General features: G+C 49.1%; 3 protein-coding genes across 7 annotated transcripts; 1 reads left to right on the top strand and 2 right to left on the bottom strand.

Annotated features, from left to right (window-relative positions):
• The first annotated feature begins 23,682 nt into the window (after window positions 1-23,682).
• Window positions 23,683-38,958, top strand: TNFRSF12A (TNF receptor superfamily member 12A). Of its 2 annotated transcripts, none has more exons than XM_063935229.1 (5): window positions 23,683-24,556; window positions 36,583-36,684; window positions 36,910-37,047; window positions 37,524-37,578; window positions 38,455-38,958. In XM_063935229.1, exons 1-4 carry the CDS (start codon window positions 24,484-24,486, stop codon window positions 37,574-37,576), a joined length of 366 nt encoding a protein of 121 aa, XP_063791299.1. In that variant the 5' UTR covers window positions 23,683-24,483; the 3' UTR covers window positions 37,577-37,578; window positions 38,455-38,958. The 2 variants fall into 2 exon arrangements, with proteins under 2 accessions (XP_063791299.1, XP_063791300.1); XM_063935230.1 differs by lacking the exon at window positions 23,683-24,556 and adding an exon at window positions 30,076-30,181.
• Window positions 38,959-73,185: 34,227 nt separating this feature from the next.
• Window positions 73,186-96,667, bottom strand: B2M (beta-2-microglobulin). The gene is made up of 4 exons (XM_063935228.1): window positions 96,469-96,667; window positions 79,446-79,721; window positions 75,423-75,449; window positions 73,186-73,902 (listed from the first exon to the last, which is right to left on the bottom strand). Exons 1-3 carry the CDS (start codon window positions 96,545-96,547, stop codon window positions 75,436-75,438), a joined length of 369 nt encoding a protein of 122 aa, XP_063791298.1. The 5' UTR covers window positions 96,548-96,667; the 3' UTR covers window positions 73,186-73,902; window positions 75,423-75,435.
• A 28,774-nt stretch (window positions 96,668-125,441) lies between these two features.
• On the bottom strand, window positions 125,442-143,185 carry TRIM72 (tripartite motif containing 72). 4 transcript variants are annotated; one of them, XM_063935225.1, is made up of 8 exons: window positions 143,083-143,163; window positions 141,783-141,832; window positions 139,996-140,392; window positions 136,309-136,404; window positions 133,407-133,637; window positions 128,922-128,944; window positions 128,648-128,766; window positions 125,442-126,554 (listed from the first exon to the last, which is right to left on the bottom strand). In XM_063935225.1, the coding sequence occupies exons 3-8, from the start codon at window positions 140,389-140,391 to the stop codon at window positions 125,986-125,988; spliced, it is 1,434 nt and encodes a 477-aa protein (XP_063791295.1). In that variant the 5' UTR covers window position 140,392; window positions 141,783-141,832; window positions 143,083-143,163; the 3' UTR covers window positions 125,442-125,985. The 4 variants fall into 4 exon arrangements, with proteins under 4 accessions (XP_063791295.1, XP_063791297.1, XP_063791296.1 ...); XM_063935227.1 differs by having other exon boundaries at window positions 143,104-143,128; XM_063935226.1 differs by lacking the exon at window positions 143,083-143,163 and adding an exon at window positions 142,975-143,063.
• Between the last annotated feature and the right edge of the window lie 994 nt (window positions 143,186-144,179).

Genomic DNA, 144,179 nt, shown 5'->3' with positions numbered 1-144,179 from the left:
GGCCTTTTCTCATGTCGACCAATGGGTGTTGACCCATAGTCCGGGTACCTGTGTGTGTATATAGCATCCTCTATTTCAAATAAAATAATTAAATTACATTTGAAAAAAGTGGTCTCTAAACTTTTTGCACACAGCGACGAGCGGAATTGTATTGCGCTTTGCGGCAGATACCCCCTTGTTCCGCATATGACCTGGGCCCAGCCCTGTCTCAGTTACACCGCACAGCAGATTGCACTGACCCGTCATCCCCAACTGTCCATGGACTAGAAGTGCAATGAGATGGAAATGTAATGTACAGACAGTGTCGGACTGGGACATAAAGGGCCCGCCAGGGGAATGCTGTTGTAGGGGCCCACGGTTAAGGGTGTGGCCAGCCACCACAGAGGTTTAGCTACCCATTACAGCAGAGGTTCTCAAACTCGGTCCTCAGGACCCCACACGCTGCATGTTTTCCAGGTCTCCTCACAGAATGACAAGTGAAATAATTAGCGCCACCTGTGGACCTTTTAAAATGTGTCAGTGAGTAATTATTACACCTGTGCACCTGCTGGGTTACCTGCAAAACATGCACTGTGTGGGGTCCTGAGGACCGAGTTTGAGAACCTCTACATTACAGAGTACATGTTCTGTTCCCCTTGGTAAATATATAATAAACCGTATTCTTGTGAAGTATAATGTAACATAAGTATAATGCATAATTCAAGTGCACTATGATAGTCTAGAACCTGATCCGCAGAGGAGGAGGGGGGCCCAAAGGCAGTGGGCCCACCGGTGGTTTCCCTCCCCTGTGGGCCAGTCAGACCCTGTGTACAGATACAGTGCGGGGTGGTGAGGAGAAAGCAGAACCCTAACACCACCTCCCAGAGCTAGTTTGTGACTCACGGTACCAACATAGGGGAGATCCAGGGGCAGCCGTTGGATATTTATGGGGTAGGGGTCCTACATGACCAGTTTTACAAATAAGAGCCACCGCTTATCACGTGTAATACATGAGCTGGATACAATTCAAATAATAGCGTTTTTGTTATCATACGCAACGAGTTTTAAATAGCTAAGTGGTGCTCCAGCCAATCAGCTCCTAACTGTCATTTTTCAAACGCATGACAGAAGCTGATTGGCTGGAGCAGCAGTTATCATACTCTATGAGTTTTAAAAACCTAACGCTTGTTGATAAATGAGCCGCTGTTTTTGAATTAGTCTCCTCATTATCAGAAGTCAGCGGTAAGTCTGGGTAACCCTGAAGAATGCAATTTACCTGGGGCCCAGGGCCGCGCATTTATGAAGGTTTCATTCTTCTAATGATCCTGCCTGTTCCGTATACCGTTCTTGCCATGCTAACCCATGCACTACGGGTGTGTGGAGAACCAGCACCAATTACGGTGTCAGCACATCCAGGTTTGCCCGGAGGATTGGCAGATCGCAGAAATTTATTTATTAAAGAGACAAGTGGCAGAAATCTCTATACAACCTACAGATGGGTCCATGTTTATCTTGACCTTTAATTGAGTCAGGTCAGTCCTGCTGTAAAGACTTAATCCCCTAATGTATTGTTCTCTGTATTGTATTGCAGCTGAGAACAATAGATGAAGGGCTTATGTAAATAAACCATGGTGTGTCTAGGCGCAGCAAACTAGCCAAGATAACTGTGGACCCATCTGTATTGTACAAATGATTCTTCCTGCGGGAACTTAACCTCTTCTTTGATACAATTGCTGAAGGTTCATAATACGGTGATGCGCGTGGATACAAAATAGATATATATGCTGCTATGTTCCATATTACAATAACTATTTGTAATTAGAGATGAGCGGGTTCGGTTTCTCTGAATCCGAACCCGCCAGAACTTCATGTTTTTTTTCACGGGTCCGAGCGACTCGGATCTTCCCGCCTTGCTCGGTTAACCCGAGCGCGCCCGAACGTCATCATGACGCTGTCGGATTCTCGCGAGGCTCGGATTCTATCGCGAGACTCGGATTCTATATAAGGAGCCGCGCGTCGCCGCCATTTTCACACGTGCATTGAGATTGATAGGGAGAGGACGTGGCTGGCGTCCTCTCCGTTTAGACACTTGATTTACTAATTTTGGGGAGCATTAGGAGTACTCAGTAGTGTACAGTGCAGAGTTTTGCTGATAGTGACCAGTGACTGACCACCACTTTTATTTATAATCCGTTCTCTGCCTGAAAAAAGCGATACACAGCACACAGTGACTCAGTCACATACCATATCTGTGTGCACTGCTCAGGCTCAGGCCAGTGTGCTGCATCATCTATTATCTATATATAATATTATATATATCTGTCTGACTGCTCAGCTCACACAGCTTATAATTGTGGGGGAGACTGGGGAGCACTACTGCAGTGCCAGTTATAGGTTATAGCAGGAGCCAGGAGTACATAATATTATATTAAAATTAAACAGTGCACACTTTTGCTGCAGGAGTGCCACTGCCAGTGTGACTAGTGACCAGTGACCTGACCACCAGTATATAATATTAGTAGTATACTATCTCTTTATCAACCAGTCTATATTAGCAGCAGACACAGTACAGTGCGGTAGTTCACGGCTGTGGCTACCTCTGTGTCGGCACTCGGCAGCCCGTCCATAATTGTATATACCACCTAACCGTGGTTTTTTTTTCTTTCTTTATACATACATACTAGTTACGAGTATACTATCTCTTTATCAACCAGTCTATATATTAGCAGCAGACACAGTACAGTGCGGTAGTTCACGGCTGTGGCTACCTCTGTGTCGGCACTCGGCAGCCCGTCCATAATTGTATATACCAGTGACCTAACCGTGGTTTTTTTTTCTTTCTTTATACATACATACTAGTTACGAGTATACTATCTCTTTATCAACCAGTCTATATATTAGCAGCAGACACAGTACAGTGCGGTAGTTCACGGCTGTGGCTACCTCTGTGTCGGCACTCGGCAGCCCGTCCATAATTGTATATACCAGTGACCTAACCGTGGTTTTTTTTTTTTTCTTTCTTTATACATACATACTAGTTACGAGTATACTATCTCTTTATCAACCAGTCTATATATTAGCAGCAGACACAGTACAGTGCGGTAGTTCACGGCTGTGGCTACCTCTGTGTCGGCACTCGGCAGCCCGTCCATAATTGTATATACCAGTGACCTAACCGTGGTTTTTTTTTCTTTCTTTATACATACATACTAGTTACGAGTATACTATCTCTTTATCAACCAGTCTATATATTAGCAGCAGACACAGTACAGTGCGGTAGTTCACGGCTGTGGCTACCTCTGTGTCGGCACTCGGCAGCCCGTCCATAATTGTATATACCAGTGACCTAACCGTGGTTTTTTTTTCTTTCTTTATACATACATACTAGTTACGAGTATACTATCTCTTTATCAACCAGTCTATATATTAGCAGCAGACACAGTACAGTGCGGTAGTTCACGGCTGTGGCTACCTCTGTGTCGGCACTCGGCAGCCCGTCCATAATTGTATATACCAGTGACCTAACCGTGGTTTTTTTTTCTTTCTTTATACATACATACTAGTTACGAGTATACTATCTCTTTATCAACCAGTCTATATATTAGCAGCAGACACAGTACAGTGCGGTAGTTCACGGCTGTGGCTACCTCTGTGTCGGCACTCGGCAGCCCGTCCATAATTGTATATACCAGTGACCTAACCGTGGTTTTTTTTTCTTTCTTTATACATACATACTAGTTACGAGTATACTATCTCTTTATCAACCAGTCTATATATTAGCAGCAGACACAGTACAGTGCGGTAGTTCACGGCTGTGGCTACCTCTGTGTCGGCACTCGGCAGCCCGTCCATAATTGTATATACCAGTGACCTAACCGTGGTTTTTTTTTCTTTCTTTATACATACATACTAGTTACGAGTATACTATCTCTTTATCAACCAGTCTATATATTAGCAGCAGACACAGTACAGTGCGGTAGTTCACGGCTGTGGCTACCTCTGTGTCGGCACTCGGCAGCCCGTCCATAATTGTATATACCACCTAACCGTGTTTTTTTTTTCTTTCTTTATACATACATACTAGTTACGAGTATACTATCTCTTTATCAACCAGTCTATATATTAGCAGCAGACACAGTACAGTGCGGTAGTTCACGGCTGTGGCTACCTCTGTGTCGGCACTCGGCAGCCCGTCCATAATTGTATACTAGTATCCAATCCATCCATCTCCATTGTTTACCTGAGGTGCCTTTTAGTTGTGCCTATTAAAATATGGAGAACAAAAATGTTGAGGTTCCAAAATTAGGGAAAGATCAAGATCCACTTCCACCTCGTGCTGAAGCTGCTGCCACTAGTCATGGCCGAGACGATGAAATGCCAGCAACGTCGTCTGCCAAGGCCGATGCCCAATGGCATAGTACAGAGCATGTCAAAACCAAAACACCAAATATCAGTAAAAAAAGGACTCCAAAACCTAAAATAAAATTGTCGGAGGAGAAGCGTAAACTTGCCAATATGCCATTTACCACACGGAGTGGCAAGGAACGGCTGAGGCCCTGGCCTATGTTCATGGCTAGTGGTTCAGCTTCACATGAGGATGGAAGCACTCAGCCTCTCGCTAGAAAACTGAAAAGACTCAAGCTGGCAAAAGCACCGCAAAGAACTGTGCGTTCTTTGAAATCCCAAATCCACAAGGAGAGTCCAATTGTGTCGGTTGCGATGCCTGACCTTCCCAACACTGGACGTGAAGAGCATGCGCCTTCCACCATTTGCACGCCCCCTGCAAGTGCTGGAAGGAGCACCCGCAGTCCAGTTCCTGATAGTCAGATTGAAGATGTCAGTGTTGAAGTACACCAGGATGAGGAGGATATGGGTGTTGCTGGCGCTGGGGAGGAAATTGACCAGGAGGATTCTGATGGTGAGGTGGTTTGTTTAAGTCAGGCACCCGGGGAGACACCTGTTGTCCGTGGGAGGAATATGGCCGTTGACATGCCAGGTGAAAATACCAAAAAAATCAGCTCTTCGGTGTGGAGGTATTTCACCAGAAATGCGGACAACAGGTGTCAAGCCGTGTGTTCCCTTTGTCAAGCTGTAATAAGTAGGGGTAAGGACGTTAACCACCTCGGAACATCCTCCCTTATACGTCACCTGCAGCGCATTCATAATAAGTCAGTGACAAGTTCAAAAACTTTGGGTGACAGCGGAAGCAGTCCACTGACCAGTAAATCCCTTCCTCTTGTAACCAAGCTCACGCAAACCACCCCACCAACTCCCTCAGTGTCAATTTCCTCCTTCCCCAGGAATGCCAATAGTCCTGCAGGCCATGTCACTGGCAATTCTGACGAGTCCTCTCCTGCCTGGGATTCCTCCGATGCATCCTTGCGTGTAACGCCTACTGCTGCTGGCGCTGCTGTTGTTGCCGCTGGGAGTCGATGGTCATCACAGAGGGGAAGTCGTAAGCCCACTTGTACTACTTCCAGTAAGCAATTGACTGTTCAACAGTCCTTTGCGAGGAAGATGAAATATCACAGCAGTCATCCTACTGCAAAGCGGATAACTGAGTCCTTGACAACTATGTTGGTGTTAGACGTGCGTCCGGTATCCGCCGTTAGTTCACAGGGAACTAGACAATTTATTGAGGCAGTGTGCCCCCGTTACCAAATACCATCTAGGTTCCACTTCTCTAGGCAGGCGATACCGAGAATGTACACGGACGTCAGAAAAAGACTCACCAGTGTCCTAAAAAATGCAGTTGTACCCAATGTCCACTTAACCATGACATGTGGACAAGTGGAGCAGGGCAGGGTCAGGACTATATGACTGTGACAGCCCACTGGGTAGATGTATGGACTCCCGCCGCAAGAACAGCAGCGGCGGCACCAGTAGCAGCATCTCGCAAACGCCAACTCTTTCCTAGGCAGGCTACGCTTTGTATCACCACTTTCCAGAATACGCACACAGCTGAAAACCTCTTACGGCAACTGAGGAAGATCATCGCGGAATGGCTTACCCCAATTGGACTCTCCTGTGGATTTGTGGCATCGGACAACGCCAGCAATATTGTGTGTGCATTAAATATGGGCAAATTCCAGCACGTCCCATGTTTTGCACATACCTTGAATTTGGTGGTGCAGAATTTTTTAAAAAACGACAGGGGCGTGCAAGAGATGCTGTCGGTGGCCAGAAAAATTGCGGGACACTTTCGGCGTACAGGCACCACGTACAGAAGACTGGAGCACCACCAAAAACTACTGAACCTGCCCTGCCATCATCTGAAGCAAGAAGTGGTAACGAGGTGGAATTCAACCCTCTATATGCTTCAGAGGTTGGAGGAGCAGCAAAAGGCCATTCAAGCCTATACAATTGAGCACGATATAGTAGGTGGAATGCACCTGTCTCAAGTGCAGTGGAGAATGATTTCAACGTTGTGCAAGGTTCTGATGCCCTTTGAACTTGCCACACGTGAAGTCAGTTCAGACACTGCCAGCCTGAGTCAGGTCATTCCCCTCATCAGGCTTTTGCAGAAGAAGCTGGAGGCATTGAAGGAGGAGCTAACACGGAGCGATTCCGCTAGGCATGTGGGACTTGTGGATGCAGCCCTTAATTCGCTTAACAAGGATTCACGGGTGGTCAATCTGTTGAAATCAGAGCACTACATTTTGGCCACCGTGCTCGATCCTAGATTTAAAGCCTACCTTGGATCTCTCTTTCCGGCAGACACAGGTCTGCTGGGGTTGAAAGACCTGCTGGTGACAAAATTGTCAAGTCAAGCGGAACGCGACCTGTCAACATCTCCTCCTTCACATTCTCCCGCAACTGGGGGTGCGAGGAAAAGGCTCAGAATTCCGAGCCCACCCGCTGGCGGTGATGCAGGGCAGTCTGGAGCGACTGCTGATGCTGACATCTGGTCCGGACTGAAGGACCTGACAACGATTACGGACATGTCGTCTACTGTCACTGCATATGATTCTCTCAACATTGATAGAATGGTGGAGGATTATATGAGTGACCGCATCCAAGTAGGCACGTCACACAGTCCGTACTTATACTGGCAGGAAAAAGAGGCAATTTGGAGGCCCTTGCACAAACTGGCTTTATTCTACCTAAGTTGCCCTCCCACAAGTGTGTACTCCGAAAGAGTGTTTAGTGCCGCCGCTCACCTTGTCAGCAATCGGCGTACGAGGTTACATCCAGAAAATGTGGAGAAGATGATGTTCATTAAAATGAATTATAATCAATTCCTCCGCGGAGACATTGACCAGCAGCAATTGCCTCCACAAAGTACACAGGGAGCTGAGATGGTGGATTCCAGTGGGGACGAATTGATAATCTGTGAGGAGGGGGATGTACACGGTGATATATCGGAGGGTGAAGATGAGGTGGACATCTTGCCTCTGTAGAGCCAGTTTGTGCAAGGAGAGATTAATTGCTTCTTTTTTGGGGGGGGTCCAAACCAACCCGTCATATCAGTCACAGTCGTGTGGCAGACCCTGTCACTGAAATGATGGGTTGGTTAAAGTGTGCATGTCCTGTTTTGTTTATACAACATAAGGGTGGGTGGGAGGGCCCAAGGACAATTCCATCTTGCACCTCTTTTTTCTTTTCTTTTTCTTTGCATCATGTGCTGATTGGGGAGGGTTTTTTGGAAGGGACATCCTGCGTGACACTGCAGTGCCACTCCTAGATGGGCCCGGTGTTTGTGTCGGCCACTAGGGTCGCTAATCTTACTCACACAGCTACCTCATTGCGCCTCTTTTTTCTTTGCGTCATGTGCTGTTTGGGGAGGGTTTTTTGGAAGGGACATCCTGCGTGACACTGCAGTGCCACTCCTAGATGGGCCCGGTGTTTGTGTCGGCCACTAGGGTCGCTAATCTTACTCACACAGCTACCTCATTGCGCCTCTTTTTTTCTTTGCGTCATGTGCTGTTTGGGGAGGGTTTTTTGGAAGGGCCATCCTGCGTGACACTGCAGTGCCACTCCTAGATGGGCCCGGTGTTTGTGTCGGCCACTAGGGTCGCTAATCTTACTCACACAGCTACCTCATTGCGCCTCTTTTTTTCTTTGCGTCATGTGCTGTTTGGGGAGGGTTTTTTGGAAGGGACATCCTGCGTGACACTGCAGTGCCACTCCTAGATGGGCCCGGTGTTTGTGTCGGCCACTAGGGTCGCTTATCTTACTCACACAGCGACCTCGGTGCAAATTTTAGGACTAAAAATAATATTGTGAGGTGTGAGGTATTCAGAATAGACTGAAAATGAGTGTAAATTATGGTTTTTGAGGTTAATAATACTTTGGGATCAAAATGACCCCCAAATTCTATGATTTAAGCTGTTTTTTAGTGTTTTTTGAAAAAAACACCCGAATCCAAAACACACCCGAATCCGACAAAAAAAATTCGGTGAGGTTTTGCCAAAACGCGTTCGAACCCAAAACACGGCCGCGGAACCGAACCCAAAACCAAAACACAAAACCCGAAAAATTTCAGGCGCTCATCTCTATTTGTAATATCTGTGATCTATTATGTGTGACATGTTATTGTTATGGTAAATTTATATTTTTATAAATTGCTGATGTTACTGATCCGGTCAATGTTTTGTTTCTGTTGCATGATTTTATAAATTTTGTTTCTTCGTTATCTTTTTTTTTCTCTGTTCGTCTTTATGTCCTGCGCCTAAATAGTCATTTAAATTTTTTTATTCTGTTACACGTGCGTCTCGCCATAAGGCGGTATATATCATACATGAGGGTAACACACAGTACAGGCTAGTACCCATACCTTGCAGACGCCTATTTACATATATGCAAATGAACAACTGCAGGGAGAATGTTACACTGAATCTGGGGAACGTATTTGTGCGTTATGTGTACAGTCTGCAGCGCAGGGTCTGACCCAGGGGTGCGTGCGAATTACACCACGACTGCCGTCCTGTACGCAGTGTGTCTGCAAAAATAGGCAAATGTGGCAGCCGCTAAGAGCTGGACTTAGACAACCGCACGATTGACGTGACAAATCCGCTGCTTGCTTACAAAGATGCACCATTGGACACCTATTGGTCACACCATCAAGCACCTGAGCAATCCTGTGGTTGCTTGGAATGTTCATCGGAAGTAATATGCCAGAGCTATTGTAACTGCGTACACAGAGTCAGCTGTTGGATGAGACACGCCCTTCACACCTGCACTGGACTCGCCCTCCCTACCCCATTACCTGGGTTACATACTTTATATCAGTGGTTCTCAACCTCGTTCCTCAAGTACCTCCAACAGTTCATGTTTTCCAGGTCTCCTCACACGATTGCAAGTAAAATAATTTGTGGGTCTTTTAAAAAGTGTCAGCGAGTAATGAATACACCTGTTCAACTGCTAGGTGACCTGGAAAACATGACCTGTTGGGGGTACTTGAGGACCAAGGCTGAGAACCACTGCTTTATATTGTTCATGCAGATGCGTCCCCTCACTAACCTATCCACCAATCGTACACAGCGGCCCCATCCGATGTGCCATGAAATGTGAGAGTAAGCCGCGCCAGGGGTCCTGCCACGCAGCGTGATAACTTACACTGCCACCACTGCAATAACAGTACACATTCTAAGCCCTCGCTACGCTACACCTCTATGCCGTGACGAAGACGCCACGCACTGCAAAAAGGACGATAAAGTGTGAAATTCCCAAATTAGCTATAAGCGGTGCTGCGTCTAGGTCGCGCCATGAGGAGCTTAGCGAATAAAGACGCATCTGTATATGTAACTGAGGTAGCAAAATGCGGCTCTTCAGTGACTGTGGTACTACAAGTTCCAGCATACACTTTCACGCTGGAGCTCATGTGAAAAGAGCGGAATTTGATGAACAGGAAAGTTGTTTTTAACCATTTTGGATTTTGATATAAAATGCCCCCAGAGATATTGGGGGATGAAGTGTACGTCTCTGTAAGAAGGGCACGATGCTACTGCAGACATTCCTTCAGGCATCACACAGCTACTGTACGTGCTGCGTACCGGGTCCCTGCCATACAACAGGAGCACATAAAACCTGGACTGTTAGCGTTCCTTGAGGACCGATTTTGGGAACCACTGAACTAAACAATAAAATATTCTCCATATGATGCTGGTGTAACTTTGTTATTGAGCCTGCAGAAGACACTTTATCCACCAGATGGCGCTACAGCCCCTGCAGAAGAGATGGGAAAGTACAATGCAGCTAATGCACATTCATTACTACACGTAGGGGCCTACTCATTAAGCTGAACGGGCCCGTCAGACACGTGGAAACCCTCATTCCGCATGTTTTAAGTAATTGGCCCATTTTCCATTAGGGGCCCGATGCGGCTGCTGGATGTGCAACATCTGGCGTTGTTAGCTCCCGGAGGCCGCTACTTCCTATTGGGAAGATGTTAGGAGTGCAGAGAGGGATCCACTCCTCCGGCCCTCCCTGACAGCATGTGTGTGACTGAGATCTCTGCATTGTATTATTATGTAGGCTGCAAGGGTCTTCTGCTGGCACAGTGCTGGGGGATTTTGTTGTGTGTATTTCTCATTTAGATGAACCCCTCCCTTACACGCACCTGCCTGGCTGAACCCCTCCCTTACACGCACCTGTCTGGCTGAACCCCTCCCTTACACGCACCTATCTGGGCCTATACATGAGGCTGAGCAGCTTCCATCTGTGTTCCACCTGTCCATATGTAATATCTCTATAAAAGGGTTCGTACCTGAAACTCTGTCGGTCTCGTAATCGGCTGTATCCACTCTTCAACGATGTCTTGGCCAGCGTCTATTCTTCTCCTCACCTGTAAGGCTGGGGCAGAAGGACCAGGAGAACCCCGGAAGGGCAACCCAAACCCAATGTGCTCAAGGACCACGACACATGGAGACGGTGGCAACCATTTATTGCACTGACGATATCAGTCACCGCTGTAACTCAATTTTCATTAAACACAGTTGCATAGGTTGAACATTATTACAATAACCTGAGTCTTTCCCTGTCTTATAACAACATTCACAGTTTTAACACCTTGAAGGTATAACTTTGACCAAATCAAACAATCAAATACTTCACCCGTACTACCAATCATTTGGAGGATAATGTCCTATTAGGGTAAAGTATGTCCTGGCAGTAACGTGGGAGCCATCCCTAAACTGTCCACGAGGGGGGCGTTATATGCTGGACCGTAACGTTCAGTTCCTGCGCCCCAGAGGCGTTTGCGGCCAATGTCTCTCTAATAGACTGCTTATACTGAAACAGAGGACTTCTAAGGAGGCGTCAGTGGACGCAAGGTAAACAGTTGTAAACAGGCATGCAAAACCACTTTCTCCATAATACAGAACAGCAGTAATGTCTCACGGTACCAACCGCATTTGTATCCACAGAAAGGTAAGTCAGTTATCATCCAGTGATATAAACTAGTAAACAGACCAGTTCTGGCTTGCACAGTAAGAACAGGGGTTTGCACAGTCCTGTTACCTTTTGTTGAACTGTGCTGTAACAACCGGGTGCAGTATAAGTGTGAAGGTCATAACATGGACCCGTTAGGAGGCGCTATTACATAGGGAGAGTCTTTGACGGAGCTGTTTAGGGTTAGGGGCGTCCCCCTTTTCTGACAAGCGGCAGTTAATGATAACCCTCTACTTTACATGGAAACATCTATGAAGACCCAGGTACAGTGCTTCTGTACTTGGGGTTCCTGTAACCCGGATAGCTGGGATATTGGGGATAAGTGAGAGTACCTGCGGTATATTCGTTGCTCCTGCTGTCTGCAGCCGTGCTCCCAGTCACTGCAGCCTCTCCCGTATGACTGTTGTTAGGGGAATCCTCTTCCCACGCGATCTCCCCCCTTCCGGATCTCGAGCCCTTGTGCCGTGGCGTCTTTGATGTTGGGCAGGTGTCAGGAAGCCTCTGTGACCTGAGCCACCTCCCTCTCTTGTACACGCGGCGGTGTTGTTCCTTTGCTCCGGCCGTGGCAGGCAGCAGCGATTCCAGCGGGTGGGCGCGCTCTCTTCGTTCCCCTCACACCGCGGTCCTCTCTCTCTCCGTCTTCCCGCCTCTGCCCCGATCTCCTCAGCTCACTGTTCTCTCAGTCTCCTCACTGCCTGCTCACTCTCCTCAGCTCACTGTTCTGCAGGCTGCTGCAGGACAACCCTTTTATAACTTTGCATTCCCAGGACCACATTCTATCTGGGATTTCCCGCTCTTAGTTTGCAAATGGGTGAGTCGTGCACTTTGCATTTTGCAGACTGATCTGTATTGCTATGAGCTGTGCTGTTAACTCCTTCTGTGCTGCAAGCTGTATGCTGCTGGCACAGTGCTTATGCAACTCCAGCAAACATTTTACTTTTATTAAAGTCATGCTGGCACCTGTAGTGCCACAGTTGATTTGGGCTGCAGTTTCAGGGTATCACACATACATATCTGCTAAATATAAGGCCAGTTCCGCCCTGGACACATCACTCCACAAGGCCTGCAGCGCTAGTAACAGGAGGATTCAGAGACATATAACCTTCTCTCATCGAGGGCCCGCGCCTTCTGGTCCAGAGACCCCCGTACAGTGGGAATCTCCTAGATGTCTCCTGCATATTGCTGCAACCTAGGTCGCAATCTGGGATCCAACATTGCGATGTTCCATGCAGATGGCCAGCTGAGTAATACGCAGCCCGCTGGCTCTCCCCTCCAATAAAACAAGGGCGACATGCATAATGCATGGAGCAGATGGTCAGTTTGGGTGACAGACACAGGGGTGAGTAGGAAATGTCTGCGATAAAGTTACTACTGTGGGGGGAGATGAATCAAGCCACGGAGAGTGATAAAGCGGAGCAGTTGTGCAATGCGACCAATCAGCTGCTGTCATTCATCTAATGACAGTTTGAATCTGATTGGCTGCTATGGGCAAATGTTCTGCTTTATCACTCTCTGCAGAAAACAAATAATGGACCCGAGATCTTCCTACTCTCTGCAAACTGTCAGGAGTGTCTCCAACAAAATGGCTCCTCTGGGGAAAATTCTTTCCCCAACCAAGATGGCCTCTGAAAGTGTATCTGTGCAGGTGCGGCACCATCTTGCCACTGATTATGAGCGACATGGTGGAGAATGGACGTTCTCTTCTTAGCGCCTGAGACTTGCAGCGTTATCCCATTTCATCCGCCTGCTGTGCTACCCTGTGAGAGGACCATCACTGGCTGGGGAGCTGCCTGCACCCCTGCCCTGCTACCCTGTGTGAGAGGACAGTCATCGGCTGCTGAGCCGCCTGCGCTCCTGCTCTTCTCCATTACTGAACCAATGTCTGTAACAGTGAGTACGGCTGTACATCTGCTTCTGCAAATCAGCCACCGAGCCTGGGTAAGCGACCTGCCTGGTCATTGCTTGCACAATCTAAACGTTGGTGTGCACAGTACTCTGCTCGCCCACAGAACTACACACATATTCCCAACACACACTAGAATGGGGCCTGACTTCGAAGGCGATTAAACAGCCGACGGAGGACTATTAAAGTTTTCATTGTCCTTTACAGGTAAGCCACTCTCTAGTAAATGTCGCCTGATCTACAGCCCAGAAGGCTCCCTTCTGTCATGTGATGCCATGCCGGGGGTAAGAGGTCATCCTGCTTAATTACTGGTCCTGTAACCACCAGGTCAGCGACAGACGAACCTCCAGAGTTAACGAGATCATGTGAGACCTGATATGATGAGGTAGGCCGTCCCACTTGGAAAGTAACAAATGTTGTAGAGGGCAGAAATAAAATTGAGCGTACTCTACCTTGTCGAAGGCCGACACCATCAGGCCAAGTACTTGCATTGCCGAGTGTATCAACACTCTGGGGCGACGAATGAAGTGTCTTATTCTGTCCTGAAGATTCAGGCAGGGCCGTAACTACGTGTGTGCCAAGGGGGCTTGGCACACAGCGCAGTTGCCCTGAGGGCGCAACGGCCAGCGGCATGTAATGAGTCAAATTGACTCATTACATGCCGCTGAAGTCTGCGCCGTGCGCCCCGCTGTGTAGGGAGAAGAGGACCAGCGCCGGGCAGCGGAGAGAAGGAGGAGGAGGGAGGGGGAGCAGAGAGCCGCAGCAGCGCTATTTGATTGGTAGTAAGCGCCGCTGCAGCATCCCCCTCTCCTCCTGTATTGGCTGCCCGGCGCTGCTAAGGATGCTGGGATGCGGTTCCCCAGCATCCACAGCAGCGCCATGCAACCAATACAGGAGGAGAGGGTGATGCTGCAGCGGCGCTTACTACCAATCAAATAGCGCTGCTGCGGCTCGCTGCTCCCCCTCCCTCCTCCTCCTTCTCACCTCACACAGCCTGCACCGAGAGGAAGCTGCACGAGGAGCCTGTCAGCGGGGAGAAGGTAAGTATATCACCCCCCCCTCTCTCTCTCTCTCTCTCTCTCACCGTCTGCCGCAATGTGTAAAATGGGGTCTCGTCTGCCGCAATGTGTAAAATGGGGTCTCGTCTGCCGCAATGTGTAAAATGGGGTCCCGGCTGTCGCAATGTGTAAAAAGGGGTCCTGGATGCCGCAATGTGTAAAAATGGGGACTGGTTGCCGCAATGTGTAAAAAGGGGGACTGGATGCCGCAATGTGTAAAAAGGGGGACTGGCTGCCGCAATGTGAAAAAGGGGGCCTGGCTGTCGCAATGTGTAAAAATGGGGACTGGATGCCGCAATGTGTAAAGAGGGGGACTGGCTGCTGTAATGTGTAAAAAGGGGGACGCTGTCTATTGTAATGTATAAAAGGGGCTCTACCTGGTGTAGTGGCGCTACTGTGCAGCGTAATTTGAATAATGTAGACTACTGTGCACCGTAGTATGAATTGCTATTATTTTGTGGCCACGCCCCTTCCCCATTAAGCCACGCCCCTACGGCGCGCACTGCCCCTATCTTACATTGGGGGGGGGGGGGGCGCCACTATCGTTTCTTGCACACAGCGCTAAAATGCCTAGTTACAGCACTGGATTCAGGACTTTGTCTGGAGACAGGAACAGTCTCTGACTTTGTATGTCCAAGAGTGCCCCCTGAGCTGAGACCAGCGAGGACTTGCTCCAATTGATAAGCCACCCGTGGGCTTGCAGGAGGCTTACCGTCGGTTGCAGATGACTGGAGAGGAAATCGTGGGAATTTTCCAGAATCAGCAGGTCATCCAGATACGGCAGGATTCTGACTCCCTGACGACGGAGATGGGCCGTCATCACGGCCATGACCTTGATGAAGATTCGAGGAGCTATGGCCAGTCCAAATGGCAGAGCCTGGAATTGATAGTGAAGGTTGCCAATAGCAAACCGCAGAAACTGATGTGACATGGCAATAGGTATACGCAGGTATGCATCCTGTATATCCAGGGATACCATATAGTCTCCAGGTTCTATAGCCAGCACAATTGAGCACAACATTTCCATGCGAAACTTGGACACTCTGTCAAACTTGATTTGAGGTATAGGCCGGAAGGACCCATTGGGTTTCGGGACTAGAAACAGGGTCGAGTAATAACCTCTGCCTCTCTGGGACTGAGGTACCGGCACAACCACTCCTGTACTCAGGAGGGAACTGACAACCGCTTGCAGAGCTTGCGCCTTCAATGGATCCGAAGGGATAACCATGGTGCAAAACTGGCGAGGGGAACGTCTCTTGAAAGAAACTGCATACCCCTGAGAGACAACTTCCCGCACCCATGCGTCTGAAGTGGTCTTTAACCAGACCTGGGCGAACTGCAGAAGTCGGCCTCCTACCCTGGGTTCCCCCAGGGGGAGGCCCGCCCCGTTATGAAGCAGACGTGTCTTGTTTAGAAGCAGGCTGATGGGCCGCCCAGGACTGCTTTGCCTTGGGCGTTGTGGTTTTGGGAGCACAAGATTGTCTCGGGTATGCCTGACCTTTTGCTTTCCCTTGAGGCCGAAAAGAACTAAAAGTGGTGCCTTTTGCCTTCTGTGCAGAAGGATTAGTATTTGGGAGAAAGGCAGTCGAAGCAGCCGCTAATTCAGAGACAATTTTATTTAGGTCTTCCCCAAACAAAATGTCCACCTTAAAGGGGAGTACCTCCAAGGTTTTTTTGGAGTCTAGGGCCACCTTCCACGGCCTCAACCACAGAATACGGCGAGCCAGGACAGACGTAGTCGACGCCTTGGCTGCCAACACATCCGCCTCAGAGGACGCCTCCTGAATGTAATAGGCGGCGGTGGTAATATGAGACAGGTATTGTCTGGCATTGTCAGATATATCCTCGGGCACCTCTTCCTCCAGTGCCTGAACCCACGCCTCAATACCTTTTGCAGCCCAAGAGGCCGCAATAGTGGGTCTATGTACAGCTCCTGTAAGAGAGTAAATAGATTTCAGGCATCCTTCTACACGTTTATATGTGGGGTTCTATCAGTGAAGTGACAGTGGTCACAGGCAGAGTGGATGAAACAACTAGGCGGGTGACATGAGAATCCACCGGTGGTGAATTTTCCCACTTGTTACATAACTCTGTAGGGAGAGGATAGCGAGCCAAGGCCCGTTTAGACAGAGGGAATTTCTTCCCTGGAGTAGACCAGGGTTGCTGCCTGATGTCCACCAAATGGTCAGATTGGGGTAATAGATTTTTAATCATCTTCTGTCGTTTAAACATATCAGTTTTCTTAACCACAGTAGTGGAATCCTTTTGTAGGATTTGCTTAATAGCAACCACCAGAGCAGGGACATCAACTTGCATTGTAGAATCCTCGTCAGAAACGCCTGATTCAGTGTCTGATAGGACCGTATGCTCTCTCTCCTCTTCAGATGAAACATCAGATAGGTTCGTGGACTGTGAGGAGGAAGCAGCCGGCTTAGATGACCCAGAGACATGCGAGTGACCTGGAGTAAACTTATGTCTAACTAAAGACTGATTTAATTGCTGCAGATGGTTAGATAAATTATCCGCCCATGGCTGGTTACCCATAGGGCCAATTTGTGGCGGTAATGGCACAGGTGGTCCCATAGGCGTTCCACCAGAGTACCCAGTAGGTTTGTGTATGACACACAGTACATAGACCATCATACACAGCTTCCCCCTCTGATAAGTCCTTGGAACATGCTCTGCATGTTGCAGGAGCGTCCACCGACTTACTGCCCTTCTTGTTAGATATTGTATATAAATGCAACAACAGAGCGACTTAGTACGATAAAGCCAGACAGAGTACAATACATGCGGATACATCCGTTAGTATGTGACTGAGTACACAGTACACAACACCTGCAAATAAATCCGGTATAATGTGACTGAGTACACAGTGGAATATCGGTATTGGAAAAATACTGTGACGAACTATATTAGAAAACCCTGATGCACCAAGCCCCTTAGGGTACAGAATATAGTGACAGTTATATCTAGGAAACACTGAGAGTGAAACCACACAGCAGATACAGGCACACACAATCTCATGCAATGCAGAAATTATTACAACAATACAGCTGCGCTGGACTAGTATAAATATATATATATATATATATATATATATATATATATATATACACACATATATATACACTGCTCAAAAAAATAAAGGGAACACTAAAATAACGCATCCTAGATCTGAATGAATGAAATATTCTTATTAAATACTTTGTTCTTTACATAGCTGAATGTACTGACAACAAAATCACACAAAAATTATCAATGGAAATCAAATGTATTAACCCATGGAGGTCTGGATTTGGAGTCACCCTCAAAATTAAAGTGGAAAAACACACTACAGGCTGCTCCAACTTTGATGTAATGTCCTTAAAACGAGTCAAAATGAGGCTCAGTAGTGTGTGTGGCCTCCACGTGCCTGTATGACCTCCCTACAATGCCTGGGCATGCTCCTGATGAGGTGGCGGATGGTCGCCTGAGGGATCTCCTCCCAGACCTGGACTAAAGCATCCGCCAAGGCTACAGGTGCTGCGGCTGGGAGACCGGGACCTCGCTGTGTGCTGAGATCCTAGAGCTACGCTTCCGACGCCTCCGTGCTGCGGAGAGGCAGGGAGCTGCGGCAGCCGGGATGAGCGTTTCGAGCTTCCGGGCTTTAGAGGGAGAGTGCTGCATGGCGCTGCGACCAGGAGACCGTGAACCGCCGGCTCCCGGTGTGCTGTGCCGGAAGGAGCCGCTGCCGCCCAGGGTGCACCGCTCACGGGGGTCCGGGCTGGCCGGCTCCCTATGCGGCAGGGAGTGTGTAGGGTGTTGGGCGCTGCGGTCTGGGAGCTACGCTTCCAGCACCATAGGGACACAGCCACGGCGGCCGGGACGAGCTTGTCCCGGGCTGCCAGGATTCAGGAGGGGGATGCGCCACAGCCCGGATCATCAGTGGGGGCTGCGGCGGGGCAACAGGACCGAGCGCTGCCTGAGGGGGGAATCGAGCTAGCCGGCCTCCCAGTGCAACATAAAGGGTTAGGTTGCCGCTGCAGCCAGGAGGGTATTCCTGGGCTGCAGGGCTGGGGGAGCCCAGCGCTGAGCACTGGGCATAAAACAAAATAACACTGTATTTAAACATAATAATATATATTGTGCTGTGAGGCACTGCACTGCCTGTGTATGTGGAGCCTCAGTGTAGATTTTAAATGTGATTTAAAGTGAAAATGCACTTACCTGGTGGTTGTGGCCCAGGAGGGGGGAATCAAGAACTGTGCAGGCTGTTGGATTCCAACAGTCCGGAATGCCTTCCACTCTGGCTTCCCACATAAAAATAGCATGGGGAGAGAGAGGCGCAGCTCAGCTTTAAAACAAGAACAAGAAACCCTGACCGGAGATCTAGGCTGCCCATCTCTGAAACCCGATTACAGTCTAGAGATGGTGAGCTGGGTCCCCGGGCAGATTCCTGGAAGTAGTTTAGGCAGGAAAACTTCCCCCAGCCTAGACCGAGCAACTCCAGGGAGGAAACCAACACTCCAGGGAGGGACGGTCAAAGGAGACTGACCACTCCCCACTGTCCATAGGGGACAATGTTAAATGTGAGGATGCCTTGTGCATGCCCCGCCCGTGATTGTACAATGATTGGTTGAGAATAACAGGATGGGCTTACCCCCTGTGGTATGTGTATTGGAGTAAGATAAAAGGTGTGTAAAGGTGTATTATAACCTTCTTCTGCTGTGAACATCTGCTGTATTGCTGTAACCCTAGAAATCGGGAAGAGTCTTTTTTAAGACTATTTGAGCAAATAAACATCTTCTGCCTCAAGACGACAGCTTCATCTTGTGACCTCCAGGGCTAGGCCAAACCTAGCTCTGTTCTTCGGCTGTTTTGGGTAACACCCAGTGTCTCCAAGCTCCGCCTTCCGCATTGCTACCATGCCGTGCTCGGGCAAGCAACTAGTGGGGATTCATCAACACCACACAGGTGTGGTAACACAGCATGTCGACGTATACAGAGCAGAACCGTGGTTCCAGACGCCATGGCAAGGATGAGTCTGGTGGTGGCAGCATAGTACCTGCCACTGAGCAGTGGGTGGAGTCAGCAACAGGCGGTTACTGATGGTAAGAGGAAATTCCATAATTGGCCAGGTCCTGTGTGACCTAAACTCCGTTCTGTGACGCAGGACGCGGGCGGTGAGGGCTTTCGCAACTGTCCGGTCACAGGCTGTTTTGCACCATAATATGCGCCTAGCCTCAGCTCTCCGGAGATGCCTCCACAAGTGTGTAGCGGGTCTAGGAGGGCGCCTAGGTGTGTAGTCGGACCTCCAGCCACTTTATTAGCACCCGGTGATTACATGAGGCTTTAGTGTCGCCTCATACAGCATGTGGTTTACAGTACGCCCCTTACCCCCCCTTACTGCGGCAATGCTATAAGTGCAGCTGTTTGCTAGGTTCTTCGGATGGGGTCCAAAAATGCTCTTTATCCGCCAAAGTGCAACACAACAGAGATGGGACCCAGTAAAATATAAGGCTGGGTTCAACCTATGTGATATATCATTCGTAAAGCCAATGAACGATACAGCGTCCCAGCCATCGCCTCGTCTGAACACCCAATATGTCCGGGAACAGCATCACTCACAGATATATATCGTTGGCTACTGACCGACCCATTTTCCGGCCACAGGAACTGCTGACAATGATGTCACTACTAGTTCCTGTGGCCAGGCATGTCGGGCGGTGAATTGGTAAGTGTGTATGCACATATCATTGGTGGAGAACACTTACCAACTCGTTGAATTAGTCGGCCCATCGGGGTGGCCAGCCGATTCATCAGGTGTGTACCCAGCAAAAAATGAGACCCCCAACCCGCCTTTCATAGACAGCACACATATCAGCTACAGCACCTGAGCCGATACGTGGAGGGAGTGTCAAGGTTTCCTGAGACAACACACCTCATGTTCTAGAGAAGGACTACTGAAATGAGATAAAAGGTCAGAGGAGAACAGGCCATTTCCCGCTCAGGCCCAGGCCTGACCCCAGGCTTTTCTGGGCCTCACATTCCTATCAGGTGAAGAGGAATATTTTCTCATGTAATAACCCCAGTCCCCATGTTCCCCCAGTATTCCTGTCAGTGCCATAACTAGACATTTTAGCGCTGTGCAAGAAACATGTGTGCATTGGCGCCCTCCCTCCCACATCATATTTAAAATAGGGCCAGTGCGCGCCGTTGGTGTGTGCCAAAAATATAGGGGTGTGGCTTCATGGGGAAGAAGTGTGGCCACAAAATAATACCAATTCATAATATGACACACAGTAGCGCCACTTACACATATTATGGCAGGCAGAGACCCCCTGTTACACATTCTGGCAGGCAGAGTCCCCCTTTTACACATTCCGGCAGGCAGAGTCCCCTTTTAACATTACGGCAGGATAGGTCCCCTTTTACACATTGTGGCAGGCAGAGTCCCCCTTTTACACATTACGGCAGGCAGATTCCCCCTTTTACACATTACGGCAGGATAGGTCCCCCTTTTACATATTATGGCAGGCAGAGTCCCCCTTTTATGCAGTACATCAGGCAGAGTCCCCATTTTACACATTACTGCAGACAGATTCCCCTTACATCCCCCCCCCTGCCCTTAGAATGTAGTAGAGTGTAGTGTAGTATAGTGTAGTGTAGTGTAATATAGTGTAGAGTGTAGTGTCTGTGTAGGCACTTACGTGAGGTTTACGTTCTTCCTGCACTGTTGCTGGCTCCTGTACAGAACTGACTCCTCTGCAGAGTCTGTACACTTCACAGGCAGAGAGGGAGCGGGCCGCGTGAGTGCAGCAGCACAGGGGGGATATCCTGTCCAGCGCTGCTACTGACTTGGGGCTGCTGCGGGTGCCAGGCACAGGGGAGCGGGAGGGATATGCAGCCACGCAGGGTGTATGTAGAAGGTGTGCCCACAGGGCAAGTGCGCTGTGGGCAATGCACCTTCTGCACACACCTAGTTACGGCCCTGATTCCTGTCCTATGAGGAGGCCAAATTGAGCTGGATTTGAGGAATAAGCCGAAATGTTTAGTCCAATGACACTTTTAAAGTGATTGGACATTGATTTGTCATTTCGCATAGTGAGGTTTTCCCACCACTCCGCACTTCTAGAGCCATCTCCCGAGAGCAGCACGAGGCGGCACCTGATAGCGCGGGGCGCCCATTTGGCGCAATGGTGTCAAACCAGGGGGTTAATTAGAATTAGTTCCATCCTCTCCTGTCCAGTACTCTCCCCCTTCCCCCGCCCTCCAGATTGTGAAGAGTTGAAAATATTACTACTGGCTATTTTATAACATAGAAATACATTGGGGAGTAACACCTGGCGTCCCCCATCACACCAAGCTGTACCTGTACCAAGACATGAAGGACTATATATAGAGAAATCCAGAGGTCTTAGGGGGTAATTCAGAGTTGATCGCAGCAGCAAATTTGTTAGCAGTTGGGCAAAACCACGTGCACTGCAGGTGGGGCAGATATAACGTGCAGAGAGAGTTAGATTTGGGTGGGGTATATTGTTTCTGTGCAGGGTAAATACTGGCTGCTTTATTTTTACACTGCAAATTAGATTTCAGTTTGAACACACCCCACCCAAATCTAACTCTCTCTGCACATGTTACATCTGCCTCTCCCCCCTGCAGTGCACATGGGCCCTCATTCCGAGTTGTTCGCTCGCAAGCTGCTTTTAGCAGCTTTGCACACGCTAAGCCGCCGCCTACTGGGAGTGAATCTTAGCTTATCAAAATTGCGACCGACGGATTCGCAATATTGCGATTAGACCACTCTTAGCAGTTTATGAGTAGCTCCAGACTTACTCGGCATCTGCGATCAGTTCAGTGCTTGTCGTTCCTGGTTTGACGTCACAAACACACCCAGCGTTCGCCCAGACACTCCCCCGTTTCTCCAGCCACTCCTGCGTTTTTCCCAGAAACGGTAGCATTTTTTCGCACACACCCATAAAACGGACAGTTTCCGCCCAGAAACACCCACTTCCTGTCAATCACACTCCGATCACCAGAACGAAGAAAAAAACGTGAGTAAAATACCTAACTGCATAGCAAATTTACTTGGCGCAGTTGCAGTGCGGACATTGCGCATGCTCAGTTAGCGGAAAATCACTGCGATGCGAAGAAAAATACAGAGCAAACAACTCGGAATGACCCCCATGGTTTTGCCCAACTGTTAACAAATTTGCTGCTGCGATCAACTCTGAATTAGGCCCTTAGTTACATACATTTGCAAACGAATGATGAAGCCACCAGGCCCCGATAAGGCTCCTCTGATGCTGGTGGTCCGTAACTCTAGTTCTGGCCTGGGGTGCAGAACCCCACAAACCGGTTGGGACCAGTGTTTAGAGGGCATGCTGGTCTCTGTAGTGCTATTTGGAGATCCCAGGGGGTAATTTCAGGTAAGTTTGCTCTCAATTTGGATACATTTGCTCAGATGCCATTATCATGTGGCATTATGTTATATAACCTGGAAGGGTTATTATTATTATTATTATTATTATTAGTATCAGGGGCGAGTCTGGGGTGCGGTTCCTCCTGGATTGGTGGGGCTGGGCTGCTTTGGGGTAGCACACTGCGAGATCTTATTTAGCACCCCCTTAACACATTTATGAATCCTTCTGGTCTTTTAATTACACCTTCACTAGTATATACATTTTTGTATATAGATTTTTCTTTCCTTTTATTAACAAGTACAAACACTTTACCTTCTCACATTGTGCTGCCCTGGGGTAGCTGGCCTTTGCCGGTTTGCAAATGTATGTAACTAAGACCTCTGGAATTCTATTATATATATAGTCATTCATGTCTTGGCACAGGTACATCTTAGTGTGCTGGGGGGACACCAGGATTTAATGCCCAATGTATATCTAGCCTAGACTACCGCCTCCCTTTCACACACCTGAATTGTATTTTCTAACTGATATGAGCAACTTACATTCTGTTGTATTTTATAACATATACTGGCAGCTAGCAGGTTTTACTGACACATTATTTGTTTCCCCATTTGGCATGTTTTACTGACGCATTATTGTGCCACATCAGAGACGGTCCAACACTAAAAGAAAAAGCAGCATCTACAATAAAAATATGATATTGAGTTATAATTGATGGGTCCACAATATACAACTGAATGGTGCGATCATACCGTGCACTGTAGGGTATTTGACTTTTACTGACGGGTAGGAATGTGATACTTTTTTTTTTAACTAACCATTATTAAATTTCCTCTCCTCTACTTTCTTCTGTACTTTTCCTCCCCCCACCCTCCTGCCCTGTCTCTCTCCTCTGCCCTCCCTCCTCGTCAGAGCTCTGTGGGTGGATGAAGGAAATGGGAGAGACCCAATGCTTATGGATTCAGGATACAGAGACTGACTGAGTCATTCATTCCTGTACAGGGTGACAGACACAGGGAGGACTGGACAAGAGACTGGAGAAGCAGAACAGAGGGAAGAAGTTGCACAGAGAGACCATAGGAGACGGGAGAGAGAAAAAGAGACAGGGAAAGATAATCAGGGAGACAGAGGAAAGTTTAGTAAGTGGAAAGAGGGAGCCGCCTGGATACAGGGAGTATACAGCAGGGCAGAGACATAGGGGTCTGTGTGTGACTCACTCATTCCTCAGACAGCCAGGGGCAGACAGAGACAGCCCAGAGCACTGCGCCAGGAGCTAGGAAAGTGACTCATTCATTCCTGGGAAGAAAGCGAGGGAATGAGGAGAGGTGAGACCTCCAGAGCGCAGCTGGCACAGCTACCTGGTCACACAGCCCAACACGTGGCAGCAGAGGAAGGACCACTGACTGCCAAACGGCACTGGCCACAGACGGGCAGCCACCAGGCAAGCAGGGCATAAATAAAGAGACAGGTGAACATCAGACAGAGACAGGCAACCATCAGCCAGAAGACTGCCAGGGTCTACAGAGACAGACAGCCATCAGACAGAAGACTGCCAGTGTCTACAGAGACAGACAGCCATCAGCCAGAAGACTGCCAGTGTCTACAGAGACAGACAGCCCTCAGACAGAAGACTGCCAGGATCTACAGAGACAGACAGCCATCAGACAGTGTCTACAGAGACATAGACAAGAGCAGACCCCAGCCAGCCACAGTCACCTGGGAGCCACAGACAAGACCCAGGGACAAGATGGGTCTGAGGAGCCTGTTACAGCCACTTCTGGTGCTGCTACTGCTGGAGCTGAGTAAAGGAGACGCCACAGGTGAGAGGGGGGCATTACACCCACGGTTGGGGGTGGCAGAAGGGTAACAGCGGGTGCAGAATGTGTGATTGCAGAAAGTCACTGCCTGGGGGGGCATCAATTATCTGACACCAGGAAGGAGGAAAAAGAAAAAGTGTATGAGGGAAAGTGCTGTGTGTTGCAATGTGTGACATCATACTGGGGAACGGGGGAGGGGGGTGTGTGTGCAAGGTCAGGACGGGGCGGCTCAGTCTGATGCAATGGTGCCAGGGACCAGACACTCATCTAATGCAAAGAAAGACAATATTCCATTGTAATAGAGGGTCCGGGGTCCTAGAGGAAGATAATATTGTCTTACACTCCATAGGGAAGGGGTGGTAGGTACAAAATATGTAGGCAGCATACCTGTCACTCTGCTGCTGCCGGGGAACTACAAGTCCCAGCATGCAGTCATTATAAGTGATAGCTGGAGAGAAACAAGTTGCTGAAGTCTTTTATAGACCAAACTGGGAAGTGAGATGATGAGAAAATCTACATAAAGAGGAATATGCTTACCACGTGTCTACCGTGCATCTCATTTATATATGTAAGTAATATGTGATAACGCGCCAGCCAATCAGCTCCAATATGTAAATTGACAGTTAGGAGCTGATTGGCTGGTGCATCACCTTCCACTTATCACTGCGTTATCACTTCTCCAGGCTTAATACATCTGCCCCTATTTGTGTGTGTGTGACTGTGTGTGTGTGTATTATATGCATCTATCTCATAGTTGTGCATCTAATGGGTATTTATATTGTGTGCGCGTGTAATTACTATACATTAATCTATTTAATATATATCCCCTGTATCTCATGTCAGTGAATAGGAGGCTATTTGCAGTGCAGGGTATATCTGTTAGATGTTCTGCAGAGGAGAAATGCTCTGCAGAATTTGCCCTACTCCTTTTTGTGAATGAACAAGCTTCTGGCATGCTGCTGGGACAGTCCCGCCCCCGCTCACCTCTGATTGGATTGCGAGCGCTGATGTCATACACAAAGGAATGTTCCCTATAATAGCCCACAGGCCCCTCCCCCATGTACTTTCCTGCACCCCTCCCCCCTGCTCTGTCACTGATCACACTGCTGCCCCCAGGGGCTCATTCATTTTATTGCAATGTTTTATTTGTTGCTTTAGATGAGAGCAGGGGATACCACCAGCCGCCTCTGCCGTGCATTACCTGCCCATGGAAGCCATGTTCCACCTGTTATCCTGACCCACAGTATCCATTTATCTTGTAAGAGGCCTATTCATCATCCCTTAGAGTGCGTGAAAAGATTCTGCCTCCACCTCTCTACGGCGCTCTCTCCAGCACTGCTGTGTGCCCCCTCCTGCTGTGTGCCCCCTCTGGCACTGTGCCCCCTCCTGCTGTGTGCCCCCTCCTGCTGTGTGCCCCCTCTGGCACTGTGCCCCCTCCTGCTGTGTGCCCCCTCCTGCTGTGTGCCCCTCTAGCACTGTGCCCCCTCCTGCTGTGTGCCCCTCTAGCACTGTGCCCCCTCCTGCTGTGTGCCCCTCTAGCACTGTGCCCCCTCCTGCTGTGTGCCCCCTCCTGCTGTGTGCCTCCTCTGGCACTGTGCCCCCTCCTGCTGTGTGCCCCTCTAGCACTGTGCCCCCTCCTGCTGTGTGCCCCCTCTGGCACTGTGCCCCCTCCTGCTGTGTGCTCCCTCTGGCACTGTGCCCCCTCCTGCTGTGTGCCCCCTCTGGCACTGTGCCCCCTCCTGCTGTGTGCTCCCTCTGGCACTGTGCCCCCTCCTGCTGTGTGCCCCTCTAGCACTGTGCCCCTTCCTGCTGTGTGCTCCCTCTAGCACTGTGCCCCCTCCTGCTGTGTGCTCCCTCTGGCACTGTGCCCCCTCCTGCTGTGTGCTCCCTCTGGCACTGTGCCCCCTCCTGCTGTGTGCTCCTCTGGCACTGTGCCCCCTCCTGCTGTGTGCCCCCTCTGGCACTGTGCCCCCTCTGGCACTGTGCCCCTTCCTGCTGTGTGCCCCCTCTAGCACTGCGCCCCCACCAGCTGTGTGCCCCCTCTGGCACTGTGCCCCCTCCTGCTGTGTGCCCTTCTAGCACTGTGCCCCCTCTGGCACTGTGCCCCCTCTAGCACTGTGCCCCCTCCTGCTGTGTGCTCCCTCTGGCACTGTGCCCCCTCCTGCTGTGTGCCCCCTCTGGCACTGTGCCCCCTCCTGCTGTGTGCCCCCTCTAGCACTGCGCCCCCACCAGCTGTGTGCTCCCTCTGGCACTGTGCCCCCTCCTGCTGTGTGCTCCCTCTGGCACTGTGCCCCCTCCTGCTGTGTGCTCCCTCTGGCACTGTGCCCCCTCTAGCACTGCGCCCCCACCAGCTGTGTGCTCCCTCTGGCACTGTGCCCCCTCCTGCTGTGTGCTCCCTCTAGCACTGTGCCCCCTCCTGCTGTGTGCTCCCTCTGGCACTGTGCCCCCTCCTGCTGTGTGCCCCCTCTGGCACTGTGCCCCCTCCTGCTGTGTGCCCCCTCTAGCACTGTGCCCCCTCCTGCTGTGTGCTCCCTCTGGCACTGTGCCCCCTCCTGCTGTGTGCTCCCTCTGGCACTGTGCCCCCTCCTGCTGTGTGCCCCCTCTGGCACTGTGCCCCCTCCTGCTGTGTGTCCCCTCTAGCACTGCGCCCCCACCAGCTGTGTGCGCTCTCTCCAGTTATGTGTACCCTTTGACACTCCCCCCCCCCTCCCCCTCCTGCTGTGTGCCCTTTGCGGAACTGCACCCGCTCCAGTTGTGTGCCCCCACAACGCAATATTGAATTGTCTGGTAGATTAGTATCCGCTGCTGCAACTCGTGCCAGCCCAGATAGATAAATAGCATGAAGCTGTGCAGGCCCTGGCATTAGCCTATGATCTCCTGTTATCACACGGGGAACACAGGCTGCAAACAGTATCTCTTCCCACATGGCAGTGCATGCTGTAACTTGTAGTTCCACCACAGCCAGAGCCACAGCCTCTGCTGTATATAACACCCCTTCAGATTACAAAGCCGGGTAGCACCCGGTATTTTGTACATGGGTCCTACCCGGATGCGACCCGGCTGAGACCCCCTTTCAGACTGGCGGCTGAACCCGTGCAATAACCCAGGACTGCTAGTGTGTAAGCGGCATCGCCCTCTGCTTCTCCCACTTATTTTCTAGTTGTGCCACATTCATTCATGGCATAAGTGATTGTAAACGTAGCAAATGGATTCAGCTGGTGTGACTGTGATAGGAAGCGGTGGGAAGATCAGAGGCCGGAATTACAGCAGCCGGCAGGAGGAGAAAGACCCATGGACAACTGCAAAACCTGCATGAAGTCTCAGAAATATGCAGACGCCAGCCAGTACTGCGGCTCCAGACCGCGCGGCTCCTGGGAGGAATCCAGCTCTGTCTGATGTACAGCGTGCGGAGGTTACACTGAGATAACCATCATTATATACTACGGAGACCTCAGTCAGGGACCCGTGATATTTTATCTCTCTCCACTTTATCTCTCTCCAAGCTTTGATACACCTCCCCCCAAGTCTCTTAGAGATAGGAGAGAACCCTGATGAAGGGCAGATTTCCACCCGGACAATCCTGACCGCGATACAAGGGGGCAAATGCAAATCTGTCTTCCATGCAGGGAAATTACAGCTGCTTTATTCTGTACAGTATAACCCCCCCCCCACTGCACAGAATATGTGACGTCATTGAGCCTGATGAAGTCACAAGGCTGCAATATCCCGGCGCCTCCAGCGATCAGGAGTCCTATGCCAGTATCCGCCCGTATGCACGACCACACAGCCCCCGCGCTCTGCGTATGCGCAACTCAGAATAGGTCACATCTCTGGCTAAATGCCCACGGGGCACTTTTTGTACGTGTGAACGCTTGGCCAAAGGACCTATAAAGGCGGATCCGTGTACAGCGGGGGCGTGGCCTGTGCAGCTACCAGTGAGGGCAATTTTTGTGGTTATCCAGACAGAGCCCTGGTGGCCAAAAATACATCATGTCCTATAACGAAACTACACAGGGGCCTATGTGTTATTAGTGGAAGTGGGGGCCCTGACGGGAACATTCCTTATTGCAGCCCGTCCGGGTGATATGAACGTGACAGCGGGATCAGAACGGGGCGCAGGGATCTGATTGAGGGCCGGGGATCTAAATTGGGGAGCAGAGATCTGAATGGGGCATGGGGATCTGATTGAGGCAAAGTGATGTGATTGAAGCGTGGGGATCTGAGTGGGGCACAGGGATCTGATTTGGGGAGCAGAGATCTGAATGGGACGTGGGGATCTGAATGAGGCGTGGGGATCTGATTGAGGCATGGGGATCTGAGTGGGGCACAGGGCTCTGAATTGGTGAGCAGAGATATGAATGGGGCATAGGGATCTGATTGAGGCAAAGTGATGTGATTGAAGCGTGGGGATCTGAGTGGGCCACGGGGATCTGATTTGGGGAGCAGAGAGCCGAATGGGACGTGGCGATCTGAATGAGGCGTGGGGATCTGAATTGGGGAGCAGAGATATGAATAGGGTGTGGGGATCTGATTGAGGCATGGGGATCTGAGTGGGGCACAGGGATCTGAATTGGTGAGCAGAGATCTGAATGGGGCATAGGGATCTGACTTGAGGCGCAGGGATATGATTGAAGCGTTGGAATCTGAATGGAGCGCAGGGATCTGATTGAGGCGTGGGGATCTGAGTGCGGTACGGGGATCTGAATTGGGGAGCAGAGATCAGAATGGGGCGTGGGGATCTTATTGAGGCGCAGGAATCTAATTGAGGCGTGGGGATCTGAACGGAGCACAGGGATCTAATTGAGGCATGGGGATCTGAGTGGGGCACGGGGATGTGAATTGGGGAGCAGAGATCTGAATAGGGCGTGGGGATCTGATAGAAGCGTGGGGATCAGAGTGGGGCACGGGATCTGAATTGGGGAGCAGAGATCTGAATGGGGCGTGGAGATCTGATTGAGGCGCGGGGATCTGAGTGGGGTACATGATCTGGATATGTCTTTGCACTGCAATAGCTCTCTCCATTGGCTGCCTCTGGGATCATTTTCTGACTCCACTTCATATTTCCGCTGCCAGGGAATCTATATGTACAGGAGACTGGGCAGTGAAGGGTTACTCCACCCAAAATATGACAGTGCCAAAGAACTTCTATATTACACAGTACAGCCATGAATGCAGCGTAATAGCACACTGCACAGCCAGGACACATATTCTATACATATATACTGTATATACAGTGTCGTGGTGTTCTGCAGCGCGGTGTCACCCCCCCCCCCCCCCCCCCCCTCTCTGTCCCTGTCTGTCCCAGATTAGCTCATGACCTCACCAGTGCAGAATGAGACCTGAGTGAGTCAGCTAGGAGAGGGGGGTAAAGTGGAGGGGAGGGAGGGGGTGTGAGTGTGGGGTGTCCTCCCTCTCCCCTCCCCCTCCCCCCTCCCCTGTGAGTCACCAGACCAGTGAGTCCTCTGGATGGTATGTGAGTGTGTGTGAGTGGGTGTGAGGAGACAGACAGTGTGAGATTACACAGAGACTGCAGGGCACAAAGGAAGAGACCACACAGACTGCATGTCACAGAGCACCATGAGTATATGGGGGAGAGGGTCAGCAGTAGCTATATACTGTACACCGACAGTGAGTATATGGGGGAGAGGGTCAGCAGTAGCTATATACTGTACACTGACAGTGAGTATATGGGGGAGAGGGTCAGCAGTAGCTATATATACTGTACACTGACTGAGTATATGGGGGAGAGGGTCAGCAGTAGCTATATACTGTACACTGACAGTGAGTATATGGGGGAGAGGGTCAGCAGTAGCTATATACTGTACACTGACAGTGAGTATATGGGGGAGAGGGTCAGCAGTAGCTATATATACTGTACACCGACAGTGAGTATATGGGGGAGAGGGTCAGCAGTGTACACTGAACACTGACAGTGAGTATATGGGTGAGAGGGTCAGCAGTAGCTATACTGTACAATAACAGTGAATATATGGGGGAGAGGGTCAGCAGTAGCGATATACTGTACACTGACAGTGAGTATATGGGGGAGAGGGTCAGCAGTAGCTATATATACTGTACACCGACAGTGAGTATATGGGGGAGAGGGTCAGCAGTAGCTATATACTGTACACCGACAGTGAGTATATGGGGGAGAGGGTCAGCAGTAGTACACTGACAGTGAGTATATGGGGGAAAGAGCAGTAGCTATTTACTGTATACTGACTGAGTATATGGGGAAGAGGGTCAGTTGTAGCTATATACTGTACACTCACAATGAGTATATGGAGGAGAGGGTCAGCAGTAGTACACTGACAGTGAGTATATGGGGGAAAGAGCAGTAGCTATTTACTGTATACTGAGTATATGGAGGAGAGGGTCAGCAGTAGGTATATACTGTAAACTGCCAGTGAGTATATGGGGGAGAGGGTCAGCAGTAGGTATATACTGTAAACTGACAATGAGTATATGGAGGAGAGGGTCAGCAGTAGGTATATACTGTAAACTGACCGTGAGTATATGGAGGAGAGGGTCAGCAGTAGGTATATACTGTAAACTGACAGTGAGTATATGGGGGAGAGGGTCAGCAGTAGCTATATACTGTACACTGACAGTGAGTATATGGGGAGAGGGTCAGCAGTAGCTATATACTGTATACTGACAGTGAGTATATGGGGGAAAGAGTCAGCATTAGCTATATACTGTATCTTGACAGTGAGTATATGGGGGAAAGAGCAGTAGCTATTTACTGTATACTGACTGAGTATATGGGGAAGAGGGTCAGTTGTAGCTATATACTGTACACTCACAATGAGTATATGGAGGAGAGGGTCAGCAGTAGTACACTGACAGTGAGTATATGGGGGAAAGAGCAGTAGCTATTTACTGTATACTGACTGAGTATATGGGGGAGAGGGTCAGCAGTAGTACACTGACAGTGAGTATATGGGGGAAAGAGCAGTAGCTATTTACTGTATACTGACTGAGTATATGGGGGAGAAGGTTAGTTGTAGCTATATACTGTACACTCACAATGAGTATATGGAGGAGAGGGTCAGCAGTAGGTATATACTGTAAACTGACAGTGAGTATATGGGGGAAAGAGTCAGCATTAGCTATATACTGTAGCTTGACAGTGAGTATATGGGGGAGAGGGCCAGCAGTAGTACACTGACAGTGAGTATATGGGGGGAAGAGCAGTAGCTATTTACTGTACCCTGACAGTGAGTATATGGGGGAGAGGGTCAGCAGTAGCTATATACTGTATACTGACAGTGAGTAACAGTGAGTATATGGGGGAGAGGGTCAGCAGTGTACACTGAACACTGGCAGTGAGTATATGGGTGAGAGGGTCAGCAGTAGCTATACTGTACAATAACAGTGAATATATGGGGGAGAGGGCCAGCAGTAGCGATATACTGTACACTGACAGTGAGTATATGGGGGAGAGGGTCAGCAGTAGCTATATACTGTACACTGACAGTGAGTATATGGGGAGGGGGTCAGCAGTAGCTATATACTGTACACTGACAGTGAGTATATGGGGAGAGGGTCAGCAGTGTACACTAAACACTGACAGTGAGTATATGGGTGAGAGGGTCAGCAGTAGCTATACTGTACAATAACAGTGAATATATGGGGGAGAGGGTCAGTAGTAGCGATATACTGTACACTGACACTGAGTATATGGGGGAGAGGGTCAGCAGTAGCTATATACTGTACACTGACAGTGAGTATATGGGGAGAGGGTCAGCAGTAGCTATATACTGTAAACTGACAGTGAGTATATGGGGGAAAGAGTCAGCATTAGCTATATACTGTATCTTGACAGTGAGTATATGGGGGAGAGGGTCAGCAGTAGTACACTGACAGAGTATATTGGGGAAAGAGCAGTAGCTATTTACTGTATACTGACTGAGTATATGGGGGAGAAGGTCAGCAGTAGTACACTGACAGTGAGTATATGGGGGAAAGAGCAGTAGCTGTTTACTGTATATGAAGGAGAGGGTCAGTTGTAGCTATATACTGTACACTCACAATGAGTATATGGAGGAGAGGGTCAACAGTAGGTATATACTGTACCCTGACAGTGAGTATATGGGGGAGAGGGTCAGCAGTAGCTATATACTGTATACTGACAGTGAGTACATTGTATATGGGGGAAAGGGTGAGCAGTGTATAATGTACATTGACAGTGTGTATATGGGGGAGAGGTGCAGCAGTGTATACTGTACATGTGGGAATTATACATAGGTGCAGCAGTATATAAAGTACATGTGGCATTATACACAGGTGCAGCAGTATATACATGTGGGCATTTATTCACAGGTGCAGCGGTATATACATGTGGGCATTATACATAGGTGCAGCGGTATATACATGTGGGCATTATACACAGGTGCAGTGGTATATACATGTGGGCATTATACACAGGTGCAGCGGTATATACATGTGGGCATTATACACATGTGCAGCAGTATATACATTATACATGTGGGCATTATACACAGGTGCAGCAGTATATACATGTGGGCATTATACACAGGTGCAGCAGTATATACATGTGGGCATTATACACAGGTGCAGCGGTATATACATGTGGGCATTATACACAGGTGCAGCGGTATACACAGTTGCAGCAGAATATACATGTGGGCATTATACACAGGTGCAGCAGTATATACATGTGGGCATTATACACAGGTGCAGTGGTATACACAGGTGCAGCAGTATGTACATGTGGGCATTATACACAGGTGCAGCAGTATATACATGTGGGCATTATACACAGGTGCAGTATATACATGGGGGCATTATACACAGGTGCAGCAATATATACATGTGGGTGTTATACACAGGTGCAGCATTATATACATGTGGGCATTATACACAGGTGCAGCAGTATATACATGTGAGCATTATACACAGGTGCAGTGGTATATACATGTGGGCATTATACACAGGTGCAGCAGTATATACATCTGGGCATTATATACAGGTGCAGCGGTATATACATGTGGACATTATGCACAGGTGCACACAGGCGCAGCGGTATATACATGTGGACATTATGCACAGGTGCAGCGGTATATACATGTGGGCATTATACACAGGTGCAGCGGTATATACATGTGGGAATTATACACAGGTGCAGCGGTATATACATGTGGGAATTATACACAGGTGCAGCGGTATATACATGTGGGCATTATACACAGGTGCAGCGGTATATACATGTGGGAATTATACACAGGCACAGCAGTATATACATGTGGACATAATACACAGGTGCAGCAGTATATACATGTGGACATTATACACAGGTGCAGCAGTATATACATGTGGGCATTATACACAGGTGCAGCAGTATATACATGTGGGCATTATACACAGGTGCAGCAGTATATACATGTGGGCATTATACACAGGTGCAGCAGTATATACTGCTGGAAATTTGATGAGTTTTGATCACAGATGTGCAGAAAAGATAGGCGGGGCGGGGTGGTTGCGGGCACTGCCTCACCTGCCATAGACTTTTTACTCTAAAAATTATTACAATAATACAAAGAAGATATTTCTATCATATTCTTTGTATGGGTGTAGTATGGTATGCCGGCGCCGGAATCCCGACCGCCGGCATACCGACAGCTGGGTGAGCGCAAATGAGCCCCTTGCAGGCTCGCTGCGCTCGCCACGCTGTGGGCACGGTGGCACTCTAAGTGCGCCACACTATCTATTCTCCCTCCAGGGGGGTCGTGGACCTCCAAGATGGAGAAAATCTGTCGGTATACGGTAGGTCGGGATTCCGGCACCGGTATGGTGGTCGTCGGGAGCCCGGGCGCCGGCAACCTAAAGACCACCCTCTTTGTATTTTTCATATACTTTATACAGTCAAAACTCTAGTGCAAATGTTAGTAAAACAGGAAAGGCTCTGCCTCACCTGCCTCATTGCACGTCATTGGTCAGCAGTATATACTGTACACTGACAGAGGATATATCTGGAGATGGTCAGCGGTATATACTGTACTGTACAGAGTCACAATCCACCGCTACGTAGTAAATCCACAGGCTTGGAGGTGCTTATGACGGGAGGCATTTGTTTTTCCTGCTGTTGGGATCCCGGCTGTCAGGTTACCAACGCTGGAATCCATACACCTGGTGAAATACCGGCAGTCTGAATCCCCAGACGGGTGGTGGTTCACGCCACCGCCGGGCCCGAAGTGTGGCGAGCGCAGCGTTCCCGCAGTTGCCGCCGGTATTCCGTCTGGGGATCCCGGCGTTGGTCTCCTGACCGATGAGGTACCCACAGCCGGGATATGATACTTATGACACCAGGGGGCTTATGTAATGGCCTGCGAGCTTCAGCCAACTCGGTTTTGCCTTTTAAATGACTGTCGCTTTAAAATTATGGCCAGACTATTACATAAGGCCTCTATGATATGACAGCCCGTAGTTCACATATATGGTGTTTTATATCACGTCATTCCAGTCCTGCAATTACGATTTCAAGTGCAATCAGCTGTAATTAATCCTTAGCCAGCCAGTGACACCCAGAGACGGGCGCAGCGAGACTATTATGGCCCATATCCCAGGTATGACTCACAGGCAGACCTGAGAGTGACTGACACCTGACCTATCACATGACCACATGATAGCAGTCCAGAGTGCTGACCTGTCACGCCGTGTTCTCACGCTGACCTGACCCCTCTATATATAACAGGCGGCGGATTATTTCCAGCATCTGTCCTGTGACCTCATTATCCCAGACCGGCCTATGACATCATCGTGTAAACAAACAGGCTGTCAGCATAATATATATAACATGCAATATATCCACCGAAGGTCTGTTATTTATTATGTCTGATGATAACTCTGTATTACGTTTGCTGTTTGTTTCCAATAATGTTACCCGGATAGCAATTCTTTACTGCGGCCAGGGTGGTTTTCACGGATCTGCCTTATACGCTGTGGTACTTGAGGTTATAAGGGTATATCACGAGGCAGCCCGGTGTTGTCTTACAGATGGCGGAAGTCCAAAGTGCCTTGTGATACGGTCACCCTCTCTAATGCTGTCGGGTGTTGTTACGGCCCGTCAGCCGCAAGTGATCATCTCACCACTTATAAGTAATACAGTTCTAGGCGGTGAGGTCAGCACTCAAGCTGTGCATGGTGATGTCACCACTCAGCTACTTCTAGTGATGATGTCACCGCTCCACCACCAGTTACAGGTGGCAATGCTAGCAGGGTAACCCTGCCACATAATAACGATATAGATTCAGGGAAAAGGGGAGAAGGGAACACAATCCTCCGCACTGGACTCTAATTCAATTAGTAATACTAATAATAATCTAATATAATTCCCCAATTTTATTATTATAAATCAATTGACAATGATATGTGGGGGTGCCGCCATAGACAATAGACCAATAGACAGAGAAGCAGCCCTAGGATTGTATCACTATAATCACGATTCACTGTAATGCTATAAGACAGCAACCTAATAATTATACGATAAAGCCATACATGAGCCATAATTGCGGGATTTTGAGCAATAACTACTGAGTATCACTGTATGTAGAGTTGACATAACTTGGTTCCTTTCACACATGCGCAAATATGAACATGGAATAAAGCCTTAAACCTTAATGAGCAAGGACTGCTGATCACAGTATTATACCCCTCCTTCTAAATTGTAATCAATAAAGATACCTGAATGAATGAGGGTTTACATGAGCAGTTATTTACGTGTGGCCAGGCTCTGACTATAGTTGCACACAGTCAAGCAGTCAAGTATTATAAATTATATGGACACAATAAAGACACATAGTAGGATCTGTTATTTTTTTATTATTTTTGTGTAATGTTTGTAATTTTGTCTCATGATTTTTCACATTGTCAGGTATTTTATCCATATGGAATTAAAAGTTAAATTTTAAATACTCATTCTTCTTCTTATAGTGCGCCAACAAAGAGACAATCCTTTTCTTTCCATTGTTTCTCACATAATAACGATGTCTTGCTCCACCCTACAGAGACCACATGCGAGAAAGGACGAGTGTGGAGCGACGACCTCGGGAAGTGTAAAGACTGCAGTCTCTGCGAGACCTCCAGCAAGGATGACTTCTGTCAGAAATGTAAGTGACAGCACAGGATCTCCGTCAGAGAAACACATCTTCTGAGAGTGTTATAGCACGGGGCGGGGGTGATTCAGAAATGAGACGTCAGCCAGAGCTGTAGGGCCCGCGGTCATTATAGAGAGACTGTCCTGACCCTCTGGGAGTTTTATTAGGAGAGAGTTTGGATCCTGCAACAGCCGTAGCGCAGTACAATCACTGTATAATGCTTCTCCTCTCCTTCAGGTGATGCCACAGGCGCAGCGTCTGACTTCCCGTGGCTGATAGTGGGGTGCGCTTCCGGCGTGGCCTTCCTCGTCCTCACGGTCGCCCTGAGTCTCACCATTTTCGTGACCCGCTTACGCAGGAAAAACAAGTTTACCAGTGAGTATCAGAACTGTCCTATAGCTAGAACCTTGAAGGGTATACTAGCTTGGGTCAAAAAGGTGAAATAGCAGTTCTTAGCATGTCAGTTATTTCCAGCACAATTTTCAGTAACATCCATGTTCTTAATGATAATCTATGTATATATGGGGGATATTTCTGTTCACTATGAATTTGGGAATCTCTAGACCAGGCATTCCCAACCGCGGTCCTCAAGGCACACCAACAGTGCAGGTTTTAGTTATTTCCAGGCTTCAGCACAGATGGTTAAATAAAAATAACTGAGGTACTAATTAAGGCACCTGTGTTCAAGCCTGAATATCACTAAAACCTGCACTGTTAGTGTGCCTTGAGGACCGAGGTTGGGAATGCATGCTCTAGACCTTTCTCAAATGTAGGTAAAGCTTACGGCAAGGGGCTGGGACAGACACCAGGTTGACCTCTATTTTAATGTGCACGTCCTACTCTCTCTGCAGCCCCCATAGAAGAGACTGGAGCCCACTCTGCGGAGGCGCTGCTCATACACTGAAGGTGAGATGCTCTGCTTGGGGCACAATACGGCAGTAAGTTTGAATTCTGGTCTCTAGGGGGTGCTGTTTCCTACCTCATATAGAATAGATCAATGTATTTGTACACGGAATAGAACGCATTTAGGGGGTCATTCCGAGTTGATCGCTAGTTGCCGTTTGTCACTGCCGTGCAAACGCATAGTCCCCGCCCACGGGGAAGTGTATTTTCGCTTTGCAAGTGTGCGAACGCCTGTGCAGCGGAGCTCTGCAAAAACATTTTGTGCAGTTTCTGAGTAGCTCTGACCTTACTCAGCGCTTGCGATCACTTCAGTCTTTTTGGTCCCGGAATTGACGTCAGACACCCGCCCCGCAAACGCCCCGGACACGCCTGCGTTTTCCAAAACACTCCCAGAAAACGGTCAGTTGACACCCACAAACGCCCTCTTCCTGTCAATCTCCTTGCGATCGGCTGTGCGAACGGATTCTTCGTTAAATACATCGCACAGCAACGATCCGCTTTGTACCCGGACAACACGCCTGCGCTTTGCGGCGCATACACATGCACAGTTTTGCCGTTTTTTAACATGATCGCTGCGCTGCGACAATCGGCAGCTAGCGATCAACTCGGAATGACCCCCTATATTATGGTAGTGCACTAAGGTCTCTTACGGTATTGGAACTAAAACTTAATTTTTATTATAACTGCTAAAATAAAATGCAACAATATCAGCAGCGAAATACAAAGAAATAACAGGACTGTTAATTAATAAGTGATTAAAATACGCTGTGTATCAGTTTTACACTACACTTTGTAATATGCTGAGAGATATAATATGTACGTCCGACACACGTGTGTAGACGGACCGACGCTAATTTGCCGATTGTCTCTTTCTCCTAGATTGCTGTTGTTGGATCTTCCTACCCCCCTCTGAAAACAGGAAGGACGCTGCTACCTGAGCAATGTGTATATATATATATATGTATAGAAGGAGTGTATATATATGTATATATATATATATGTATCTATAATAATTCCTGCGCGGGACGCAGACTATGATGTCAGTGGTTTTTATGAACACCACGAAGGGCTTCCAAGCATTGCAGAGCAGTGTCTTACCTCCCCCCCCCCCCCCCCCCTTGTAAAGCAAGGGGTTAAACTCGCTTCCTGTGCCCTGTTTTTCATCCAGATTTTTTTCCCCACAAAAGTTTTTTCCTCCCCCTCATGGCAAGTCCGACCGCACTTTCTACAAGGACACCGCCGGTTCGCCAACACCAACGCTACACGACACATTCCACGCAACTCACTGAATGTAAGCTCTGTGGGCCAGGATACACCCTTCTTGTAGACCGCACTGTGCCTTATGGGGTTTGCAGGGGAAATAAACTGTGGACATGTTTTGCAGCTGTGTTTCCGTGTTCTTTGGGGACGGGAGAGGGATAATTTTGCTGGTATAATATAACAGAGGTGACCACTATCTTCCGTAACTGGTCACAGGTTCTCCAGTAGCATCCATCCACTGAAGTCCGGGTCTTCTTCCTCAGGCCAGGCGGTCTGGATGGAATACTGGATGCATGAGGACCCCTGCCTCATACTGGAAACCAGCACATGAGGTAATCCCGTCATAATGGGAACGAGCACATGAGGTAATCCCGTCATTAAGGGAACCAGCACATGAGGTCCCCCGTCATAATGGGAACCAGCACATGAGTTCCCCCGTCATAATGGGAACCAGCACATGAGGTCCCCCGTCATAATGGGAACCAGCACATGAGGTTCCCCCTTCATAATGGGAACCAGCACATGAGGTCCCCCCGTCATAATGGGAACCAGCACATGAGGTCCCACGTCATAATGGGAACCAGCACATGAGGTCCCACGTCATAATGGGAACCAGCACATGAGGTCCCACGTCATAATGGGAACCAACACATGAGGTAATCCCGTCATAATGGGAACCAGCACATGAGGTTCCCCCTTCATAATGGGAACCAGCACATGAGGTACCCCGTCATAATGGGAACCAGCACATGAGGTAATCCCGTCATAATGGGAACCAACACATGAGGTAATCCCGTCATCATGGGAACCAGCACATGAGGTTCCCCCTTCATAATGGGAACCAGCACATGAGGTAATCACGTCATAATGGGAACCAGCACGTGAGGTCCCCCGTCATAATGGGAACCAACACATGAGGTCCCCCCTTCATAATGGGAACCAGCACATGAGGTAATCCCGTCATAATGGGAACCAGCACATGAGGTCCCCCCGTCATGATGGGAACCAGCACATGAGGTTCCCCCGTAATAATGGGAACCAGCACATGAAGTCCCCCCGTCATAATGGGAACCAGCACATGAGTTCCCCCGTCATAATGGGAACCAGCACATGAGGTCCCCCGTCATAATGGGAACCAACACATGAGGTCCCACGTCATAATGGGAACCAGCACATGAGGTAATCCCGTCATAATGGGAACCTGCACATGAGGTAATCCCGTCATAATGGGAACCAGCACATGAGGTAATCCCGTCATAATGGGAACCAGCACATGAGGTTCCCCCTTCATAATGGGAACCAGCACATGAGGTAATCCCGTCATAATGGGAACCAACACATGAGGTAATCCCGTCATAATGGGAACCAGCACATGAGGTAATCCCGTCATAATGGGAACCAGCACATGAGGTAATCCCGTCATAATGGGAACCAGCACATGAGGTAATCCCGTCATAATGGGAACCAGCACATGAGGTTCCCCCGTCATAATGGGAACCAGCACATGAGGTAATCCCGTCATAATGGAAACCAGCACATGAGGTAATCCTGTCATAAAGGGAACCAGCACATGAGGTCCCCCCGTCATAATGGGAACCAACACATGAGGTAATCCTGTCATAATGGGAACCAGCACATGAGGTAATCCCGTCATAATGGGAACCAGCACATGAGGTTCCCCCGTCATAATGGGAACCAGCACATGAGGTTCCCTCGTCATAATGGGAACCAGCACAAGAGGTAATCCCGTCATAATGGGAACCAACACGTGAGGTCCCACGTCATAATGGGAACCAGCACGTGAGGTAATCCCGTCATAATGGGAACCAGCACATGAGGTTCCCCCGTCATAATGAGAACCAGCACATGAGGTTCTTCCGACATATTGGGAACCAGCACATGAGTTCCCCCATCATAATGGGAACCAGCACATGAGGTCCCCCGTCATAATGGGAAGCAGCACATGAGGTCCCCTGTCATAATGGGAACCAGCACATGAGGTCCCACCCCGTCATAATGAGAACCAGCACATGAGTTCCTCCGTCATAATGGGAACCAGCACATGAGGTCCCCCAGTCATAATGGGAACCAGCACATGAGGTCCCCCCGTCATATTGGGAACCAGCACGAGTTCCCCCAGTCATAATGGGAACCAGCACATGAGGTCCCCCCGTCATAATGGGAACCAGCACATGAGGTACCCCAGTCATAATGGGAACCAGCACGAGTTCCCCCGTCATAATGGGAACTCGCACATGAGTTCCCCTGTCATAATGGGAACCAGCACATGAAGTCCCCCCGTCATAATGGGAACCAGCACATGAGGTCCCCCCGTCATGATGGGAACCAGCACATGAGGTTCCCCCGTAATAATGGGAACCAGCACATGAAGTCCCCCCGTCATAATGGGAACCAGCACATGAGTTCCCCCGTCATAATGGGAACCAGCACATGAGGTAATCCCGTCATAATGGGAACCAGCACATGAGGTCCCACGTCATAATGGGAACCAGCACATGAGGTTCCCCCGTCATAATAGGAACCAGCATATGAGTTCCCCCGTCAAAATGGGAACCAGCACATGAGTTCTCCCGTCATAATGGGAACCAGCACATGAGGTCCCCCCGTCATATTGGGAACCAGCACATGAGTTCCCTCGTCATAATGGGAACCAGCACATGAGTTCCCCCATCATAATGGGAACCAGCACATGAGGTAATCCCGTCATAATGGGAACCAGCACATGAGGTCCCACGTCATAATGGGAACCAGCACATGAGGTTCCCCCGTCATAATGGGAACCAGCACATGAGGTAATCCCGTCATAGTGGGAACCAGCACGTGAGGTCCACCGTCATAATGGGAACCAGCACATGAGGTCCCACATCATAATGGGAACCAGCACATGAGGTTCCCCCGTTATAATGGGAACCAGCACGAGGTCCCACGTCATAATGGGAACCAGCACATGAGGTTCCCCCGTCATAATGGGAACCAGCACATGAGGTCCCACGTCATAATGGGAACCAGCACATGAGGTTCCCCCGTCATAATGGGAACCAGCACATGAGGTCCCACGTCATAATGGGAACCAGCACATGAGGTTCCCCCGTCATAATGGGAACCAGCACATGAAGTCCCCCCGCCATAATGGGAACCAGCACATGAGGTCCCACGTCATAATGGGAACCAGCACATGAGGTCCCACGTCATAATAGGAACCAGCACATGAGTCTCCCCCGTCATAATAGGAACCAGCACATGAGTTCCCCCGTCAAAATGGGAACCAGCACATGAGTTCTCCCGTCATAATGGGAACCAGCACATGAGGTCCCCCCGTCATATTGGGAACCAGCACATGAGTTCCCTCGTCATAATGGGAACCAGCACATGAGTTCCCCCGTCATAATGGGAACCAGCACACGAGGTCCCCCAGTTATAATAAGAACCAGCACATGAAGTCCCCCTTCATATTGGGATCAAGCACATGAGGTCCCCCCCCCATCATAATGGGAACCAGCACATGAGGTCCCCCAGTCATAAAGGGAACCAACACACGAGGTCACCCCGTCATATTGGGAACCAGCACATGAGGTCACCCCTTCATAATGGGAACCAGCACATGAGGTCCCCCATCATAATGGGAACCAGTACATGAGGTCCCCCGTCACAATGGGAACCAGCACATGAGGTCCCCCGTCATAATGGTAACCAACATATGAGGTCCCCCGTCATAATGGGAACCAGCACATGAGTTCCCCCGTCATAATGGGAACCAGCACATGAGGTCCCACGTCATAATGGGAACCAGCACATGAGGTTCCCCCGTCATAATGGGAACCAGCACATGAGGTAATCCCGTCATAGTGGGAACCAGCACGTGAGGTCCACCGTCATAATGGGAACCAGCACATGAGGTCCCACATCATAATGGGAACCAGCACATGAGGTTCCCCCGTTATAATGGGAACCAGCACGAGGTCCCACGTCATAATGGGAACCAGCACATGAGGTTCCCCCGTCATAATGGGAACCAGCACATGAGGTCCCCCGTCATAATGGGAACCAGCACATGAGGTTCCCCCGTCATAATGGGAACCAGCACATGAGGTCCCACGTCATAATGGGAACCAGCACATGAGGTTCCCCCGTCATAATGGGAACCAGCACATGAAGTCCCCCCATCATAATGGGAACCAGCACGTGAGGTTCCCCCGCCATAATGGGAACCAGCACATGAGGTCCCACGTCATAATGGGAACCAGCACATGAGGTCCCACGTCATAATAGGAACCAGCACATGAGTTTCCCCCGTCATAATAGGAACCAGCACATGAGTTCCCCCGTCAAAATGGGAACCAGCACATGAGTTCTCCCGTCATAATGGGAACCAGCACATGAGGTCCCCCCGTCATATTGGGAACCAGCACATGAGTTCCCTCGTCATAATGGGAACCAGCACATGAGTTCCCCCGTCATAATGGGAACCAGCACACGAGGTCCCCCAGTTATAATAAGAACCAGCACATGAAGTCCCCCTTCATATTGGGATCAAGCACATGAGGTCCCCCCCCCATCATAATGGGAACCAGCACATGAGGTCCCCCAGTCATAAAGGGAACCAACACACGAGGTCACCCCGTCATATTGGGAACCAGCACATGAGGTCACCCCTTCATAATGGGAACCAGCACATGAGGTCCCCCATCATAATGGGAACCAGTACATGAGGTCCCCCGTCACAATGGGAACCAGCACATGAGGTCCCCCGTCATAATGGTAACCAACATATGAGGTCCCCCGTCATAATGGGAACCAGCACATGAGTTCCCCCGTCATAATGGGAACCAGCACATGAGGTCCCCCAGTCATAATGGGAAGCAGCACATGAGGTCCCCCGTCATAATGGGAACCAGCTCATGAGTTCCCCCGTCATAATGGGAACCAGCACATGAGGTCCCCCGTCATAATGGGAACCAGCACATGAGTTCCCCCGTCATAATGGGAACCAGCACATGAGTTCCCCCGTCATAATGGGAACCAGCACATGAAGTCCCCCCGTCATAATGGGAACCAGCACATGAGGTCCCCCCGTCATAATGGGAACCAGCACATGAGGTTCCCCCGTCATAATGGGAACCAGCACATGAGGTCCCACGTCATAATGGGAACCAGCACATGAGGTTCCCCCGTCATAATGGGAACCAGCACATGAAGTCCCCCCGTCATAATGGGAACCAGCACGTGAGGTTCCCCCGCCATAATGGGAACCAGCACATGAGGTCCCACGTCATAATGGGAACCAGCACATGAGGTCCCACGTCATAATAGGAACCAGCACATGAGTTTCCCCCGTCATAATAGGGACCAGCACATGAGTTCCCCCGTCAAAATGGGAACCAGCACATGAGTTCTCCCGTCATAATGGGAACCAGCACATGAGGTCCCCCCGTCATATTGGGAACCAGCACATGAGTTCCCTCGTCATAATGGGAACCAGCACATGAGTTCCCCCGTCATAATGGGAACCAGCACACGAGGTCCCCCAGTTATAATAAGAACCAGCACATGAAGTCCCCCTTCATATTGGGATCAAGCACATGAGGTCCCCCCCCCATCATAATGGGAACCAGCACATGAGGTCCCCCAGTCATAAAGGGAACCAACACACGAGGTCACCCCGTCATATTGGGAACCAGCACATGAGGTCACCCCTTCATAATGGGAACCAGCACATGAGGTTCCCCCGTCATAATGGGAACCAGTACATGAGGTCCCACGTCATAATGGGAACCAGCACATGAGGTTCCCCCGTCATAATGGGAACCAGCACATGAAGTCCCCCCGTCATAATGGGAACCAGCACGTGAGGTTCCCCTGTCATAATGGGAACCAGCACGAGGTCCCACGTCATAATGGGAACCAGCACATGAGGTCCCACGTCATAATGGGAACCAGCACATGAGTTTCCCCCGTCATAATGGGAACCAGCACGAGGTCCCCGCGTCACAATGGGAACCAGCACATGACGTCCCCCTGTCACAATGGGAACCAGCACATGAGGTCCCCTCGTCATAATGGGAACCAGCACATTAGGTTCCCCCGACATATTGGGAACCAGCACATGAGTTCCCCCATCATAATGGGAACCAGCACATGAGGTCCCCCGTCATAATGGGAACCAGTACATGAGTTCCCCCGTCATAATGGGAACCAGCACATGAGGTCCCACGTCATAATGGGAACCAGCACATGAGTTTCCCCCGTCATAATGGGAACCAGCGCGAGGTCCCCCCGTCACAATGGGAACCAGCACATGACATCCCCCCGTCACAATGGGAACCAGCACATGAGGTCCCCCCGTCATAATGGGAACCAGCACATGAAGTCTCCCAGACATATTGGGAACCAGCACATGAGTTCCCCCATCATGAGTTCCCCCGTCATAATGGGAACCAGCACATGAGGTCCCCCGTCATAATGGGAACCAGTACATGAGGTCCCCTGTCATAATGGGAACCAGCACATGAGTTCCCCCGTCATAATGGGAACCAGCACATGAGGTGCCCCAGTCATAATGGGAAGCAGCACATGAGGTCCCCCGTCACAATGGTAACAGCACATGAGGTCCCCCCGTCATAATGGGAACCAGCACATGAGGTCCCCCCATCTTTTTGGGAACCAACACATGAGGTCCCACGCCGTCATAAAGAGAACCAGCACATGAGGTAATCCAGTCATAATGGCAACCAGCACGTGAGGTCCCCCCGTCATAATGGTAACCAGCACATGAGTTCCCCCATCATATTGGGAAACAACACATGAGTTCCCTCATCATAATGGAAACCAGCACATGAGATCCCCCGTCATAATGGGAACCAGCACATGAGGTCCCCCCATCATATTGGGAACCAGCACATGAGTTCCCTCGTCATAATGGGAACCAGCACATGAGTTCCCCCGTCATAATGGGAACCAGCACACGAGGTCCCACAGTCATAATAAGAACCAGCACATGAAGTCCCCCGTCATATTGGGATCAAGCACATGAGGTCCCCCCCGTCATAATGGGAACCCGCACATAAGGTACCCCCATCATAATGAGAACCTGCACATGAGGTTCCCCCGTCATAATGGGAACCAGCACATGAGGTCCCCCAGTCATAAAGGGAACCAACACATGAGGTCACCCCGTCATATTGGGAACAAGCACATGAGGTCACCCCATCATAATGGGAACCAGTACACGAGGTCCCCCGTCATAATGGGAACCAGCACATGAGGTCCCCCGTCATAATGGGAACCAGCACATGAGTTCCCCCGTCATAATGGGAACCAGCACATGAGGTCCCCCAGTCATAATGGGAAGCAGCACATGAGGTCCCCCGTCATAATGGGAACCAGCACATGAGTTCCCCCGTCATAATGGGAACCAGCACATGAGTTCCCCCGTCATAATGGGAACCAGCACATGAGGTCCCCCGTCATAATGGGAACCAGCACATGAGTTCCCCCGTCATAATGAGAACCAGCACATGAGGTAATCCAGTCATAATGGCAACTAGCACGTGAGGTCCCCAAGTCATAATGGGAACCAGCACATGAGTTCCCCCGTCATATTGGGAACCAGCACATGAGTTCCCTCATCATAATGGGAACCAGCACATGAGTTCCCCCGTCATATTGGGAACCAGCACATGAGTTCCCTCATCATAATGGGAACCAGCACATGAGTTCCCCCGTTATAATGGGAACCAGCACGAGGTCCCACGTCATAATGGGAACCAGCACATGAGGTTCCCCCGTCATAATGGGAACCAGCACATGAGGTCCCACGTCATAATGGGAACCAGCACATGAGGTTCCCCCGTCATAATGGGAACCAGCACATGAGGTCCCACGTCATAATGGGAACCAGCACATGAGGTTCCCCCGTCATAATGGGAACCAGCACATGAAGTCCCCCCGTCATAATGGGAACCAGCACGTGAGGTTCCCCCGCCATAATGGGAACCAGCACATGAGGTCCCACGTCATAATGGGAACCAGCACATGAGGTCCCACGTCATAATAGGAACCAGCACATGAGTTTCCCCCGTCATAATAGGAACCAGCACATGAGTTCCCCCGTCAAAATGGGAACCAGCACATGAGTTCTCCCGTCATAATGGGAACCAGCACATGAGGTCCCCCCGTCATATTGGGAACCAGCACATGAGTTCCCTCGTCATAATGGGAACCAGCACATGAGTTCCCCCGTCATAATGGGAACCAGCACACGAGGTCCCCCAGTTATAATAAGAACCAGCACATGAAGTCCCCCTTCATATTGGGATCAAGCACATGAGGTCCCCCCCGTCATAATGGGAACCCGCACATAAGGTACCCCCATCATAATGAGAACCTGCACATGAGGTTCCCCTGTCATAATGGGAACCAGCACATGAGGTCCCCCAGTCATAAAGGGAACCAACACATGAGGTCACCCCGTCATATTGGGAACAAGCACATGAGGTCACCCCATCATAATGGGAACCAGTACACGAGGTCCCCCGTCATAATGGGAACCAGCACATGAGGTCCCCCGTCATAATGGGAACCAGCACATGAGTTCCCCCGTCATAATGGGAACCAGCACATGAGGTCCCCCAGTCATAATGGGAAGCAGCACATGAGGTCCCCCGTCATAATGGGAACCAGCACATGAGTTCCCCCGTCATAATGGGAACCAGCACATGAGTTCCCCCGTCATAATGGGAACCAGCACATGAGGTCCCCCGTCATAATGGGAACCAGCACATGAGTTCCCCCGTCATAATGAGAACCAGCACATGAGGTAATCCAGTCATAATGGCAACTAGCACGTGAGGTCCCCAAGTCATAATGGGAACCAGCACATGAGTTCCCCCGTCATATTGGGAACCAGCACATGAGTTCCCTCATCATAATGGGAACCAGCACATGAGTTCCCCCGTCATATTGGGAACCAGCACATGAGTTCCCTCATCATAATGGGAACCAGCACATGAGTTCCCCCGTTATAATGGGAACCAGCACGAGGTCCCACGTCATAATGGGAACCAGCACATGAGGTTCCCCCGTCATAATGGGAACCAGCACATGAGGTCCCACGTCATAATGGGAACCAGCACATGAGGTTCCCCCGTCATAATGGGAACCAGCACATGAGGTCCCACGTCATAATGGGAACCAGCACATGAGGTTCCCCCGTCATAATGGGAACCAGCACATGAAGTCCCCCCGTCATAATGGGAACCAGCACGTGAGGTTCCCCCGCCATAATGGGAACCAGCACATGAGGTCCCACGTCATAATGGGAACCAGCACATGAGGTCCCACGTCATAATAGGAACCAGCACATGAGTTTCCCCCGTCATAATAGGAACCAGCACATGAGTTCCCCCGTCAAAATGGGAACCAGCACATGAGTTCTCCCGTCATAATGGGAACCAGCACATGAGGTCCCCCCGTCATATTGGGAACCAGCACATGAGTTCCCTCGTCATAATGGGAACCAGCACATGAGTTCCCCCGTCATAATGGGAACCACCACACGAGGTCCCCCAGTTATAATAAGAACCAGCACATGAAGTCCCCCTTCATATTGGGATCAAGCACATGAGGTCCCCCCCCCCATCATAATGGGAACCAGCACATGAGGTCCCCCAGTCATAAAGGGAACCAACACACGAGGTCACCCCGTCATATTGGGAACCAGCACATGAGGTCACCCCTTCATAATGGGAACCAGCACATGAGGTCCCCCATCATAATGGGAACCAGTACATGAGGTCCCCCGTCACAATGGGAACCAGCACATGAGGTCCCCCGTCATAATGGTAACCAACATATGAGGTCCCCCGTCATAATGGGAACCAGCACATGAGTTCCCCCGTCATAATGGGAACCAGCACATGAGGTCCCCCAGTCATAATGGGAAGCAGCACATGAGGTCCCCCGTCATAATGGGAACCAGCTCATGAGTTCCCCCGTCATAATGGGAACCAGCACATGAGGTCCCCCGTCATAATGGGAACCAGCACATGAGTTCCCCCGTCATAATGGGAACCAGCACATGAGTTCCCCCGTCATAATGGGAACCAGCACATGAAGTCCCCCCGTCATAATGGGAACCAGCACATGAGGTCCCCCCGTCATAATGGGAACCAACACATGAGGTTCCCCCGTCATAATGGGAACCAGCACATGAGGTCCCACGTCATAATGGGAACCAGCACATGAGGTTCCCCCGTCATAATGGGAACCAGCACATGAAGTCCCCCCGTCATAATGGGAACCAGCACGTGAGGTTCCCCCGCCATAATGGGAACCAGCACATGAGGTCCCACGTCATAATGGGAACCAGCACATGAGGTCCCACGTCATAATAGGAACCAGCACATGAGTTTCCCCCGTCATAATAGGAACCAGCACATGAGTTCCCCCGTCAAAATGGGAACCAGCACATGAGTTCTCCCGTCATAATGGGAACCAGCACATGAGGTCCCCCCGTCATATTGGGAACCAGCACATGAGTTCCCTCGTCATAATGGGAACCAGCACATGAGTTCCCCCGTCATAATGGGAACCAGCACACGAGGTCCCCCAGTTATAATAAGAACCAGCACATGAAGTCCCCCTTCATATTGGGATCAAGCACATGAGGTCCCCCCCCCATCATAATGGGAACCAGCACATGAGGTCCCCCAGTCATAAAGGGAACCAACACACGAGGTCACCCCGTCATATTGGGAACCAGCACATGAGGTCACCCCTTCATAATGGGAACCAGCACATGAGGTTCCCCCGTCATAATGGGAACCAGTACATGAGGTCCCACGTCATAATGGGAACCAGCACATGAGGTTCCCCCGTCATAATGGGAACCAGCACATGAAGTCCCCCCGTCATAATGGGAACCAGCACGTGAGGTTCCCCTGTCATAATGGGAACCAGCACGAGGTCCCACGTCATAATGGGAACCAGCACATGAGGTCCCACGTCATAATGGGAACCAGCACATGAGTTTCCCCCGTCATATTGGGAACCAGCACATGAGTTCCCTCGTCATAATGGGAACCAGCACATGAGTTCCCCCGTCATAATGGGAACCAGCACACGAGGTCCCCCAGTTATAATAAGAACCAGCACATGAAGTCCCCCTTCATATTGGGATCAAGCACATGAGGTCCCCCCCCCATCATAATGGGAACCAGCACATGAGGTCCCCCAGTTATAAAGGGAACCAACACACGAGGTCACCCCGTCATATTGGGAACCAGCACATGAGGTCACCCCTTCATAATGGGAACCAGCACATGAGGTTCCCCCGTCATAATGGGAACCAGTACATGAGGTCCCACGTCATAATGGGAACCAGCACATGAGGTTCCCCCGTCATAATGGGAACCAGCACATGAAGTCCCCCCGTCATAATGGGAACCAGCACGTGAGGTTCCCCTGTCATAATGGGAACCAGCACGAGGTCCCACGTCATAATGGGAACCAGCACATGAGGTCCCACGTCATAATGGGAACCAGCACATGAGTTTCCCCCGTCATAATGGGAACCAGCACGAGGTCCCCGCGTCACAATGGGAACCAGCACATGACGTCCCCCTGTCACAATGGGAACCAGCACATGAGGTCCCCTCGTCATAATGGGAACCAGCACATTAGGTTCCCCCGACATATTGGGAACCAGCACATGAGTTCCCCCATCATAATGGGAACCAGCACATGAGGTCCCCCGTCATAATGGGAACCAGTACATGAGTTCCCCCGTCATAATGGGAACCAGCACATGAGGTCCCACGTCATAATGGGAACCAGCACATGAGTTTCCCCCGTCATAATGGGAACCAGCACGAGGTCCCCCCGTCACAATGGGAACCAGCACATGACATCCCCCCGTCACAATGGGAACCAGCACATGAGGTCCCCCCGTCATAATGGGAACCAGCACATGAAGTCTCCCAGACATATTGGGAACCAGCACATGAGTTCCCCCATCATGAGTTCCCCCGTCATAATGGGAACCAGCACATGAGGTCCCCCGTCATAATGGGAACCAGTACATGAGGTCCCCTGTCATAATGGGAACCAGCACATGAGTTCCCCCGTCATAATGGGAACCAGCACATGAGGTGCCCCAGTCATAATGGGAAGCAGCACATGAGGTCCCCCGTCACAATGGTAACAGCACATGAGGTCCCCCCGTCATAATGGGAACCAGCACATGAGGTCCCCCCGTCTTTTTGGGAACCAACACATGAGGTCCCACGCCGTCATAAAGAGAACCAGCACATGAGGTAATCCAGTCATAATGGCAACCAGCACGTGAGGTCCCCCCGTCATAATGGTAACCAGCACATGAGTTCCCCCATCATATTGGGAAACAACACATGAGTTCCCTCATCATAATGGAAACCAGCACATGAGTTCCCCCGTCATAATGGGAACCAGCACATGAGGTCCCCCCATCATATTGGGAACCAGCACATGAGTTCCCTCGTCATAATGGGAACCAGCACATGAGTTCCCCCGTCATAATGGGAACCAGCACACGAGGTCCCCCAGTCATAATAAGAACCAGCACATGAAGTCCCCCGTCATATTGGGATCAAGCACATGAGGTCCCCCCCGTCATAATGGGAACCCGCACATAAGGTACCCCCATCATAATGAGAACCTGCACATGAGGTTCCCCCGTCATAATGGGAACCAGCACATGAGGTCCCCCAGTCATAAAGGGAACCAACACATGAGGTCACCCCGTCATATTGGGAACAAGCACATGAGGTTCCCCCGTCATAATGGGAACCAGCACATGAGGTCCCCCGTCATAATGGGAACCAACACATGAGGTCACCCCGTCATATTGGGAACAAGCACATGAGGTCACCCCATCATAATGGGAACCAGTACACGAGGTCCCCCGTCATAATGGGAACCAGCACATGAGGTCCCCCGTCATAATGGGAACCAGCACATGAGTTCCCCCGTCATAATGGGAACCAGCACATGAGGTCCCCCAGTCATAATGGGAAGCAGCACATGAGGTCCTCCCGTCATAATGGGAACTAGCACATGAGTTCCCCCGTCATAATGGGAACCAGCACATGAGTTCCCCCGTCATAATGGGAACCAGCACATGAGGTCCCCCGTCATAATGGGAACCAGCACATGAGTTCCCCCGTCATAATGAGAACCAGCACATGAGGTAATCCAGTCATAATGGCAACTAGCACGTGAGGTCCCCAAGTCATAATGGGAACCAGCACATGAGTTCCCCCGTCATATTGGGAACCAGCACATGAGTTCCCTCATCATAATGGGAACCAGCACATGAGTTCCCCCGTCATAATGGGAACCAGCACGAGTTCCCCCTTCAAAATGGGAACCAGCACATGAGTTCCCCCGTCATAATGGGAACCAGCACATGAGGTCCCCCCGTCATAATGGGAACCAGCACATGAGGTCCCCCCGTCATATTGGGAACCAGCACATGAGTTCCCTCGTCATAATGGGAACCAGCACATGAGTTCCCCCGTCATAATGGGAACCAGCACATGAGGTCCCCCGTCATAATGGGAACCAGCACATGAGGTCCCCCGTCATAATGGAAACCAGCACATGAGTTCCCCCGTCATAATGGCAACCAGCACATGAGGTCCCCCAGTCATAATGGGAACCAACACACGAGGTCTCCCCGTCATATTGGGAACAAGCACATGAGGTCACCCCATCATAATGGGAACCAGCACATGAGGTCCCCCATCATAATGAGGTCCCCCCATCATAATGGGAACCAGTACATGAGGTCCCCCGTCATAATGGAAACCAGCACATGAGGTCCCCCATCAGAATGGAATGAGGTCCCCCCGTCATACTGGGAACCAGCACATGAGGTCCCCTGTCATATTGGGAACCAGCACATGAGTTCCCCCCATCATAATGAGAACCTGCACATAAGGTTCCCCCGTCAAAATGGGAACCAGCACATGAAGTGTCCCCCCCCCCCCGTCATAATGGGAACCAGCACATGAGGTCCCCCCTGTCTTAATGGGAACAGCACATGAGGTCCCACCCGTCATAATGAGAACCAGCACATGAGGTCCCCCCGTCATAATGGGAACCAGCAGATGAGGTCCCCTGTCACAATGGGAACCTGCACATGAGGATCCCCCCGTCATAATGGGAACCAGCATATGAAGTCCCCCCGTCATAATGGGAACCAGCACATGAGCTCCCCCATCATAATGGGAACCAGCACATGAAGTCCCTCTCTCTCATAATGAGAACCTGCACATAAGGTTCCCATGTCATATTGGGAACCAGCACATGAGGTCACTCCGTCATAATGGGAACCAGCACATGAGGTCCCCCATCATAATGAGGTCCCCCCGTCATAATGGGAACCAGCACATGAGTTCCCCCGTCATAATGGGAACCAGCACATGAGTTCCCCCGTCATAATGGGAACCAGCACACGAGGTCCCCCAGTCATAATAAGAACCAGCACATGAAGTCCCCCGTCATATTGGGATCAAGCACATGAGGTCCCCCCCGTCAAAATGGGAACCCGCACATAAGGTACCCCCATCATAATGAGAACCTGCACATGAGGTTCCCCCGTCATAATGGGAACCAGCACATGAGGTCCCCCAGTCATAAAGGGAACCAACACATAAAGTCACCCCGTCATATTGGGAACAAGCACATGAGGTCACCCCATCATAATGGGAACCAGCACATGAGGTTCCCCATCATAATGAGGTCCCCCCGTCATAATGGGAACCAGTACATGAGGTCCCCCGTCATAATGGGAACCAGCACATGAGGTCCCCCGTCATAATGGGAACCAGCACATAAGGTGCCCCGTTATAATGGGAACCAGCACATGAGTTCCCCCGTCATAATGGGAACCAGCACATGAGGTCCCCCAGTCATAATGGGAAGCAGCACGAGTTCCCCCGTCATAATGGGAACCAGCACATGAGGTCCCCCCGTCATAATGGGAACCAGCACACGAGGTCCCCCAGTCATAATAAGAACCAGCACATGAAGTCCCCCGTCATATTGGGATCAAGCACATGAGGTCCCCCCCGTCATAATGGGAACACGCACATAAGGTACCCCCATCATAATGAGAACCTGCACATGAGGTTCCCCCGTCATAATGGGAACCAGCACATGAGGTCCCTCAGTCATAAAGGGAACCAACACACAAAGTCACCCCGTCATATTGGGAACAAGCACATGAGGTCACCCCATCATAATGGGAACCAGCACATGAGGTCCCCCATCATAATGAGGTCCCCCCATCATAATGGGAACCAGTACATGAGGTCCCCCGTCATAATGGAAACCAGCACATGAGGTCCCCCATCAGAATGGAATGAGGTCCCCCCGTCATACTGGGAACCAGCACATGAGGTCCCCTGTCATATTGGGAACCGGCACATGAGTTCCCCCCATCATAATGTGAACCTGCACATAAGTTCCCCCGTCATAATGGGAACCAGCACATGAAGTCCCCCCCCCCCCCCCGTCATAATGGGAACCAGCACATGAGGTCCCCCCTGTCTTAATGGGAACAGCACATGAGGTCCCACCCGTCATAATGAGAACCAGCACATGAGGTCCCCCCGTCATAATGGGAACCAGCAGATGAGGTCCCCTGTCATAATGGGAACCTGCACATGAGGATCCCCCCGTCATAATGGGAACCAGCATATGAAGTCCCCCCGTCATAATGGGAACCAGCACATGAGCTCCCCCATCATAATGGGAACCAGCACATGAAGTCCCTCTCTCTCATAATGAGAACCAGCACATAAGGTTACCCCGTCATATTGGGAACCAGCACATGAGGTCACTCCGTCATAATGGGAACCAGCACATGAGGTCCCCCATCATAATGAGGTCCCCCCGTCATAATGGGAACCAGCACATGAGTTCCCCCGTCATAATGGGAACCAGCACATGAGTTCCCCCGTCATAATGGGAACCAGCACACGAGGTCCCCCAGTCATAATAAGAACCAGCACATGAAGTCCCCCGTCATATTGGGATCAAGCACATGAGGTCCCCCCCGTCATAATGGGAACCCGCACATAAGGTACCCCCATCATAATGAGAACCTGCACATGAGGTTCCCCCGTCATAATGGGAACCAGCACATGAGGTCCCCAAGTCATAAAGGGAACCAACACACAAAGTCACCCCGTCATATTGGGAACAAGCACATGAGGTCACCCCATCATAATGGGAACCAGCACATGAGGTTCCCCATCATAATGAGGTCCCCCCATCATAATGGGAACCAGTACATGAGGTCCCCCGTCATAATGGGAACCAGCACATGAGGTCCCCCGTCATAATGGGAACCAGCACATAAGGTGCCCCGTCATAATGGGAACCAGCACATGCGTTCCCCCGTCATAATGGGAACCAGCACATGAGGTCCCCCAGTCATAATGGGAAGCAGCACGAGTTCCCCCGTCATAATGGGAACCAGCACATGAGTTCCCCCGTCATAATGGGAACCAGCACATGAGGTCCCACGTCATAATGGGAACCAGCACATGAGGTCCCACGTCATAATGGGAACCAGCACATGAGGTCCCACGTCATAATGGGAACCAGCACATGAGTTTCCCCCGTCATAATGGGAACCAGCACGAGGTCCCCCCGTCACAATGGGAACCAGCATATGACGTCCCCCCATCACAATGGGAACCAGCACCTGAGGTCCCCCCGTCATAATGGGAACCAGCACATGAAGTCCCCCCGACATATTGGGAAACAGCACATGACTTCCCCCATCATAATGGGAACCAGCACATGAGTTCCCCCGTCATAATGGGAACCAGCACATGAGGTCCCCCGTCATAATGGGAACCAGTACATGAGGTCCCCTGTCATAATGGGAACCAGCACATGAGTTCCCCCGTCATAATGGGAACCAGCACATGAGGTCCCCCAGTCATAATGGGAAGCAGCACATGAGGTCCCCCGTCATAATGGGAACAGCACATGAGGACCCCACGTCATAATGGGAACCAGCACATGAGGTCCCCTCGTCATAATGGGAATCAGCACATGAGGTCCCACCCCGTCATAATGAGAACCAGCACATGAGGTAATCCAGTCATAATGGCAACCAGCACGTGAGGTCCCCCCGTCATAATGGGAACTAGCACATGAGTTCCCCCATCATATTGGGAACCAGCACATGAGTTCCCTCATCATAATGGGAACCAGCACGAGTTCCCCCGTCATAATGGGAACCAGCACACGAGGTCCCCCAGTCATAATAAGAACCAGCACATGAAGTCCCCCATCATATTGGGATCAAGCACATGAGGTCCCCCCCGTCATAATGGGAACCCGCACATAAGGTACCCCCATCATAATGAGAACCTGCACATGAGGTTCCCCCGTCATAATGGGAACCAGCACACGAGGTCCCCCAGTCATAATAAGAACCAGCACATGAAGTCCCCCGTCATATTGGGATCAAGCACATGAGGTCCCCCCCGTCATAATGGGAACCCGCACATAAGGTACCCCCATCATAATGAGAACCTGCACATGAGGTCCCCCAGTCATAAAGGGAACCAACACACGAGGTCACCCCGTCATATTGGGAACAAGCACATGAGGTCACCCCATCATAATGGGAACCAGCACATGAGGTCCCCCCATCATAATGGGAACCAGCACATGAGGTCTCCCGTCATAATGGGAACCAGCACATGAGGTCCCCCGTCATAATGGGAACCAGCACATGAGGTCCCCCGTCATAATGGGAACCAGCACATGAGGTCCCCCGTCATAATGGGAACCAGCACATGAGTTCCCCCGTCATAATGGGAACCAGCACATGAGGTCCCCCATCATAATGGGATGAGGTCCCCCGTCATAATGGGAACCAGCACATGAGGTACCCCCGTCATTTTGGGAACCCGCACATAAGGTACCCCCATCATAATGAGAACCTGCACATGAGGTCCCCCAGTCATAAAGGGAACCAACACACGAGGTCACCCCGTCATATTGGGAACAAGCACATGAGGTCACCCCATCATAATGGGAACCAGCACATGAGGTCCCCCCATCATAATGGGAACCAGCACATGAGGTCCCCCGTCATAATGGGAACCAGCACATGAGGTCCCCCGTCATAATGGGAACCAGCACATGAGGTCCCCCGTCATAATGGGAACCAGCACATGAGGTCCCCCGTCATAATGGGAACCAGCACATGAGTTCCCCCGTCATAATGGGAACCAGCACATGAGGAACCCCCATCATTTTGGGAACCAGCACATGAGGTCCCACCCCGCCATAATGAGAACCAGCACATGAGGTAATCCAGTCATAATGGCAACCAGCACGTGAGGTCCCCCCTTCATAATGGGAACCAGCACATGAGTTCCCCAGTCATATTGGGAACCAGCACATGAGTTCCCTCATCATAATGGGAACCAGCACATGAGTTCCCCCGTCATAATGGGAACCAGCACATGAGTTCCCCCGTCATAATGGGAACCAGCACATGAGGTCTCCCCCGTCATAATGGGAACCAGCACATGAGGTCCCCCACGTCATATTGGGAACCAGCACATGAGTTCCCTCGTCATAATGGGAACCAGCACATGAGTTCCTCCGTCATAATGGGAACCAGCACCTGAGGTCCCCCGTCATAATGGGAACCAGCACATGAGGTTCCCCGTCATAATGGGAACCAGCACATGAGTTCCCCCGTCATAATGGCAATCAGCACATGAGGTCCCCCAGTCATAATGGGAACCAACACACGAGGTCACCCCGTCATATTGGGAACAAGCACATGAGGTCACCCCATCATAATGGGAACCAGCACATGAGGTCCCCCATCATAATGAGGTCCCCCCATCAGAATGGGAACCAGTACATGAGGTCCCCCGTCATAATGGGAACCAGCACATGAGGTCCCCCGTCATAATGGGAACCAGCACATGAGGTCCCCCGTCATAATGGGAACCAGCACATGAGTTCCCCCATCATAATGGGAACCAGCACATGAGGTCCCCCGTCATAATGGGAACCAGCACATGATGTCCCCCGTCATAATGGGAACCAGCACATGAGTTCCCCCGTCATAATGGGAACCAGCACATGAGGTCCCCCAGTCATAATGGGAAGCAGCACTTGAGGTCCCCCGTCATAATGGGAAACAGCACATGAGGTACCCCCGTCATTTTGGGAACCAGCACATGAGGTCCCACCCCGCCATAATGAGAACCAGCACATGAGGTAATCCTGTCATAATGGCAACCAGCACGTGAGGTCCCCCCTTCATAATGGGAACCAGCACATGAGTTCCCCAGTCATAATGGGAACCAGCACATGAGTTCCCTCATCATAACGGGAACCAGCACATGAGGTCCCCCGTCATAATGGGAACCAGCACATGAGTTCCCCCGTCATAATGGGAACCAGCACATGAGGTCTCCCCCGTCATAATGGGAACCAGCACATGAGGTCCCCCATGTCATATTGGGAACCAGCACATGAGTTCCCTCGTCATAATGGGAACCAGCACATGAGTTCCTCCGTCATAATGGGAACCAGCACCTGAGGTCCCCCGTCATAATGGGAACCAGCACATGAGGTTCCCCGTCATAATGGGAACCAGCACATGAGTTCCCCCGTCATAATGGCAATCAGCACATGAGGTCCCCCAGTCATAATGGGAACCAAAACACGAGGTCACCCCGTCATATTGGGAACAAGCACATGAGGTCACCCCATCATAATGGGAACCAGCACATGAGTTCCCCCGTCATAATGGGAACCAGCACATGAGGTCCCCCAGTCATAATGGGAAGCAGCACTTGAGGTCCCCCGTCATAATGGGAACCAGCACATGAGGTCCCCCGTCATAATGGGAACCAGCACATAAGGTCCCCCGTCATAATGGGAACCAGCACATGAGGTCCCCCGTCATAATGGGAACCAGCACATAAGGTGCCCCGTCATAATGGGAACCAGCACATGCGTTCCCCCGTCGTAATGGGAACCAGCACATGAGGTCCCACGTCATAATGGGAACCAGCGCATGAGGTCCCACGTCATAATGGGAACCAGCACATGAGTTTCCCCCGTCATAATGGGAACCAGCACGAGGTCCCCCCGTCACAATGGGAACCAGCATATGACGTCCCCCCATCACAATGGGAACCAGCACCTGAGGTCCCCCCGTCATAATGGGAACCAGCACATGAAGTCCCCCCGACATATTGGGAACCAGCACATGACTTCCCCCATCATAATGGGAACCAGCACATGATTTCCCCTGTCATAATGGGAACCAGCACATGAGGTCCCCCGTCATAATGGGAACCAGTACATGAGGTCCCCTGTCATAATGGGAACCAGCACATGAGTTCCCCCGTCATAATGGGAACCAGCACATGAGGTCCCCCAGTCATAATGGGAAGCAGCACATGAGGTCCCCCGTCATAATGGGAACAGCACATGAGGTCCCCCCGTCATAATGGGAACCAGCACATGAGGTCCCCTCGTCATAATGGGAACCAGCACATGAGGTCCCACCCCGTCATAATGAGAACCAGCACATGAGGTAATCCAGTCATAATGGCAACCAGCACGTGAGGTCCCCCCGTCATAATGGGAACTAGCACATGAGTCCCCCCGTCATATTGGCAACCAGCACATGAGTTCCCTCATCATAATGGGAACCAGCACGAGTTCCCCCGTCATAATGGGAACCAGCACACGAGGTCCCCCAGTCATAATAAGAACCAGCACATGAAGTCCCCCGTCATATTGGGATCAAGCACATGAGGTCCCCCCCGTCATAATGGGAACCCGCACATAAGGTACCCCCATCATAATGAGAACCTGCACATGAGGTTCCCCCGTCATAATGGGAACCAGCACACGAGGTCCCCCAGTCATAATAAGAACCAGCACATGAAATCCCCCGTCATATTGGGATCAAGCACATGAGGTCCCCCCCGTCATAATGGGAACCCGCACATAAGGTACCCCCATCATAATGAGAACCTGCACATGAGGTCCCCCAGTCATAAAGGGAACCAACACACGAGGTCCCCCCGTCATATTGGGAACAAGCACATGAGGTCACCCCATCATAATGGGAACCAGCACATGAGGTCCCCCCATCATAATGGGAACCAGCACATGAGGTCCCCCGTCATAATGGGAACCAGCACATGAGGTCCCCCGTCATAATGGGAACCAGCACATGAGGTCCCCCGTCATAATGGGAACCAGCACATGAGGTCCCCCGTCATAATGGGAACCAGCACATGAGTTCCCCCGTCATAATGGGAACCAGCACATGAGGTCCCCCATCATAATGGGATGAGGTCCCCCGTCATAATGGGAACCAGCACATGAGGTACCCCCGTCATTTTGGGAACCCGCACATAAGGTACCCCCATCATAATGAGAACCTGCACATGAGGTCCCCCAGTCATAAAGGGAACCAACACACAAGGTCACCCCGTCATATTGGGAACAAGCACATGAGGTCACCCCATCATAATGGGAACCAGCACATGAGGTCCCCCCATCATAATGGGAACCAGCACATGAGGTCCCCCGTCATAATGGGAACCAGCACATGAGTTCCCCCGTCATAATGGGAACCAGCACATGAGGTCTCCCCCGTCATAATGGGAACCAGCACATGAGGTCCCCCACGTCATATTGGGAACCAGCACATGAGTTCGCTCGTCATAATGGGAACCAGCACATGAGTTCCTCCGTCATAATGGGAACCAGCACCTGAGGTCCCCCGTCATAATGGGAACCAGCACATGAGGTTCCCCGTCATAATGGGAACCAGCACATGAGTTCCCCCGTCATAATGGCAATCAGCACATGAGGTCCCCCAGTCATAATGGGAACCAACACACGAGGTCACCCCGTCATATTGGGAACAAGCACATGAGGTCACCCCATCATAATGGGAACCAGCACATGAGGTCCCCCATCATAATGAGGTCCCCCCATCATAATGGGAACCAGTACATGAGGTCCCCCGTCATAATGGGAACCAGCACATGAGGTCCCCCGTCATAATGGGAACCAGCACATGAGGTCCCCCGTCATAATGGGAACCAGCACATGAGTTCCCCCATCATAATGGGAACCAGCACATGAGGTCCCCCGTCATAATGGGAACCAGCACATGATGTCCCCCGTCATAATGGGAACCAGCACATGAGTTCCCCCGTCATAATGGGAACCAGCACATGAGGTCCCCCAGTCATAATGGGAAGCAGCACTTGAGGTCCCCCGTCATAATGGGAACCAGCACATGAGGTACCCCCGTCATTTTGGGAACCAGCACATGAGGTCCCACCCTGCCATAATGAGAACCAGCACATGAGGTAATCCAGTCATAATGGCAACCAGCACGTGAGGTCCCCCCTTCATAATGGGAACCAGCACATGATTTCCCCAGTCATAATGGGAACCAGCACATGAGTTCCCTCATTATAATGGGAACCAGCACATGAGTTCCCCCGTCATAATGGGAACCAGCACATGAGTTCCCCCGTCATAATGGGAACCAGCACATGAGGTCTCCGCCATCATAATGGGAACCAGCACATGAGGTCCCCCACGTCATATTGGGAACCAGCACATGAGTTCCCTCGTCATAATGGGAACCAGCACATGAGTTCCTCCGTCATAATGGGAACCAGCACCTGAGGTCCCCCGTCATAATGGGAACCAGCACATGAGGTTCCCCGTCATAATGGGAACCAGCACATGAGTTCCCCCGTCATAATGGCAATCAGCACATGAGGTCCCCTAGTCATAATGGGAACCAACACACGAGGTCACCCCGTCATATTGGGAACAAGCACATGAGGTCACCCCATCATAATGGGAACCAGCACATGAGGTCCCCCATCATAATGAGGTCCCCCCATCATAATGGGAACCAGTACATGAGGTCCCCCGTCATAATGGGAACCAGCACATGAGGTCCCCCGTCATAATGGGAACCAGCACATGAGTTCCCCCGTCATAATGGGAACCAGCACATGAGGTCCCCCAGTCATAATGGGAAGCAGCACTTGAGGTCCCCCGTCATAATGGGAACCAGCACATGAGGTACCCCCGTCATTTTGGGAACCAGCACATGAGGTCCCACCCCGCCATAATGAGAACCAGCACATGAGGTAATCCAGTCATAATGGCAAACAGCACGTGAGGTCCCCCCTTCATAATGGGAACCAGCACATGAGTTCCCCAGTCATAATGGGAACCAGCACATGAGTTCCCTCATCATAATGGGAACCAGCACATGAGTTCCCCCGTCATAATGGGAACCAGCACATGAGTTCCCCCGTCATAATGGGAACCAGCACATGAGGTCTCCCCCGTCATAATGGGAACCAGCACATGAGGTCCCCCACGTCATATTGGGAACCAGCACATGAGTTCCCTCGTCATAATGGGAACCAGCACATGAGTTCCTCCGTCATAATGGGAACCAGCACCTGAGGTCCCCCGTCATAATGGGAACCAGCACATGAGGTTCCCCGTCATAATGGGAACCAGCACATGAGTTCCCCCGTCATAATGGCAATCAGCACATGAGGTCCCCCAGTCATAATGGGAACCAACACACGAGGTCACCCAGTCATATTGGGAACAAGCACATGAGGTCACCCCATCATAATGGGAACCAGCACATGAGTTCCCCCGTCATAATGGGAATCAGCACGAGGTCCCCCAGTCATAATGGGAAGCAGCACTTGAGGTCCCCCGTCATAATGGGAACCAGCACATGAGGTACCCCCGTCATTTTGGGAACCAGCACATGAGGTCCCACCCCGCCATAATGAGAACCAGCACATGAGGTAATCCAGTCATAATGGCAACCAGCACGTGAGGTCCCCCCTTCATAATGGGAACCAGCACATGAGTTCCCCAGTCATATTGGGAACCAGCACATGAGTTCCCTCATCATAATGGGAACCAGCACATGAGTTCCCCCGTCATAATGGGAACCAGCACATGAGTTCCCCCGTCATAATGGGAACCAGCACATGAGGTCTCCCCCGTCATAATGGGAACCAGCACATGAGGTCCCCCATGTCATATTGGGAACCAGCACATGAGTTCCCTCGTCAAAATGGGAACCAGCACATGAGTTCCTCCGGCATAATGGGAACCAGCACCTGAGGTCCCCCGTCATAATGGGAACCAGCACCTGAGGTTCCCCGTCATAATGGGAACCAGCACATGAGTTCCCCCGTCATAATGGCAATCAGCACATGAGGTCCCCCAGTCATAATGAGAACCAACACACGAGGTCACCCCGTCATATTGGGAACAAGCACATGAGGTCACCCCATCATAATGGGAACCAGCACATGAGGTCCCCCATCATAATGAGGTCCCCCCATCATAATGGGAACCAGTACATGAGGTCCCCCGTCATAATGGGAACCAGCACATGAGGTTCCCCATCAGAATGGAATGAGGTCCCCCCATCATACTGGGAACCAGCACATGAGATCCCCCCATCATAATGAGAACCTGCACATAAGGTTCCCCCGTCATAATGGGAACCAGCACATGAAGTCTCCCCCCCCCCCATCATAATGGGAACCAGCACATGAGGTCCCCCCTGTCATAATGGGAACAGCACATGAGGTCCCACCTGACATCATGGGAACCAGCAGATGAGGTCCCCTGTCATAATGGGAACCTGCACATGAGGATCCCCCCGTCATAATGGGAACCAGCATATGAAGTCCCCCCGTCATAATGGGAACCAGCATATGAAGTCCCCCCGTCATAATGGGAACCAGCACATGAGGTTCCCCCGTCATATTGGGAACCAGCACATGAGGTCACTCCGTTGTAATGGGAACCAGCACATGAGGTCCCCCATCATAATGAGGTCCCCCCCGTCATAATGGGAACCAGCACATGAGGTCCCCCCTTCATAATGGGAACCAGCACATGAGGTCCCCCCATCATAATGGGAACCAGCACATGAGGTCCCCCGTCATAATGGGAACCAGCACATGAGGTCCCCCCTTCATAATGGGAACCAGCACATGAGGTTCCCTCGTCATAATGGGAACCAGCACATGAGGTTCCCTCGTCATAATGGGAACCAGCACATGAGGTCCCCCGTGATAATGGGAACCAGCACATGAGGTCCCCCGTGATAATGGGAACCAGCACATGAGGTCCCCCATCATAATGGGTTGAGGTCCCCCCGTCATACTGGGAAACAGCACGAGGATCCCCCGTCATAATGGGAACCAGCACATGAGGTCTCCCCCATTATATTGGAAACCAGTACATGAGGTTCCCCCAGTTGCAGGATGGTCAGTGAGGTGCCGCTGCCTCTAGGTGGGCTGCAGAATACCACGCCCTCACCAGCAAGAGACTGCCAGCTCTCCCCCACCCCTGGGCTATGGGGTTACAGTAAAGGAAAAAGTTTGGGACCTAGGGAGCGGACACTGATACCTCGCTGGTCCTAGTATAAAGCCGGGTACACACTATGCAATGGTGCAATGCGATGTAAACGTACACTACGCTGACGTACACACCTTATGAAATATCGTATGATGGCGCGATGTATCGTTGCATACTGCATGTAAAATACATTGCGTCATCTTTAGGATTGTCCCATCTGACGTGCAGCACATCGGATGGATCAATTCACAGGTACACACTATACAATGTGTACCATATATCGTTCCCATTCGTGTTGAGACAATATATTGTACGATATACTGTATAGTGTGATCGTGGATTAATATTTACGGTCTGTGAAACCCCTGTCCATCATACCACCCCAAACTCCTCACTCACACCCTCATTTCAAAATATTTCCTTGTTCCCTTGTGCCCCCGGGGTCACCGTGAGCCCAATTGGCTGAGGAGAGTCACCGTGACTCCGCATCTGTGTGGTTTTATACAGCTATTGTGGCACTACACATCCCAGCATGCACTAAGAGACGCTGACTTGAAATATGATGATTCTACAATGACTAACAATCAGCGGCTGCCAGTTCATGCTGGAATATGTAGTACCACAATAACTTCCTGGAGTTCCCGGTCAGATCAAACCTTTGTGTCCAGTTTCCTTCCACGTAAGGTCAGGCAATGGGGGGATAATTTGGGTGTGATGCAGTCAGTAAAATTTGGGAACTGATTGCACAATGGTGGTCATTCCGAGTTGTTCGCTCGCTAGCTGCTTTTAGCAGCATTGCACACGCTAGGCCGCCGCCCTCTGGGAGTGTATCTTATCTTAGCAGAATTGCGAACGAAAGATTAGCAGAATTGCTACTAAAGAATTCTTAGCAGTTTCTGAGTAGCTCCATACCTACTCACAGATTGCGATCACCTCAGTCCGTTTAGTTCCTGGTTTGACGTCACAAACACGCCCTGCGTTCTACCAGCCACTCCCCCGTTTCTCCAGCCACTCCCGCATATTTAGCTGGCACGCCTGCGTTTTTTAGCACACTCCCGGAAAACGCTCAGTTACCACCCAGAAACGCCCCTTTCCTGTCAATCATTCACGATCAGCAGAGCGACTGAAAAGCGCCGCAGGATCCAGAGAAAAACTGCTAAGTTTTTAGTTAAATAACTAAGTGCATGCGCCATGCGTGCCTTGCGCTTGCGCAATTAGCAACAAATCGCAGCATAGCGAAAAACGGTGAGCGAACAACTCGGAATGATCCCCAATAACCGGGATTCCATTATTGGGAGATAGAAATCATAGTCATAGCTGTTACACAGCTCAATCATTACTATACACATATTCATTATTTCAAGCTGCTATGATGGGGGCAGATGACAATAACCTGAATATATACCTTCTATTAGTACACGGGGAAAGCTACAGAATGCCATCCCATCACAGCACCAGCCACTGTTTCACATGCTCCAATGTTCCATGGGGACCCTTCCTAAGTGCCCCCTTGTGGTGTTCTAGGTCACTGCACTGCTTATACCATGACATCTACAGCCAAGTTCCCCACCGCACATATCACCATGCAGTGCCTGCCCCCTAGTGGTGTCCTAGGTCACTGCACTGCACTATTCATAATTATTCATAGCACATCACTCCAATTCCAAACAGAAATGAACACATCAGTCTTTAAAGGAAACAATATTAAATGACTTCTCCATCATTGCCCACTTCAGCGTTCTCCACTTTGAATACTATCGACTTTGGCAGACACCTATGTGAGGTAACAGTAACACATTCAGTAGGTGCATTCAGAAGAGAAAGGTAACATTTGAATTGGCTGCAGAAGTATACATGCTCGTTAACATTCCAGAATAATAATTGCATCAGCTAAGTGTCAGACAAAAACTATCTATATTCCTGCTTTTCTCATTCTAATTTCTAATTCACATCATATTTCTAAATACATGGTGGGGCAGGGAAATGGGCATTTTTAAGAACTCAGGGGGTCATTCCGAGTTGATGGCTCGCCAGCTAGTTTTAGCAGCCGTGCAAACGCTATGCCGCCTCCCACTGGGAGTATATTTTAGCTTAGCAGAAGTGCGAACGGTTGTATCGCAGAGCGGCTACCAAATTTTTTTGTGTAGTTTCAGAGCAGCTCAAAACCTACTCAGCGCTTGCAATGACTTCAGACTGTTCAGTTCCGGATTTGACGTCACAAACACGCCCTGCGTTCGCCCAGCCATGCCTGCGTTTTTCCTGGCACGCCTGCGTTTTTCCGCACACTCCCTAAAAATGGTCAGTTGACACCCAGAAACACCCACATCCTGTCAATCACTCTGCAGTAGCCAGTGCGACTGAAATGCATCGCTAGACCCTGTGCAAAACTACATAGTTCGTTGTGCCCGTACGTCGCGCATGCGCATTGCGCCGCATATGCTTGCACAGAACTGCCGTTTTTTAGTCTGATCACTGCGCTGCAAACAAATTCAGCTAGCGATCAACTCGGAATGACCCCCTCAGTAATTAAATGAACAATTTTTATTTGCTAAATTACAAATATGCAATCTTAAAGTAATTCCAAGTTGATCGAAGCAGGAATTTTGTTAGCAGTTGGGCAAAACCATGTGCACTGCAGGGGGGGGCAGATACAACATGTGTAGAGAGAGTAAGATTTGGGTGGGTTATTTTGTTTCTGTGCAGGGTAAATACTGGCTGCTTTATTTTTACACTGCAAATTAGATTGCAGATTGAACACACCCCACCCAAATCTAACTCTCTCTGCACATGTTATATCTGCCTCCCCTGCAGAGCACATGGTTTTGCCCAATTGCTAACAAAAATCCTGCTGCGATCAACTTGGAATTACCCCCCATGTGCACTGCAGGTGGGGCAGATTTAACATGTGCAGAGAGAGTTAGATTTGGGTGTGGTGTGTTCAATCTGCAATCTAATTTGCAGTGTAAAAATAAAGCAGCCAGTATTTACCCTGCACAGAAATAAAATAACCCACCCAAATCTAACTCTCTCTGCACATGTTAAATCTGCCTCCCCCGCAGTGCACATGAGCCCTCATTCCGAGTTGATCGCAGCAGGAATTTTGTTAGCAGTTGGGCAAAACCATGTGCACTGCAGGGGGGGAGGGGGGGGGGGGTAAGGGGGGGGCAGATATAACATGTGCAGAGAGAGTTAGATTTGGGTGGGTTATTTTGTTTCTGTGCAGTGTAAATACTGGCTGCTTTATTTTTACACTGCAATTTAGATTGCAGATTGAACACACCACACCCAAATCTCTCTATGCCTCCCCTGCAATGCACATGGTTTTGCCCAACTGCTAAAAAATTTCCTGCTGCGATCAACTTGGAATTACCCCCATGGTTTTGACAAACTGCTAACAAAATTCCGTCTGAGATCAACTCGGAATTACCCCCATAGTATATTGATTTAAACAAATGCCACATATATAGGGTGAGGCAAAAAGAAAAACTCCCAGATTTTAAAGGTTAACAAAGAAAAAAAAAAAAGGCCTGGTAATTGTTATTAAAAAGTTGTTGTACATGAGCTGAAAGTGCCTGGAATTCAGTTTATTTTCCATTGGTTTAGAATACAGTGTAATTTCTTGGCAGCCTTCAGTTCGGTAATGGTTCTTAGTGGAGGTTTGTAGACCTCAACTATCAGATGGCCCTGTTGGCTGTGTAGAGACCTTTCATGAAGCTGATGAGGACGGTTTTCCGCCCAGTAACGGAAATTATGCTTGTTAACGTAGCCAGACACATGAAAGTGAGCTTCATCAGGAAGTTGCAGCAATAACATTGGAAATGAGCCGAGTGATGCAAGACTTCAGAAATCAACTACAAATGTGTATCACGAATGAAGGCCGCCATCTGGATGATATCATATTCATAACCAATTGAAAATAAACTTCCAAGCACTTTAAGCAGGGCTGTTTCCAGCCAATTTGGCTCCCAGTGTGAGATTTAAAATTGCACCCCCCCCCCATGACATAAAAAAAAATGCGCCCCCCCCTAGATAAAAAAAAAACTTGCGCGCGCGCTCCCAGCAAGCAGCCTTGGCCTCATTTTGATGGGCGTGGCTTCATTTTAATGGGCGTGGTCTCATCGGAAAATACTACCTTACACCCCAGTATTTGACCCTGCAGCAACAAATCATGGCCACCATAGGAAAAAAAAAAATTCTACCATATTATGCCACACACCGCAATGCCCTTGATACATTAAATACCCACATTACAGCAGACAGAGTCCCCATTTTATACATTACGGCAGGCAAGAGTCCCCATTTCACACATTACAGCAGGCAAAACTTCCCCCCCCCCCCCCCCCGAGCTGGGTACTCGGGGAGAGGGAGGAGGAGGAAACCAGGGACACACAGTCAGTGCCGAGGCGGGCGCCCCGTGCGATTGCACTGCTCGCCCGCCCCAAGAAACGGCCCTGATTAAGATTATGTACAAAAATTTTGAATAGCATTTACCAGGCCTTTTTTGTTAACCTTTAAAATCAGGCTTTTTTTTTTGCCTCACCCTGTTTATATACCATTGTATCTATCTATGATGATCATTTTTGCGTCGGCCTTTTAATGTCCCGGTGCCAGCTCGTCTTACTATTCTTCTAGCTGATCGCAACAAATTAAATATAAGCTTAAATGCCAAGAACAAACACCTGGTATCAGCATTTAGGCTAAATAACCATAAGAACGTATAATGAGAAATGTATTGATAAAATGTTATGTTCATTCACTATCCAATTAGCTAGAGTAAAACAATGACACAGTCCTGCTTTACACAGATGGCTAGAACATGGAGCAGAAGTCACATTCATCTAATAGAGACGTGTTCAAAATGGAGTCACTCCGGTTATGATCAGGATACGAGGGCAGAGGCACACTGTCATTATTGTTGTATTTAGCCATTCACAACTATGTTCAGCTTTTTATAATGACACAAAGTGCCAAGGTGGTCTCAGTTGTACTGCAGGCGGCCATGACGCACCCCCAGTGGGCTACTGAGGACCGGAGGAGGGTCTTATGGATTGATTAAAGAGACCACCACTGCATTGCCTAGTTGGTAAAGGGTTTATCCTACAGAAAAGTTATGACCCAAAACACATCTCCAGGCTGTCAGCGCTATTTTCCAGGCAAACAAACACGACAATAGGCTGCAAATTATAGAACGGCTGCACAGTTTCCAGCCTTACACCCCACCCAGCTGGTTTGGGAAGAACTGGACAGCAAAGCAACCTACAAGAAGGCTGACAGAAAAGCAACCTACAAGGGGAATGCTGAGAGCAAAGCAACATACGAGAGGAAGGCTGACAGCAAAGCAACCTACAAGGAGAAGGCTGACAGCAAAGCAACCTACAAGGGGAAGGCTGACAGCAAAGCAACCTACAAGGGGAAGGCTGACAGCAAAGCAACCTACAAGGGGAAGGCTGACAGCAAAGCAACCTACAAGGGGCAGGCTGAGAGCAAAGCAACCTACAAGGAGAAGGCTGAGAGCAAAGCAATCTACAAGGGGAAGGCTGAGAGCAAAGTAACCTACAAGGGGAAGGCTGAGAGCAAAGTAACCTACAAGGGGAAGGCTGAGAGCAAAACAACCTACAAGGAGAATGCTGACAGCAAAGCAACCTACAAGGGGAAGGCTGACAGCAAAGCAACCTACAAGGGGAAGGCTGACAGCAAAGCAACCTACAAGGAGAAGGCTGACAGCAAAGCAACCTACAAGGGGAAGGCTGAGAGGAAAGCAACCTACAAGAAGGCTGACAGCAAAGCAACCTACAAGGGGAAGGCTGACAGCAAAGTAACCTACAAGGAGAAGGCTGACAGCAAAGCAACCTACAAGGGGAAGGCTGACAGCAAAGCAACCTACAAGGGGAAGGCTGAGAGGAAAGCAACCTACAAGAAGGCTGACAGCAAAGCAACCTACAAGAAGGCTGACAGCAAAGCAACCTACAAGAGGAAGGCTCACAGCAAAGCAACGTACAAGGGAAGGCTGAGAGCAAAGCAACCTACAAGGGAAGGCTGAGAGCAAAGCAACCTACAAGGAGAAGGCTGAGAGCAAAGCAACCTACAAGGGGAAGGCTGAGAGCAAAGCAACCTACAAGGGGAAGGCTGAGAGCAAAGCAACCTACAAGGCTGAGAGCAAAGCAACCTACAAGGGGAAGGCTGACAGCAAAGCAACCTACAAGGGAATGCTGACAGCAGAGCAACCTACAAGAGGAAGGCTGACAGCAAAGCAACCTACAAGGGGAAGGCTGACAGCAAAGCACCCTTCAAGGGGAAGGCTGACAGCAAAGCACCCTTCAAGGGGAAGGCTGACAGCAAAGCAACCTACAAGGGAAAGGCTGACAGCAAAGCAACCTAGAAGGCTGACAGCAAAGCAACCTACAAGGGGAAGGCTGACAGCGAAAGCAAAGCAACCTACAAGGGGAAGGCTGACAGCAAAGCAACCTACAAGGGAAGGCTGACAGAAAAGCAACCTACAAGGGAAGGCTGACAGGAAAGCAACCTACAAGGGGAAGGCTGACAGCAAAGCAACCTACAAGGGAAACGCTGTTGCCGAGTAGTTCAAGCTAGTTGACTCGACGTGCCTTGTATGTGTGAGCTGGTATGAATCTCACCACTATCTGTGTATAATCCTTCTCTTTAAGTAAGTCATCTCCTCGGGCACAGTTTCTAAACAGAGTCTAGTAGGAGGGGCATAAAGGTAGGAGCCAGCCCACACTCTCAAACTCTTAAAGTGCCAATGGCTCCTGGTGGACCCATCTATACCCCATGGTACTAATGTGGACCCCAGCATCCTCTAGGACGTAAGAGAAAATATATTGATACCTGTCATGTATGTGGCTGCAGAGGACACAGGGTCCCCTCTGTGTTGTTTCCTCCGGGGTTGGCATTGGAGGGACAACGTGACCACCAGGGATCTCGCAGGAACTGTTGCACAATCAGCTCAGTTGAGTGCGGACATTTTATAATCAGACAGATTCAGCAAATGGTCTGGCAAATACATTAGTTAACATAACTTATATTCTATATAAACGCTAATATACCACCACGTCTGACCACTCTGCGTTACGCACTGGAGATGATGGACTATGGAGTTATTTCATCTTCATTTTAACTGGCTGATGCAGAGTTGAAAGCAGGTCGCCCATAACGTCTACCGCACTGCAATCACTGAACTAGGGGCCCGGTGCAGAGTTCACTGCAGGTACTGGAACCATGCAGGCTTAATGGGAATCTGCTCGATACAAGGTTGTCCACAGTTCTCTTCTACTGCTTGATTGACAGACAGCGGTGTAGAGGGAGGGCTGCATTCCTGAGAACTGTGGCGTGTCGCCCCCCATTGCCTGGGAGGGGAGAGCCAGGGGTCTGCAGGTCGCCACGCAGCCTCCACTTACAATGCCAGCTGCGCAAGCTGAGGTTGCGATGTTGGATCCCATTTACGTTACTGGATAATGCTCATGATGAGAAGTACTAAATGCACCAGATATACGTGCACTGTCATTTACCAGACCACAGCTTATTCGTGTTACTTCTTTATTCCAGGTTATTGCAGATGGCACAGGGTTGCTGTGTGATGTTATGTTTGAAACATTCTGTGATGTCATCAGTGACATTTTTAATTGTCCTGTGATTTCATGAACGATGCCCCCAATCAACCTTGTAAAAAAGGACTGTTTATGCTCAATGGTGGTCATTCCGAGATGTTCGCTCGTAGCCGATTTTCTCTATGCTGCGATTTGTTGCTAAATACGCATGGTACGCAGGGCGCATGCGCTAAGTTATTTAACACAAAACTTAGATTTGCTGGTGTTCGAGCGACGCTTTTCAGTCGCACTACTGATCGGTGAGTGATTGACAGGAAAGGGGCGTTTCTGGGAGGTAACAGCGTTTTCCGGGGGTGTGCTAAAAAACGCAGGCGTGTTAGGTAAAAACGGGGGAGTGGCTGGCCGAACGCAGGGCGTGTTTGTGACGTCAAACCAGGAACTAAACGGACTGAGCTGATCGCAATCTGTGAGTAGGTCTGGAGCTACTCAGAAACTGCAAGGAATTATTTATTAGCAGTTCTGCTAATCTTTCGTTCGCTATTCAGCTAAGCTAAGATACACTCCCAGAGGGCGGCGGCCTAGCGTGTGCAATGCTGCTAAAAGCAGCTAGCGAGCGAACAACTCGGAATGAGGGCCAATGGCAGTAGCCCAACTTCATGTTTTATTTGTCGTGTACCTAACTTTGGTGTTTTACATAGTTTTGTTTTATTTGTATATGTATTTAGGGTGCAGACACAATATACATGTATGTAACATGTTGCAGTAATTCACACAGATACACACTGCTGTAACCAAGCCGTACGTCCCTCCGTCTTTTGACCAATCAAAAGTGCCACCTGATAATACAACATCCAATCATTTCTAGAGGGCACAGGAGAGGTGTGCAGGTGAGGCTAAGGCTGGAAGAACCATGTGACTTCTTACAAGACTTGCAGCTAGCAATCTATAATTACTATAGTCTACAATGATTAACCTCTGAGTAGGAGGTGACATATGCACATAGCTGGTTACGATCCCTAATGCTGGATGATACGGATTGTAACTGGATGGAGATTCAGCGTTCTTCCACGGAATTGGCCTTCTTGAGGTCTCTTCAAGGTCTGACCGAAGTGGATAAATCTGTCCCCTCCAATTCTGGCCACAAATGTGATTCTGCGCAGGGCTGACTGTTCTCAGGTTCCTTGGGGAGGATATAGTGCGATGTCACTTGGAAGCTGAACTCAAAGCTAAGCGTAAAGTTACTAAACAAAAACCAGACACCCACCCGTAGTTTCCAAAAGTTTTTTATTGGCAAACCCTTACTTAACTAAGCATATGTAAGACAAAGCCTCTGCGTGACACAGATTAACACCCCCCCCCTCCTTGTATTATGAAGAAGCACACACCCCCTATTGCAGTGTAGTAAATACTGATATAAGCTCAATAGAAAATTGGATACATTTCATAAATACAAAGAAAATCGTTTAATGTTGTATTAGCTGTGATTAAACCCATCATCCTGCAATTGTATAAACAGACTGTAAATTTGGAAGAACTTCCGGGTAATTTGGAGAACTTCTGCCTTTTTTAAAGGGCACTTACTGAAAGGCTGTTGTGCATGGGGAAAACTATCTACCTTCATAATCACAGGCTTTATACGTATGTGGATGTTACAAATGTTATAAGCAGTTGTCTACAACAACTTGTATATCGATCTGGCATAGGTACAGAGCAGATACACAGACTGGCACGAGGTTTACATGAATCTGGAACACACGGATCAGGATGGTATAACAATTACACATCAATCAGCAGAGTCACCGAAGGGTAAACTTCATGTTGAAGCCGGTGAGTACTGGCCGTACGACCACACATGAATGGTATTATCTCCAGACCCTCATTACAATTAGCTGACCAGGCCAAAATAGAGCTAGCCATCCAGGAAGGAAACCCATTATCAGTCATTCAATCCTTGGGTGAGGGGAGTAGATGTGGATTGTTCTCTCTGAAAAGGGAAACAATTGGGGAAGTTATCTCTGGTTGATTATGCGATGCGCCTCACATACCCCAGTCATCGGCTACAAGGTGAAGAGAAAACATCACGACATTCCCACCGTCATCCATGATGTTAAATAAACCTGACTAGTGAAATTACCACCTGGTTGTGTGTCACCTCCTCCCACTGCGTGACATCACCCTCTGTGTCACCTCCTCCCACTGAGTGACATCACCCTCTGTCACCTCCTCCTAATGAATGACATCACCCTCAGCAGCTCCAACCCCAGCTCCTTAGTAAATCCATCCCTGGTGTTCATTCCTGCAACATGTACCTAATCAGCGAGCAGGGCATATTTTAATATCTACGGCAGAGGTTCCCAAACACGGTCCAGGTTTTAAATGTATCCATGCTTGGCCACAGGTGAATTAATTAGCACCTCAGTCAATTTGATTGAACTATCTGTGCTGTGCCATACATATACCTAAATCCTGGACTGTTGTGGTGCCTTGAGGAATGCGTTTTGGAACCTCTGATCTAAGGACAAATTTTGCACGATGTGTCGCTCAGTAGCTGTAGCAATACATCACATCTAAAATTTGGCCCTGCTAGAATGAACACTACATCTCTGGATAATAGCACTTCCATCCCGCTGTTCACTGGGAATCATTAGTCATAAGTAGGACAACTGTCCGGTGTTAACACCACGTGGACTGCAGAATTCTGAATGGATTGAACTACGTGGAATAGGCAGAATGACCAATTAGGGCGGATGCTCAGCCCATAAGTGGTGGGAACAAGATTTTACTGGGTTGGTGGCGGTATTTATTAAACCCAACATCAAATCCTGTGCATTAGTCTATCTGAATTGTTTACGCTAAGGGCCTAATTCAGATCTGATCATTCATGTGCTAAATGTAGCACATCTACGATCAGTTTCTCAGACATACGGGGGGACCCCAGCACAGGGCTAGTCCACCCACCCATCTGGCTATGCCCCTCCATATGGGTGCAAAAGCGCTTTTGATACAGTCTGAATTACCGCCTAAGGGGGGAATTCAGGTTAGTTAGCAATCCAAAAAATAAGTTAGCTAATGGGCAAAACCATGTGCACTGCAGGTGGGGCAGATGTAACATGTGCCGAGAGAGTTAGATCTGGGTGGGGTGTGTTCCAACTGAAATCTAAACTGCAGTGTAAAAATTATGCAACCAGTATTTACCCTGCACAGAAACAATATACCCCACCCCGCATGGTTTTGTCCAATTGCTAACTTTATTGGTTTGCTAACAAACCTGAATAACCCCCTGACTACAGCTGTGCAAAAATCAGGACTTTCTATTTTTTTTTTGTGAAGAGAAACTTCTGCTGCCAACCACTAGGTGGCACCCTGGTGATGATAGAATACTTTCTATTGCCACTATATGGAATCTTTCATCTTTCCACTTGGGATAGTTCCTCCAAGAGTACTGTGTGCTACTTCCCCACTGCACGCACAAAGACCACCATTAATGAGAGCAGTAACACTTACCATCCCCAGGTTCTTACAGCAGAGCCTCTGAAAGAGCAAAGACATAAAGAGAGACAAATTTACTCACACGCACCAGTATTAACACCATACTTGCCTACCTGACCCTCTCCATGAGGGAGAAAATGCTCTGTTCCTGGACTTTCCTGGTAATGTATGATTGCCATCACCTGTGGTGAGCTAGGTAATTGATAAGAAAGGTGTTTCAGCACAGGTGATGGCAATCATACATTACTAGGAAAGTCCAGGAACAGAGCATTTTCTCCCTCATGGAGAGGGTCAGGTAGGCAAGTATTATTAACACACGTCAGACCCTCTAAAGCCCTACTCATTTTGTCTGAGGCTTCGCTAGCACCCCCATCAAACCTAATGTTCACAGGCCAGAATTAAGATATTTGCAAAAAACATTTGTTCAGAGAATAACTGTCTTTAATTGGGGGTTTGTATGTTCTCCCCATGCTTGCGTGGGTTTCATCGGGAAGCTGCGGTTTTTCAGACACTCAAAAAACCACCGTAGAGTGTGTCCACATGTGGTAGGGAATATAGGGGTTCATACAGACCCGATCACTCGCTAGCTATTTTTTGCAGCGCAGCGATCAGATAGTTGCCGCCCATAGGGGAGTGCATTTTAGCTTTGCAAGTGTGCGATCGCATGTGTAGCCGAGCGGAACAAAAAAAGTTTTGTGCAGTTTCAGAGTAGCCCAGGACTTAGCCGCTGCCATCACTTCAGCCTGTGCGGGCCTGGAAATTGACGTCAGACACCCGCCCTGCAAACGCTTGGACACGCCTGCGTTTTCCCAAACACTCCCAGGAAACGGTCAGTTGCCACCCACAAACGCCTTCTTCTTGTCAATCTCCTTGCGATTGGCTGTGCGATTGGATTCTTTTTAAAAACCCATCGCACAGCAACGATCCGCTTGGCACCCGTACGACGCACGTGCGCATTGCGGTGCATACGCAGTTCTGACCTAAACGCAGCGAAAAAAAGCTAGCGTGCAATCAGGTCTGACTGACCCAAATAGATCGGAAGCTCCACTGGGGCAGGCACCCATAGGAGTGGCAAAATTCTCCTCTGTACAGCGTGGCGGAATATGGATTTGCCATATAACCAGTAATAAATCATTTGGCATACCAAATGACAGCAAGGTTTAAGGAAGATCAATGTTTGATGATCCCCCATAGCAACATTTTTTTTTTTTTTTATTAATTAATTTATGTTTAAAGGAACATGAAAATTTCAGATTTTTTTTTAAATATATTTAAAAATAGTTAATTTTTTTGGGTCTTGTTACTTTTCTACATCAAGTTGGATTTTTTTTTTTCAGAAATGGGTTTAATCAACTGTCTTGTATCTTACAAACAGCAAAATCTAAGGGTGCATTCAGGTCGGGTATGATATGCCGTCCCGCAGAAAGTCGACACTATAATGTTGTCATGTTCAAAAATGTTTGACACATGGCATGTTAACATCCGAAATAACATAATATCAACATCAGAATGTCGGCAGTACGATTTAATCTTAAAACGCTCTAATTGCAGCCTAACCTTATCTGTTACTTAACCCTAATTGAAGCCTAGCCCAAATTGCTTGTGCAGACATTCAGAATGCAGATGTGTCAATTGGAACCCAGTGCACTATATAAAGATTTGTTTCTGAAATTGAAAAAATAAAAAAAAGTAAAGTCCTAAATGAATTGGGTATAAGTCAAAGTGAAAGATTCTGACCAATGTAAAAGCAGGAAGCTCCAGGGCTCCGGGGATCGGTATGAAATACCTCCAATCAAAATACCGACGTTCAAAATCCCGACACCAATTGACCGATGGTCAAAATACCGACAAGGAAAAAATCCCGACACGGACAAAATACCAACAAGGTCAAAATACCGACATGTAAAATGCCGACAAGGTCAAAATACCGACATGCATTTTTTTGTGTGTATGTCGACATAAATCAACATGGACACAATATAAAGTGTACCGCGTCAAAATACCGCTGCGCTCGCCATGCTTCGGGCACGGTGCCTCGCTGCGCTCGGCACACTATTATATTCCCCCTCCAGGTCCACTGGGATGGTAAAGTATGAACAAGTCGGTTTCAATGAAAAAAAAATCATGAAAAACACGTGTCGGTATTTTGACCTGTCGGCATTTTACATGTCGGTATTTTGACCTTGTCGGTATTTTGTCCGTGTCGGTATTTTGTCCGTGTCGGTATTTTGACCATCGGTCAATTGGTGTCGGTATTTTGAACGTCGGTATTTTGATTGGAGGTAAACTGACTGCATCCCGGCTCCGGCATGCATTGACAATCCTGATATTTGGAAAAGTGGACGTGTGGATCACAGCAACTATCAGATTCCATTTATCTAGTACAGTCTAGAACAGGGGGAAGGCAACCTGTGGCACTCCAGCTGCTGTGGAACTACACATCCCAGCATGTCCTGCCACAGTTTCAGCATGCGCCAACAGCGAAGCTGTGAAAAGGCATGCTGGAACACGTCATTCCACAGCAGACGGAGATCCACAGGTTGCCTACCCCTGGTCTAGAAAACAAAGACAATACGATTGGTTGCTATGGGCAACGTCGCTCGAACAGTCAGCAGCACAACACAAGAACAGGGAACACCTATATAACCAGCTCACAGCAACCAGTCACATGTTATCTAGCCTACACTAGATGTGGTAGCTGCAATCTGATAGGTTACTATACACTGGATTGTCAACGCATGCAAGGCCGAGAACCTCCGAAACCGGATCCCTGGATTTTCTGGCTTTTACTTAATTTCGCTCCAGAAACTTATATCGGAAGGGGGGATATATATATATATATATATATATATATATATATATATATATATATATATATATATATATATATAAAAATTATAATCAGTAGTTTACGCTCTATTGTTTGTACAGTAATCCCTACAGAAATTACCTACAATAGCAGCGTGGCCTGCAGACATATTACTACAGTAAGAGCTATGGCTGCATTCTCTTAGCTCCTGGTTTCATTCCTAAAGCGCAACAATTTCAGGAATATCCTGCAAAATAGCCGCCTCCACCGTTTAGCTGGACGGCGCTTAAGATCAAACATGTATTAAGTTGATAGGATTTATTGCACAATTATACAAAAATAAAATACAAATAAGCCCTGTGTAAGGGGCCCCACACATTTGACGATGCGCCGCCGAGGTGCCCGACGGACGAAAAGCGACCCGGCGGCGGGGGGGAGTGAAGTTTCAAAAAAGATGCCATATTCCAAAGCCCTGGTCGTGTTGTACAGGTTGAGTATCCCATATCCAAATATTCCAAAATACGGAATATTCCGAAATACGGAATTTTTTGAGTGAGAGTGAGATAGTGAAACCTTTGTTTTTTGATGGCTCAATGTACACAAACTTTGTTTAATACACAAAGTTATTAAAAATATTGTATTAAATGACCTTCAGGCTGTGTGTATAAGGTGTATATGAAACATAAATGAATTGTGTGAATGTAGACACACTTTGTTTAATGCACAAAGTTTTAAAAAATATTGGCTAAAATGACCTTCAGGCTGTGTATATAAGGTGTATATGAAACATAAATGCATTCTGTGCTTAGACTTAGGTCCCATCACCATGATATCTCATTATGGTATGCAATTATTCCAAAATGCGGAAAAATCCCATATCCAAAATATCGCTGGTCCCAAGCATTTTGGATAAGGGATAGTCAACCTGTATATATAATTGAAACCTGTTATGTTCTGAACACTGTGCGTTTTTTTCCCACCAGAATAAAACATTTTGATTTTATTTTTTTAATTTGTATTCTCGCAAGGGTCTATAACATGAATTTTTGTCATTTCGAGACCCTTTTAAGTCAAAAACTACATGTGAACATAAAAAAAACAAAAAAAAAAACAAAACGGGGAAACCAGAGATAAAAATTTCATAATTGGATCAATCTAATTGGAATGGGAAATGCTTTTTTGTTGATAGGACAAACGGCCATTACTCACGTTCCCCTGATGTAACTTACCAAGCTGGTATACCTTCGGTCCCGCCTCATTGTGGTTCACCTCACATTCATACGTTTCCCCCTCTTTAGGAGTGAAGGGGACATGTACGGTTTTGTGGTAGGTCCAGTCCTTATGGAAGGAGAGGTCACTTTCCACGCAGTTCTCATATTTGACTTTGTCCTTCCTCAAAGAAATAGAGATACGCGGTGGATGGAAGCTGTCAGAGTGGCAGATCAGCTGGTTTTGCACTCCAAATTCTATTGGATTCCGAGTGTAGACGTACACTGTCGGTGGCTCTGGAGAAAAAAAGCAAGGCGGATATATAGAAATCATTACATGCTCATTGGCCATTGGGCACCATAATTTGTCTTCATCAGGAGCCCGAGAAAGAAGAGCAAGAAACAAAATGTCTAAAGTGGTACACAGTACTAATATAATAACATCACCTTTAATAGGTTCATAGTTATTATCCAAATATGGTTAAAAAGCGAAAATAAGGCATTTAAAAATAAAGGATTTTATATACCTACCGGTAAATTCTTTTCTCGTAGTCCGTAGAGGATGCTGGGGTCCATTTAGTACCATGGGGTATAGACGGGTCCTTTGGGAGCCACTGGCACTTTAAGAGTTTAATAGTGTGGCTGGCTCCTCCCTCTATGCCCCTCCTAGCAGATTCAGTCTAGAAACTGTGCCCGAGGAGACAAACATAATTCGAGAGAAGGAAATACAGATAGTGGCGAGATTCATACCAGCACACACAGAACAAAAGGAAAACCAGGCTAACCAACTTGAAACGATTCAGCAACGGCTGAAACAACAATACTTAATAAAGTAACAATACAGGAAAACGAAGCACTGGGCGGGCGCCCAGCATCCTCTACGGACTACGAGAAAAGGATTTACCGGTAGGTATATAAAATTCTATTTTCTCTAACGTCCTAGAGGATGCTGGGGACCATTTAGTACCCAGTACAGGAGGGAGAGTGCTGAGGTTCCTGCAGAACAGACTGACCAAACTTAAGGTCCTCAGCAGCCAAAGCATCGAACTTGTAGAACTTGGCAAACGTGTTCGACCCTGACCAAGTAGCTGCTCGGCAAAGCTGTAAAGTCGAGACACCCCGGGCAGCCGCGCAGGAAGAACTCACCTTACGAGTAGAGTGGGCCTGAACGGATTTTGGAATCGGCAATCCTGCCGTAGAATAAGCATGCTGGACAGTAAGCCAGATTCTGCAAAAAATCGTCTTCTTAAAAGCAGGACACCCAATCTCGTTGGGATCATAAAGGACAAATAGTGTGTCCGAAGTCCTGTGATGAGAAGTTCTCTTCACATAGAATTTCAAAGCCCTCACAACATCCAAGGCCTTTGAGGTAATCGAGGTGTCAGTAGTCACTGGCACCACAATAGGTTGGTTGATATGAAAAGCAGACAACCTTTGGAAGAAATTGCTGATGCGTTCTGACCTCAGCTCTATCCTCATGGAATATCAAGTTGGGGCTCTTGTGCGACAATGTCCCCAATTCTGACACATGTCTTGCAGATGCCAATGCCAACAGTGTGACAGCCTTCCACGTAAGAAACTTTATGTCTACCTCCTGTAAAGGCTCAAACCAATCCGATTGCAGGAACTGCAGCACTACATTAAGATCCCAAGGTGCCGTAGGAGGCACAAAGGGTGGTTGGATGTGCAGAACCCCTTTCAAGAATGTCTGAACCTCAGGGAGAGCAGCCAATTGTTTCTGAAAGAAAATGGACAAGCCCACAATCTGGACCTTGATGGAGCAACGTAGGCCCACATCCACACCTGCTTGTAGAAAAAGGTAGAAAACGTCCCAGTTGAAACTTCTTTGATTCACACCAAGACACATACTTTTTCCAAATCCGATGGTAATGAAGTTACCCCCTTTCTAGCCTGGATCAGAGTAGGAATGACCTTGTTCGGAATGCCATTCCGAGCCAAGATCTGGTGTTCAACTTCCATGCTGTCAATCGTAGCCGTGGTAAGTATTGATAGGCGAACGGCCCCTGTTGTAGCAGGGCCTCGCGCAGAGGAAGAGGCCTCGGATCCTCCCGGAGTAACCCCAGAGCCGCGTACCAAGCCCTTTTTGGCCAGTCCGCAGCAATGAGGATCGCCTGAACTCGTTCTTTATATGAGTTTGGGAATCCTTAGGATGAGCGGAAGTGGAGGGAACGCATACACTGACTGGAACACCCAGGGAGTTACCAGGGCGTCCACCGCCACTGCTTGTGGTTCTCGACCTGGAACAGTACCTCCGAAGCTTCTTGTTGAGGCAAGAGGCCATCAAGTCTATCTGAGGTACACCCCATCAGCTTGTCACCTCTGCGAACACCTCTGGATGGAGGCCCCATTCTCCTGTCTGCTGAGGAACTCCACTTCCCAGTTGTCCACTCCCGGGATGAAGATTACAGACAGTGCCACCATGTGTTTTTCTGCCCAGAGGAGGATTCTTGTTACCTTTGACATTTCAGCTCTGCTCTTCATTCCGCCCTGCCTGTTTATGTAGGACACTGCCGTGACGTTGTCAGACTGAACTTGAATGACTTGATGTTGCAGAATATGTGCTACTTGTAGAAGGCAGTTGTATATGGCCCTTAGTTCCAAAATGTTTATCGGAAGGATGGATTCCAGACTTGACCACCTTCCTTGGAAGTTTTCCCCTTGGGTGACTGCTCCCCAACCTCTGAGACTTGCATCCGTGGTTAGAAGGATCCAATTCTGAATCCCGAACCTGCGGCCCTCTAGTAGGTGAGAAGTTTGCAGCCACCAGAGGAGTGAAATTCTGGCTTTTGGTGACGGGTGTATCCGCGGGTGCATGTGAAGGTGCGATCCCGACCACTTGTCCAGGAGATCCAGCTGGAAGAACCTTGTATGGAACCTTCCGTACTGCAGAGCCTCGTTGGAGGCTACCATCTTTCCCAGAAGGTGAATGCACTGATGAACAGACACCCGGGCTGGCTTTAGGAGATCACGGACCATTGATTGGATCACCAAACGCTTTCTCTACCGTTTGAAACACCTTCTGCACTTCCGTGTCAAATATCATTCCTAGAAAAGGCAGTCTCCTTGTCGGGTCCAAATGTGACGCAGTCTCCTTGTCGGGTCCAAATGTGACTTTGGAAGGCTCAGGACCCACCCATGATCCTGGAGTAGTTGAGTTGAGAACAATACTCTGCAACAGCTTCTCCTTGGAAGATGCTTTTATCATTAGATTGTCCAGATATGGAATTATGTTCACTCCGTGCATGCGGAGGAGCATCATCTCTGCCATGACCTTGGTGAATACCCTCGGTGCTGTGGAGAGGCCGAATGGCATCGTCTGGAACGGATAGAGACAGTCCTGCAGTGCAAATCGTAGATAAGCCTGGTGAGGAGGCCAGATCGGAATGTGATGGTACGCATCCTTGATATCCAGGAATACCAGAAATTCCCCCTCTTCCAGACCTGAGATCACCGCTCTCAGAGACTTCATCTTGAATTTGAATACCCTCAAGTAGGGGTTCAATTACTTTAGGCTCAATATCGGCCTTACCGAACCGTCCAGTTTCGGTACTACAAACAGGTTTGAGTAATAACCCATGTGTTTTAGGCGATGTGGAACTGAAACGGACATTTGTTTGGACCAATTTTTGAATGGCTTCCTGTAGGATAGCACTTTGTCAGCAAAACTGGCAAGCCTGATTTTAAGAATCTGTGGGGTGGGAGTTCCTGAAACTCCAGTCTGTACCCCTGGGCAACAATATCTTTTACTCAGGGGTCTTGGCATGATGACACCCAGATGTGACTGAAATCTTTTAGTCTTGCTCCCACCTGCCTGATCCCCAGGCTGGGAGGTCCACTGTCATGCTGAAGATTTTGAGGAAGCAGAACCTGGTTTCTGTTCCTGGGAACCTGTTGGTGCACGTTTTCCCCGACCACCTCTAAAGAAGGTGGGAGGTGGCTTGGATTTTTAAAATTTTGTGGTCCGAAAGGACTGCAGTGTAGACGTAGGCTAAGATTTCCCAGCCAGTGGTGCTGCTGAGGGGAGAAAGGTTGACTTACTCCCAGTTGCCGTGGAAATCCACGCATCCAAAGCGTCCCCAGAGCATGACCTGTGAAAGGTAGGTTTTCCACACTTTTCTTGGATTCCGCATCCGCAGTTCACTGGCGTAGCCAGAGTCCTCTGCGTTCCGATACAGCCATGGAAGTAGCCCTTGCATTAAGCAGGCCAAGGTCCTTCATGGCCTCCACCATGAAACCTGCAGAATCCTGTATGTGATGTGAAAACAATTCAATGCAACTCCTATCCATAGTAACTAATTCCTCTAGTAATGTGCCTGACCACTTTACTATGGCTTTAGAAATCCACGCACAAGCAATAGTGGAACTTAACGCCACGCCTGTAGCTGTGTATAGTGATTTGAGCGTAGTCTCAATCTTGCGGTCAGCCGGCATTTAAAGCAGTTGAACCAGGGACAGGTAAAAACCACCTTCTTAGACAAACTAGGTACAGAAGCATCTACTATAGGTGGGGTTTCCCACTTTCTGTCCTCTTCAGGGAAAGGGAAAGCAATAAGAACCCTTTTTGGGATCTGGTACTTTTTCTCCGAGTTTTCCCAGGAATGTTCAACTCCTTTGAAGCAGGGAAGGTAAGCAGGGATTTCTTATTTTCTGCAAAATAAGATTCCTCCACCTGCTCAGGTACCTTTTCAGTAATGTGGAAATATGTCCCTAATGGCTTCAATCATTAGTTACACCCCCATAGCAAGGGATGCAACCCCCCTGCATATACCCATCAACGTCCCCTGTATCAGAGTTGGTATCAGTGTCAGCTTGCATTACCTGGGCAACTGCACGCTTTTTCGGGTATGTAGTTGGGGTCTTAGATGAGGTAGCAGGAGCTGAATACTGCAAACCCTCTACCGATTTTCTCAAAATCTGCGTCTTTCTCAGTATATGACATCCTAGTTGAAATTTGGGATATCATTCCCCTTAAAGAATCCACCCACGGGGGTTCGGATTCAGAAGGTTGAGACAGTATATTGCAGTCCTGAGTACATGGAATAGACTCCTCAGGAGAAGATACACACTCTGCAGCACAGGACTCAGAGTCCTTAGACATGGTAATCAGATACATTTTCCCCCAGAGTACCTTCAGAGAGTCAGAGTATAGGGAGCCAGCCACACAGCGCCCCAGTAGGCAGTTACTATGATAAAAGCCCGGCGCTGACCAACTAACCTTAATAGGTTAATTAGTACTATAATCACACTCTCCCCCCCTCCTCTGTCTATAACACCCTGGTACCGCAGAGGATAGCTGGAGTTATGTGGAGGGCAGCGCTCCCTGTCAGCGTACTGTTCTTATGATCTGCAGGGAGAAAATGGCGCTGGCGAGTGCTGGATCCGATATGAGATGTAGCCCCGCCCCCTGTAATGGCACGCGGCTTCCCGCACAAATTGTTTAGACTGGCCTGAGGATTTCTTAACAGCGGGATTAGCCCGTTAGCAGCTTGACCAGTGTAGGGTGAATCGCGCTGGCTCAGGGCACCCCTCATAGCACCTATACTGCTGTGTTGCTGAGCCTTACTGGAGCGCAGCCTGTCAGAGCTGCGCTCCCACCCTTGTGCCGCCATACCCGTCCCTGCTAACCGGGACGCCGGTGCTGTACTCACTCCTTCTGGCTCTGTTAGGGGGTGGCGGCCGTGCTGCGGGAGTTGGCGGTCGCCTCTTGGCCTTCCGATCATCATCCTCAGGAGCTCAGTGTCCTGTCAGCGGAGATAGCGAACCACTAACTTCGAGAGTTGGTTCCTACTCCCCCCCCTAAGTCCCACGAAGCAGGGAGGCTGTTGCCAGCAGCCTCCCTGTACCTATCACTATTAGAAAAACTCGTAGGAGCTCCCCTAGCTGTGACCGGCTCCTTCGGGCACATTTTCTAAACTGAGTCTGGTAGGAGGGGCATAGAGGGAGGAGCCAGCCCACACTATTAAACTCTTAAAGTGCCCATGGCACCCAAGGGACCCGTCTATACCCCATGGTACTAAATGGAACCCCATCATCCTCTAGGACGTTAGAGAAATAAGTAGTGTGAAAAAAAGTGAAAATGTGATTAAAATATGCTGTGTATCCTACCTCCACTCAAGGGCTCAATAAAGATTATACCATGGGTATATCACCTATTAACACATCAACGTGTCAGGACGGATATCCGGGCTCTAGGTCGACCACTAATGGTCGGCACGGTCAAACGGTCGACACAGCTTTTTTTATCATCTCTCTCATACTTTACCATCCACATGGACTACACATGGGAACAGTAACCTGTGCCGAACGCACAATATGAGTGCAGGTGTCTCCGTCTTCATAGCTATGTCTTTACAGAGGAGACTGCTTGCTCACAGTGTCACTCGGCTAAGGTCTATGCAGTCAGAAGATTATTACTTCACATTTATATCATACATCTAAGCGTAGGAGGTAGACGCGGCAAAACCCAAACGCAGCATTTCACTAGAAACGTTCTCATGTTTTTCCCCACACTATTTTTAATACCTTATTTTTGCTTTTTAACCATATTCGGATGTTAAATTTGAACCTAATAAAAAAAGTTATATTTTATTATATTACTACTGTGCACAACTTTAGACATTTCATTTCTTGTTCTCTCATATTATCATATTTGTGGTAACATAAATCCCCCCCCCTCCATCCCAATTACAGATTTAATGATTAAATAATAATACTTAGGGTGCTCTTTATACCTTTCCACAAGAATATTTCATCCAGTGCGACTAGACCAAACGTATCTTATCTCACTGCTCTGTGCTGCTGGGGAACCTGCTCCTTCCATTATATAACTCTGAGTCTGTGACTTCCTGCTGCCTCCATTCCCCTCCTCACATCACAGCACTCATCTCCTGATATACTCTGTGCTGCTGGGGACCCTGCTCCTCCCACTATATAACTCAGTCTGGTTCCTGCTGCCTCCATTCCCCTCCTCACATCATGTCACTGCCCCTGTCACATGCAGCCCTGTCCTCACTGACACATCACTCATCTCCTGATATACTCTGTGCTGCTGGAGACACTGATCCTCCCACTATATAACTCTGTCTGTGGCTTCCTGCTGCCTCCATTCCCCTCCTCACATCATGTCACTGCCCCTGTCACATGCAGCTCTGTCCTCACTGACATCACTCATCTCCTGATATACTCTGTGCTGCTGGAGACACTGATCCTCCCACTATATAACTCTCAGTCTGTGGCTTCCTGCTGCCTCCATTCCCCTCCTCACATCATGTCACTGCCCCTGTCACATGCAGCCCTGCCCTCACTGACACATCACTCATCTCCTGATATACTCAGTGCTGCTGGGGACCCTGCTCCTCCCACTATATAACTCTCAGTCTGTGGCTTCCTGCTGCCTCCATTCCCCTCCTCACATCATGTCACTGCCCCTGTCACATGCAGCCCTGTCCTCACTGACACATCACTCATCTCCTGATATACTCTGTGCTGCTGGAGACACTGATCCTCCCACTATATAACTCTGTCTGTGGCTTCCTGCTGCCTCCATTCCCCTCCTCACATCATGTCACTGCCCCTGTCACATGCAGCCCTGCCCTCACTGACACATCACTCATCTCCTGATATACTCTGTGCTGCTGGGGGACCCTGCTCCTCCCATTATATAACTCTCAGTCTGTGGCTTCCTGCTGCCTCCATTCCCCTCCTCACATCATGTCACTGCCCCGGTCACATGCAGACCTGTCCTCACTGACACATCACTCATCTCCATCCTGATATACTCTGTGCTGCTGGGGACCGGATCTACTCACTATAGCAAATGCAAGCGATATTCACAGCGGTGTGTAAGCTCCTGGTATCCAGCATTGCAGGAGATATGCACAGCAGGTATCCGGACTCCAGGTCGACAGCACAAAGGTCGACACACCTTAGGTCGACGCCAATTGGTCGACACACCTTAGGTCGACATGGACAAAAGGTCGACAGGAACAAGGTCGACATGGAAAAAATAAGAATTTACTTACCGATAATTCTATTTCTCGGAGTCCGTAGTGGATGCTGGGGTTCCTGAAAGGACCATGGGGAATAGCGGCTCCGCAGGAGACAGGGCACAAAAAGTAAAGCTTTTCCAGATCAGGTGGTGTGCACTGGCTCCTCCCCCTATGACCCTCCTCCAGACTCCAGTTAGGTACTGTGCCCGGACGAGCGTACACAATAAGGGAGGATTTTGAATCCCGGGTAAGACTCATACCAGCCACACCAATCACACCGTACAACTTGTGATCTAAACCCAGTTAACAGTATGATAACAGAGGAGCCTCTGAAAGATGGCTCCCTAAACAATAACCCGAATTAGTTAACAATAACTATGTACAAGTATTGCAGATAATCCGCACTTGGGATGGGCGCCCAGCATCCACTACGGACTCCGAGAAATAGAATTATCGGTAAGTAAATTCTTATTTTCTCTATCGTCCTAGTGGATGCTGGGGTTCCTGAAAGGACCATGGGGATTATACCAAAGCTCCCAAACGGGCGGGAGAGTGCGGATGACTCTGCAGCACCGAATGAGAGAACTCCAGGTCCTCCTTTGCCAGGGTATCAAATTTGTAGACTTTTACAAACGTGTTCTCCCCTGACCACGTAGCTGCTCGGCAGAGTTGTAATGCCGAGACCCCTCGGGCAGCCGCCCAAGATGAGCCCACCTTCCTTGTGGAATGGGCCTTAACAGATTTAGGCTGTGGCAGGCCTGCCACAGAATGTGCAAGTTGAATTGTGTTACAAATCCAACGAGCAATCGACTGCTTAGAAGCAGGCGCACCCAACTTGTTGGGTGCATACAGTATAAACAGCGAGTCAGATTTTCTGACTCCAGCCGTCCTTGAAATGTATATTTTTAAAGCTCTGACAACGTCCAACAACTTGGAGTCCTCCAAGTCGCTTGTAGCCGCAGGCACTACAATAGGCTGGTTCAGGTGAAACGCTGATACCACCTTAGGGAGAAAATGCGGACGCGTCCGCAGCTCTGCCCTATCCGAATGGAAAATTAAATAAGGGCTTTTATAAGATAAAGCCGCCAGTTCAGATACTCTCCTGGCGGACGCCAGGGCCAGTAACATAGTCACTTTCCATGTGAGATATTTCAAATCCACATTTTTTAGTGGTTCAAACCAATGGGATTTGAGGAAATCTAAAACTACATTTAGATCCCACGGTGCCACCGGAGGCACCACAGGAGGCTGTATATGCAGTACTCCTTTGACAAAAGTCTGGACCTCAGGAACTGAGGCCAATTCTTTTTGGAAGAATATTGACAGGGCCGAAATTTGAACCTTAATAGATCCCAATTTGAGACCCATAGACAATCCTGATTGCAGGAAATGTAGGAAACGACCCAGTTGAAATTCCTCCGTCGGAGCACTCCGATCCTCGCACCACGCAACATATTTCCGCCAAATGCGGTGCTAATGCTTCGCGGTGACTTCCTTTCTTGCCTTAATCAAGGTAGGAATGACTTCTTCTGGAATGCCTTTTCCTTTTAGGATCTGGCGTTCAACCGCCATGCCGTCAAACGCAGCCGCGGTAAGTCTTGGAATAGACACGGTCCCTGCTGAAGCAGGTCCTGTCTTAGAGGTAGAGGCCACGGATCGTCCGTGACCATCTCTTGAAGTTCCGGGTACCAAGACCTTCTTGGCCAATCCGGAGCCACTAGTATCGTTCTTACTCCGCTTTGCCGTATGATTCTCAATACCTTTGGTATGAGAGGCAGAGGAGGAAACACATACACCGACTGGTACACCCAAGGTGTTACCAGCGCGTCCACAGCTATTGCCTGCGGATCTCTTGACCTGGCGCAATACCTGTCCAGTTTTTTGTTGAGGCGAGACGCCATCATGTCCACCATTGGTCTTTCCCAACGGTTTATTAGCATGTGGAAAACTTCTGGATGAAGTCCCCACTCTCCCGGGTGAAGATCGTGTCTGCTGAGGAAGTCTGCTTCCCAGTTGTCCACTCCCGGGATGAACACTGCTGACAGTGCTATCACGTGATTCTCCGCCCAGCGAAGGATCCTGGCAGCTTCTGCCATTGCACTCCTGCTTCTTGTGCCGCCCTGTCTGTTTACATGGGCGACTGCCGTGATGTTGTCCGACTGGATCAACACCGGTCTTCCTTGAAGCAGAGGTTCCGCCTGGCTTAGAGCATTGTAGATTGCTCTTAGTTCCAGAATGTTTATGTGAAGAGACTTTTCCAGGCTCGACCACACTCCCTGGAAGTTTCTTCCTTGTGTGACTGCTCCCCAGCCTCTCAGGCTGGCGTCCGTGGTCACCAGGATCCAATCCTGTATGCCGAATCTGCGGCCCTCCAATAGATGAGCCCTCTGCAACCACCACAGAAGAGATACCCTTGTCCTTGGAGACAGGGTTATCCGCAGGTGCATCTGAAGATGCGTGCATTGATGTACAGACACCTTTCCTGGTTTTAGGAGATTCCTGACCAGGTCGGATAACTCCTTGGCTTTTTCCTCGGGAAGAAAAACCTTTTTCTGAACCGTGTCCAGAATCATCCCTAGGAACAGCAGACGAGTTGTCGGCATTAATTGGGATTTTGGAATATTCAGAATCCATCCGTGCTGCTTTAGCACCTCTTGAGATATTGCTAATCCCATCTCTAGCTGTTCTCTGGACCTTGCCCTTATTAGGAGATCGTCCAAGTATGGGATAATTAATACGCCTTTTCTTCGAAGAAGAATCATCATCTCGGCCATTACCTTTGTAAAGACCCGAGGTGCCGTGGACAAACCAAACGGCAGCGTCTGAAACTGATAGTGACAGTTTTGTACAACGAACCTGAGGTACCCCTGGTGTGAGGGGTAAATTGGAACGTGGAGATACGCATCCTTGATGTCCAAGGATACCATAAAGTCCCCTTCTTCCAGGTTCGCTATCACTGCTCTGAGTGACTCCATCTTGAACTTGAACTTCTTTATGTACAGGTTCAAGGACTTCAGATTTAGAATAGGCCTTACCGAGCCATCCGGCTTCGGTACCACAAATAGAGTGGAATAATACCCCTTCCCTTGTTGTAGAAGAGGTACCTTGACTATCACCTGCTGAGAGTACAGCTTGTGAATGGCTTCCAAAACCGTCTCCCTTTCGGAAGGGGACGTTGGTAAAGCAGACTTCAGGAAACGGCGAGGTGGATCTGTCTCTAATTCCAACCTGTACCCCTGAGATATTATCTGCAGGATCCAGGGATCTACCTGCGAGTGAGCCCACTGCGCGCTGTAATTTTTGAGACGACCTCCCACCGTCCCCGAGTCCGCTTGAGAAGCCCCAGCGTCATGCTGAGGCTTTTGTAGAAGCCGGGGAGGGCTTCTGTTCCTGGGAAGGAGCTGCCTGTTGCTGTTTCTTCCCTCGACCTCTGCCTCGTGGCAGATATGAATAGCCCTTTGCTCTCTTATTTTTAAAGGAACGAAAGGGCTGCGGTTGAAAAGTCGGTGCCTTTCTCTGTTGGGGAGTGACTTGAGGTAGAAAGGTGGATTTCCCGGCTGTAGCCGTGGCCACCAAATCTGATAGACCGACTCCAAATAACTCCTCCCCTTTATACGGCAAAACTTCCATATGCCGTTTTGAATCCGCATCGCCTGTCCACTGTCGCGTCCATAAAGCTCTTCTGGCCGAAATGGACATAGCACTTACCCGTGATGCCAGTGTGCAGATATCCCTCTGTGCATCACGCATATAAAGAAATGCATCCTTTATTTGTTCTAACGACAGTAAAATATTGTCCCTGTCCAGGGTATCAATATTTTCAATCAGGGACTCTGACCAAACTACCCCAGCACTGCACATCCAGGCAGTCGCTATAGCTGGTCGTAGTATAACACCTGCATGTGTGTATATACTTTTTTGGATATTTTCCATCCTCCTATCTGATGGATCTTTAAGTGCGGCCGTCTCAGGAGAAGGTAACGCCACTTGTTTTGATAAGCGTGTTAGCGCCTTGTCCACCCTAGGAGGTGTTTCCCAGCGCTCCCTAACCTCTGGCGGGAAAGGGTATAATGCCAATAATTTCTTTGAAATTATCAGCTTTTTATCGGGGGCAACCCACGCTTCATCACACACGTCATTTAATTCTTCTGATTCAGGAAAAACTATAGGTAGTTTTTTCACACCCCACATAATACCCTGTTTAGTGGTACCTGTAGTATCAGCTAAATGTAACGCCTCCTTCATTGCCAAAATCATATAACGTGTGGCCCTACTGGAAAATACGGTTGATTCGTCACCGTCACCACTGGAATCAGTGCCTGTGTCTGGGTCTGTGTCGACCGACTGAGGCAAAGGGCGTTTTACAGCCCCTGACGGTGTTTGAGGCGCCTGGACAGGCACTAATTGATTGTCCGGCCGCCTCATGTCGTCAAACGACTGCTTTAGCGTGTTGACACTATCCCGTAATTCCATAAATAAAGGCATCCATTCTGGTGTCGACCCCCTAGGAGGTGACATCCCCATATTTGGCAATTGCTCCGCCTCCACACCAATATCGTCCTCATACATGTCGACACACACGTACCGACACACAGCAGACACACAGGGAATGCTCTAAACGAAGACAGGACCCACTAGCCCTTTGGGGAGACAGAGGGAGAGTCTGCCAGCACACACCAAAAAACGCTATATATGACAGGGATAGCCTTATAATAAGTGCTCCCTTATAGCTGCTTTATATATATCAAGATATTGCCATTAAATTTGCCCCCCCTCTCTGTTTTACCCTGTTTCTGTAGTGCAGTGCAGGGGAGAGACCTGGGAGCCGTCCTGACCAGCGGAGCTGTGAGAGGAAATGGCGCCGTGTGCTGAGGAGATAGGCCCCGCCCCTTTTTCGGCGGGCTCGTCTCCCGCTATTTTGTGAATACAGGCAGGGGTTAAATATCTCCATATAGCCTCTGGGGGCTATATGTGAGGTATTTTTAGCCTTTATATAGGTTTACATTTGCCTCCCAGGGCGCCCCCCCCCAGCGCCCTGCACCCTCAGTGACTGCGTGTGAAGTGTGCTGAGAGGAAAATGGCGCACAGCTGCAGTGCTGTGCGCTACCTTTAGAAGACTGCAGAAGTCTTCAGCCGCCGATTCTGGACCTCTTCTTACTTCAGCATCTGCAAGGGGGCCGGCGGCGCGGCTCCGGTGACCATCCAGGCTGTACCTGTGATCGTCCCTCTGGAGCTGATGTCCAGTAGCCAAGAAGCCAATCCATCCTGCACGCAGGTGAGTTCACTTCTTCTCCCCTCTGTCCCTCGTTGCAGTGATCCTGTTGCCAGCAGGAATCACTGTAAAATAAAAAACCTAAGCTAAACTTTCTCTAAGCAGCTCTTTATGAGAGCCACCTAGAATTGCACCCTTCTCGGCCGGGCACAAAAATCTAACTGGAGTCTGGAGGAGGGTCATAGGGGGAGGAGCCAGTGCACACCACCTGATCTGGAAAAGCTTTACTTTTTGTGCCCTGTCTCCTGCGGAGCCGCTATTCCCCATGGTCCTTTCAGGAACCCCAGCATCCACTAGGACGATAGAGAAAAGGTAGACATGAGTTTTTCACGATTTTTTTCTTTTTTTGAACCTTTTCATACTTAACGATCCACGTGGACTACGATTGGAACGGTAAAAAGTGTGCCGAGCGAAGCGGTAGCGGAGCGAAGGTACCATGCCCGAAGCATGGCGAGCGAAGCGAGCCATGCGAGGGGACGCGGTGCACTAATTGGGGTTCCCGGTCACTCTACGAAGAAAACGACACCAAAAAAACATAAAAAAAATCATGTCGACCTTTTTTCATGTCGACCTAAGGTGTGTCGACCAATTGGCGTCGACCTAAGGTGTGTCGACCCTCAGTCCCAGACCCCACACAGCAGTGTGTAAGCTCCTGGTATCCAGCATTGCAGGAGATATGCACAGCGGTGTAAGCTCCTGGTATCCAGCATTGCAGGAGATATGCACAGCGGTGTAAGCTCCTGGTATCCAGCATTGCAGGAGATATGCACAGCGGTGTAAGCTCCTGGTATCCAGCATTGCAGGACATATACACAGTGGCCCTCATTCCGAGTTGTTCGCTCGTTCTTTTTCATCGCATCGCAGTGAAAATCCGCTTAGTACGCATGCGCAAAGTTCGCACTGCGACTGCGCCAAGTAACTTTACTATGAAGAAAGTATTTTTACTCACGGCTTTTTCTTCGCTCCGGCGATCGTAATGTGATTGACAGGAAATGGGTGTTACTGGGCGGAAACACGGCGTTTCAGGGGCGTGTGGCTGAAAACGCTACAGTTTCCGGAAAAAACGCAGGAGTGGCCGGAGAAACGGTGGGAGTGCCTGGGCGAACGCTGGGTGTGTTTGTGACGTCAACCAGGAACGACAAGCACTGAACTGATCGCACAGGCAGAGTAAGTCTGGAGCTACTCTGAAACTGCTAAGTAGTTAGTAATCGCAATATTGCGAATACATCGGTCGCAATTTTAAGAAGCTAAGATTCACTCCCAGTAGGCGGCGGCTTAGCGTGTGTAACTCTGCTAAATTCGCCTTGCGACCTATCAACTCGGAATGAGGGCCAGTGTAAACTCCTGGGGGTAAATTTACTAAGATGGGAGTTCTATTTAAGATGGGATGTTGCCCATAGCAACCAATCAGATTCTACTTCCCATTTATCTAGTACCTTATAGAAGATAATACCTGTACTCTGATTGTTTGCTATGGGCAACATCCCATCTTAAATAGAACTCCCATCTCAGTAAATTTACCCCCTGGTTTCCAGCATTGCAGGAGATATGCACAGCAGTGTAAGCTCCTGGTATCCAGCATTGCAGGCGATATACACAGAAGTGTGTAAGCTCCTGGTATCCAGCATTGCAGGCGATATACACAGAAGTGTGCAAGCTCCTGGTATCCAGCATTGCAGGCGATATACACAGCAGTGTGTAAGCTCCTGGTATCCAGCATTGCAGGCGATATACACAGCAGTGTGTAAGCTCCTGGTATCCAGCATTGCAGGAGATATGCACAGCAGTGTGTAAGCTCCTGGTATCCAGCATTGCAGGAGATATGCACAGCAGTGTGTAAGCTCCTGGTATCCAGCATTGCAGGAGATATGCACAGCAGTGTAAGCGCCTGGTATCCAGCATTGCAGGAGATATGCACAGCAGTGTGTAAGCTCCTGGTATCCAGCATTGCAGGACATATACACAGCAGTGTGTAAGCTCCTGGTATCCAGCATTGCAGGACATATACACAGCAGTGTGTAAGCTCCTGGTATCCAGCATTGCAGAAGATACACAGCAGTGTAAGCTCCTGGTATCCAGCATTGCAGGTGATATACACAGCAGTGTGTAAGCTCCTGGTATCCAGCATTGCAGGTGATATACACAGCAGTGTGTAAGCTCCTGGTATCCAGCATTGCAGGAGATATACACAGCAGTGCAAGCTCCTGGTGTCCAGCATTGCAGGTGATATACACAGCAGTGTGTAAGCTCCTGGTATCCAGCATTGCAGGAGATATACACAGCAGTGCAAGCTCCTGGTATCCAGCATTGCAGGAGATCTACACAGCAGTGTAAGCTCCTGGTATCCAGCATTGCAGGAGATATACACAGCAGTGTGTAAGCTCCTGGTATCTAGCATTGCAGGCGATATACACATAGTGGTACACACCTGGCAAATCTGCACACCGACCCACCGTCCGAATCTGGTAATCATACACTTACTGGTCGGCTGCTCGATGTCGGTCCTCACATCACAGTTGGGCAGGCAGGTGTATTTGCCCTCCCAGCTCGGACGTTAGTCCCTGCACTGCCGACACAAATGTTTGTCAACGACGGCATTGACAGACATCAGGTGTACACACCCGCCGCCCCTCTCGCAATATATTGTCCGCTGATGTAATGTTTGATATACTGTCCAGTGTGTACCCAGCTTACGTACGCCCTTGGGCACAGTCATAATATAGGTGACCGTACTACAGACTATGCCTCATCCTCCCTGCAGACCTATAGTGCTCTCCTATACGTGTCATGTGTATATACGGATATAACAGACAGGTATAGGATTCATGTAACTGGGGACAGTGTTGATAAATCACAGGTGACAGGACCCAGCCAGAGCATAGAGGAACGATAGTGACCTGCATATAACAAGTCAGGGAGGGACAATGGAGGCGGCAGCAGCAAAAGTGAAAGTAAGAACAGGGGGAATTTATATGACATCAGTATAACATTATACAGCACAGGGCGGGGGGATGGGGGCTCAGGAGGCAGGCGGGGGGATAGGGGGGCTCAGGAGGCAGGCTGGGGGATAGGGGGGCTCAGGAGGCAGGTGCACAGGGGACACTGGGTGAGGTATAGGGGACAGTGATAGATAGAGACAGTGAGGTATGGGGGACACAGAGGTACAGGGGACTGACTTATATGGGACAGTGATATGGGGGGGGGGGGGGGCAGAATGAGATATAGGGAACACATAGGTATATAGGGGACAGTGAGAGATATAGGGGCACAGATATATAGGGGGCAGTGAGCTATGGGGGGGGCACAGTGAGAGATATGGGGACACATAGGTATATAGGGGACAGTGAAAGATATGGGGGGACACAGTGAGATATATAGGGGACAGTGAAATATGGGGGGACACATAGGTATATAGGGGACAGCGAGAGAGGCAGAGGGAACATAAAGTTCATAAAAGTGGAGAGAGTGATAAATCAGCTCATTTTCCAAGCACAGCTGTAACTTGGCAGTCTGATACTTTATCTCTCTCCAAGGCTTAGTACATCTGGACCCCTGAGTGAGATGTATACGGTTACACTGAAGTACTTATAAGGAACAGGAAGATATGTATACAGGACATAGATAGATAGATAGATAGATAGATAGATAGATAGATAGATAGATAGATAGATAGATAGATAGATAGATAGACAGGACAGCGCTGAGAACATTACACACAGAGGAGTCAGTGACAGGAGCAGGTAACATGGGGATCACTACTCACTGTCAGCAAGCGCCACAGCCACCAGCAGCAGCAGCACCAGGAGCAGCGTCCCAGCCCGCACACACCAGTCCGCCATCATCCTCTGGCTGTGCCTCGGTCGCCGTCTCTCAGTGACTGTGCGGGTCTCTCAGTGATTGTGCGGGTCTCTCAGTGATCGTGCGCGTCTCTCAGTGACTGCGCGGTTTCTGTCCTCTCTCGCTCGCTCCTCGCTCTTATATAGCAGCCTGCCACAGCGGCCAATCACAGCTCGAGAGCGGCAGCGCGTCACCTGTCACCGGGCAGCGGGGCCTCACTCAGGTTAGGGACACGGGCAGTGCGCATGCGCCTCCCGCACGCCGCCTCGCTCACTGCCCAGCAGTGTTGTTGTTACCAGTCAGCAGCGTTCATGTCCCAGAGTTCTACTCACATGTGTGACACCCTGATTACCCGCTGTGTGACACCCTGATTACCCGCTGTGTGACTGAGAATACACATGTGCATACCTCCCAACATGACCCTCTCCAGGAGGGACACAATGATCTGGTCTCTAGGTCGACAGTAACTAGGTAGACACTATCTAGGTCGACCACTATTGGTCGACAGTAACTAGGTCGACAGGGTTTTTAGGTCAACAGGGTTTTTAGGTCAACAGGGTCTCTAGGTCGACATGTTCTAGGTCATCAGGTCAAAAGGTCGACTTGAGTTTTTCACGATTTTTTTTAACCTTTTCATACTTAACGATCCAGGTGGACTACAATTGGGAACGGTAACCTGTGCTGAGCGCAGCGGTAGTGGAGCGAGGCACCTCATTCGCTCGCCATGCGAGGGGACACGTGCACTAATTGGGGTTCCTGGTCACGAGGAAAACGACACCAAAAAACTCATGTCGACCTTTTCACCTGTCGACCTAAATACCCTGTCGACCTAGTTACTATCTACCTTCCATACCACACCTGTTACATACCTGCCTATCACATGTTACATACCTGTCTGTCTGGTTACATACCTGCCTATCATATGTTACATACATGCCTATCACATGTTACATACCTGCCTACCATATGTTACATACCTGCCTATCACATGTTACATATGTGTCTGTCTCATTTTACATACCTGCCTATGACATTTTACATACCTGTCTGTCTCGTTACATACCTGCCTATCATATGTTACATACCTGCCTATCATATGTTACATACCTGCCTATCACATGTTACATACCTGTCTGTCTCATTACATACCTGCCTATCACATGTTACATACCTGTCTGTCTCGTTACATACCTGCCTATCATGTTACATACCTGCCTATCACATGTTACATACCTGCCTATAACATGTTACATACCTGCCTGCTATATATTACATATTATTATGCTTCATTTCTTAGTATTAGTGCATTTACGCTTCTGGAATGTTCTGCATTTTCCTGCTGGACCTGTATATTATATATTATATATCTTGTACCTAGTATCTCCCTGCTCCTGATACTATTTCACTAATAAAAATAATAATTTCTACCTAATAATAATAGGTGCAGCCACTAATTGCACCATAACACATTACATGTTACACATGAGCGTCAGGGAGGCCGGTGAGGGGGGAGACAGGTGTATAGTATATGGGAGGGGGGTGGGGATTATTTGAGGGACCGGGGGGCTGTTACAGCAGTGCTGAGGTAATAGCCCCCTGTAAGTACTGTACAGCAGAGTGACGCAGCAGTATATATAACAGTGTCCATTGTGTCAGCAGCTGTGTCTCTCTCTGCCTGTGTGTGTGCACACTTTCACTTTCACTCTGGCTGGGTGTGTCAGTGCTGTGTATAACCCTCAGCCAGCATGGAAATTCCCCTACTGTATTATTATCATCATCCTGTATGTATATAGCACCACACACAGCACAGTGCCTGAGTACACAATGGTACACATAACAACACAATGGTACACATATACATATCTGCAGCGCTCAGCTGACAGGACAACATACAGAAGGGAGAGGGACCTGCTCCTGAGAGCTTACAGTCTACAGGGGCGATGGGTGGACACAAAGAGGGTGAGGTTTGCAGGAGGGGGAGTGGTAGGGGCATGTACTTAGGAGCATATACCCTATGTGGAGGGGAGATGCAGGTGGCCACTAGGTGGGCGGGGTGAATTGCATCATGTATGGAGAAAAGGGACAGCACTCAAGGACTTTTATAGTTTTTGTGACTTTGTCCACAATATACTTTCACTTTAAAGTCCATGAGTGCCGTCTATTCTTTATATACTCTATAATACTGTATATGGGGTATGTTGGGGATATTTAATTGGGGTTGGGTACGAGATGCCACCGGTCAGAATACCAACAGCAGCATCCCAACCACGATAATGCAGATGTGATAGCCGGGCAGCGGCCGGTCCATCAGTCATATTAAAAAGCATTGCACACGGGGGCGTGGCCTGGACGAGCATGGAGTAGCACTTGCACGGTGCAGCTCTCCAGCCAATATCTCCTGATATAACATCCTGGACTCCCTCCCTGGGTCTGTAATTAAGGTCCCCGCTGCATGAGTGCCCCTTGCCCCCCTGGGGTAAATTTGGGCTGGATGTCTGTACTCCTCGGGCTCCTGCAACCCTATCTGTCCGGCGGGCCCTGCTCGACGCTGGAGCTGCTGCCTCGCGCCAACCTCGGACCGGAAGTTCGGCTCCCGCTATCCGCCGCTGCCCGTGTCTGTCTGCGTGGGGAGAAGTGAAGGACTCCTACCTGCCGCCCAGTGTGCCTGCAAAGGGGTCTTAGAAGAATCTGCGGCGCCTGGGGCGCTCTGCATCACCGCGGATCCGTGCCGCCCGGGGGACCGGAAGTTCGGCCCCGGCTTTCTACCGCCGCCCGCACCTCTGTGGAAGTGAGTGGGGAGAAGCTTGCTGCCGCTCTGTGAGCCTGCTGGGGGACGAAGATTTTAGCTAAGGCTGCCCGGATTGCTGTCCTCCACCGCCGCGGGCCCGGGGGACCGGCAGTGTGGATCCTGCGATCTCTCCCTGCTAGCTGCAGCCATCAGGGACACTTTGCTTTGTGGGGGCATATCTGAGCTGGCTGGACATCCGCTGGGTCGTGTGTGCCCTTCCCTCCTCTACCTCCGCTGCACGCCTCTGGCTGGCTGATCCTGGACTCACCCTGCCTGGAGGTCAGTACGGGGGCCTGTTTATCTCCACTGCATGGCTCTGATTAAGGGGGATTACCTGACTCCCTGCTCCATCAAGCAGACACATATTATCTCCGGAGCCCTTGGCCCTGCTGTTAAGCTATACATATCCTGCCCTGAACCCGCTGACCTTTCTATAGGGTGTCGACGTGGACGCTCCCCTCTTGTTTGCTTATATTTGCTTTGATATACTTGCTCGGCTGGGCAGAGCGACACCGTGTTGTCTAAAATGGTGCGCGGCCGCCAAAGTAATGCGGCGGCGGGCGCAATGGATAAGTTTGTCCGAAATCCTGGCAATCAGCGGCGGGGGGGTGAGAATGCTGGATCTGAATCTGCACCACCATTTCCTGCGTACAGTTCCGCTTCCTCAGACCATCCCAATGCTACTCTGCAGAGAGTATTAGATGCGGTGAATGCCAGCGAGACGCGTCTGGCGGACAAGATTGGGCAAGTGCAGTCTGATCTCTCCATTATACATCAGGACCTTCAACGGGTAAGAGAGCGAGTGGGCGAAGCTGAGACCCGTATATCCAATGTTGAAGACTCTGTCGGCCCACTGGGTCGCCGCACTGATGCTTTGGAATCTCAAATGACTGAGGTGCGCAAAACACTGACAGATATGGAAGGGCGCCTGCGGCGCAATAACATCCGTTTTGTTGGCCTGCCGGAAAAGAAGGAGGGCTCATCTCCCGAGGAATTTCTTGTAAAATGGCTTCATGATGCTTTTGGAACTGAGGAATTCTCACCTTACTTTACCGTGGAACGGGCCCATAGAGTTCCGATGCGCCCACTGCCTCCGGGGGCTCCGCCTCGCACCTTTATTGCTAAGTTCCTCCATTTCCGGGACTGCGACACAGTCCTAAGGCTGGCCCGCACTAAGGGCCCTTTGAAATGGAATGGATCGCCCATATCAGTTTTCCCAGACTTTGCCGTGGATGTACAAAAGGATAGGGCTCAGTTCATATCTGTTAAGAGGAGGCTCCGTGAACTTGACCTGCCGTATGCCATGCTCTTCCCCTCTAAGTTACGAGTAGTGGCTGATGGAGAAACAAAGTTTTTCACGACTCCCCGTGAGGCCACGGCGTGGCTGGATAGACGATTCCCGGCGAGGCGTGCTCTTGCAGATCCCTGAGTCTCCGGCCTAACTCTAATGCTAGTTCTACCCTGGTTGCTTTAGTCATGTCCTATTTTTCACTCTCCTTATATGCTCCCTTTGTTATTACTTATGTGGGTTATACATGTGTGTTAATTAATGTGCGGCAATAGGCTGCGGGAGTGTTGAACTGGGGTCATTGTCCTCTATATTCCATTATCCTAGATACCTTACTCTGCTATCGCAGGTATGACAGGTCGAGTGACTACTCGTTTGCCTACTTTGATGCTTCGGCTAGGCCTTGGAATTTCTATTATCCCCTGTTGCCTCTGGGGGGTGGGGGTGGGGGATTGAATTCACGGTTCGCTATGTTGGCTCTTTATTACGCAGATATGCTCGGTTTGTGTTAGGTATGCACACAGACCCAGGGGGGGGGGGATGTTTGTGATTTCCCCTCCCATCTTGATCGGGGGAGGGGGGGGGGGTGGCTGGAGGCTATCTCTGTTCTCCCGAGAGTCATTATATTCTTGGCCCCGATCAGGGTGTATTTGCACCACTTAATGGTGCTACGTAGGTTGTATATTTGAATTTGGGTACTTGTGTTTGGTTTTGGGATCCAAGTATGCTGCAAGTTGGGGGTGGTATACAGGGAGGGCTCTGGGTTATGGTTTTACTGTGTGTGGAGATGCAAGGTGTGCGTGGACATGGTTCATTGTTGTATTATCTGAGTATCGGTATCTGGTAACTGAACATAAGCATGGTGGATTTGGCTGGCCGCGGGGTACTGCATTTATTTTACTTTTCTCTATCGTCCTAGTGGATGCTGGGGTTCCTGAAAGGACCATGGGGAATAGCGGCTCCGCAGGAGACAGGGCACAAAAAGTAAAGCTTTAGGATCAGGTGGTGTGCACTGGCTCCTCCCCCTATGACCCTCCTCCAAGCCTCAGTTAGATTTTTGTGCCCGGCCGAGAAGGGTGCAATCTAGGTGGCTCTCCTAAAGAGCTGCTTAGAAAAGTTTAGCTTAGGTTTTTTATTTTACAGTGAGTCCTGCTGGCAACAGGATCACTGCAACGAGGGACTTAGGGGAGAAGAAGTGAACTCACCTGCGTGCAGGATGGATTGGCTTCTTGGCTACTGGACATTAGCTCCAGAGGGACGATCACAGGTACAGCCTGGATGGTCACCGGAGCCTCGCCGCCGGCCCCCTTGCAGATGCTGAAACGAGAAGAGGTCCAGAATCGGCGGCAGAAGACTCCTCAGTCTTCTTAAGGTAGCGCACAGCACTGCAGCTGTGCGCCATTTTCCTCTCAGCACACTTCACACGGCAGTCACTGAGGGTGCAGGGCGCTGGGAGGGGGGCGCCCTGGGAGGCAAATGAAAACCTTTTTTGGCTAAAAATACCTCACATATAGCCTCCGGGGGCTATATGGAGATATTTAACCCCTGCCAGAATCCGTTAAGAGCAGGAGACGAGGCCGCCGAAAAAGGGGCGGGGCCTATCTCCTCAGCACACAGCGCCATTTTCCCTCACAGAAAGGCTGGAGGGAAGGCTCCCAGGCTCTCCCCTGCACTGCACTACAGAAACAGGGTTAAAACAGAGAGGGGGGGCACTAATTTGGCGTTAGAATTATATAAAAAAGATGCTATAAGGGAAAACACTTATATAAGGTTGTCCCTATATAATTATAGCGTTTTTGGTGTGTGCTGGCAAACTCTCCCTCTGTCTCTCCAAAGGGCTAGTAGGTCCTGTCCTCTATCAGAGCATTCCCTGTGTGTGTGCTGTGTGTCGGTACGTGTGTGTCGACATGTATGAGGACGATGTTGGTGAGGAGGCAGAGCAATTGCCTGTAATGGTGATGTCACTCTCTAGGGAGTCGACACCGGAATGGATGGCTTATTTAGGGAATTACGTGATAATGTCAACACGCGCCAAGGTCGGTTGACGACATGAGACGGCCGACAAACAATTAGTACCGGTCCAGACGTCTCAAAAACACCGTCAGGGGTTTTAAAAAACGTATTCCTTATTAGGGCCACACGTTAAGGGCAATGAAGGAGGTGTTACATATTTCTGATACTACAAGTACCACAAAAGAGGGTATTATGTGGGATGTGAAAAAACTACCGTAGTTTTTCCTGAATCAGATAAATTAAATGAAGTGTGTGATGATGCGTGGGTTCCCCCCGATAGAAAATATGGGCGGTATACCCTTTCCCGCCAGAAGTTAGGGCGCGTTGGGAAACACCCCGTAGGGTGGATAAGGCGCTCACACGCTTATCAGAACAAGTGGCGGTACCGTCTATAGATAGGGCCGTCCTCAAGGAGCCAGCTGACAGGAGGCTGGAAAAATATCATAAAAAGTATATACACACATACTGGTGTTATACTGCGACCAGCGATCGCCTCAGCCTGGATGTGCAGAGCTGGGGTGGCTTGGTCGGATTCCCTGACTAAAAATATAGAGCATTTAAAGGATGTATTTCTATATATGCGAGATGCACAGAGGGATATTTGCACTCTGGCATAAAGAGTAAGTGCGATGTCCATATCTGCCAGAAGATGTTTATGGACACGACAGTGGTCAGGTGATGCAGATTCCAAACGGCACAAAGGTGTATTGCCGTATAAAGGAAGAGGAGTTATTTGGGGTCGGTCCATCGGACCTGGTGGCCACGGCAACTGCTGGAAAATCCACCGTTTTTACCCTAAGTCACATCTCTGCAGAAAAAGACACCGTCTTTTCAGCTTCAGTCCTTTCGTCCCTATAAGAGTCATATCTGCCCAGGGATAGAGGAAAGGGAAGAAGACTGCAGCAGGCAGCCCATTCCCAGGAACAGAAGCGTTCCACCGCTTCTGACAAGCTCTCAGCATGACGCTGAGACCGTACAGGACCCCTGGATCCTACAAGTAGTATCCCAGGGGTACAGTTTGGAATGTCGAGACGTTTCTCCTGCGCAGGCTCCTGAAGTCTGCTTTACCAAGGTCTCCCTCCGACAAGGAGGCAGTATGGGAAAAAATTCACGAGCTGTATTCCCAGCAGGTGATAATTAAATTACCCCTCCTACAACAAGAAAAGGGGTATTATTCCACACTATATTGTGGTACTGAAGCCAGAAGGCTAGGTGAGACCTATTCTAAATCTAAAAAAATTTGAACACTTACAAAGGTTCAAATCAAGATGGAGTCACTCAGAGCAGTGATAACGAACCGGGAAGAAGGGGACTATCTGGTGTCCCGAGACATCAGGGATGCTTACCTCCATGTCCCAAATTTGCCCTTATCACTAAGGGTACCTCAGGTTCGTGGTACAGAACTGTCACTATCAGTTTCAGACGCTGCCGTTTGGATTGTCTACGGCACCCCGGGTCTTTACCAAGGTAATGGCCGAAATGATGGTTCTTCTTCGAAGAAAAGGCGTCTTAATTATCCCTTACTTGGACGATCTCCTGATAAGGGCAAAGTCCAGGGAACAGTTGGAGGTCGGAGTAGCACTATCTCGGATACTGTTACAACAGCAGGGGTGGATTCTAAATATTCCAAAATCGCAGCTGATCCCGACAACAAGTCTCCTGTGCTTAGGGATGATTCTGGACACAGTCCAGAAAAAGGTGTTTCTCCCGGAAGAGAAAGCCAGGGAGTTATCCGAGCTAGTCAGGAACCTCCTAAAATCAGTGCATCATTGCACAAGGGCCATGGTAAAAAAATGGTGACTTCCTTCGAAGCAATTCCAGTCGGCAGATTTCATGCAAGAACTTTTCAGTGGGATCTGCTGGACAAATGGTCCGGATCGCATCTTCAGATGCATCAGCGGATAACCCTATATCCAAGGACAAGGGTGTCTCTCCTGTGGTGGTTACAGAGTGCTCATCTTCTAGAGGGCCGCAGATTCGGCATTCAGTTTTGGATGTTGGTGACCACGGAGGCCAGCCCGAGAGGCTGGGGAGCAGTCACACAAGGAAAAAATTTCCAGGGAGTGTGATCAAGTCTGGAGATTTTTCTCCACATAAATATAGCTAAGGGTAAATTTATAATGCTCTAAGCTTAGCAAGACCTCTGCTTCAAGGTCAGCCGGTATTGATCCAGTGGGATAAAACATCACGGCAGTCGCCCACGTAAATAGACAGGGCGGCACAAGAAGCAGGAGGGCAGTGGCAAAAACTGCAAGGACTTTTCGCTGGGCGGAAAATCATGTGATAGCACTGTCAGCAGTGTTTCATTCCGGGAATGGAAACTGGGAAGCAGACTTCCTCAGTAGGCACGACCTCCACCCGGCAGAGTGGGAACTTCATGGGGAAGTTTTCCACATAATTGTAAACCGTTGGGAATTACCAAAGGTGGACATGATGGCGTCCCGTCTGAACAAAAAACGGGACAGGTATTGCGCCAGGTTAAGAGACCCTCAGACAATAGCTGTGGACGTTCTGGTAACACCGTGGGTGTACCAGTCGGTGTATGTGTTCCATCCTCTGTTTTTCATACCTAAGGTACTGAGAATTATAAGTCGTAGAGGAGTAAGAACTATACTCATGGCTCCGGATTGGCCAAGAAGGACTTGGTACCCGGAACTTCAAGAGATGCTCACAGAGGACTTATGGCCTCTGCCGCTAAGAAGGGACTTGTTTCAGCAAGTACCATGTCTGTTCCAAGACTTACCGCAGCTGCGTTTGACGGCATGGCGGTGGAACGCCGGATCCTAAGGGAAAAGGCATTCAGGAAGAGGTCATTCCTACCCTGGTCAAAGCCAGAAAGGAGGTGACCGCACAACATTATCACCACATGTGGCGAAAATATGTTGCGTGGTGTGAGGCCAGGAAGGCCCCACGAAGAAATTTCAACTCGGTCGATTCCTGCATTTCTTGCAAACAGGAGTGTCTATGAGCCTCAAATTGGGGTCCATTAAGGTTCAAATTTCGGCCCTGTCGATTTTTCTTCCAGAAAGAAGTGGCTTCAGTTCCTGAAGTCCAGAAGTTTGTCAAGGGAGTATTGCATATACAACCCCCTTTTGTGCCTCCAGTGGCACTGTGGAATCTCAACGTAGTTCTGGGATTCCTCAAAACACATTGGTTTAAAACCAGTCAAATCTGTGGATTTGAAGCATCTCACATGAAAAGTGAACATGCTCTTGGACCTGGCCTCGACCAGGCGAGTGTCAAATTGGTGGTTTTTTTCTCAAAAAAGCCCATATCTGTTTGTCCATTCGGACAGGGCAGAGCTGCGGACTCGTCCCCAGTTCTCTCCCTAAGGTGGTGTCAGTGTTTCACCTGAACCAGCTTATTGTGGTGTCTTGCGCCTACTAGGGACTTGGAGGACTCCAAGTTGCTAGATGTGGTCAGGGCCCTGAAAATATAGGTTCCAGGACGGCTGGAGTCAGGAAAACTGACTTGCTGTTATCCTGTATGCACCCAACAAACTGGGTGCTCTTGCTTTTAAGCAGACTTTTGCTAGTTGGATGTGTAATACAATTCAGCTTGCACATTCTGTGGCAGGCCTGCCACAGCCAAAATATGTAAATGCCCATTCCACAAGGAAGGTGGGCTCATCTTGGGCGGCTGCCCGAGGGGTCTCGGCTTTACAACTTTGCAGAGCGGTTATTTAGTCAGGGGCAAACACGTTTGTAAAATCCTACAAATTTGATACCCTGGCTAAGGAGGACCTGGAGTTCTCTCATTCGGTGCTGCAGAGTCATCCGCACTCTCCCGCCCGTTTGGGAGCTTTGGTATAATCCCCATGGTCCTTTCAGGAAACCCAGCATCCACTAGGACGATAGAGAAAATAAGAATTTACTTACCGATAATTCTATTTCTCGGAGTCCGTAGTGGATGCTGGGCGCCCATCCCAAGTGCGGATTATCTGCATTACTTGTACATAGTTACAAAAATCGGGTTATTATTTGTTGTGAGCCATCTTTTCAGAGGCTCCGCTGTTATCATACTGTTAACTGGGTTCAGATCACAGGTTGTACAGTGTGATTGGTGTGGCTGGTATGAGTCTTACCCGGGATTCATAAATCCTTCCTTATTGTGTACGCTCGTCCGGGCACAGTACCTAACTGAGGCTTGGAGGAGGGTCATAGGGGGAGGAGCCAGTGCACACCACCTGATCCTAAAGCTTTACTTTTTGTGCCCTGTCTCCTGCGGAGCCGCTATTCCCCATGGTCCTTTCAGGAACCCCAGCATCCACTACGGACTCCGAGAAATAGAATTATCGGTAAGTAAATTCTTATTTTGATGCACTATGGCTCGGACTAAAGTGTTATCGTGGAATGTGCGGGGTCTCAGTGATAAAGTTAAGAGATCCTTGGTACTCCAACAGATTAAAACTTGTGCCGCTGATGTGGTCTGCCTTATGGAAACACACTTGGTGGGGAATAAGATTCTGTCACTAAAAAGGCCTTGGGTGGGATGGGCGTACCACTCCACGTATACCTCTGCCTCTCGTGGAGTTTCAGTCCTCATTAAGCGGACCGTCCCCTTCGTGCTGGAATCTGTGCAGACGGATCAGTGGGGGAGATATGTGTTTCTGAAATGTAGATTATTTTACGTCCCTGTCCTCCTTTTGGCGGTTTATGTGCCCCCTCACTATTCCCCTGATGTACTTAAGAGGGCTGCCGGGTTCATGGCCTCTTCCCCCGGGATATCGGTTATTTGCCTCGGGGATTTTAACAATGTGCTAGATGCGGCGATGGATAGGCTGTCTAGGTCTCCGTCGACTGCATGCCCTGGGAATATCTCCTTTGCTAATGTGGTGTCGGGGTTGGGCCTGGTTGATCCTTGGAGATTGAGACACCCGTCTCTTAGACAATACTCCTGTTTCTCTCATTCCCATTCTTCGTTCTCCAGGATTGACCTGGCCCTCCTCTCGAGCGACATGGTTCCCCGGGTGGGCGATATTAGATATGAAACTAGGGGTATATCGGATCACTCCCCTTTGACTCTTACTTTAGATTTTAATTGTTCTAGGGGCCAGGCTGTATGGAAATTTAACCCGTTCTGGCTTGTCCACATGGGGGATGGTTCTGACCTGGTGGCCGCATGGCGGGAATTCTTTGAGTTAAATAGTGCCGGAACTGCTATCTCTACTCTATGGGACGCGTTTAAGGCCTTCCTGCAAGGGAGTTTGATTAAAAGGGTAGCTAACTTGAAGTCCTTTTATAAACAACGGGAGATGGTATTGGAGGCCCAGAGTGTCGCCGCAGAATTGCAGTACTTGCAGGATTCCTTGAATAGTTCTAAGTTAGCCTGGTTATCGGCTCAGAGAGAATGGGAGGATTATCTAATGGAGAAGACTCAGCATAGACTCCTTTTCTCCTCCCATACATTTTACGCTACGGGTGATAGGCCGGGGGCGTACTTGGCCTCCCTGGCCCAGGGTGACAGACCTTCTAATGTAGTGGTTGAGATTTTAAATTCTGATGGCATTTCCCTAACTCAGACCCCACAAATGGCGGCTGAATTTGTGTCATATTATAGCCGCTTATATGAATCTAGGTTATGGTGCAACCAGTTGCATCTCAACGATTATTTGGACACTGTTTCCTTCCCTACCCTGTCCAGCGAGGCCTGTGATCTGCTGGAGGCGCCTATCTCATCCGAAGAGGTTATGGCTGCTATCAAGGCCTCCCCTAGTGGTAAAGCCTCCGGCATGGATGGCATACCTTCAGAGGTCTATGGGCATCATCTGGATTTTTTTGTCCCTCACCTTCTAGAGCTGTACGGCCAAATTTTTACACAGGAGTCTCTCCCTCCGTCTATGGCGGAGGCTTTGATTGTGGTTCTCCCTAAACCAGATAAGGATACTAGGAGAGTTGAATCCTATCGCCATATATCCCTTTTACCCACTGATATTAAAATATTGGCTAAGGTTCTGGCTGGCAGATTAAATACACTCATATCTCACATTATACATCCGGATCAGACGGGATTTATGCCCAATAAGTCGACATCCATTAACCTTAGACGTTTATTTACCCATCTACAACTCCCCTGTAAGGACCGCACCTCCTCCATAGTCGTCTCGTTGGATGCCGCAAAGGCTTTTGATTCCGTAGAATGGGCTTATCTGTGGGAAGTTATGCGTAGATTCGGCATAGGTCCAAACTTAATTAAATATGTTCAATTGATGTATTCCTCTCCCTCGGCGAGAGTGGCAATTAATGGTTTCGTGTCTCATTCCTTTCCTTTATCTAGGGGTACGCGACAGGGTTGCCCACTGTCCCCTACTCTATTTGCTATGGCCATTGAGCCCCTTGCATGCCTCTTGAGGGCGGACGCGGGGATCGCTGGCTTCAGGGTGGGTACCCGTGAGGACAGGGTGGCATTGTATGCCGATGATGTTCTGCTATTTGTGGATCGCTATGCTGAGTCTATGCCTAGGATCTTGGGAATTATTGTTGAGTTCGGGCGATACTCTGGGCTCCTGATTAATTGGGAGAAATCCTTTATTATCCCACTCCGGGGGGAGGTTCCTGCTTCCCCACTGGTGGCTCTTCCGTTGCGGTGGGTGGACTCATTCAAATACTTGGGCATATGGGTGTCTAATGATCCCCAAAAGTTCTCCTCCCTAAATATCACTCCACAAATAACGTATCTCCGTAGTCGGGTGAAGGTATGGGGAAAACTACCCTTAACAGTCACAGGAAGGGTAAATATGGTAAAAATGGTCTTCCAGCCCAAACTTCTGTATGTTCTCCAACAATCTCCCGTTTATATCCCGCTGAAGATTTTTAAACAAATAAATGGGTTGCTATCCTCCCTGGTGTGGGCTAGTAAGCGGGCACGTTTGCGATTGGATACTTTGACCAGGTCACGGGACATGGGGGGTTTGGCCCTCCCCAATTTCCGCTTTTATTACTATGCGGCGCAGCTGGCGCATGTCTGGGAGTGGATTACCGACCTTGATGCCCGGGCTTTGCATTCACTGATGTTACAAAATGACTACCCTGGGGGCTCCCCATTGCAGTTGCTCCTGTGTGGTAGCGTCAAAATGTCCACATTGCCACTGATTAAACAATCTATCCTGATATGGAAATTGGTACACTCTGTGATGCGGGGCCAGGGTATTGATCCTGATACCCCACTGGATAACGCGTACGGGTTGCCGGAGCTGAGTCAACTTCAGGTTAGAGAGGTGTGGGGTAGTTGGGGAGTACACTCCATAGGACAGGTATATAGTGATGGGACCCTTACCTCATTTCAACAACTTCAGCAGGCACATAATATCCCCTCGAGGTTCTTTTATCGATTCCTTCAACTGAGACACGCTTTGGCTACCCAGTTCCCAGGTGGCCCTCCGATCCTGGTTGATTCCCCTGTCAAATTAATGCTGCAGACGCTGGACTCGGGACACTTGGTCTCTAAGATATATGGTCGTATTCTGCAGCTATATCATGCGGATCCTCTAACTGCTCTCCGGGGAAAGTGGGAATCGGATGTGGGCATATTGTCGGATGATGCATGGAGTACCGCTATGGGAGCCCATCGGACCTCCACCTCCTCTGTCAGGTACCAGCAAATACAACTATATATCCTGCATAGAATATATATGACTCCGGTGAGGTTAGCACATATTGGGGGATCTCACAGCTCCCAGTGCCCTAAGTGTGGAACCACGGGTGCTGATTTCTGGCATCTGCTCTGGGTTTGCCCTGGCGTGTCTCGTTTTTGGATGGCTGTCATACGCACTATATGTGATACGGGGGTCCCCTCCGCCATATGCACACCTGCTCTATGTACCTTGTTGATAGTGGACGAGGAAGCTCTAGACCCCCCTAGTAGACGATACGTTATCATTCTATGCGCTTTAGCCAGAGTTTGTATAGCCCGGCTGTGGCTGGCGGGTGAGGCCCCGACAGTTAAGGCCTGGATAGCCCTGGTCAACGAAACTGTCGCACACGAAAAATTTGTGCCCCTGGCGAGGAAGGTGGAGAGGAAATGGTGTACAATTTGGGGCAGGTGGATAGAGTCTAAATATTTCAAGGATACATAAAATCCTGCCTTATGCCTTTCTCCTTACTTTGTCCTGATATATTTTGGGGGTAGTTGCCCCACGGCCGGCCTTGCAGAGGTTTAGTGTACTCTACTGTGCTAGTTCTAATATGCTGGTGTTTGTTTTGGAAATGTTATGTTTGGGATGCGATACTCTCTAGAATAGTCCATTTGAGATTATGTGTTACAGGAGATATTATATACAATTGATGTACCATGTGCTATGTATATGTACAGCTGTTTTGTGCATATTGGGTGTGTATGTACTGTTATGTCTGTTTTTTTCTGTGTGTGAAATGTTCATAAAAATTTGAAAATTCAAATAAAATTATTGAATTTAAAAAAAAAAAAAGCATTGCACACCAGGCCCTGCTAAAATCTTCCGTGTCCCCACACAATATAACTATGAGCTTGCAAAAAGTCTCGCAAGGAACAGTCTCTTACTGTATACTCTACAGCAAGGTCAAAACATAACACACAATAAACAAGCATAATTGCAGTATACATCACACACAGTATAACAATCACATGAGCAGAAAAACATGGCATGCAAACACAATATAACAATCACATGAGCAGAAAAACATGGCATGCAAAACATCACATGAAATACAAATCACATATACTGCTGCCTATTTCCAGTGAATTACAGTCCTGGGTCACAGATGATCATGAATGTTCTAACATCTTCTGGCAATTGTGCCAAACACTTAGAACCTGCCTGTGCCGGCCCTTGTCTCCCCCAGTTCGCTGGGTCAAAAGAGATAGGTGGCTTTCATGGGCCCCTCCCAATAAAGGTTTCCCCAAATTGTCAAATAAATCTTCAGTACCGATCCTGTTCGTGACGCCAAATTGTGATAGCCAGGCAGCGGCCGGTCCATCAGTCATATTAAAATGCATTGCACACCAGGCCGTCTCATCACATAAGCAAGCAGTTTATTCACAGATCAGACAGGGTTATCAAGACAATAACATTTAACTTCTTTTTCTTCTCAACAGCACAATATTCATATGGGTTACATCAGGTTACATCTCCTTTCATTTGCTTCACTGGCAATAACAGCATTAACAGTGATGTGACAGCATTACAGTACAGTACATACCAGCGCAGTCTCTGGGAATCAGTAGTGCGGCTTCCGCAAACTGAGATTAATTTCAGTGTGCTCTCCCCCATTCGCTAGGGGCTCTATCTAAACGGGATCTCTCATGGACACGTTACTGGGGGCCTTCCGCCAAACGTGGTTCCTACCACTCACCCAGCTCATCCTCTCCCGCAGACTCACACCTCCCGTCCTGCTTCTTGGGTACACCTGAAGGTCCTTTGTTCCTGGTTCCTTCCACTGTACTCTGCATACTGTGGCTCTCACACTGCACTCTCCATCTCTCACTGAAGCTGCTGGCTCTCCTGTTACACTGCAGATATGGTCTCTCCCTCTCTTCATAGCAACACCCACACGCTGCTCTTCTCTCCATCATGCCAGGGACTGTGGACCATGCTTGTTCCACAGTCCCCGGACTGCGTTTTTCCTGGACACTAGCCTGTGCCCTCCATCCCCAGTCCTCAGCTCACTCTGAACTGTCCTGTGCTTTGTTCCTTTTTCTAAAATTCCCCTGCACTTCCTGTCCTAACCCCCTACATATGGCAGGGTTTGTCAGAACTGGTTTTGGGCCATAAAACTCCCCCAGTCACTGATAAGAATTAAATGGCTTTTGGAACTTTCCAATATCTCTTGTCTCCTAACATTCCAGTATGCCACACAGACATTCTGACCATACCTCCCAACTGTCCCGATTTTGGCGGGACAGTCCCGTTTTTCACGGTCTGTCCCGCTGTCCCACCCGTGGGTCGCAGTGTCCCGCGGGTGGGGGGGACAGTTGGGAGATCCCCCCTGTCATTTGCTGCTCTGAGCAGAGAAGCGGTGAATAGATGCTGTGCGCATGCGCACAACGTCTATCCACGGCAGAGAGGGACAGGGGGCATGACCAGAAGCTCTTACAGCGCTGTTCATGCCCCCATAATGATGAAAACAAGGGCGTGGCTTGCGGTCGTGGCACTTGACGCGAGGCCACGCCCCTTTCCATTATGCCACGCCCCCCAAAAAATCAATGGTGTCCCTCCTACACCGATGTCAAAGTTGGGAGGTATGTTTTGACTGAAATTAAATAAGATTTTAAACCTACCGGTAAATCTTTTTCTCCTAGTCCGTAGAGGATGCTGGGGACTCCGTAAGGACCATGGGGATGGATGGGCTCCGCAGGAGACATGGGCACTAAAAAGAACTTTAGATATGGGTGTGCACTGGCTCCTCCCTCTATGCCCCTCCTCCAGACCTCAGTTAGAGAAACTGTGCTCAGAGGAGACGGACAGTACGAGGAAAGGATTTTTGTTAATCTAAGGGCAAGATTTATACCAGCCCACACCATCCACACCGTATAACTTGGAATATACAAACCAGTTAACAGTATGAAACAAAACAGCATCAGTCCGAGACTGAGGAAAACTGTAACATAACCCTTATGTAAGCAAAACTATATACAAGTCTTGCAGATGTAGTCCGCACTGGGACGGGCACCCAGCATCCTCTACGGCAGAGATTTTCAACCATTTACAACTCGCGGCACACTGAACAAGATTTAAGTATTGCCAAGGCACACTCAAATATAATGGTGATGCATGGTGCAGTTGCGTGTCCTAGGATGTCATGTCGCAGCTTCTCCATAGGGAACGCCTGAGTCACATCTGAGAAAGCCAGAAGAGCTTAACACTGCCCGGGCCCAAAATTAGAACTGGCTCTGCAACCACTGAACCCACCAGTATTGATCGTTCCAGGGCCTCAGTTGCGGCTGATGGGCCTAGCTCTGGTATGGCGGCACACCTGGAGACTGCACAGGGCACACTAGTGTGCCACGGCACAGTGGTTGAAAAACACTGCTCTACGGACTAGGAGAAAAAGATTTACTGGTAGGTTTAAAAACTTATTTTCTCTTACGTCCTAGAGGATGCTGGGGACTCCGTAAGGACCATGGGGATTATACCAAAGCTCCCAAACGGGCGGGAGAGTGCGGATGACTCTGCAGCACCGATTGAGCAAACAGGAGGTCGTCCTCAGCCAGGGTATCAAACTTATAGAACTTTGCAAAGGTGTTTGAACCCGACCAAGTAGCAGCTCGGCACAGCTGTAATGCCGAGACCCCTCGGGCAGCCGCCCAAGAAGAGCCCACCTTCCTAGTGGAATGGGCCTTTACCGATTTTGGTATCGGCAATCCAACCGTAGAATGAGCCTGCTGAATCGTGTCACAGATCCAGCGAGCAATAGTCTGCTTCGAAGTAGGAGCGCCAACCTTGTCGGCTGCATACAGGACAAACAGTGCCTCTGTTTTTCTAACCCGAGCCGTTCTGGCCGCATAAATTTTCAATGCCCTGACCACATCCAGGGACTCGGAATCCTCCAAGTCTTGCGTAGCCACAGGCACCACAATAGGTTGGTTCATATGAAATGATGAAACCACCATGGGCAAGAATTGAGGACGAGTCCGCAATTCCGCTCTATCCACATGGAAAACCAGATAGGGGCTTTTGTGAGATAAAGCCGCCAACTCCGACACCCGCCTTGCCGATGCCAAGGCTAACAACATGACCACTTTCCAAGTGAGATATTTTAATTCCACCGTTTTAAGTGATTCAAACCAGTGAGACTTAAGGAACTGCAACACCACGTTAAGGTCCCAGGGTGCCACTGGAGGTACAAAAGGAGGCTGGATATGCAGCACTCCCTTCACAAAAGTCTGTACTTCTGGGAGAGAAGCCAATTCCTTCTGAAAGAAAATGGATAGGGCCGAAATCTGAACCTTAATGGAGCTTAACTTTAGGTCCAAATTCACTCCAGTCTGTAGAAAGTGAAGGAAACGGTCCAGATGGAATTCTTCTGTAGGAGCATTCCTGGCCTCACACCAAGAAACATACTTCCGCCATATACGGTGATAATGTTTAGCTGTCACGTCCTTCCTAGCCTTTATCAGTGTAGGAATGACCTCATCCGGAATGCCCTTTTCCGCTAGGATCCGGCGTTCAACCGCCATGCCGTCAAACGCAGCCGCGGTAAGTCTTGGAACAGACAGGGCCCCTGTTGTAACAGGTCCTTTCTCAGAGGAAGAGGCCACGGATCCTCTGTGAGCATTTCTTGCAGATCCGGATACCAGGCCCTTCGCGGCCAATCTGGAACAATGAGAATGGTCTGTACTCCTCTTCTTCTTATGATTCTCAATACCTTGGGGATGAGAGGCAGAGGAGGAAACACATAGACCGACTGGAACACCCACGGTGTCACCAGGGCGTCCACTGCCACCGCCTGAGGGTCTCTTGACCTGGAGCAATACCTCTGTAGTTTCTTGTTGAGGCGGGACGCCATCATGTGTATCTGGGGCAGTCCCCAATGACTTGCAATCTCTGCGAAGAGTTCCTGATGAAGTCCCCACTCTCCTGGATGTAGATCGTGTCTGCTGAGGAAGTCTGCTTCCCAGTTGTCCACTCCCGGAATGAACACTGCTGTCAGTGCGCTTACATGATTCTCCGCCCAGCGAAGAATCCTGGTGGCTTCCGCCATTGCCACTCTGCTCTTTGTTCCGCCTTGGCGGTTTACATGAGCTACTGCGGTGATGTTGTCTGAATCAGAACTGGTAGGTCGCGAAGCAAATTCTCCGCTTGACGAAGGGCGTTGTATATGGCCCTCAACTCCAGGACGTTGATGTGCAGACAAGCCTTCTGGCTTGACCAGAGACCTTGGAAGTTTCTTCCCTGTGTGACTGCTCCCCAACCTCGGAGGCTCGCGTCCGTGGTTACCAGAATCCAGTCCTGAATGCCGAACCTGCGACCCTCAGGAAGGTGAGCACTCTGCAGCCACCACAGGAGAGATACCCTGGCCCTGGGGGACAGGGTGATCATCTGATGAATCTGTAGATGTGACCCGGACCACTTGTCCAGCAGGTCCCATTGGAAAGTCCTCACATGGAACCTGCCGAAGGGAATAGCCTCTTAAGACGCCACCATCTTTCCCAGGACTCGAGTGCAATGATGCACTGACACCCTTTTTGGCTTCAAAAGGTCCCTGACCAGAGTCATGAGTTCCTGGGCCTTTTCTATCGGAAGATAAACCCTTTTCTGGTCCGTATCCAGAATCATGCCTAAGAAAGGCAAACGAGTCGTAGGAACCAACTGTGACTTCGGGATATTGAGAATCCAGCCATGTTGTTGTAACACCTTCAGTGAAAGTGATACGCTGTTCAGCAACTGCTCTCGTGATCTCGCTTTTATCAGGAGATCATCCAAGTACGGGATAATTGTGACACCCTGCTTGCGCAGGAGCACCATCATTTCCGCCATTACCTTGGTGAAAATCCTCGGGCCGTGGAAAGCCCAAACGGCAACGTCTGAAATTGGTAATGACAATCCTGTACCGCAAATCTCAGGTATGCCTGATGAGGTGGATATATGGGTACATGAAGGTATGCATCCTTTATGTCCAGGGACACCATATAGTCCCCCCCTTCCAGGCTGGCGATGACCGCTCTGAGCGATTCCATCTTGAACTTGAACCCTTTTAAGTATAGGTTTAAGGATTTAAAATTTAAAATGGATCTGACCGAACCGTCCGGTTTCGGGACTACAAACAGGGTTGAGTAATACGGGTCTGGGACTCCAGGTCGACAACAAAAAGGTTGACACACCTTAGGTCGACGCCAATTGGTCGACACACCTTAGGTCGACATGACCAAAAGGTCGACAGGAACAAGGTCGACATGGAAAAAGGTCGGCATGAGTTTTTTTATGTTTTTTTGGTGTCGTTTTCTTCGTAGAGTGACCGGGAACCCCAATTAGTGCACCGCGTCCCCTCGCATGGCTCGCTTCGCTCGCCATGCTTCGGGCATGGTGCTTTCGCTTCGCTCGGCACAGATTACCGTTCCAATCGTAGTCCACATGGATCGTTAAGTATGAAAAAGTTCCAAAAAAGAAAAAAAATTGTGAAAAACTCATGTCGACATTTTCCATGTCGACGTTGTTCCTGTCGACCTTTTGTCCACGTCGACCTTTGTCCATGTCGACCTAAGGTGTGTCGACCAATTGGTGTCGAACTAAGGTGTGTCGACCGTTTTGTTGTCGACCTCGAGTCCGGATACCGAGTAATACCCCATCCCTTGTTGAAGCAGGGGAACTTTGACCACCACTTGTTGAAGACACAATTTTTGAATTGCATTAAAAACTATCTCCCTCTCTGGGGGAGAAGCTGGTAGGGCCGATTTGAAAAACCGGTAAGGAGGCACCTCTTCGAATTCCAGCTTGTAACCCTGGGAAACAATTTCTATTGCCCAGGGATCCACCTGTGAGTGAACCCAGATGTGGCTGAAAAGTCGAAGACGTGCCCCCACTGGGGCGGACTCCCTCAGCGGAGCCCCAGCTTCATTCGGTGGATTTTGTAGAGGCCGGGGAGGACTTCTGCTCCTGGGAACTAGCTGTGGTTGGCAGCTTTTTCCCCCTGCCCTTACCTCTGGCAAGAAAGGACGATACCCGTACTCTCTTGTTTTTATGCGACTGAAAGGACTGCATCTGATAATGTGGCGCTTTCTTAGGCTGTGAGGAAACAAAAGGCAAAAAAGTTGATTTACCTGCCGTGGCTGTGGAAACTAGGTCCGAGAGACCTTCCCCAAACAATTCCTCACCCTTATAAGGTAAAACCTCTATATGCCTCTTCGAGTCGGCATCACCCGTCCATTGTCGGGTCCATAGGACTCATCTAGCAGAAATTGCCATAGCGTTGACTCTAGAACCCAGTAGGCCAATGTCTCTTTGAGCATCTCTCATATATAAGACAGCATCTTTAATATGACCCAGAGTCAATAAAATGGTATCCTTATCCAGGGTATCAATTTCCGCCGATAAGGTATCTGTCCATGCTGCTACAGCGCTACAAACCCAAGCAGACGCTATTGCCGGTCTGAGTAAGGTACCAGAATGTGTGTAAATGGACTTCAAGGTAGTCTCCTGCTTGCGATCAGCAGGATCCCTGAGGGTTGCTGTATATTGAGATGGCAGCGCTACCTTTTTGGATAAACGTGTCAACGCTTTGTCCACCCTTGGGGAGGATTCCCACCGTATCCTGTCCTTAGTTGGGAAAGGATACGCCATAGGAATCCTTTTGGGAATCTGCAGTTTCTTGTCTGGAGATTCCCAGGCCTTTTCAAATAACTCGTTCAGCTCATGAGATGGGGGAAAGGTTACCTCAGGTTTCTTTTCCTTATACATGCGCACCCTCGTGTCAGGGACAGAGGGGTCATCAGTGATATGCAAAACATCTTTTATTGCAATAATCATATATTGAATACTTTTAGCCAATTTTGGCTGTAAGTTTGCATCATCGTAGTCGACACTGGAGTCAGAATCCGTGTCGGTATTAGTGTCTACCATTTGGGATAGTGGGCGCTTTTGAGACCCAGAAGGTCCCTGTGACATAGTGGCAGGTAGGGCTTGACTCACTGTACACTCCCTGGACTCAGCTTTGTCTAACCTTTTGTGCAATAAATTCACATTAGCACTTAAAACATTCCACATATCCATCCAGTCAGGTATCGGTGTTGCCGACGGAGATACCATACTCATTTGCTCCACCTCCTCCCTAGGAGAGCCTTCTACCTCAGACATGCCGACACATGCGTACCGACACACCACACACTCAGGGAATTCTCTTATCTGAAGACCGTTCCCCCACAAGGCCCTTTGGAGAGACAAAGAGAGAGTATGCCAGCACACACCCAGCGCCAATGAACCAGGGAAAAACAAATATTTTTACCCAGATAGCGCTATTATTATTATTACACTGCGCCAAATTATGTGCCCCCCCCTTCTTCCAAACCCTCTGTCACCGTGTTCAGCAGGGGAGAGTCCGGGGAGCTTCCTCTCAGCGGCGTGCTGTGGAGAAAATGACGCTGGTGAGTGGTGAGGATCAAGCTCCGCCCCCTCAGCGGCGGGCTTCGGTCCCGCTTAAAATCTTTCAAAAACTGGCGGGGGATCTCTTATATATAGTGCAGAGCCTATATATATATATATATATATATATATATATATATATATTTTAGCCAGATCGGAGGTTTAAATTGCTGCCCAGGGCGCCCCCCCTGCGCCCTGCACCCTTACAGTGCCTGCCGTGTGTGTGTTGTGTGGGAGCAATGGCGCGCACCGTTACCGCTGTGCGTTACCTCAGTGGAGATCCGAAGTCTGCTGCCGCCTCTGATCTTCTATCTTCACATACTCACCCGGCTTCTATCTTCCGGCTCTGTGAGGAGGACGGCGGCGTGGCTCCGGGACGAACGGCGAGGGTGAGACCTGCGTTCCGACTCCCTCTGGAGCTAATGGTGTCCAGTAGCCTAAGAAGCAGAGCCTAGCATTTAAGTAGGTCTGCTTCTCTCTCCTCAGTCCCACGATGCAGGGAGCCTGTTGCCAGCAGTGCTCCCTGAAAATAAAAAAACTAACAAATACTTTCCTTCAGGAAACTCAGGAGAGCTCCCTGTAATACACCCAGTCTCCTCTGGGCACAAGATCTAACTGAGGTCTGGAGGAGGGGCATAGAGGGAGGAGCCAGTGCACGCCCATATCTAAAGTTCTTTTTAGTGCCCATGTCTCCTGCGGAGCCCGTCTATCCCCATGGTCCTTACAGGAGTCCCCAGCATCCTCTAGGACGTAAGAGAAATTAACCTTACCCCTTACCCTAACCCTTGCACAGAGGCGATGCTTTTGCGCCCGCTGAGTAGCTCCCTGTGAAATCACGCAGCCTCCGCGGCCCACCCCCGAAACGGTTTGGATACGTCTCTGTTGTCCGGACCGCGCCCAACCAACTGCGTTTTAACGCCGTTGGCACGCCCCCTCCCACCCTGCCTCTGCCTGTCAATCAGGCAGAGGCGATAGCAGCCCAGAAGTGCTGATAGCATCTCACTGGGCTCCCGGAGTGCGCTGCGATCGCCCCAAGTGCAGTCTGGAACCTAATCCCTAGAGGAGGAGGAGGAGGAGGAGGGGCCCACCGGGGGGAGGGTTCTCCTGTACCCCTGTGGCTCAGTCCAAGCCTGGCGTAAATACATGCCAGGCGCCCGCACTGGAAATAGGAGGTGGAGGTGCCCCCCAGGGGTTCCGGCTTACACATGTGCTGACGTCCCAATGACGTGCCAATGGTACAGATTCCTTATTGCAGCTAGTTGTGGTGATGAGGAATCTTTCTTTTCGGGTGCCGGCTGCAAATGATAATAAATAGAGTCCTGCAGCTTCTGCATTCTTCTGTTGTCCTTGCATCTGGTTTATACCCTCAGTGCTTATCATAGGCCAGCATAGGACACCCCCGGGTGTTTTGGGTAGGGGGGGATTACATTTCCCCCGGGTGTTTTGGGTAGGGGGCGCGCATTTACCCGTGTTTTTCCCTAGTGGAAACGGGTCCCCCGGATCAAGTGATCCGGGAATCCTACCCTGGTAGCTAGCCGGGTTGAACACGTGTTCAACCCGGCTAGCTGCAGAGGCGTAACTAGGGTTTTTGGAGCCCAGGGCAAGATGTAAAATGGTGCCCCCCCAAAAAAACAAAACAAAAAAACACAAAAAGAAGCATGTGCGCGCGCCGACAAATGGGCGTGGCCACACACCAGAAGGGGTGTGGCCACGCTCCAGAAGGGGTGTGGCCACTGAAAATGGCCCGCAGTGCCAGTTACATTGCCCCACAGTGCCAGATACAATGCCCCACAGTGCCAGATACATGCCCCACAGTGCCAGATACAATGCCCCACAGTGCCAGATACATGCCCCACAGTGCCGGATACAGTGCCGGATACATGCCACACAGTGCCTATTACAGTGCCCCACAGTGCCAGTTACATTGCCCCACAGTGCCAGATACAATGCCCCACAGTGCCAGATACATGCCCCACAGTGCCGGATACATGCCCCACAGTGCCAGTTACATTGCCCCACAGTGCCAGATACAATGCCCCACAGTGCCAGATACAATGCCCCACAGTGCCGGATACATGTCCCACAGTGCCGGATACATGCCCCACAGTGCTAGTTACATTGCCCCACAGTGCCAGATAGATGCCCCACAGTGCCAGGCCCCACTCAGTGCCAGTTACAAGCCGCATTTGGTGCCAGAAGATACATGCCCCACTGTGCGCGTGTTCCCCGCCCCCCGTTCACTCACCGGCCGCTTATGCGCCTCTCCTTCCCCTCACCGCTCCGTCCAGGTCTCCTGTCCCGTCTCCGGCGGCTGTGTCTGGCGCCGGTTCGCTAGCCAATCAGAGCTTGCGGACCGGCAGCCAATCAGGAGCGACACGGCTCCCGTTCACAGTGCATAGGGAGGGTGGCGCTGGGAGATCATGTGATCTCCCAGCGCCGCCCCTGCCGCGTCACTAGCGCGTCACCAACCCGGCAATTGCTGGGTTGGTGAGCGCTGTCTGCAGGGGGCTGTAGCACGGGTCGCAGCCGTGTCAGGCGACACGGCGCGACCCGTGCTACGCTAGTGGAAAAGGGGTATAGTTGCTCCCTCCTCCAGGAGGAGGCAGCGTTGTAGGTGCATGGGGGCGTGGCTGGCAGCAGGATGGGCGTTCCAGGGGCGTGGCCAACAGGGTAGTGGACAGTCTGGAGGGCGTGGCATCAGGATCGCATCATCGTGGCTCCGCTCCCCACTATGCAGTGCCGAGAAAAGAGGCACTGTATAGCGGGGGGCGGAGCTACGATGACGCGATTCAGCGCGAATCGCGTCATCAGACCCCCTCGGACCGCCCACTAGTTCTCTGCTGCGGGCGGCTGACGAGTGTCGTGGAGGGGCAGCATGGAAAGCGGTCCTTTCCGGGGGCCGGGAGGGCCACCCGATTTTCGGGAGCCTCCCGGCCATTCCGGGAGGGTAGGCAAGTATGCTTCATATGATTTGATGAGCCTAGTTGTAAGGGATATTTCCTGTTGCATGGATTCGATTCCCAATGGCATGTGGGTAAATCTGTCACCTCGTGTGTGTAAATCTCACACATCACCCATGCTGGAAACCATTATGGTCCTTCCCAACCCCATTAGAAATATATAATTCTGTAGGGCCCATTTATCAGTAATCTCATTTGCAGCGATATTAGCATCGACCGCACTGCAATATGCGATTATACCGCTGGAATGTATGACTGAACACACGCTGGGATCAGACCGTCACTGCAATGTGCTCATTCCTGAGCATGACTGGTCCGCTGACCACGCACGCACAGCGGCCATTCCTGGGGAGGGTTCCCGGTGATTTCCACAAATTGTAGCCCACGTTCTATAGCTGCTTTGCCATCTTCAGATGGCGTTAGCTGCAGGGGGCGGAGCTTGGTAAGTCTGACAGCAACCTATGCGCGCTGCAGCTGCTGCCGGAAATGAAGTGACCACGCTGCAGTCCCTCCATTATGCATTTGGGTAATACTTAATATTTACGGCTACCGCCCCATAGACGTGTGCTTTTGGGGAATATGCCACAAATATCTAATGATAAATAGGTCCCTATAGCATTTAGCAAAAGTGTTTATTTTCTATTTAAATAAAGTGGAAATTCTTATTATTACAGCAAAACATTATTTCTATAGTCTGTACATGCCACTGTATCTGTAGCCAGTTTGTATACATACATTTCATCTCTTGGGTGATTAATAATACATCCATGTACAAAGGAAACCTAATCAGTGATATATTTTCCTCAGGTTGCCTCCATCTTCTTACACGCCTCTGCCACCATTTTTTTGTGTGTGAGAAGGCATCTTTGTGGTCATCACTGTTACTCATATTCCCTGGACCATATACATCTGATGATGCTGAGTCGTACAAGCTGCTTGGCTCCAAAGACATAAAATCAAAGGCAATTTGCTCTCATACTACTCTTCAGTCAGGCATTGGCCTAATCGTCCTCGTACCTAAAATGGCATCTCTATTACCCATTACACTGCAATAGGCTGCATAGCAAGGTCTTGAACGCACAGCACCCAAATCTGTAATGTCTTAAGCACTGCTCAGAGGTGCACTGTTTTATTGGCAACTATGTATGTCTGGTTATAATAGATTAGTTGGAAGCCAGGTATCTGGGAGTGGGCATATTCTCTGAGATTAAATGCTCACATTTCGCTGTTTCTTCCATGCTCCATACGCTTATCATTGAGCCAGTAGACACTGCTGCCCCTAGTGTACAATTGTGGTCATTACTGCTTATCTAATATTTATTCTCATTCCAATATTTAGTTATTCCTCTCTTGTTCAACTTGGGAGTTATTATTATATAAGACTATGAAATTATATCCTAAACACACCGGACAAAATAATATGGAATGTGGAAAGACAAGTCTTTGTTATATGCGCCGGCGGCCACTGGAGGCTCAATGGCTCCTTTGTGTGCTGAAAGTGAAAGTGATACTGCAGAGAGCTGTTACAGGCTGCTGCTGCTGCTAATTAATTAAAAACACTGATGTGACTGTTTCACACTTGCTGCATATGGAGAGAGGGTGCTTGGGTACCGGAAGGTTTTTGGTGTTGCAGTTGCCATTTATAATGAGCTCTGATCGGGACACACACACACACACACACACACACACACACTATGTAAACTGCACCCCCCACCACATATATATATCCCCCTCACCAGATCCTCTCCAGGGGTGAGGGGGTGGACTTGGATGGGATGAGGGGGGCCCAAAGCATTTTGTCGCACCTGGGCCCACCGCTCGCTAGTTCCGCCACTGACCTACCGGTAAATCCTTTTCTCGTAGTCCATAGAGGATGCTAGGCGCCCGCCCAGCGCTTCGTTATCCTGCAGTAGCTATTTCTTTCACTACTGGTTTGTTCTTGGTTAAGTAATGTTGTTCAGCTGTTGCTGGGTTTTTCGAGCTGGTTAGCTTGGTTTGCCTTGTTTGTGTAAGCTGGTGTGAATCTCACCACTATCTGTGTAAATTCCTTCTCTCGAAGTTGTCCATCTCCTCGGGCACAGTTTCTAGACTGAGTCTGGTAGGAGGGGCATAGAGGGAGGAGCCAGCCCACACTATTAAACTCTTAAAGTACCCATGGCTCCCAAGGGACCCATCTATACCCCATGGTACTAATGTGGACCCCAGCATCCTCTAGGACGTAAAAGAAACAAAATATAAAACCAACATTTAAATATATATATATATATATATATATATATTTTTTTTTTACAAAAAAAAAAAGCAGCCCTTTTTTGCTTTTTCTTACATTTCCCCAGTGGCAGCTAGTGTTTGCAGGTGGGGGGGGAAGGGTGCTGCTGGGGCTGACCGATCAGCAGTGATCGGCCGCACGACAGGCACTGGGTTGGAAGGAACTAGGAAGCAGAGGTACTGGAGGTCCCTCTGAGAGTAGCAATTGCAGCGTCGCTTCCTGCTGCTGCACAGTGAGCTTTCCGACATCAGATGCCACCATGTCAGGGAAAGCCCAGCCTAGTGTGCTCGTATCAGATGCCACTATGCCAGGCAAGTGGCTCATTTAAGATTGCCGGCACATGTTTTGAGCAAGTTAAGGGAAAAGAAAGGTGTTTCACCACAGGTGATTGCAATCATAAATTAAGAAAAAAGTCCAGGAGCAGAGCACTCTGTCACTCCTGGAGAGGGTCATGTTGTGAGGTATGTATATACACTGCACACACAACCATATTCTGCCCCCCCCCCCCCCTCCCCACCATATACTACCCCCTATTTACAGGACACCATACCCTCCAACATGACCCGTTCCATTAGGTAAATTGCACTGTTCCTGGACTTCCTTGCCGGTGGCAGTTATACGGCTGGAGCTGCACCATAGTCCAAAATTCAAATAGAGGAGCCACACCAACTGCCAGTGAGTCCCGACCAGCGATGTTTGGGGCAGCAGTTGGTGTGTGACTTCCCTATTTGAATTTTGGACTGTGCTGCAGCCTCTCCTCTGTAACTGCCACTGACAAGGAAGTCCAGGAACAGAGCATTTTGTACCTAATGGAATGGGTCATGTTGGAGAGTATGGGACACCTCCCTCCTCCATATACTGCTCCCACCATATTTCCTGCATACTCTAGTCTGCACCCCTCCTCCATATACTATGCTGCAACCCCTGGTTACTTGCCATCCCGGGACTCGGCAACAGGTAGCAGCAGTAACCAGGAAACGGATGTAGGAACCACCAGACGGTCCCGCAGAGCTCAGAGCGGAGGCATCGGGGACACGTGTGGCCACTTACTGGCGGGGGAAAAGGTGAATAAGTCCGGCAGGAAGGGGTGAGACCCTGTGTAGGGTGAGCAGTGCGGTGCCCGGGAGGAGGAGGGTTCGGTGCTGGGGCTGCAGATGATATGGGTGAGGAGTAGGCAGAAAACCAGCTCAGCTGCTTTATGTATACTGCGTGCCGGTGGAGGGGCGGGGCCCTGTGATTGCCCCTTCCACACCTTGCACAGGCCATGCCCAGACCCCTCCGTCCAGCTGCTGGTGGCTACTGGTGTCCTCTACCCCCAGACTGGCCGGGAGCTGTGCAGCATCATTATAGCCTGCCCATTACAGATATACCTCATCTATATACAGTATATAAAAGGCTAACGCTACACACACACATACACACACACACACGCACACAGCAGCTCCTGATGTAAAAGGCCATACATCACCATTAGTCTCCTCTTGTAGGCACAACTTGTACTCTAATGGAACACAACACAACGAGGCACAGTATTGTGAGATATTTTATTGTGAGTTTCATGGATATCCTTACCACAGAGCACAGTAAGGGTCACTCGTGGACCATAATTCCTGATGGTCTGCCAAGTGCATCTACAATTGAAGGTCCTATTCACTGCCTGTGGAAACTCCCACCTAAACTCAGCCTGGACCTTCTTTGTGGATTTGGTGGACACTCTGGTTTAGAAATGAACCTTTGTGAGAATTTCTCTTAGAGACCTTTAAAAAAAATCACATGAAACGGCTTGATGCTGCAGCCAACATACCGCAATGTACAGTGATACTGAGTATCTGCGGGGTGCAGGAGATGACATACAGTTCTGGCGATATATTCAGGGGCCAAGCAAATCCGCATTACTTATATATAGGGAATGACGTTTGTCCAAAGTATCACAGAGTTATTCTATAGAATGTTTACTTTCACTTGTGGCTATAACATTTTCATCAAATTAAAGGTTAATTGATTATCACTCGTGCACTTTTTGATGGTTGGTGCACCGATGAGACCTCTCCCATATCCAAGGCTTTGGTGGCAATCACTGACCAGTGGTGGACAGCACGTAGATCTTCAGTGGCTGGCCATTTTTCCCCTTGTCGTGCCAGCAGACATCAAAAAATGGGTAGAGCCGGCCTGAAAACTTCTCATGGAAAGTGTAGAGGAGTTTCACATTGTCCTCATCACCAGAATCAAAGAAGGACACTACCCCGTCAGAGAAGCTCAGGTAGATTCCTATCTTCTCTGGACGCCCATCCACCCGGAGGAGCCGAGGCTCCTTCTGCTCTGCGTGGGCTTCATAGATCTTCCCTTCTTTGCAACCCAAGATCCAAAAGCCGTTGGAAGGGGTAGCATGGAGCTTGCCCTTCCGGTTGGCAGTTTCGGAGATGAGGCCCAAGGACCACCTTGGCTTGTCTTCAACCATCACCTCCCAGTAGTGTTCTCCATCTGTGAAGCTTTCTTTGCTGACTAAGCAGTTGCTCCTGTCAAACCTCGCTGGTTCGTCAGACACGGGCTGCTTTTGGTCAGAGCACTCCACAGATTTACCATCAGAGGAGATGACCAGGTTCTGCTGGGCTGTCTCAGGGTCAAAGGTGAGATTTTCCAGAGCTAGGGGAGGAATAAATAAGTGTGAATACAAATATAATTTCCAAACTAACCAACCACTGAAGGACGGTCACTTTGCAGTACATAACACAATGGCGTATTTAACTACTGAGTACTGGCAATGATTTGTTGGGAATGTAGACTGCACACTAGCGATAGAGATGGCAAATAGGAATCCTCTGTAATACACTGTTTGAAGGTCTTAGGTATTACTGATGTGGAACTACATGTTCCTGGTGATATCTGTATTGCGCACGCACAATCCTGTGGGAAAATGGCGACTGCGCTATCCTCCCAGGGATTAGCACAGTGCCGTCATGGGACTCCATAGAGATAAGTATACCAGATAGGCCCAGAAGCCTGTGTGCACCACACTCACGACACCCATTGTAGATTCAGTGCTGCCTTCCATCACTTACAACCAGCTCTTTTCATTGACACCTCCCCTCCAGCTATGCAAACGTCTGTTCCTTTCCTAAACACCACAAAGCCAATGTTCCTTGGTGGAAATCAAGGCACGTTCTACAAATTCAGTTGAATGCCAAAGGTGATCATGAACATGCACGTTCAGCTCTTTGCTAAGGACCTCCTGATTAGAGATGAGGGAAGACAGTACACCTTATGACGCCATAGGCTACAGAATTTGTGCACGTTCCCCGTAGCAACAGAGAAACAAGTGGAACTGGAACATTGTCTGGCTGGGACTTCGCACATCTGCCAAACACTCTTTTCCATCACCTTATTCCACAGGTCCTCATGAAATTCTGCAGTGATTTCACCCATCTACTGGGGGCACTCACCAAACCTTTGGCAAACTTATTTGAAACACTTTCTTTTTTTGATATTGGAGTTTAAATTTCAAATATTTTCTATTAAGCGCCCCCCACCTTGTTAAGTCTTGCGCCATAATGTGGGCTTCTGAGAAATTAAAAGGGGGATGGATATACTGGATATATTTTTACAAGCTCACTGTCTGCCCCATCTGTGTCATGCCTGTCTGTCTGCCCCTCCCATTTACAATGCAAGCTCTCACGAGCAGGGCCCTCTTTCCTCAGGTGCTTTGCTTTTCCTTATGTAGACTATATCCTACTCCATACTCCTTCAAAAGCACCTAATCCTTGGGTTCTGCCACCCTGCGGCTTATCTGAGTGATGCACTCGTCCTGCATTGTCTTGTACAGTAACATGGCAATCAATCAGCTGCTCTGTATACTTTTTTAGTTTGCAAATTATGTTACGTCAATGCTGATTGGTTGCCATGGGCAACTTCTCCACTGGCTCACTTCTCCACTTTTATCACTGCTTAGTACAAGCCCCCCTAAGTCACTATTTCCTTGTTTGCTCATGTATGTACTTTGGCCCTCATTCCGAGTTGTTCGCTCGGTATTTTTCATCGCATCGCAATGAAAATCCGCTTAGTACGCATGCGCAATGTTCGCACTGCGACTGCGCCAAGTAACTTTGCTATGTAGAAAGTATTTTTACTCACGGCTTTTTCATCGCTCCGGCGAACGTAATGTGATTGACAGGAAATGGGTGTTACTGGGCGGAAACACAGCGTTTTATGGGCGTGTGGCTGAAAACGCTACCGTTTCCGGAAAAAACGCAGGAGTGGCTGGAGAAACGGTGGGAGTGCCTGGGCGAACGCTGGGTGTGTTTGTGACGTCAACCAGGAACGACAAGCACTGAACTGATCGCACAGGCAGAGTAAGTCTGGAGCTACTCTGAAACTGCTAAGTAGTTAGTAATCGCAATATTGCGAATACATCGGTCGCAATTTTAAGAAGCTAAGATTCACTCCCAGTAGGCGGCGGCTTAGCGTGTGTAACTCTGCTAAATTCGCCTTGCGACCGATCAACTCAGAATGAGGGCCCTTGTTAGGCGCTGCGGAACCCTTGTGGCACCATATAAATAAAGGATTCTAATAATGCTGCAAAAGTGACAGCATCTCAGTATACTTGAAGAAGGCTGTAATTAGACAGTTGAACAGCTGGAGGGCTCCGAGTGCCATCTACTGGCCATACCTGGAAACGCAGTGGCTGCACTTAGAAGAGATTTTTTTACAATTTATGCCCCCAAACCTCTCCTACTTCTCACCCGGCATCAATGCTCGGAACATCTTCCTCCACACCTGGAATTTGAAGTCATCAGAGATAATGGGGAGCTGGATATCCAGACGCCCTGGAAGTGGGGACTCTGACAGAATCTTGTTTAGCCTGTTTGCAAGATAGTGCAGATGGCATAAGTCACATGCATAATAATAATAATAATAATAATAATAAATGAATTATTTTAATCAGAGGCAGGCACTCCCAGCGTGCATAGTTACAGAGACACATAAATATACAGTAGGTGATAGGTTGGTACTCACCTGGCTGTTACCACACAGAATTTCTGAAATGGAAAATAAAAATGGACACGTTTACAATGATGGATTCAGAGTTCTATGTGTAAGCAGCAGAATTACTTTAGGCAGGAGGTCAGGGCCCAGACCACATCCATCACCGTGTCATAATTACTGCAACAGGCTAGGTCACTGTATCACAGACATTATACTAGTTTTGGAGGAACATCTACAGGTCCTCAGAGATAGGCTGCATCTAGGAAACTTGGTAACCCACAGAATATCAGATTACAGCGCGTGTTGGCTACAGAAGCCCTCTGAATAATGTCTCCGCTTAAGAAAAAAAATAAGAATTTACTTACCGATAATTCTATTTCTCGTAGTCCGTAGTGGATGCTGGGGACTCCGTAAGGACCATGGGGATTAGCGGCTCCGCAGGAGACTGGGCACAAGTAAAAGCTTTAGGACTAGGTGGTGTGCACTGGCTCCTCCCCCTATGACCCTCCTCCAAGCCTCAGTTAGGATACTGTGCCCGGACGAGCGTACACAATAAGGAAGGATTTTGAATCCCGGGTAAGACTCATACCAGCCACACCAATCACACTGTACAACCTGTGATCTGAACCCAGTTAACAGCATGATAACAGAGGAGCCTCTGCAAAGATGGCTCTCAACAATAAAACCCCGATTTTTGTAACAATAACTATGTACAAGTATTGCAGACAATCCGCACTTGGGATGGGCGCCCAGCATCCACTACGGACTACGAGAAATAGAATTATCGGTAAGTACATTCTTATTTTCTCTGACGTCCTAAGTGGATGCTGGGACTCCGTAAGGACCATGGGGATTATACCAAAGCTCCCAAACGGGCGGGAGAGTGCGGATGACTCTGCAGCACTGAATGAGAGAACTCCAGGTCCTCCTCAGCCAGGGTATCAAATTTGTAGAATTTTGCAAACGTGTTTGCCCCTGACCAAGTAGCTGCTCGGCAAAGTTGTAAAGCCGAGACCCCTCGGGCAGCCGCCCAAGATGAGCCCACCTTCCTTGTGGAGTGGGCATTTACAGATTTTGGCTGTGGCAGGCCTGCCACAGAATGTGCAAGCTGTATTGTACTACAAATCCAACGAGCAATCGTCTGCTTAGAAGCAGGTGCACCCAGCTTGTTGGGTGCATACAGTATAAACAGCGAGTCAGACTTTCTGACTCCAGCCGTCCTTGAAATATATATTTTTAGGGCTCTGACAAAGTCTAGCAACTTGGAATCCTCCAAGTCCCTAGTAGCCGCAGGCACCACAATAGGTTGGTTCAGGTGAAACGCTGACACCACCTTAGGGAGAAACTGGGGACGGGTCCGCAGTTCTGCCCTGTCCGAATGGAAAATCAGATATGGGCTTTTGTAAGATAAAGCCGCCAATTCTGACACTCGCCTGGCCGAGGCCAGTGCCAGCAGCATGGACACTTTCCATGTGAGATATTTCAAATCCACAGATTTGAGCGGTTCAAACCAATGTGATTTGAGGAATCCCAGAACTACATTGAGATCCCACGGTGCCACTGGAGGCACAAATGGGGGCTGTATATGCAGTACTCCCTTTACAAACGTCTGGACTTCAGGAACTGAAGCCAATTCTTTCTGGAAGAAAATCGACAGGGCCGAAATTTGAACCTTAATGGACCCCAATTTGAGGCCCATAGACACTCCTGTTTGCAGGAAATGCAGGAATCGACCCAGTTGAAATTCCTCCGTCGGGGCCCTCCTGGCCTCACACCACGCAACATATTCCTGCCAAATACGGTGATAATGTTGTGCGGTCACCTCCTTCCTGGCTTTGATCAGGGTAGGGATGACTTCCTCCGGAATGCCTTTTTCCTTCAGGATCCGGCGTTCAACCGCCATGCCGTCAAACGCAGCCGCGGTAAGTCTTGGAACAGACAGGGTCCTTGCTGGAGCAGGTCCCTTCTTAGCGGCAGAGGCCACGGATCCTCTGTAAGCATCTCTTGAAGTTCCGGGTACCAAGTCCTTTTTGGCCAATCCGGAACCACGAGTATAGTTCTAACTCCTCTCGTCTTATAATTCTCAGTGCCTTGGGTATGAGAGGAAGAGGAGGGAACACGTACACTGACTGGAACACCCAAGGTGTTACCAGAGCGTCCACAGCTATTGCCTGAGGGTCCCTTGACCTGGCGCAATACCTGTCCAGTTTCTTGTTGAGGCGGGACGCCATCATGTCCACCTTTGGTTTTTCCCAATTGTTCACAATCATGTGGAAGACTTCTGGGTGAAGTCCCCACTCTCCCGGGTGGAGGTCGTGCCTGCTGAGGAAGTCTGCTTCCCAGTTGTCCACACCCGGAATGAACACTGCTGACAGTGCTATCACATGATTTTCCGCCCAGCGAAGAATCCTTGCAGCTTCTGCCATTGCCCTCCTGCTTCTTGTGCCGCCCTGTCTGTTTACGTGGGCGACTGCCGTGATGTTGTCCGAGTGGATCAGCACCGGCTGACCTTGAAGCAGAGGTCTTGCTAGGCTTAGAGCATTGTAAATTGCCCTTAGCTCCAGTATATTTATGTGAAGTGAAGTCTCCAGGCTTGACCACACGCCCTGGAAATTTCTTCCCTGTGTGACTGCTCCCCAGCCTCTCAGGCTGGCATCCGTGGTCACCAGGACCCAGTCCTGAATGCCGAATCTGCGGCCCTCTAGTAGATGAGCACTCTGCAACCACCACAGAAGAGACACCCTTGTCCTTGGAGACAGGGTTATCCGCTGATGCATCTGAAGATGCGATCCGGACCATTTGTCCAGCAGATCCCACTGAAAAGTTCTTGCGTGAAATCTGACGAATGGAATCGCTTCGTAAGAAGCCACCATTTTTCCCAGGACCCTTGTGCAATGATGCACTGACACTTTTCCTGGTTTTAGGAGGTTCCTGACTAGCTCGGATAACTCCCTGGCTTTCTCCTCCGGGAGAAACACCTTTTTCTGGACTGTGTCCAGAATCATCCCTAGCAACAGTAGACGTGTCGTCGGAATCAGCTGCGATTTTGGAATATTTAGAATCCAACCGTGCTGTTGTAGCACCACTTGAGATAGTGCTACTCCGACCTCCAACTGTTCTCTGGACCTTGCCCTTATCAGGAGATCGTCCAAGTAAGGGATAATTAAGACGCCTTTTCTTCGAAGAAGAATCATCATTTCGGCCATTACCTTGGTAAATACCCGGGGTGCCGTGGACAATCCAAACGGCAGCGTCTGAAACTGATAATGACAGTTCTGTACCACGAACCTGAGGTACCCTTGGTGAGAAGGGCAAATTGGGACATGGAGGTAAGCATCCTTGATGTCCAGAGACACCATATAGTCCCCTTCTTCCAGGTTCGCTATCACTGCTCTGAGTGACTCCATCTTGAATTTGAACCTTTGTATGTAAGTGTTCAAGGACTTCAGATTTAGAATAGGTCTCACCGAGCCGTCCGGCTTCGGTACCACAAATAGTGTGGAATAATACCCCTTTCCCTGTTGTAGGAGGGGTACTTTGATTATCACCTGCTGGGAATACAGCTTGTGAATGGCTTCCAATACCGCCTCCCTGTCGGAGGGAGACGTTGGTAAAGCAGACTTCAGGAACCTGCGAGGGGGAGACGTCTCGAATTCCAATCTGTACCCCTGAGATACTACCTGTAGGATCCAGGGGTCCACTTGCGAGTGAGCCCACTGCGCGCTGAAACTCTTGAGACGACCCCCCACCGTATTCTGGCTCTGTAAGGGGGCCGGCGGCGCCGCTCCGGGACCCATCCATGGCTGGGCCTGTGATCGATCCCTCTGGAGCTAATGTCCAGTAGCCAAGAAGCCCAATCCACTCTGCACGCAGGTGAGTTCGCTTCTTCTCCCCCTCCCACGATGCAGTGAGCCTGTTGCCAGCAGGACTCACTGAAAATAAAAAAAACCTAAGTTTAAACTTTTACACTAAGCAGCTCAGGAGAGCTACCTAGATTGCACCCTTCTCGGCCGGGCACGAAAATCTAACTGAGGCTTGGAGGAGGGTCATAGGGGGAGGAGCCAGTGCACACCACCTAGTCCTAAAGCTTTTACTTGTGCCCAGTCTCCTGCGGAGCCGCTAATCTCCATGGTCCTTACGGAGTCCCCAGCATCCACTTAGGACGTTAGAGAAAAACGAAATAATACTTTTGGAAAATATGATAGGAACACAAAATTAATTTGGATGCCACGTTGGTCAGAGCCACAGGGACCCATGACTGCACCTCTGTTTTCTCAGCATTCGTTTGGCTCCACGTCCCAAGTAATTAAGATTTCACTGTCTATATTAGTTACTTAAACTTGGCCCAAAATGTATGTATTAATGAGTACTCCTTTAAGAGGTAGAAGCATCGCTTTCCAGTAATGCAACGGTTTCTTAAACCTTTTCATATATACCTGGATTTGTCAGTATTCACCATACTGGATATAGTTTCTCCGGGCAAAGATAACAGCTAAGTTCTCCTAATCCACTTACCCTGAGGAATTCAGTTTGTTCCTGGCCTTCTACATCCTTGAGTACTCCCTCCATCTGGTGGAGCTGCTCCACATAATGGGCCAAGCTCTTCCTCTCACCCAGCAGGGCGGAGGTAGCATTTTGCTCAGCTTTGTCGGCTTCTCGGCCCAGTGACGTTTCCATGATGTTGAGATAAGTGTGCATGATGTTTATCTGATCCTTCACACTCTTTTTAAAGCGGGTAACCGTGTCCTGCAATATAAAGACGTGTTCTGTACAAGGAGAATGGATGGACTTTGCTGGTAGAGATGTAGGAGATGTGTGAGTGGTGAAAGTGATAATGAACGTGTGGAGGACTTATAGATAACGTTCTTCGCTCTATGAAATGGTCAGGGGATCACTTCATGGGGAAAGTCAGGATGTTGGGTTAACTGAACCCCTTGGAAAATAATGAAGTAGGTTATGTAGGCTGGTGGATAAGACAAATGACTGGGACATGGGAAGATATAAGGATATATGACCTGTTAGATGAATGAAATGGACTGGAAGGATGGTGAGATAGTGGTATAATTTGGTTGGTGAAGGAGACAATGATTGGGAGGAAGGAGGTACACTGGCTGGGATTAACGGGTATATTCAATTCCTGTCGGAAACTGCCGTCTGTCGGAAAGTCGTCAGTTTCCGACTGTTTTAGGTCGGAAGGGGTTCCAACCTATTCAATGCCGGCTCTTTTTTTCCGACAAGTCGGGAATTCCTGACTTGTCGGAAAACACGTGGATTGTCAGAATCCACGTATCTTGTCGAAAGCGCGGCCAAACTCGACAAATTTTAGCCCCGTTTCCAACAATGTCAATCCGACTTTTCAAAAAGTCGGGCTGCCATTGTCGGAACAGCCAAAACCTGTCGAGTTTGGCCAAGGTATTGAATACTGACCTGTCTCCGAAGATTGAATATACCCCTACAGGGAGATATTGGCATATTTTGGTTGATGGAGGAGACAATAACTGGGAGGATGGGGAGATATTGGTATATTTTGGTTAGTTGGAGGAGACAATAACTGGGAGGATGGGGAGATATTGGTATATTTTGGTTAGTTGGAGGAAACAATAACTGGGACGATGGGGAGAAATTGGTATATTTTGGTTAGTTGGAGGAGACAATGACTGGGTGGATGGGGAGATATTGGTACATTTTGGTTGGCAGAGGAGACAATGACTGGGAGGATCGGGAGATAGTAGTATATTTTGGTTAGTTGGAGGAGACAATGACTGGGAGGATGGGGAGATATTGGTATATTTTGGTTAGTTGGAGGAGACAATGACTGGGAGGATGGGGAGATATTGGTATATTTTGGTTGGCGGAGGAGACAATGACTGGGAGGAAGAGGAGATATTTGTATATTTTGGTTAGTGAAGGAGACAATGACTGGGAGGATGGGGAGATATTGGTATATTTTGATTGGCGGAGGAGACAATGACTGGGAGGAAGAGGAGAGAATGGTATATTTTGGTTAGTGAAGGAGACAATGACTGGGAGGATGGGGAGATATTGGTACATTTTGTTTAGGTGGAGGAGACAATGACTGGAAGGATGGTGAGATAGTGGTATATTTTGGTTGGTGGAGGAGACAATGACTGGGAGGATGGTGAGATATTGGTATATTTTGGTTGGTGGAGGAGACAATGACTGGGAGGAAGAGGAGAGATTGGTATATTTTGGTTAGTTGGAGGAGACAATGACTGGGAGGATGGTGAGATATTGGTACATTTTGTTTAGGTGGAGGAGACAATGACTGGGAGGATGGTGAGATATTGGTATATTTTGGTTGGTGGAGGAGACAATGAGTGGGTGGATGGGGAGATATAGGTACATTTTGGTTGGCAGAGGAGACAATGACTGGGAGGAAGAGGAGATATTGGTATATTTTGGTTAGTGAAGGAGACAATGACTGGGAGGATGGGGAGATATTGGTATATTTTGGTTGGCGGAGGAGACAATGACTGGGAGGAAGAGGAGAGAATGGTATATTTTGGTTAGTGAAGGAGACAATGACTGGGAGGATGGGGAGATATTGGTATATTTTGGTTAGTGAAGGAGACAATGACTAGGAGGATGGGGAGATATTGGTAGATTTTGTTTAGGTGGAGGAGACAATGACTGGGAGGATGGTGAGATATTGGTATATTTTGGTTGGTGGAGGAGACAATGACTGGGAGGATGGTGAGATATTGGTATATTTTGGTTGGTGGAGGAGACAATGACTGGGAGGAAGAGGAAGAGGAGAGATTGGTATATTTTGGTTAGTGAAGGAGAGAATGACTGGGAGGATGGGGAGATAGTGGTATATTATGGTTAGTTGGAGGAGACAATGACTGGGAGGATGGTGAGATATTGGTACATTTTGTTTAGGTGGAGGAGACAATGACTGGGAGGATGGTGAGATATTGGTATATTTTGGTTGGCATAGGAGACAATGACTGGGAGGATGGGGAGATATTGGTATATTTTGGTTGGTGGAGGGGACAATGACTGGGTGGATGGGGAGATATAGGTACATTTTGATTGGCAGAGGAGACAATGACTGGGAGGATGGGGAGATATTGGTATATTTTGGTTGGTGGAGGAGACAATGACTGGGAGGATGGGGAGATATTGGTATATTTTGGTTGGTGAAGGAGACAATGACTGGGAGGATGGGGAGATATTGGTACATTTTGTTTAGGTGGAGGAGACAATGACTGGGAGAATGGGGAGATATTGGTACATTTTGTTTAGGTGGAGGAGACAATGACTGGGAGGATGGTGAGATATTGGTATATTTTGGTTGGTGGAGGAGACAATGACTGGGAGGATGGGGAGACATTGGTACATTTTGGTTGGTGAAGGAGGCAGTGAATGGGAAATGGATTATCTTGACACTGACCTGAACTTCAGACACCTGTCTATCCAGAAGAGCAATCGTTTTCTCCTTCCGTAGGCGGGCTTCCTTGAGGAGGACCTGCTGCTGTGGAAGTTGCCTCTGCAAGAGATTTATAAGTATGTTAACGTTAGTGCTACAAGAAGGTGATACAAATATATTATTTATTAAAAACTATGCAGAATTTGGCAAACTTTGTAAGTGTAAAAAGATTAAAATAGTTGCAAGTAATTTATTCAGCCTTGTCATGATATCTATAAGAGAAAGTCGTGCAGTGTTAGCACTTGGTTTGCAGCAGATTTTTACAGCTCTCTATGACTGCTACATTTTAGTGGTTTGTGTCATCTTCATGAAAACATTGATTTGTGCACCTGCTATATATTTATAAATGTACCCCAATGGCCTGCGGCCTCCTAGCTAACAAGGTCATGATCACTGTAAGTATATTGGAGCATGTTATATGTTACTGCACAGCAAGATTTACACTAAAAATAGCATTGGCTTTGTGCAAGAGATGCCATCATTGTTTAATTCACCCAACCTTGTAGTGGGTTCAGTATGATCTATCGACGGACACAATACCAACGGTCATAATTCCGACAGCCATTAGCCTAGTCAAAATACCGACACGGTCAACATACTGACATTCATTATGCCGACATGTTCAAAATACTGACATAGTCAGAATACTGACATTTGAAATGCTGACATGTCAAAATACCGACGTGAGTTTTTCAAGTTTTTGTTTCAGTGTTGACATAGGTAGACATGGACACCGTCTAAGTGTACTGCATCCCCTTGCATGCTTTGGGAACGGTGCCTCGCTGCCCTCGGCACACTATTATATTCCACCTCCAGGTCCACTGGGATGGTAAAGTATGAACATGTCTGTTTATTGACAAAAAAATCCTTTAAAAAAGCATGTTGGCATTTTGACATGTCGGCATTTAAAATGACGGTATTCTGACTATGTCTGCATTTTTAACATGTCGGCATAATGAATGTCGGTATTTTGTCCGTGTCGGTGTTTTGACTGTTTGTCAATAGGTGTCGGTATTTTGACCGTGTCGTCATTGTGTCTGTCAGTAAATCAGCTACTACTCCTTGTAGCCTATAAACTGTCAACCATTACTTTCAGCACAAAGCTCCAGTATTTGTTTAGATGCGTGGTGAGTACTGCACAGTCCTTACCAAGGAAACAGCCCTTGCTATAGCGGCCACTGTAAGGTACAGCTAGATATTATATTTTAGATTTTTTTAATTAAAACATAGTTGTCTTGTTTTGATGGTAGTACTATTTAAAAAAACATAAATTAATCAAACATATCTGGGCATGTAACAGCAATAGTGAAGTGAGCAGGAAGTGTGGGAGCAGAGTACATTGTATCAGGGTCATGTTGGGGGTCAGTAATACTGAGTAGAATAATATACAGTTGTGCTTCTGATGGTCACTTGATCATTGCTCGCCCTGCTGGAGTGAGAGCTCCTGGTTACAAGAAGACACGGATTAGCTGCCAGTAGTAAAAAAAAGTAGCAGCTGTTTGTTTTCGCTCAGACAGAACAAACAGGTGCTGTGAAAATGAAAGTGTGTTTGTAGTGTCCCCAAGGTCCAAGGTCTGTCAGATCTGCAGCAAGAAAGACTGGTACAGAATCATAATAGGTATGGGGTCAGGAGGGCAAACCTGGCAGCCCATGCTCTCGGCCTGGTGGGGACCTCTATATGATATGATACAGCCGAGGAAGCAAAGGCCTTCAAGACCTGGCCAAAAGCTTATTAGTAGATTTTCCCTACTTAATCAGTAGAAATATACTATCACTGTACGCTGTGTAGTGATTGGTTGAGGAGTGTCTGCAGGAATATCCCGTCCATGCAGAGGTGGGGACAAAAGAAGGGAGGTCAAGGACGGACATGTCTCTAGAGAATCTCTAGGTGGACTTCAGACTGTAGCTCAGGGTTATTATTACCATCCTCTATTTATATGGCGCCACATGGGATCTGCAGCGCCCAATTACAGAGTAAACAAATAAGCAAAACATGAAGACAGAGGCTTACAGTTCAATACAATATCGGACAAGTACAGGGTATATAAATATGGTGGCATCGGTAAACAGCACTGAAATAAGTATCAGGGCAGCAGAAAACCAAGGCCTTCAAAGGGAGTATTGAAAAGAAGATAGGTTAAGTAAGAGACGTAAAAGAACATATGAGGGAAGAAGGCCCTGCTAGTGAAAGCTTATACTGTGTATATATACATATATATATATATATATATATATATATATACTAATGATATTGGTCTTGCACAACAGTAAATTATTTACATTATTTAATTAATGTTTTTGAGGTTTTGTTTTTGGGATTTTTTTTTTATGTACTACACCAGAGGGCGCTATATCTCATTTTTTAAAGATATATTTTATTATGTTTGTTTAGCTGAATCTATATTATTATTATTACCAGTTATTTATATAGCACGCACATATTCCACAGCACTGTACAGAGAATACTTGCCCATTCACGTCAGTCCCTACCCCAGTGGAGCTTACAATCTATATTCCCTATCACATGTACACATACACACTAGGGTTAATTTTTGTTGGGAGCCAATTAACCTACCAGTATATTTTTGGATTGTGGGAGGAAACCGGAGTACCCGGAGGAAACCCACGCAAGTACGGGGAGAATATACAAACTCCACACAGTTAGGGCCATGGTGGGAATTGAACCCATGACCTCAGTGCTGTGAGGCAGTAATGCTAACCATTACACCATCCGTACTGCCCATATTCCTAAACAAAAAATACATTTGAATTTAAAAATGTTATTTAACCAGCACATAGCAAGCAGTACACCGTTTCTGGTCACAGAGCTGCGCAGTGCCGCCGGTCATTAAAAGGTTAAACTATAAACATATATATCACCTGTATGTCCTATAGTAACTGAGATTTCCTCCTACAGAAGGTCCCCAGACCCGCGGACCACTGCTCTATTCCACCGTCCTATCAGTGTCTTGACAGGTATATATGTTGTATTCTGCAGAACATCTCATACTTACGTAAATCGCCATTTTTATTATAGAGCACAGTTGTATCAATGATTAGTAATGAATGTTATGAAGTGAGGAGTGTTGTAGAGTGGACTGTCCAGCTGTCGTGATGTTGGGCTATGGAGTGTGACTATATACTGTATGTTGTGGACTTGTGGTGTGTATTGCACAACTGTGGTGACATTGGCTTATGGGGTGTGAATATATATGTTGTGGATGAAATATCCAGCTGTGTTGGGCTATGGGGTGTGAATATAAATGATGTTGGGTGAATTATCCAGTTGTGGTGACATTGGGTTATGGGGGTGTGAATACATATGCTGTGATGACATTGGGTTAGGGGGGTGTGAATAAATATGTTGTGGAGTAAATTGCCCAGTTGTGATGTTGATGGGTTATGTGGGTGTTAATATATATGTTGTGGGGTGAATTGCCCAGCTGTGGTGACATTGGGTTATGGGGTGTGAATATATATGGTGTGGGGTAAATTGTCCAGTTGTGATGGCATTGGGTTATGAGGGGTGTGAAGATATGTGTTGGGGTGGTCTCTGCTTTACCTCCATTTAGCCATGGGCCTTGTTGGCTATGATGGCGTTGGGATATTGGGGGTGTGAATATATATGTGTTGTAGTGGTCTGTTCATTACCTTCATTTTGCCATGGGCATCAGCGGCTGTGATGATGTTGTGACCCTTGTGTTTCCCCAAGGAGGCACACACCCCACAGATCAGCTCCTTGTCCTGCTCACAGAAGACACTCAGTGGATCCAGATGTTCCAGACAGTGGCCTTTTGGGACTTGTTTGAAGCTTTCGACAAGATGTTCCAGCTGGCGATTAATGTGAAGGGTCTCAGGACGGGATGGGGCCTGGCAGGTGGGGCAGAGAGTGGACCCATTTTGATCCTGACCCTTGGGGGCTCCAACCAAGCAGCTTTGGCAGAAGGTGTGTCCGCATTCTGGTGTGACTGGTGATCGGAACAGCTCCAGACAGAGCTGGCAGGTGAGGTCATTCTGCATGCCCTGCATAAGCTGGGGGTTTGCCATGCTGGGGGCAGGAAGGAGGACAAAAGAGTTAGAAGGCAACAACCAGTAAAAGTCAGAGAGTAATTCCGTAATCTGCCCTTCCCCCCACAACCAGCTGCTGCCATGACAGTGAATGTGGTTAATTCTCTGGCACTTTATGTCTTAAAGAGCCCTTCATCTAAAGAACAATGGGACCTCCAAAGTGGTGCAGCATGGACACTTCATGCTGGCTGCCATGCTTGCCTTGCTCCCCACAGTGGCGGACTGTATGAGAATGAGTGGGGTCGCATACAGATGCTCACACCTCCCCGCACACCAGGGTAGGGGCACAGGGGGCCATACACTATGGGAAGCCTGCAGACCAAACAGGATCTACTGTAACCCGGGAGCATTGCTTCCTGGAGGAACGTTACTCATCTGGGCACATTGACATTCACTCTAGTAATGTTCTTCTTAAAACAGTTTTTTCAATAGCGGCTGTGGCCTGTAAAATACAGTATTCCTCCATCTGTATCCAGATGGCTCTGCTGAGCATCGTCCCAGCACCACAGAGCCCTGGAAAACATTGCTTGCTGTACAGGACAAGAATTTGGGAGGGACTCATTCTATAAATAGACTATCAGGAGAAGGCCCTGGCATGCCATGCAGGCTTATGTTACAGGATAGGCCTGATACACACATGAGTACCGAGGAGGGGAGGAGGAGGTGGGGGGGGGGGGGGTTATTAAGAGGGGAGAACTTGTGGAACAGAAGTATGTGAAGAGGGCAGAGAGCAAGGTAGTAGTTGGGAATGTGTTCTTCTAGGAGGTTGATGGAACCGATTGATATAGTAAAATTACTCTGTCCAGGGCCCCTGAGACTCTTGGCCTGCACACGTGATAGTAAATATAGCTACAGTAGATCATGCAGACTCCTAATTCTCATACCCACTGTACCCACCTTCTGAGGGCAAAGTTATCAACAGTATCAGGTGATTATGGTATAGAACAGGAGACAGCATCCTCCATTCATTAACCGTGATGACATATACTAGGCACCCTAACAGTCCAGGTTTTTAAGGTATCCATGGTTGAGCACAGGTGACATAATTAGGACCTCATAAATTTTGATTTAACCATTTGTGCTAAGGGAAATATTGAATAACAGACGTAGACAAAGATCAGTAAAGTACTATTGACTAGAAGCAAGGCTATACAACTGCTGAGGAGACAGCTGGGTGTGTGCTCATCTGCTTCTGTGGCTGCCAGATACTCAGGTTCTCCACAGAGTTCATGCCATCACCTATTAGCTATAGAATATATGGCCCACCCTATGAAGAACCTGGACAGAGTCAGGCATGGAGAAAGTTAGACATGAGGACAGGGTACACTGCATGCAATGAAGGTCAAAGAGGTTAGTGCTGGACCTGTTACCTGCAAGCAGTCTGAAGGTCTCTGTAGAATGGTGAAAGGAAGGGTGGACTCTAGAGGAGGGATGCAGGAGACACCATGAATTAATGGAGATACCTCACATGAATGGAATCAAGAGACAAACACTGACTAGGCCAAAGGTGGATACTGACTGGACGTGAGACACGTACACTGGCCAGGGGAAATGGACACTGATCTTGGGAAACAGACACTGACCAGGGGAAACGGACAGTGACCAGGGAAAATGGACACTGACCAGGGGAAAAAGACACTTACCAGGGGAAAAAGATACTTACCAGGAGAGATGGGCACTGACCAGTGGAAACAGATACACTGATCAATATTGACATAGACACTGACCAGGAGAGAGACAGACACTGGTCAGAAGAGAAACAGACACTGGTCATGAGAAAGACAGTCAATGGTCAGGAGAGAGACAGACACTGGACAGGGGAGTGAGGCACTGGTCAGGAGAGAGATGGACACTGGTCAGGAGAGAGATGGACACTGATCAGGAGAGATGGACACTGGTCAGGGGAGAGATGGACACTGATCAGGGGAGAGATGGACACTGATCAGGAGAGATGGACACTGGTCAGGGGAGAGATGGACACTGGTCAGGAGAGAGATGGCCACTGGTCAGGGGAGAGACAGACACTGGTCAGAGGAGAGACGGACACTGGTCAGGGGAGAGATGGACACTGGTCAGGAGAGAGATGGACACTGGTCAGGAGAGAGATGGACACTGATCAGGAGAGATGGACACTGGTCAGGGGAGAGATGGACACTGGTCAGGGGAGAGATGGACACTGATCAGGAGAGATGGACACTGGTCAGGGGAGAGATGGACACTGGTCAAGAGAGATGGACACTGGTCAGGGGAGAGATGGACACTGGTCAGGGGAGAGATGGACACTGGTCAGGGGAGAGAGAGAGACACTGGTCAGGGGAGAGATGGACACTGGTCAGGAAAGAGACAGACACTGGTCAGGGGAGATGCAGAGGTCATGAGAGAGATAGACAGTGACCATGAGAAAAATAGGCACTGGTCATGATAGAGAGAGATAGACACTGGTCAGGGGAAAGACGCTTGTCAGCAGATAGATGGATACTGGTCAGAAGATGGATGGATAGTGACCAGGAGAGAAAAACAATAAATGTGACAGTTGAGCAATGTCCTGAGACAGACACTGACCTGGAGAGATGGACACACAGGCCAGCATAGAGAAGACACAGATGTGGAGAGATGGACACCCAAGGCAGCATAGAGAAGACACAGACCAGCACAAATACAGACACTGACCTGGAGAGAGCAGACACTGACCCGGAGAGGTGCACAGCCTGTTCTGAGTGCCCAGCGAGATGTATCCCAGCCCCCTCCACCCACATCCAGCTATTTCTGACTCAGTTATCTGTCCTGGAACAGCTGAGAGTTATACAGAGGCAGCTGTAACATCATACAGTACCAGGGCAGACACATGCACTGTGCATCCACACGTCTGACCAGCTGCCTGTGATCACAGCCTGAAGATCACCAGCACTGCTCACTGCTCTGTACGGTATGCCCATTTCTATATTAAGCATGCAACATATTCCATAGTGCAGTACCACGTCTCTACCGGGCCTTTATACTTACTCTAAAACCTCATTTTGTCCCATCGCTTCTTTCTCCCCCTGACCCCCATTTTTCCAACACCATACTTGCTATAGCATCTCCCTGGAAGAGTTGGGGGTCAATCAGTCCCCTAGACTCTACTGCTAAGTGAAATATACCCAGTGGCACGTTACACACCTGGTAACTGGACATATATATGAAATGATGTAGAAATCGCTGAGCGCTGCACCAATCCTCCTCCACGTTGGTTACAATCAATTATAAATAAAGCGGAAAGACAAGTAAAATACAATAGTGTCATCAGCTCATCAATATCGTGAAGATTCCACCCAAGTGTCCTGACATAGGAAAGTTGTTGCTGCTCCTCTGCCTAGGATAGAGAGGTGACAGGTGCAGGCTCACACAGACAGCTGCTATAGACACCCCCATGCTATGTCCCTTTAACAGAAGCTTGTCATAAAACCCTTTTATCTTCCCGACAGGCAGTGGCGCATGCAGGGGGGGTTTCCGAGCACCCAGGAACCCCCCTCCACCCAAAAATTTTTTTTTTCCCTTTTGCTGCATTTTGCGAGCCGAGTATTATTAATGACTGTCTAGTGTCCTCTGCAGCCTGCTGTCTTCCTGGTGGCACTTGTAAGTGCTTAATAAAAGTTTACTTTATTTTAATTATAGTACATATGTATATATCCATGTGCATACATATATACACATGTATATATACATACATATAAACACACACATATGATATATATACATGTGTATATATACGTGTACTGTATGTATGT

This window comes from Pseudophryne corroboree, chromosome 7 (assembly GCF_028390025.1).
Source record: "Pseudophryne corroboree isolate aPseCor3 chromosome 7, aPseCor3.hap2, whole genome shotgun sequence".
Classification (NCBI taxonomy): domain Eukaryota; kingdom Metazoa; phylum Chordata; class Amphibia; order Anura; family Myobatrachidae; genus Pseudophryne; species Pseudophryne corroboree.
This window is presented reverse-complemented; position numbering and strand designations above follow the sequence as displayed.

Excerpts from the sequence above, each read along its gene's own strand:
- TNFRSF12A (XM_063935229.1), top strand. The coding sequence starts at position 24,484 with ATGGGTCTGAGGAGCCTGTTACAGCCACTTCTGGTGCTGCTACTGCTG. Across the intron at positions 24,557-36,582 it reads GAGTAAAGGAGACGCCACAG|AGACCACATGCGAGAAAGGA; the intron begins GTGAGAGGGGGG and ends TCCACCCTACAG. Across the intron at positions 36,685-36,909 it reads GGATGACTTCTGTCAGAAAT|GTGATGCCACAGGCGCAGCG; the intron begins GTAAGTGACAGC and ends CCTCTCCTTCAG.
- B2M (XM_063935228.1), bottom strand. The coding sequence starts at position 96,547 with ATGATGGCGGACTGGTGTGTGCGGGCTGGGACGCTGCTCCTGGTGCTG. Across the intron at positions 79,722-96,468 it reads GGCTGTGGCGCTTGCTGACA|AGCCACCGACAGTGTACGTC; the intron begins GTGAGTAGTGAT and ends TTTTTTCTCCAG.
- TRIM72 (XM_063935224.1), bottom strand. The coding sequence starts at position 143,168 with ATGTGGGTGGAGGGGGCTGGGATACATCTCGCTGGGCACTCAGAACAG. Across the intron at positions 133,638-136,308 it reads GACAGGTGTCTGAAGTTCAG|GACACGGTTACCCGCTTTAA; the intron begins GTCAGTGTCAAG and ends TTTATATTGCAG. Across the intron at positions 126,555-128,647 it reads GTTCCGAGCATTGATGCCGG|CTCTGGAAAATCTCACCTTT; the intron begins GTGAGAAGTAGG and ends TTCCTCCCCTAG.